General features: G+C 44.8%; 3 protein-coding genes, 3 long non-coding RNA genes, 9 other non-coding genes and 2 pseudogenes across 22 annotated transcripts; 6 read left to right on the top strand and 11 right to left on the bottom strand.

Moving 5' to 3' along the window:
- Positions 1-440: 440 nt before the first annotated feature.
- LOC136335865 (platelet-activating factor acetylhydrolase IB subunit alpha2 pseudogene) lies at positions 441-1,508 on the top strand (annotated as a pseudogene).
- Positions 1,509-3,646: 2,138 nt separating this feature from the next.
- Positions 3,647-11,357, bottom strand: LOC136333361 (uncharacterized). Of its 5 annotated transcripts, none has more exons than XR_010731020.1 (5): positions 11,086-11,357; positions 10,713-10,953; positions 9,753-9,992; positions 9,572-9,650; positions 3,647-9,391 (listed from the first exon to the last, which is right to left on the bottom strand). It is a non-coding gene; the product is annotated as an uncharacterized lncRNA (long non-coding RNA). The 5 variants fall into 5 exon arrangements; XR_010731018.1 differs by having other exon boundaries at positions 9,753-9,996; positions 11,044-11,353; XR_010731017.1 differs by having other exon boundaries at positions 9,753-9,996; positions 11,086-11,350.
- Positions 8,831-8,902, bottom strand: TRNAP-UGG (transfer RNA proline (anticodon UGG)). Its single transcript has one exon. It is a non-coding gene; the product is annotated as a tRNA-Pro (tRNA).
- On the bottom strand, positions 10,988-11,060 carry TRNAT-UGU (transfer RNA threonine (anticodon UGU)). The gene has a single exon. It is a non-coding gene; the product is annotated as a tRNA-Thr (tRNA).
- A 9,203-nt stretch (positions 11,358-20,560) lies between the features above and the next one.
- TRIM7 (tripartite motif containing 7) lies at positions 20,561-40,031 on the bottom strand. 2 transcript variants are annotated; one of them, XM_066272401.1, is made up of 7 exons: positions 38,894-40,022; positions 37,928-38,023; positions 28,309-28,539; positions 27,254-27,276; positions 26,870-26,985; positions 26,403-26,438; positions 20,561-24,569 (listed from the first exon to the last, which is right to left on the bottom strand). In XM_066272401.1, the coding sequence occupies exons 1-7, from the start codon at positions 39,407-39,409 to the stop codon at positions 24,058-24,060; spliced, it is 1,530 nt and encodes a 509-aa protein (XP_066128498.1). In that variant the 5' UTR covers positions 39,410-40,022; the 3' UTR covers positions 20,561-24,057. The 2 variants fall into 2 exon arrangements, 1 of the variants encoding a protein (XP_066128498.1); XR_010731013.1 differs by lacking the exon at positions 27,254-27,276 and having other exon boundaries at positions 24,469-24,569; positions 38,894-40,031.
- A 1,487-nt stretch (positions 40,032-41,518) lies between these two features.
- Positions 41,519-41,590, top strand: TRNAA-UGC (transfer RNA alanine (anticodon UGC)). The gene has a single exon. It is a non-coding gene; the product is annotated as a tRNA-Ala (tRNA).
- Positions 41,591-42,111: 521 nt separating this feature from the next.
- Positions 42,112-42,184, top strand: TRNAK-CUU (transfer RNA lysine (anticodon CUU)). The gene has a single exon. It is a non-coding gene; the product is annotated as a tRNA-Lys (tRNA).
- A 7,558-nt stretch (positions 42,185-49,742) lies between these two features.
- Positions 49,743-49,815, bottom strand: TRNAV-AAC (transfer RNA valine (anticodon AAC)). Its single transcript has one exon. It is a non-coding gene; the product is annotated as a tRNA-Val (tRNA).
- A 3,908-nt stretch (positions 49,816-53,723) lies between these two features.
- On the bottom strand, positions 53,724-53,796 carry TRNAK-CUU (transfer RNA lysine (anticodon CUU)). Its single transcript has one exon. It is a non-coding gene; the product is annotated as a tRNA-Lys (tRNA).
- Positions 53,797-54,130: 334 nt separating this feature from the next.
- Positions 54,131-54,203, bottom strand: TRNAV-CAC (transfer RNA valine (anticodon CAC)). The gene has a single exon. It is a non-coding gene; the product is annotated as a tRNA-Val (tRNA).
- Positions 54,204-56,174: 1,971 nt separating this feature from the next.
- Positions 56,175-67,140, top strand: TRIM41 (tripartite motif containing 41). Of its 2 annotated transcripts, none has more exons than XM_066272400.1 (6): positions 56,175-57,022; positions 60,796-60,891; positions 63,105-63,335; positions 63,897-63,919; positions 64,183-64,247; positions 64,669-67,140. In XM_066272400.1, the coding sequence occupies exons 1-6, from the start codon at positions 56,237-56,239 to the stop codon at positions 65,271-65,273; spliced, it is 1,806 nt and encodes a 601-aa protein (XP_066128497.1). In that variant the 5' UTR covers positions 56,175-56,236; the 3' UTR covers positions 65,274-67,140. The 2 variants fall into 2 exon arrangements, with proteins under 2 accessions (XP_066128497.1, XP_066128496.1); XM_066272399.1 differs by having other exon boundaries at positions 56,177-57,022; positions 64,120-64,247.
- A 584-nt stretch (positions 67,141-67,724) lies between these two features.
- RACK1 (receptor for activated C kinase 1) lies at positions 67,725-72,787 on the bottom strand. The gene is made up of 8 exons (XM_066272402.1): positions 72,539-72,787; positions 71,440-71,611; positions 70,755-70,902; positions 70,447-70,542; positions 69,620-69,730; positions 68,881-69,021; positions 68,265-68,375; positions 67,725-67,840 (listed from the first exon to the last, which is right to left on the bottom strand). The coding sequence occupies exons 1-8, from the start codon at positions 72,645-72,647 to the stop codon at positions 67,775-67,777; spliced, it is 954 nt and encodes a 317-aa protein (XP_066128499.1). The 5' UTR covers positions 72,648-72,787; the 3' UTR covers positions 67,725-67,774.
- LOC136337042 (small nucleolar RNA SNORD96 family) lies at positions 71,053-71,131 on the bottom strand. The gene has a single exon (XR_010731758.1). It is a non-coding gene; the product is annotated as a small nucleolar RNA SNORD96 family (small nucleolar RNA).
- LOC136337082 (small nucleolar RNA SNORD95) lies at positions 72,214-72,281 on the bottom strand. Its single transcript, XR_010731793.1, has one exon. It is a non-coding gene; the product is annotated as a small nucleolar RNA SNORD95 (small nucleolar RNA).
- Positions 72,788-72,858: 71 nt separating the features above from the next.
- Positions 72,859-92,479, top strand: LOC136333359 (uncharacterized). Of its 2 annotated transcripts, XR_010731015.1 has the most exons (6): positions 72,859-73,662; positions 73,944-74,201; positions 75,674-76,049; positions 88,944-89,014; positions 90,795-91,008; positions 92,345-92,479. It is a non-coding gene; the product is annotated as an uncharacterized lncRNA (long non-coding RNA). The 2 variants fall into 2 exon arrangements; XR_010731014.1 differs by lacking the exons at positions 75,674-76,049; positions 88,944-89,014; positions 92,345-92,479 and having other exon boundaries at positions 90,795-91,316.
- Positions 92,152-96,795, bottom strand: LOC136333360 (uncharacterized). The gene is made up of 2 exons (XR_010731016.1): positions 96,608-96,795; positions 92,152-94,718 (listed from the first exon to the last, which is right to left on the bottom strand). It is a non-coding gene; the product is annotated as an uncharacterized lncRNA (long non-coding RNA).
- Positions 96,796-117,051: 20,256 nt separating this feature from the next.
- On the top strand, positions 117,052-117,953 carry LOC136335575 (ras-related GTP-binding protein C pseudogene; annotated as a pseudogene).
- The last annotated feature ends 23,969 nt before the right edge of the window (positions 117,954-141,922 follow it).

Here is a 141,922-nt window from a genome sequence, read left to right as displayed (position 1 = left end):
TAATAAAGGTCATATATGACAAACCATCAGCTAATATCATACTTCATGGTGAAAAACTGAAGGCATTCCTTCTAAAATCAGGAACAAGACAAAGTTGCCCACTCTCACTCATATTCAATGTAGTTTTGGAAGTCTTAGCCAGGGCTATCAGACAAGAGAAAGAAATAAAAGTCATCCATGTCGGGAAAGAAAAGTAAAGGTGGCAAATGACATGATCCTGTATATAGAAAACCCAAGGACTCCATTGAAAACCTATTAGAAAAATAAGCTGACCCTAGCCAGTTTGCTCAGTGATAGTGTTGGCGCAGTATATGGATGTCCCAAGTTTGATTCTCAATCAGGGCACCCAGGAGAAGTAACTATCTGCTTCTCCACTCCTCCTCCTTTCCCCTCTCTCTATCTCTTTTTTCCTCCCACAGCCATAGCTATGTTGGAGCAAGTTGGCCCTGGGCACTGAGATTCACCTCAGGTACTAAAATAGCTCAATTGCTGAGCAATAGAGCAACAGCCCCAGATGGGCAGATTATCACCCTGTGGATCCTGGTTGGGGTGCATGTGGGAGTCTGTCTGTCTGCCTCCCTGCTTCGCACTTAAGAAATATTTTGAAGAGAAATAAGCCAGGCTGCTGCTGGTGCTTGGGCTGAGGAGGTAGGTGCCAGAGTGCGGCTGCTGGGACTGAGCGAGTGACAGACGGGCCACCCGCCAACACTGCAGCTGCGTGGGGCCCGCACAGACCCTCCATCTGAGTGTAGAATGAGCCAAGGAGACTCGAACCCAGCAGCCATTCCACATGCAGCAGAAGATATTCAAGGAGACGTCAGATGGATGTCTCAGCACAACAGATTTGTCCTGGACTGTAAGGACAGAGAGCTTGATGTACTGTTTGTGGGGGACTCCATGGATCAGTTGATACAGCAGAATGAGATATGGCATGAGTTTTTTTCCCTACTTCATACACTGAACTTTGTAATTGGAGGGGATACAACGAGACATGTTTTGTGGAGGCTTAAGAACCGAGAGCTGGAGAATATTAAACCGAAGGTCATTGTTGTCTGGGTAGGAACAAACAACCATGAAAATATGGCAGAAGAAGTAGCAGGTGGAATTGAGGACATCGTACAACTTATCAACACAAGGCAGTCACAGGCCAAGATCATTTACTGGGTTTGTTACCTCGAGGTGAGAAACCCAACCCTTTGAGGCAAAATAATGCCAAGATGAACCAACTCCTCAAGGTCTCCCTGCTGAAGCTTGCCAATGTTCAGCTCTTGGATATAGATGGGGGTTTCGTGCACCTGGACAGTGCCATCTCCTGCCACAACATGTTTGATTTTCTGCATCTCACAGGAGGGGGATACACCAATATCTGCAAACCCCTCCATGAACTGATCATGCAATTATTGGAGGAAACCCCCGAAGAGAAACAAACCACCACTGCGTGACTGGCTCCTATCAGTGTTCACTACATCCGGCTTCCTCAGATCAGTTATATCACTCACACTACAAAATCCTTCTCTTTCCTAAGGCACTTTGCATTGTAGAATATTCCTGGATGTTCATATCTAGTGTTTGAAAGGGAAGAGGGATTTAAACTGGTCCTGTGCATAGGTTTGTTTGACACAGGAGAAAAATTAGTCAAGGAAGAGTGTTGTTGAAATTCATTTGAAACCAGAGGGGATTTTTAGTTGTATGTGTGACACATTCATTGAATTATCACTGTTTTTCCTAGGACAACATCAAGCCTAAGCACTGAACAAAATGAAGATTCCTTTCTTAGCCTTTCTATGAATTACGTCATATATAGTAATGACCAGAATCGCACCTACTTGGCTTTAAAACATATTTTCAGTTTTAAAGGATCATATTTTTGTCTTTTGTTTTTATTTTCCTTTACTCATATATTCTCCATTATTTATTTATTTTTTATTCATTTCAGAGAAGAGAGAGAGAGAGAGAGAGAGAAGGGGGGAGGAGCAGGAAGCATCAACTCCCATATGTGCCTTGACCAGGCAAGCCCAGGGTTTCAAACCAGCGACCTCAGTGTTCCAGGTCAAGGCTTTATCCACTGCGCCACCACAGGTCAGGCTACTCATATATTCTCAATGTTTTAATATATGGCATCAGATTGGACATACTTGTCACTCAAATATGGGAGATGCTGTAGTTACAAGTGAATTTGTTCCACTCCCTTAATCTTTCCCAGGCTTAGCAATGAAAAATAGGTTTTGCCACATTTAGGGGACTCTGTGGAGGGTTTTATTTTTATGCTGTTGAGTATCATGTCTATAACTGACCCATACAAGCAACCTCACCCCCTTTATTTTCTTTTATTTTTTTATCCTTGTTGACATTATACATTTTTTACCTAGGAGCTCTGCTGTTGGGTGTATAAATCTCCAGCAGCTCCTCTCACAGTATTTCCGATGTGTGATTCTTTCTGTGTGGTACTGTGTGCTGTAGAGACTGTTGTGCTGTCCACATGCAGAGTACTGCTCTACTCTGTCCCTTAAAACTTGTTACAGAATTAGAACTCTTAATTTCCATTCCCTAGCCTGATCTTATTTCAAGTTTTATAGTATCTTAAGGTGTACATTTTATTTTTTTATTGTCTTAGTTTTTAAATTCTATCAGTCCAGAAAAATTTGGCCTTTTCTTATAGGGAAATAAGTGAAGCTGATCTTCAGAATAGACATCCTACTGATCCCACCATTTTAGTGATAAAGAACTGGATTTGTTTAACTTTCAGGATTTCTCCTTAATGTATTTTCATCTGAGAATATCTTTCACGAGAGCTTTTTATAATCTTAATGGTTGGTTTGGGCTACAGAACTGCCATTTAAAAAATAATGGGAGAGTAGATGGTTTGTTGCTCAATATACCTAATGAAATGTGTACAAACTGGATCTACAAAAAGATATTTTAAACTTGACCAGGTGGATATTGCAGTGACCCATCCAGATGTGCTCTGCAGTGATCCTGCTTACTGTTCAAGTTCCATAACTGAAGCTCGGGTTTAAGTTCTACCTGCGAGGGAACGCAGTGCTTGTGTGTGTCGAGGGGCATTGCGGGTTGTGCTAACAGTGCTTCTGATTGAGAGAGATAGAACTTGGGTCGATTTTTCTTTTCTTGTCAAGCCTCCTTCTAGGAATTACATCGTTTTGGTATTTTGTCTTTTTTTTTTTAATGCATGCTTTTCTGAATGTATCATGTCTTATTAACAAAAGAAAATACACATGGTGTTTACTAAACTTAAGTTCACTATATTAAAAGTTTTCTTTTTTCTTTTTAGTAGCCCAGGTTCTTGAATTTTTCAAGACAGATATTTTTTTTCTCAGCTGGGTATAGTTCTAGGAAGAATAATTCAGCCAGGCCTCTTGTTTGTCAGGGTGGGAGGGTGGGAAAGTGGCCCAGACGAACCCCTGAGGTCTCTCCGGCGGTACGGGGCTTTGAGTTGCTCCTGAGGATTAAATCCCTTTGTGAGCTGACCTTCAACTCCTTCCCTTGTATTTATAGACCTGAGATGTTACTACATTTTCTGTCTACCAGAGCTATTCGAGCAATTGTATTTGAACCACTAGCCTTTTAAATAAAAGTCTGGCCCATTGTTAATGTGCAGATACTGAGTCCGCTCTCATTTCCTGCCAGCTTTCTTTGCACTGCTTTAGGCAGACATGTTCATCCATTTTTCTTTCATTGACATCTAGTTTGGTACAGTGACAGAACTTAATGCTTAATCTTTGGGTTTCTCTCTCTCTCTACTTAATGCACTGTCCAAGTAAAAGTCCTAGTTGTCATTGTGATTAAAGGGTCAACTTCCCAGGAAGCTAGCAGAGGTCTTATTCTATTCTTCTCCCAGCAAATTTTAATTAAGTAGCAGCTGGTGATGGCACTGTAGAGATTTTTGTGTTCACGTCTTGAATGTGGCAGGTGATAGATGTATTGCTAGGGGTGACCTGGGGTTGTCGTTTTGCTGCCCACTGTATTCTAGACTATCACAGGCCTATTTGGACTGTATCTTTCATCAGAAACATGAACCCATCAAAAACTAATCTAGAGCAGCTTATGGCCTGCTGTTAAGAATCCTGCCTCTTGTTAAAGTCCAACTTTCTTTTTTATTTTTTGACCTAGTCACTGTTTACAGTTGTATGCTAAAGCCTGAAATATTGTCTGTGCTATGGTGTATGAGCATTACCAAGTTTATATTCATTGCACTGAGAAACTAAAAACATGAAACTAGAGCACGTCCATGCTCCTGAGTCTGTGTGGGTGCATGTGGGAGGAGGGCGCTGGGGTTTCTTAGAAGGAGGCTCTTTGGAATGGGGTCTCCCAGGTTTATCCTCAGTGTTCCTGCTTGGGGATTGCTGCTGCTTAGCTAACTGGACCTCCTGACAGAAGTTTGTGATTCTGCTCTGGCAAAGTTTCATTGACTAGTAGAACTCATTCTGTTTTAGTGTATATTTCAATATAAATGTAAACATTTCACTTAAAAAAAAAAGAAAAATAAGCCAATAAAGTCAAGTCTCAGGGTACAAAATCAATATACAAAAATCTATTGCTTTCCTATACACCAACAATAAAACTTCAGAAAATGAGTTCAAAAAAATTTTCTTTCACAATTACAACAACAACAAAATACTAGGAATAAACTTAACAAAGGATGTGAAGGACTTATATACTGAAAATTACAAAGCATTATTGAAAGAAATTGAGAAAGACACAATGAAATGGAAAAATATTCCATGTTCATGGATTGGAAAAATCAATATAGTTAAAATAGTCATATTAGGCAAAGCAACATAAATTTAATGTAATTCCCATTTAAATTCCAATGTCAATTTTATTTATTTATTTGCAAGAGAGAGACAGGACAGACAGAAAGGAAGGGAGAAAAATGAGAAGCATCAATTCTTCATTGTGGGATCTTAGTTGTTCATTGATTGCTTTCTCATATGTGCCTTGACTAGGGGGCTCCAGTTGAGGCAGTGACCCTTTGCTCAAGCCAGGAATTTTGGGCTCAAGCCAGCGATGTTGGGCTTTAAACCGGTGACCTTTGGGCTTAAGCCAGTGACTATGGGGTCATGTCTATGATCTCATGCTCAACCCAGTGACCCTGCGCTCATGTTGGTGAGCCCGTGCTCAGTTTGGAGACCTTGGAGTTGTGAGCCTGGGTCATCTGCATCCCAGGCCAATACTCTATCCACTGAACCACAGCCTGGTAAGGCCCAAAGTCATTTTCTAAAGAAATAGAACACAAAATTGCCAGGTTGTATGGAAGTATAATAACCCCAAACAGCCAAAGCAGTCCTAAGATAAAAGAATGAAGCCAGAGGTGTCACACTACCTGACATCAAATTATACTACAGAGCCACAATAATCAGGACAGCATGGTATTGGCAGAAAAACAGATATACAGACCAAGACCAATAGGACAGAATTGAAAGCCCATAAATAAAACCATATATATATGGACAAATCATCTTGACAAAGAAGCCAAAAACACACAATGGAAAAAGAAAACCTCTTCAATAAGTGGTGCTGGGAAAATTGGAAAACAACATGCAAAAGAATGAAACTTGACTATATTTTGTCCCCCTACACAAAAATTAATTCAAATGGATCAAAGACATAAATATCTGAAACTATAAATTACATAGAGGAAAACATAGGTATTAAACTTATGAACATTGGCCGTATAGAATAATTTATTAATTTGACCTCAAAGGCAAAGGAAGTAAAAGCAAAAATAAATGAGTGGGACTGTATCAAACTACAAAGCTTCTGCACAGCAAAAGAAACACAACAAACAAAAAGGCAGCCAACAAAATGGGAGATGATATTTGCAAACACTAGCTCTGATAAGGAGTTAATATCCAAAATATATAAAGAACTCACAAAGCTCAGCAACAAACAAGCAAAGACTTCAATTAAAAAATGGGGAGAGGACCTGAACAGACACTTCTCCCAAGAGGACATACAAATGGCCAACAGATAAATAAAAAAATGTTCATCTTCACTATTAGAGAAATGCAAATCAAAACTACAATGAAATACCACCTCATACATACTAGATTGGCTATTATCAACAAGACCGGTAACAATAAGTGTTGGAGAGGCTGTGGAGAAAAAGGAACCCTCATTCACTGCTAGTGGGAATGTAAACTGGTACAGCCATTATGGAAGAAAGTACAGTGGTTCCTCAAAAAATTAAGAATAGAGCTACCATAGGATCCAGCAATCCCACTACTGGGCATCTACCCCAAAAAACTTGAAAACATTGGTATGTAAAGACACATTCAACCCCAGGTTCATAGCAGCATTATTCACAGTGGCCAAGACATGGAAACAACCAAAGTGTCCTTCAATATAGAATTGGATAAAGAAGTGGTACATATATACAATGGAATACTATTCAGCCATAAGAAACGATGACATAGTGCCATTTACAACAACATATATGGACCTTGAGAACATTATACTGAGTGAAATAAGTAAATCAGAAAAAGTTAAGAACTGTATGATTTCACACATAGGTGGGATATAAAACTGAGACTCATGGACGTAGATAAAAGTGAGTGGTTACCAGGCGAAGAGGACTGTGAGAGAGAAGAATAAAGAGGACAAGTATGTGGTGATGGAGAGTGATTTGACTTTGGCTGATGGGTACACAACACAATCAACAGTTCAAAAGCTATAAAGATGTTTCCCTAAAACCTATGTGCTCTTGTTGATCAATGTCACCCTGTTAAATTTAATTTTCTAAATTAAAAATAAAATCATTGCCATAATAAATAGACATCAAAAACATTTTTTAAAAAAGGAAGGTACATGAAATCTATTGTTTATAGTTTAAGTAAGTAGGAGAAAATAAAGTGGGAGGAATTTGCTAGGATTGGATGAAAGGCAAATGGAGAAACACATACTTTTTTGACATTGGTGGTAAAGGGTGGTTAACATTTAACATTTATAGAGATAACATGTGGGCAAGAAGATAGCAATGAGGGGTTCTGTGTTCTCTTGTTGGTGGTCTTGTGTTCTGGTGCCAGCAGTTGTGGCTTAGAAGGGGAGGAAAAGAAAATTACCCTGACATGTCAAAGGTATGTTATCCTAGAAGCATAAGAACAATGAAGGGGGCTCACTTCCTTTGCTAAGGAAGCTTCAGGCCTGCGACATGATTACCCATCTTGACCTTCCCGGTTAGAAATTTGCAATCAGACCATCCTGTGAGGTTACTTTCAGTCGCTGAGTTTGTCAGGAAATGCCATGTCAGGCTTGCCACCTAGCCCCCTGAGTTTGTCAGGTTTATAGCACAGTCCCCTTTTCATTCACACTGTTTTGTTGCTTCAAAGTTGACTTGAGTAAAAAATAAATAAAATTTTGTGTAATTCTCCAAGAATTGTAATGAGGAAAACTGCTGACACAACCCAAATTTTGCAGGCATTGCAGAGTTACAGCATGCCCCACAGCTGAATGATCTCGGGTTGTTGTTTTTGTTTGTTTGTTTGTTTTGTAGAACCAAAATAATCATTTGCTCAAAGGCTCCCTAGCCCATCCAGGGCACACTCCAGCCTACAGCCTACAGCCAACAGCCAATTAGCTTACCCAGGAGGGAAAAAACGACCATTTCAAGACTCAATGTAAGGTTCAAGACTCCTTTCTCTTCTCTTTCTTCAATAAATCCTACATTTTCCTTTATTTAAGAAAATCAGCCAGTTGATTTGTCTCTGTCATACTCTTGAACAGTCTCAACACACGAGTCTCCTAACTTCCCTGATCCTTCACGCAGACCTCCATTTGGTTGCAGTATTACTTAGGCTGGCCCTCTGTGGATAAAAGTTAACAGCTCCTTTAAAGTCATCTGAAGTTTCTTAGAAGGTGTTGAGGAACGATTACCCAAAAGTATATTTAAATGAGCTTCTTCAGTTTGTTTTTTAAAGGCTACCCCTGCACCACCCCTTGGCCTATTGCCCTTGGTTTTAAATTCCATACCAAAAAAAAAAAAAAAAATTTTTTTCAGGAGGGTGCTGGGGACGTTATAGACACTGAAAAAAAGATGCCCAAACTGTCTAACGGAGGAGGTAGTGTGGTCCAGTGGTCTAAGGCGCTGGATTAAGGATCCAGTCTCTTCGGAGGTGTGGGCTCGAATTCTATCGCTGTCAGGGTTTTTGCACGTTCATTCCTTTTGAGTACTTTTTCCCATTGGTCACAAAAGAAGGATTATATGGGGTTCTGTGTGCTCACGTGCGTACCAGTGTCCTTCACTAAAAGTGGAGCACAAAGTCTTTTACAGGTGCCAGTGGCTGAGGAGGGAAATCATCGGTGTGCTCCTGTTCTATACCCTGAAATACCATGCGCCTTTGTAACCAGGAAATGATGACATGATATACTGGACTGGTAGGAAGGTTGTCTCATAGAGTTCCAAATTTACCCCAGTGTAATAAGTTTCAAATAGTAAACTAAACAAACAAAAAAACAACTAACGCCAAACTTTGTTTCCACCCGGTTTCTGGCCGGGGACCATTTGCGTGTTAGGCGAACGTGATGACCGCTACACTACGGAAACCGAGGACAGGTAACGGCAGTTCTATATATATCAATAGATGGCTACGAAAGCCTAGGATGACTACAGTACATTCTTGTAATGCCTTAACTGAAAGGACCGATCCTTTCAATCACACAGCGGAGGTTCTGTACTCAATCTCTCACTGATGACTCTAAATTCTGAGGCCCTTCTGGAACTCGGTGATTCCCACCGCCGGTCCAGTACCAAAAATGTCCATATAACAAGAAACTTTGTTTTTTTTTAAAAAAAAAAAAAAAAAAAAAAGTAACTGGGCTCGTCCAGGATTTGAACCTGGGACCTCTCGCACCCAAAGCGAGAATTATACCCCTAGACCAACGAGCCAGGAGGTAGCTAACTCACCTATTTATTCCTTAAATTGATATTATGTGGCGTCATTTTTTGTTTTTTTTTTTAATCCCTAGGAAGGTAGACTTTTATTTCTAACATATTAGAACCCCCTGGATATCGGAGTCTCCCATGCTTGTCCCATTCTTCTCAGCCACCTGGGCGTCCGCCATTAACCCTCAGCCGCAGGCAACTCGGGCAGTGCCAGCGCTCCGTCCCTGTCGGCCCCTCTGAGAAGTCCTGGAATCCGATTGAGCGGGTGATTGCTCTGGCTACCCAGACAGCAAGTAGGGACATCCTTCCGCGTTTGGGGACTAGCAGCCCCCTCCCAAGGGAGCCTAAATAAGACAAGTCCGGAGGCCCAAGCCCCGACGCAGAGGCCGGAAGAGGCGGAAGCTTCCTGGGCAGAACCGGACGCCGCACGGACTGGGCCTCAGCCGCGACTGGCGCAATGAAACCCGGAGTCGTCTCTTCCTGTGCGGGCGCCTGGTAAAGGGGAAGGAACTTTTCTTTATCGTTTAAAAAAACTATTTTTTAAACAACCTATTTTTTTGCAAAGTGTTTAGGAAATGTAGGGACGTCTAAGGCAGAAAAGAGATCCCTGGAAACCCGGGCCCCCAAGGCTGGCGCGCGCCCCGGCCCCCGCCCTGGAGCAGCCACCCTTACCCGGAGGGTTCAGAGGCTGTGCGGGCGCTCTCCCGAAAGGCTTTCATTGCACTGGTTGGTTAGGAGTAAAACAGTAATTCTGTAAATTTCACAAAATTCACTTAGAGCTGGCCCAAAGGTTTGTTTTTGTGCCACCAGTTGGCTGTCCCAAATAGTAGGAAATGCGAGGTGGTTAACCTACTCGGAGAAGAGGTGCAGCACTCTTCCGTTGTCCCTCTCCGCGGACCGCTTAGCCCCCGGGGCTGCCGCTCCTCGCTGCTCCTCTCGGCCTCTAGCTCGGGGACCGCGACGCTAGCGCTCCCCCTTCCCGGCCTGGTCTGCGCCTCTTCCGCGCTCACTGGGTTCGGGCGGCGCTCCTCTGCTCCCGCCAGCGTGCGGCCTCCCGGGCATTACCGCCTCCGCGTTGTAAGCATTTGCTTTTCTTCCTAATGGAATTATAAAGAAAAGTGCACACAAATTTGAACCCCACACGAATAATACATGCTGACCTTCTAACTTTTGTTTATGCTGTCAACGAATTCAAGTGTACAAATGAGCTCAAATCCCAATGAACAACGGAGGGGGCGCTGCCAGGCCCGCAGAGGGTCTCGGGCGCCCAGCCGCCGGGGCGCCTCGGCCTCGGCAGAGGTGTGGCCCGACCGCAGGAGCTTCTTTCCGGCCAGAGTGGACCCTCTGGATGCTCCTGTGCGAGTCGCAGCTCCCAGTGGGGACACTGCTGATTCCGGACAGCGTTCCAGCGCGGCTCGGGGTTACAAAACAGAACCTGGGCCGAGTGCGCCAAAGGAGAGATCCCGTCACGGACAACCGTGCAGACGCCGGAGAAGGGGGTGAACGGAGTAGCTGGGGTTCGTGGAGGAGGAGGCTCCCGCTCCGGCCCCCACTTCGGCGCCCTGGTCTCCCGGGATTTGTCGGCCCCCACGTGCCGACCCACTCAAAGGCCGCTCTCTATAGAAGCCAGATTGCGAGCGCCCACAGCGAGTTATTTCGGAACTTTTACTCCCTCCCAGCTAAAACAGTAGGTTCCTAGGGGGCGGAAAGGGGTGTTGACAGGTGGTCCCCACATTATTTAAAAGAGCGAATGAGGGGGGGGCGAGCCACTGGACCCCCCGCCCAGGAGGGGTACGGAAAGACCGCCACGAACTTGCCGGGAGCGCGCGCAAAAGGAATCGAGCGAAGGACCACGGTGTTGAAGGCGCTCGAGGACAGCGGAGCCTGTGATCACAAGGCCAAGGACGCAGTGGGTGTGCCTCTTCCAGAGCGAAGCGATGGGAGGTGTCAGCTCACCTACGGTGCAAAGAACTGGAAGCTTCGCCAGGGTCTGGTCTCCGAGAAAGGCGGAATTCGTGTTGGTTTGCGCATCTTAGGCTGATTCACCTTTTCGTCTAAAAAAAAAAAAAAAGAACCAAAACCCAAGCTAGGCCCCAGCGAGATTTGAACTCACGACCCCTGGTTTACAAGACCAGTGCTCTAACCCCTGAGCTATGGAGCCAACGGTGAGTTAATGGTCTGCCTACATGTAGTTGATGCCGCAACAGTCTCCGCGCAGCCGCAGACAAGCACAGAGAAACTAAACAACAACAGCGTCTTTCGGCCCTTAAGAACCCTACTCGGCCGCCGCGAATTAGCCTGTGTGGCGTGTAAGTGTTGGTGCCTCGTCCGTAGCAGCAAATCCCGTGAAGTAGCCCCACGATGAGACCGCCGACTTACGCGCCCGAGCTGAGCCTGTGGGGGCGGGGCCCCCGATGGGCGGGGCTGAAAAGAGGTTCCCAGTCAACCAGGCAAGTGCCGGGTTAGCGACAAGTATTTCTAGAGCGGAGGCGTCTTGGGCTTTTGGTGTATGAGCCTTCGAGTCCTAGGTCTGGGTTGCGAGGAAGAAGTAAAGGGAAGCTATGTCAGTAGGCCTGCCCTGGCCGGAATCCAGATTCGAGGAGCTGGGAAGGGAGACTGGACCGCGAAGGAGCAGTAGTAGGGGATTGGGAGGGAGAGGATGGTTGGGAGTGGTGGAGAAATCAGAATGCCCGGGTGTGAGGAAGTGCTATGCCAAGGACCGGGTTAGGGCCTGGGGTCCTAGCCCCTACTGCAGCATTAGACAACTTAGGAAAAGGGGACTCTCAGGGCCCGTCCTGGATTCTTGGGTTGCTGGTTTTGGCAGGACCCCCAAAAGGGCCCACGGGGTTGAGGGCAGGGAGAGAGGGTGAGAGCCCAGGTGAGAGACACTAGCCCTAGCCCTGCAATGGGCAGCTGTAGGTGGTGGACGTTGGTCTGGTTGACCAACCTGCCCTCTGGTCCCTGCAAGGCCAGATGACTTAGATCACTGGATGGCCAGGCCAAAAGCAGACCCCTCGGTGACGTCCAGTCTGTATGAAGAGGTGTGTGAAACTCTGGTGGTATGGACCTGAGTTCTCACAGCTCTGCTGCTCACAAGGATCTGGGATTTAATGGGTGGTGTCAGAAGGGCCCACATTAGGACAGTCCTTGATCTCAGAGATCTTATGATGCCCAAAGGACAGAAGAGAAAAACGCACATGTACACCCATACTCACACCATCACTGAGACATCTGAAGTCACCAAGCAGCCCTGGTGACCAAAGAGGGAGCATCTCTCTTACCCTCCAAGTGCAGTTATTATGTAACTGTAGTAACATATCTTCAGATACAGAGGTATCTGTGTAGTTATTTTACAAACTCGGATGGACACACAAACACAAAAACTGAAAATATACATACAGCCACCTCTGTGGTCCACCAGTCACCCTATCTCCTGTGACCTGTAATATGTGTTCTAATACTGTTCAACCCAGTTGCTACATAACATAAAGGGTAATTGTGGTACTCAGTTCAAAAGCAATACAATCCCAGATAACATTAGGGTTTGATGATAACATTAGGCAACTTAATTAGCAAATGAATGTTAGAAATGGGTTTTTCTTTTGGAAATCAGTGGTATTCAATATGTCGATTGGCTACAGTGTTCTAGAGCTATTTTCCGTGCATAAACAGGACAAAAGATTCACTTTCTGAAATGCTGCTATAGAGTAGACTTTTAAATGGTCCTGTCCCCAGCCTGTAGGACACTGGATTCTGATTGCCTGATGCTGTATGCACTGTATCCACCTCTAGAACATGTTACATACAGAACAAGAAACTTGTATGTAAAGTATACTTAAAGCATCTCAAGGGGCAGAGTATAGAAGCTCCCTGATTCGTGCAGACAAGACTATTTGACCATCACCATTCCTGTATCTGTCTAAACAATCTGAGCAGGACAGAATTAGATCTGAAACTGGTTTTCATCTAGAGGGGCAGCCCATTAGTGGGATTGGAAACCTATGCCCCATCACCTAACTATGGGGTGGCTAATAATTAACAAGAAGTCAATAATAGGGTATGACTAATTGACCTAGGTCTGTTTCAACACTTAAGACCTTATGCATGTGCTCACACATGCCCTCTCCAAGGTCCACACACCCTCTGCCCCTGCAATCTGATATAAACACGTGTGTTTATATAAATATTTCTTACATGCAGAAGCCCCCGTGCTCACCTGGTCTGGCAGAAATCCTTGCTCATACTTGTGCTCTTGCACTCAGTCTGGGTAAGTGAACAGTGAGATAAGCCACAGTAGAAATGAGCTCATAGTCTGTATTTCCATCTTCGTCCCCCCTCCCTAGGAAGCTCTAAGCAGGAACAGCCTACCAACACCCTCCCAGAAGCTTAGCCTTACAGAAACTGGGGAACAATTAGCAAAGGTGATAATACCCATTACAACATGGGCTGAGCTGGCCCTGGCACCAGTGTCCTCTACTGTTGGCATATATTAGCAAGTTCCAGAAAGAATGTCAGGGGGCACCAGACCAGGTGGTGGCTCAGTGGATAGAACTTTCATCTGGGATACTGAAGTCCCAGGTTTGAAAACCCGAAGTCGTTGGCTTGAGCGCAGGGTTGCTGGCTTGAGTATGGGATCATAGACATGACCCTATGGTCCGTGGCTTAGGCACAAAGGTCACTGGTTTGAGCCCAAGGTTGCTGGCTTGTGCAAGGGGTCACTGGCTCAGCAGAGCCCCAGTCAAGGCATGTATGAGAAGCAATCAATGAACAACAAAGGTGCCACAACTATGAGTTGATATTTCTCATCTCTCTCTCTGTCTTTCTCTCTCTTCCTCAAATGTGAGGGGCATGTTTCTACTCTGCATCCAGGTGAGAATTGCACCTGTAAAATTACAAGTGTTTTCTTGTATTTCAAAATTCTAGAACCTTTGTGTTATGAATTAATTTCTTTATGGTTCAGACTCGCGAGGCAAAAGACACACCAGATGCAAGTAAATGGGCAGGGGGCTGAAACTCTTAGGTGGATCCAGCCCTGAGAAACTGCGCCACTGCATATTTATTGAGTTCCAAAAGCCACAGCTCAGCAGATAAAACTAGAAAGTTACACAAGCCTTTTTTCCCATCCGTTTCATCCCCAACCTTGCACATCTATTGTTTCTTTCATGAACAAGGACACAAGAAGAGTCAGAGTCTCAGAGCTTATCAATCATAAAGGACATCTGGTTCTTGAAGGCATTCCGCCAAGAATCCTGCGTACTTGCATTCAAGTACCCCAGGCCAATGTCTTCCCATGGCCAACAGACTCCAAGATCTCTTGTCTCCAAGTAACCCTTGCTCTGCAGTTAACTGCCGTTTATATTGGTGCAGGGTCGTCTCCTACATATTGCCCTTATTTCTTTTTTTTTTTAAGTATTTTATTTTATTTTTATTTTTTCATTTTTCAGAAGCTGGAAATGGGGAGGCAAGTCAGACAGACTCCCGCATGCGCCTGACCGGGATCCACCCGGCATGCCCATCAGGGGGTGATGCTCTGCCCCTCTGGGGCGTCGCTCTGTTGCATCCAGAGCCATTCTAGCACCTGAGGCAGAGGCCACAGAGCCTTCCCCAGCGCCCGGTCCATCTTTGCTCCAATGGAGCCTCGGCTGTGGGAGGGGAAGAGAGAGACAGAGAGGAAGGAGAGGGGGAGGGGTGGAGAAGCAAATGGGCACCTCTCCTGTGTGCCCTTGCCGGGAATCGAACCCGGGACTCCTGCACGCCAGGCCGACGCTCTACCGCTGAGCCAACCGGCCAAGGCCCTTTTTCTTTTTTATTTAGCTTGCACTCACTTTTCTAATCATTTCTTCTTATCTTTAGTCATCCCTTTGTTGCTGGAAAAATCTTTTTCTAATTGGTTGTAAAAAAAAAAAACCTTATGCAACAAGGGTTCTAGTAAAGTTATTAAAATTTCCTAAAAACTCTGCTGGTTTAGAGCTACCTTATTGGTAGTATCATCAGCTACTTGGTTTTTCTAGAGTTTCTTCGGAGTCTTCCTCTTTAGGTGCCCTGGACAGTGGATGATGTCCACTACTTCAGCGGAGCAGTCTCCAGTATTCTCCAGGGTGAGGGTTTGAACCTCACCCTTGTTAGCTCTTAAGCCTTCTCCTGATGGCCCCTCTTCGACTGTGCCTATCTTAGGTTGTTCCTGCCTTCAGGAATCTTACCTGTCTTTGGCTAACCAGCCATTTTAGGGACCAAACAGAGTTAGTTATAGTTATGTGAGGGAGGGAGGAGCAACGTCCCTTCCGAAATGCTTAGTTTTAGCAGCTGATGTTTCTACCTATTAAAAAATTTATACTACATATCCTTTCTAATTTCTAGAGCTGAATGCTATAAAAGGCTATTTTGCTTGCCCTTTATGTAGCATAAGAGATAACATGGCAGATTGTTGCTCTATTTTGCTTTGACGCTAATTGTCTCTTCTTCTAGCTATATATAATAAAAGAAATATAGAACAAATGATTAGTACAATGCCTCCTACAGTTCCTCTAAAAATCTTAAATTGTTTTAGAGGATACAAGTTACTGATTCCATCAGAAATAGCAGTTAGTAAATTTTCTCCATCAGTCAATTTCAACTGATCCTTAAAAGTAGCATCAATATGCTTTTGTAAATCTAAAATTTCTATACTTAAGTTTCTATGTTTTAACAAATGCGTTTTAACGTTTTCCCAAGGGAAATAAGTATGATTCCAAGGAATAGGGGTAACACAAAAAGTAGTTACATTCCAATCACATTTTAGCTTGATTTGTTTTTGCAGGCTAACAATTTGATCTCCTAACATAATTATAGTCTGTTCTAAATCATTAACTTTAGCATTAATGTTACTATCTATACGTTGAGAAGTCCACAGTTGTTCAGAATCTTCATGCCATTTTTGTACAAAGTCCACAGTCTGTATGCTTCGATGTAATGCAATTCCAGATACAGCAACCAGGGTGGTTACAGCTATTAGTCCTATAATGATGACAATGATCAGTCCAACCAGTCTCTTGGTTCGCTTCAAAGACTTAATAAGATGTTGTAACAGCATCATAGAAGGGGAATCTGGCCACATCCAATGCATCTGTACTGGAATCCAGACTCCTGTTTGGGCTCTTAAAATGTATAGACTTTGACTATTTTTATTAAAAAGAATAGAAGAGTTAATGCATGTATAAAAAGCACACTTATTGCAAGTTATAATTTACAGCTGTCCATCTGGTTTCACCTATAATAAACATACAAGGCAATCTAACACAGGCAGATATAAAATGTGACTCATTCTTCTTAAAGGTTAACATAGTATGATTAGAAGGATAATTCCTCCAGATTTCGCTGACATTGTTTAACTGCCATGGCTACTTTCCACAAATGATATTGTATAGGACCAAAGTTTATGTGAAGAGCTTGAGGTGACATCCCTCCTCCATGCCATATGATAGTATGATTACCTTGACCATCAGCTGTAATTGAACCATTGTTCTTATATCACATTAAATCAGCACCCTGCCCTTTAACTCAGGCGGAACCATGAGGGCTCCAATCTATGACGTTTCCATAGGAAATATTAAGTAAAACCCGAGCAGTTTCTCCTCTGCAATTTTCCCAATGAACCCATTCACTTAGCTGATTAACAATTGCAGTTTGACAGGGCGGTAAATCAGGTGGAGGTTCTGGATCATGTATGGATGTATTACCTTTAAATACGTATCCTTGTAACAAAAACAAACTTTTTTTCCTTTCCTTTACTATTATTTTTTACAATAGAGAGCCAAGCTTGAGCTTCTAAACAATGTGGCTCATGTCCTATACATATAGGTAATCCCTCAACTCCTGTTGTATAATTTTTTAATTTCATGCCTTCTTCCGAAGGTACTAAGAGACCTCTATCATCAAAAGGTCCTGGAAGCCAATTAGAATCATTAACAAAAATAGGAACGGCAGTATCTTCCCAATAAACAGCTCTATTTAATGGAGGATTAGGGATATATGCTCAGTAAATAAAATTTTCAGCCTACTTACCAGAATTGTTACCAAAGCAATTATTACTAAGAACAGATTAGTAGCATTTTGTTCTTTTCTAGTAGCTTTTAGCATCTTTTTACCCTCAAAGGTCAGTTTTTTAAATTGACCCCAACTTGGTATTTTAGCCTTTTCAATACCAAGCAGCAGCACCTTTAGGGTTTTTCTTCCGAGGTTCAATGCTTCCATCTCAGCAGTGGATGGATATGGAAAGAATCTATTTCTCTTATTCATGTTGTTAGTTTAATTCTGTGGGCAGGGATCCAAAGGACTTTGCCAGATTCTGAAATGACACAAGTAAACCCTCTTCCCCAATGTTGCACTACACCAGGTACCCATTGATCCAGCTCATTTTTATAATGCACAGGTTAATTAATCTTAGAACTATTATTTTTTGTCCAATGTCTGTCTACAGCAGTCAAGTGATCTTCTCCTGTATTTAAAAAATTTAAAGTAAATAAAGCTTTATGTAACATAAGTCTAGGGGATAATCTCCTTCCTTCTCCCCTCTTTTGTTTAAGTAACATATTTTTCAGAATGCTATTAGTGTGCTCAATAATCGCCTGTCCTTGTGGATTATGTGAAATTCCAGTAGTATGGTTAATATTCCAAAATGTTAAGAATTGTTGAAACTTAGCAGATGTATAGGCAGGACCATTGTCAGTGTTAATTGCTTTAGGAATACCCATAACATTAAAAGCTCTATAAGATGTTGATTGACACAATCAGCCTTTTCTCCAGGCAAAGGTGTGGCCATCAAAAGGAAGAATAAATATCAATAGAACAGTATAACCTGAAACAATAAAGTACATAGAAGAACACATAGGTTCTAAACTCATGGGCCTTGGTTTTAAAGAGCATTATATGAATTTGACTCCAAAGGCAGGGGAAGTGAAGGCAAAAATAAATGAATGGGACTACATCAGATAAAGGAGTTTTTGCTCAGCAAAAGAAACTGACAACAAAATAAACAGACAGCCAACTAAATGGGAACTGATATTTTCAAACAACAGCTCAGATAAGGGCCTAATATCCAAAATATACAAAGAACTCATAAAAATCAACAACAAACAAACAATCTAATAAAAAAAATGGGAAGAGGACATAAACAGACACTTCTCCCAGGAAGAAATACAAATGGCCAACGGATATATGAAAAGATGCTCATCTTCTTTAGTTATTAGAGAAATGCAAATCAAAACTGCAATGAGATACCACCTCACACCTGTTAGATTAGCTATTATTAACAAGACAGGTAATAGCAAATGTTAGAGAGGTTGTGGAGAAAAAGGAACCCTCATTCACTGTTGGTGGGACTGTAAAGTAGTACAACCATTATGGAAGAAAGTATGGTAGTTCCTCAAAAAACTGAAAATAGAACTACCTTATGACCCAGCAATCCCTCTACTGGGTATATACCCCAAAAACTCAGAAACATTGATACGTAAAGACACATGCAGCCCCATGTTCATTGCAGCATTGTTAACAGTGGCCAAGACATAGAAACAGCCAAAAAGCCCTTCAATAGAAGACTGGATAAAGATGTGGCACATATACACTATGGAATACTACTCAGCCATAAGAAATGATGACATCGGATCATTTACAACAAAATGGTAGGATCTTGATAACATTATACAGGGTGAAATAAGTAAATCAGAAAAAACCAAGATCTGCATTATTCCATACGTAGGTGGGACATAAAAACGAGACTAAGAGACATTGACAAGAGTGTGGTGGTTGGGGGGGGAGAGGGGAAGGAGGAGGGGGAGGGGCATAAAGAAAACTAGATAGAAGGTGACGGAGGACAATCTGACTTTGGGTGATGGGTATGCAACATAATTGATCAACAAGATAACCTGGACATGTTTTCTTTGAACATATCCTGATTTATTGATGTCACCCTAGTAAAATTAATAAAAAAAAAAAAAAAAGTAGAACAATGTACATAAGATAGTTTTCCAAAAGAAAAAATATGAGTAACATTCATTTGCCACAGGTCATTGCTGTTTTGTCCTCTAGGATTCATTCCTCCTGGTAATGGAGGAGTGTTTATAATACTGCACTGAGAACATTTTCTAACAATATTTTGAGCTTCTTGCCTGGTTATTTTAAATTTTTGCATTAAACCTTTTTTATTCGTATGAGTCTCTGCTTGAAATTTAGTGGCTATTTCTATTGATCCAATGAGTAATTGATCAATTTTATTATTTGCAGTAGACATACGTCCTGGTAAAGCTGTATGAGGATGAATGTGAGTTATATAGACAGGTGAATTTCGTTCCTACAATAAAAGTTGTAACTCCTGAAACAATTTGTGTGATTCAGAACCATCATTTGAAATGTAAAGTCTCTATAAGTTTAACTGTATGTTCAACATATTGTGAATCAGTAACAATGTTAATAAGGCAAGAAAAATCACTAAGAAGTAATAATAATACAGCAGATAACTCTGCCTTTTGAACTAATGTATATGGAGTCTTTATCACTTTTGTCACTGGCCCAGTATATCTAGCGATACCTAATTTATTTGCATCAGTATAAAAAGTAGAAGACTTTTGAGTTGGCTGAGCCAATTCCTTAGTCGGCAAAACCTATTGTGTTCTTTTTAGAAATTTAATTCTTTTATTTGTAGGATATTGATTACTTACAATACCAAAATAGTCAGCCAATGCAATTTGCCAATCAACATTTAACTTCTGGTTGTCTGAAATCTGATTACCTGTCAAAGGTACAAAATTTTATTCGGATTATTTCCAGTTAGTTGTCTTATCCTAAGTCTACTTTTAGTAGTTAAAGTATAGATTTTTCTCTAAGTAAGTACATATTTCTTTTGAGTCTTATGTGGCAGAAATTGCCATTCTAATATCTTGTTTTCTTGGTATATGATGCCAGAAGGAGAATGTTCTGAGGGAAAAATAATTAATTGAATAATTTGATGTGTATCAATTTGATCTAAATAAGTAGTATGCATAATTTTTTCAATAAGTGATAACTCTTGTTTAGACATTTCTGTTAATTTTCTGGGACTGTTTAAATCAGGATCTCTTTGAATTATATTAAATAAATTTGTGCATAAGTAGGGATTTCTAGGGAGGGTCTCAACCAATTAATATCACCCAATAATTTTTGAAAGTCATTTAAGGTGTTTAAAGAGTCAGTTCGTAAATTGACCTTTTGAGGAATAATTCTTTGATTTTCAATTATATTCCCTAAATATGTAAAAGGACAAGATGTTTGAATTTTGTCTTCAGCTATAATTAAACCCTACTGATTCAAGGTTTCAGAAGCATCTTTAAGGAGGACTGAAAGTTCATCATTATTTTCACAAGCTATCAGTATGTCATCCATATAATGGATTATCATAGTTGAGAATATTTCTGACAAATTTTTTCTAAAGGTTGATTCACATAATTTTGACACAATGTCAGGTTATTTAACATTCCTTGGGGAAGGAATATAAACTTAGTAAGAATAGTTAGTTCAGCTTATTGTTATAGAGACAACAGCTAACATTGCTAGAAACAGAGTCAAGGATGTTTTTGAAGTCTTAGTCCTAATTAAAACATTTTTTGCCTCCTGGATAAGTTTGTTTAGTTGCCCCTAAGTATGCAGTTCAGCTTTTTGTGTTGTAGTTGCCTTTATCCTTTTTTTTTTTTTTTTTTTTTTTTAGACAGTCAGAGAGAGGGACAGATAGGGACAGGCAATCAGGAAGGGAGAGAGATAAGAAGCATCAATTTTTTTGTTGTGGTCCCTTAGTTGTTCATTGATTGCTTTGTTGCAGTTGCCTTTATCTTTATTTCTCTAGGCTTAGTCTCTTTATTTCTTTGATTTCCGACTCATGCTAAGGCTTCAATTTTCTGGAAGGTATCTCCTGGTCTTCCGTATCTACGGAGATAAGAGCAAATCCTTGCCTCTATATTTTGCCTACATTGCTGTTATAAATTAGCAAACTGTCCCTGTCTAAAAAGTTCATCTTGTGTAATATTAACAAAACAGTTAACGTTAGCATTCCAGTTAGCTTGAATACGAGCCTGATCCTCCTACTAAGTTATAAATTATTTCACTTTTGAAAGAACAGTGTGAGCTAACATTTCTAAATTTTTTGAGATAAAACAATTCAGAGTCCATAAAGGAGGATAGCAGTTCCTGCATATAAGGACAGTTAGTTCTATACTGAGAGCAAGCCATTTTTAATTCTTTAAGAGTTTTGACAGGGATTTGGTCATATTGAGTATAAAAAACTCCTTGTTAGAAAGTTTAGACTGTACTTTAAAAAGTTGCTCCTTTAATTGATTAGAAGATAAATGTTTTTCTTCATTAGAGACTTAAATGACCCTTGTTATCTTCCCATTAAAAAAAAAAAAAAAAAAAACTTAGAGCTTTGTTAGGGATTTTGCCCTAAGCCTTGCAGCTTAGTGAACACTGTATAAGTGAGCTAGAAAGAAAACTAATGTTGCTTAGTAATAACAGATGCATTAGCTTCTATATCTAAAAGTCTTTTGTATTGTTAAGACTATTATAGGGCATCAGAGGAGCTAAATTCCCACTTTCCTCAGGGCCCCTTTTGCAGAATAGGTCTGACAAGCAGCCAACTGCCTGAAGCAGCTTGAGATAAATTCTTGAAATGACTTAATTTTCCTTAATTCCTTTGTTTTACAGATCTGAGCATATCTTTACACACAAATAAGACAATTTTCAGCACAGAAACACAAGTATAACATATAACTTTGATTAATCCTAATACTTGAATTACTATTTGACTTCAAACTTTGAATACACCTTACAATGCATTAACCAAATTAGCAAGTCTTAAGGATCTATATTCTATTCAATTTAAATTTAAATGAGTGCTCCTTACAATTTCTAATTTTAAAACAAAAAATATATGGATGAAACTATTTTTTCAATATAAGAGCCGGCATTTCCAATTTTTGCATGCAAGAACTTAATTCAGGCCTTTAAAAATCACATTTTAGACAACATCAAACAAAAACTAAACAGAAACTAGATTCAGACAAACCAGAGAGAAACCTGGGATTTCAGAGTACAATCAGACTAGAAAGATGCCTGCCTGACTCTAGTCAGCGTATTTTCTGACAGAGACTAAGGATGAATGAAACTAATCAAAATCTCCTGAGAAGAAAATAAAACTCGGTGACCACTAAGAGATTTTGTAATCAGATCCATCAGGAGTCCCCCGTCCAAATTTCCAGGCAAGGAACAAGAAAGAAACAAAATGATAGCTCAGAGGATCATAGCCAAAACACCAAAGAAAATCAGTATTATTTCTTTATTACAAAGATTGGAGAATTCTAAGGACTTTATGATTTCTTTATATGTCCTAATTCTAATTGAGTTTGTACTAATTGATGTAATGCTTCAAGCCTCTCTCCTTTTAACAGTTACTGCTCAACCTATATCAATTTCAGACATTACCTGATGAGCTGGAGGCCATGAGGATTCAGAATCAGACTGCAAAGATTGCAAAGCCAAGGAAATGAAATTACAGAGAGACCAAACAGAAAGAGGAATAGTGTCTCCTTGTTGTAGAGCATGCCATAAAGCTTTTATTACTTGGTTCCAGGTTTTTAAACTTAACGCAGCCTTTTGTGGCTAAAACCAGTAACAATGCTTCTTTATATTTTTAAATAATAACTTAATATTTTTACTTTTATTTTTAACAGTTATACCAGACCCTTTTAATAATGTTTGCAGTAGTTTCATATACTGGGTCTCTACTGATGAGGAATTGGCATGAGAATTCCCCATTACTCTGCCTCCCGAAGGATTTGCTTACCTACCGAGCGGTCTTATACCCCCTTTGGTCTGATGGTCCTGAGACTGCAAACACTGACCTCTTCGAGCCCCTGTTCGTGGGATCATGCCCCACGTTGGGTGCCAGATGTTATAAATTTCTTTATGGTTAGGACTTGCGAGGCAAAAGACACACCAGATGCAAGTTAATGGGCAGAGGGCTGAAACTCTTAGGTGGATCCAGCCCTGAGAAACTGCGCTACTGCATATTTATTGAGATCCAAAAGCCACAGCTCAGCAGATAAAACTAGAAAGTTACACAAGCCTTTTTTCCCATCCGTTTCATCCCCAACCCTGCACATCTATTGTTTCTTTTATGAACAAGGACACAGATGAATCAGAGTCTCAGAGCTTATCAATCATAAAGGACATCTGGTTCTTTTGGCATTCCTCCAAGAATCCTGCATATTTGCATTCAAGTACCCCAGGTCAATGTCTCCTTATTGCTAACACACTCCAAGATCTCTTGTCTCCAAGTAACCCTTGCTCTGCAGCTAACTGCCATTTATATTGGTGCAGGGTCGTCTCCTACACCTTTGGTCTCCTTACTCAGGGAGACTGTACTTTGGCACTTGAAAGGGGTTAGGCATCTGTAAGAATACATGGCTGTCACTTGGCCGAGGATACTACACTGTGTACATATATCACTCTGTATCATCAGTTCAGTCAGAGGTTAGAGGGTAGCCATGCCTTTATACTGTTGTCTGAAACTTTTCCCTCATGTATAGATCAAGGATCTCTTTCCAGTCCTGACCCAGACTCCCCTCTTAGCTGGGAATATAGTGATCCTCCCTGAGTAGATGATTTGGTCAGGCAAGCTGGGTTCAGGTCTCCAAAGGCAGAGCTGGCAACTGACAAGAAGGCAAAACAGAAGTGAACATAAACCTGGCTGGCCTGGCCCTAAACGTGCCCCTTGCAACTGAGGACAGCACAGGACCAGGGCTTGTTGTTGTTCCAGGGATCCAAAGGAAGCACCCCTGTCAACAGCTGGGCTCCTATCCTCACCAGCCTCCACCTCCACACACCTGGAACCAAATCCACATGCCAGGAACAACAGAAAGGGGACAGACCTCAGGGCCAGAGGCATCTTTTCCTCTTCTCAGTTGAACATAGAGCCCCTTCCCCAGACTTCCCAGTCTCTAGAAGCTTCTCTCAGCCAGCCTGGGGCAGGAGAGTGAAGGGCAGACGCAAAGTGACCAGGAGGCTCCAAAGGAGAACAGAACAGCATCCCTTCCCATGGGCAGCCAGGACGAGTTCACGCTTGATTGACCCACCCCCTTTGGGAGGCCAGGCAATGTCTCTCAAGGCCAGATCCTCAAGTAGGTGCCAGTAGAGCAGACAGAGAAAAGGGGGAACACACGCTCTTGGAAGTTGACACGGAAGGTGTAGAGGTGGTGCATGTCCTCTGCAGCATAGAAGGAGACAGCGCCCACCTCTAGGTCCAGTGCCAACCTCACGCGAGACAGGTGGCCACAGCTGAGGGGTGTCCGCTCAGGGCTGGTCACAGCCCAGTACTGCCCGCTATTGAGCTGCAGCGCCCAGACACCCTCCTCGGGAGTGAAGGGCGTGAGGCCCTTGCGGCGCACGCTCTCGCGGGCCACACCGAAGGCCCAGCCATCCTGAGAACCCACTTCCACCTCCCAGTGGTGCCGTCCAGAGGAGAAGCCGCAGGATGCCAGGACTCGTGTGTTGACATCAAAGCGTCGCGGGTGGCTAGGCAGGTCCTGGGCCCTCTGTCCAAGGCGCACACTCTTAAGATCCAGAGAGAGGATGAGGCGGGGGTTGGCCGTGTCAGGATCTAAGGTCAGCTCCACTGCAGTGGGGAAGGCAGCGAGAGACAGACAACCCATGCAGGCTCCTTGCTAGCCCCCACCCCTTATTCCTACCCCCCTCCAAGTACATGCTGAAATCAAACAAATGCAACACGTGGATCTAATTTCACTCTCAATTCGAACACATGGACAAATCGAATTGAAAAACAATTGGAGGATATTAAATATTTAGATACTGAGAAGAATCAATTTTTCTAATTATGAGACTGACGGGCTGCTTGCTGCGCTAAGAGGGCCGCTTAATTTTTGTAATTATAATGATGATTTTATGGTTGTTTTTTTAAAATTTATCGCATTAGAAACCAAATACTGAGATATTTATAGCAATGATATTATCTATGATTTGCTTCAAAATAATCCAGTGGGAAGAAATGGACTTTTAAAGGAATGGGTTGGGGTGGTAGTAATAATCACTGAGTGTGTATGATGAATATATAAGATTTGTTATGCTCATCTCTCTACTTTAGTGTATGTTTGAAATTTTCCATAATAAAAAGCTCTAGCCCTGGCCGGTTGGCTCAGCGGTAGAGCGTCGGCCTGGCGTGCGGGGAACCCGGGTTCGATTCCCGGCCAGGGCACATAGGAGAAGCGCCTATTTGCTTCTCCACCCCCCCTCCCTTTCCTCTCTGTCTCTCTCTTCCCCTCCGCAGCCAAGGCTCCATTGGAGCAAAAAGATGGCCCCGGCGCTGGGGATGGCTCCTTGGCCTCTGCCCCAGGCGCTAGAGTGGCTCTGGTCGTGGCAGAGCGACGCCCCGGAGGGACAGAGCATCGCCCCCTGGTGGGCGTGCCGGGTGGATCTCGGTCGGGCGCATGCGGGAGTCTGTCTGACTGTCTCTCCCCGTTTCCAGCTTCAGAAAAATACAAAAAAAAAAAAGGCTCTAATAAACACACTTGTATGTACTACAGTCTTCCAGGCCTTTTCTAGGCCCTGGGTCTCCCAGCTCTCTGCAGTTTCATTTCGGGGGGGGGGGGGAGGGAAGAGAGAGAATAAATAATAAAAAACATAGAAGATAAGAGGGATCGGGACAGCAGGCTGTGATTTCAACTCTAGAGAGCCCAGGGAAGGCTTCACTGACATGCATTTAAGCAAAGATATACAGAAGGTGAAAAGAAGGTGAAAAGACCAGACAGGCAGCGGCCTGGTGAAATGCATTCCAGGCGCAGTAAGTGTGTGCGTGGTGCACAGAGTGCATGCACCAGGGGAGACTGTGCAGTAAGGCCAGATCCCCTGGGGCCTGGAAGGTCACTGTGAGAACTCCAGCCCTTACTGAGTGAAAGAGGCCAGTTCTGGCTCTAAGCAGAGGAGGGGCATGGTCTCACTCAGCTGGTTTAGATTCTTTCCAGGCAAAGCCTGACTTAGCCCTCCCCTCCCCTCCCTGTGGGGTTGGGTACCATTCACCCCAGAGCTCTGCAGGAGTAAGAACCACCCATCTTGTCCTCAGTTTCCTCCTGTTTCTCCTCATCACTGCAGACAACTCCAGTCCCCAGAAGATGTCTCAGTACAAAGTCTCAGTAAGTTTGAGAGTGGGGACAGGGGAAAGAGGTTCATTCAGGTGATTGACAAGCCTTCCCCAATCTAAATATCCTGAGGCGCAGGGCACTCATGCTCTGGACCATAAGCCTACAGGCCCCATTGTGGCCTGAGGGAGTCAGCAGTGTGAGGTGAGGACAGGGGGAAAAGGGAGTAGATGGCAGAGTCACTGAGTTGGGTGGGTAGAAGGAACCAACCACACACAAAGCCCAGAGAGACAGTCACAAGAAAGTGAATTCTCTATGTGGCCAAAAGACAGACACAATCACCACAACCATCATACCTTTCTCCTCTTTCTCCAGCTCTTCACGAACATCCTCTGAGGAGAAACAAAGCAGGGTGTGCATGAATGACAGGAAATTGTCTATCTGGCAATAACAGTGACACCACGTCCTCTGACACTTATTGCCCCACTGGCTCACTTACTCCCCAGATAGGCCCGAGCATTGGGCCCAACGTGGGGAGGCAGTACTCCGGCTTTCCCAGTCCAGCTTCCGCCACTTTTGCCTGGAGCTGGTTAGAGCTGAGATCTTCTTCCTCATCCCTCTTTCTACCCCAATGCCCCTCTATCCTGTCTGTCCCCAGAGGAAACTCCATGCCCTGAAGGGGCCTGAATAAATTAGCCACCACACACCCCAGCTCTGGTTTTCTCACACAGCTTTTGGAAAGGCCCATCTTCGGACCCCGAACCACCAGAACCACACCACTGCCACTGGCATCTCATGGCCCAGTCCCACACACGTGTCCTACCTTTGAACTTCTTGAGCAGCCCCTTTAAGACAAAGGTCTTGAGGGAAACATTCCAGACTTTATTCTTCATCTCAGAAGAGACTGTAGTTGGCTTGGGGGCAGGCACACTGCTGCACCTGCAGGATGAGGAGGAAGGCCCACCAATATTGTCCCACTCCCACAGTTAGAATGGTGAGATCCTCTTGGTGGGGAAAGATAGGACAAGGAGAGCCTGATCACATGCTGATACCCACACCCAGGCAGATGGACTTCTGCCTTAGAAGGAACGCAGATAAGGCACTGGGAATTGGGAAGTGAGAAGTAAGGGGCAGGGAATAAAGAGAGCATGCAGTGGGAAGGAAAAACCAGCTTAGAGGGGCCCAAGGAACTGTTAGGTCCATTCACCTGCTTAGTGTGTTTTTGAATTCCTAGAAAGAAAGATGAAAGAAAACCAAATCAACATCAGGTACCTTTCGTTTGCCTTTGGAAAAATAAAATTGCCCCTGCCCTACTTCCAGAGGAATAGCAATAGGTAGGTATCCACACCCCCTGCTTGCATGGGCCTGGGTGTCAAGGACTTCCTAGTGTGGCTGGCATCTTGTCAACGTGGTGGATCCCTTGACCCTGCCCACAGCTCCACAAATGTTCCTGCTATTATTACAGAATCATCACTGGAGCCACGTTGCCTCTGCTCTGGACACCACCAAGACAAGTCATAGCCTTTATGCAGTGACTGCTCATTCAGATGAGTGTCTTTTAAATGACTCTTCTTGAGCCGTTTGTGACTTCTGAAGTTTATTTAGTAGAGTGTGACTACAGTCGTCCCTCACCATATCGCAGTTCACTTTTCGTGGTCTCACTGTATTGTTGATTTTTAAATTGTATATATCTAATTTTGTATCACGGATTTTTTGCTATATTGCACAACTTTGTGGTATATAGGCATTTTATATATTTATTATTTTAATTATTTTTGCGGTAAAGTAAGCAAAGTAAGTGTGGGAAAGGTTAATAACAGTGTGGGAAAGAGTGTGGGGAGGGTTTATAAAGCCTTAAAATGTATATAAATAATAAAATAAATATAAGGTCGCTTCGTGGATTTTCGCCTATCACAGGCAGTTCTGGAATCTAGCCCCCACAATAGACAAGAGACCATTGTATATTTTAGTGAAATAAAATAGAATATAAAACATCAACATGCATCACATTAGCAAAGGTGTTATTTTTTGAGACTTTTATCTCAAGTGTGTACATACTGGAATACGATATAAGATATATTGTTATTCATGGTCAGGAAAGTTTTATCAGATCCTTTTAGACCTCTAAAAGGATAATCAGGGCACCTCTCTCCAGTCCCTTCTGGCTCCAGATTGTGTGAGTCTACTAAACTCGCAGGATGTGACTCTATCCTCACAATGCCTCACCATAAGTGACACAAAGCCCTGGGGATTCAGACTCACCTGGAGAAAGTCAAGGTCAGGCTTGCGAACTGTCTCCTCGATCTGGTTGCTGAGCTTGGATAGCTGGGTGATCTCACCTCCAAGCTGGGCGAAGTTCTCATTCTGCTTCTGTGTCACCTCCCTGGACAGCTCCTCCAGGCGGCCCATGAGCCGGCCCTCCTGCTCCACCAGGAAGGCCCGCAGTGCCTGAAATTCTGCCCCTACCTTCTCCTGTTCAGTTGATATCTGCTTCTGTCCCAGGAGAGAAGAAGTTGGAGAGGTGAGGGGACATGAGCATCAAGACTTGGCATTTAGACGGGGCTCTTGAGCCATCCCACAGGGTAGAGTTTCATCTGCCTCACTGCTCAGGGGTCACATGCTCACCCAGGCATGCACACCCTGTGTGGCTCTAATTTAAATATCCCAACTTGCCTGACCTGTGGTGGCGCAGTGGATAAAGTGTCAACCTGGAATGCTGAGGTTGCCAATTAGAGATCCTGGGCTTGCATAGTCAAGGCACATATGAGAATATACTATAGTTGATGCTTCCTGCTCCTCCCTCCATCTTTCTGTCTGTCTCTCTCTCTCTCGTGCCCCTTTCTCTTAAATCAATAAGTAAAATCTTTAAATATTCCCAACTCTAAGGGCACAGCAGCTTCAACACATGCTCTCACTTCCCATGTCACAAATATGTCATGTGTCTCTTTGTACCTAAGTTCTCCTATCAATGTAGGGCAATTTCAGACTCACCAGAGAACTGCTTATGGCTGCAGTTTCCTCATTTGAAAAGTGGGAGAGATCAAGTAGTGCCTCCTGGGGCCACTATAAAGATTAAACTGAGGTCACTATTTCTTTCCCAAACACATTTATTATATGTTAAAGACAAGAAAACGGGGCCTAAATAGAGTTGCTTATGCTAAGCTCCACCTCATCAAACAGACTTCATCATAGTTTCAGCTCTCCCAGAAGTGGAATCTTAAACCAGTCCACAGGAATTGCCTTTGGTCAGTAACCTACCATTCTCTATAGGGAGGGCAACTTTGCAATCCAGTTTATTTTTTGTTTTCATTTGTTGGGTTTTTGCTTTTTTGTTTGTTTTGCCCTGTATAACTTCCTTGTTCCTGCTACCTCTGTTTATATCATCTCTGACCTTATTCAGCTCTTTGGGGAGTCTTTCTTTCTTCCTTTTTTATGTTTATTTTATTGATCTTAGAGAGAAAGGTTATAGGGGAGAGAGAGAGAGAGAGAGAGAGAGAGAGAGAGAGAGGGAGAGAGAACATCCATCAGTTCCTGTGTGTGCCCTGACTGAGAAGAGAACTGACAACCTCTGTACTTCAGGATGATTCCTTAACCAACTGAGCCAACCCGCCAGGGTTAGGTCTTCTTTCTATCAGCTAGATTAGATGCTGGCCAACTCATCTATCACTGAATAAGCCAATAAGATCTTTAAAATGTACTCAGTTGGATTTTGTTTTTTAACATTTGTCACCCCTCCAACTTTCACTCCTCACTGTACTTCATTTTAAAGAGCACCATTTCTGTTTAGCAAATACGAAGGTAACACATGCTCATAATATGTATAAAGTCTGGGAGTTGCAGAAAAGTGGGAGGAAGGAAGGAAAATCAGCGGCAGTGACCAGAGGTAGCAGCACACCCACGTGACCCAAGTGAGGATATGCTATGTGCAGGCTTCATATTATATCCATTGCCATTATCCACAGGATTCTCATTCCTGTGTTTTAAGACACAGATGCATGTTCCTAATCCTACATGAATGTGTGAGAAGGACTGTGCATAATATAATAAGCCAGAACTCTCACACCTAATAAAAAGTAAGGACTCGTTCCTCCAAAGCAAGCTTGACTGTCACAGTTCCTCTTCTTTAAAAACTCTGAGGGAGAAGGCCCTGGCCGGTTGGCTCAGCGGTAGAGCGGTAGAGCATTGGCCTGGCGTGCGGGGGACCCAGGTTCGATTCCCGGCCAGGGCACATAGGAGACGCGCCCATTTGCTTCTCCACCCCCCCCCTCCTTCCTCTCTGTCTCTCTCTTCCCCTCCCGCAGCCAAGGCTCCATTGGAGCAAGGATGGCTCCTTGGCCTCTGCCCCAGGCGCTAGAGTGGTTCTGGTCGCGGCAGAGCAACGCCCTGGAGGGGCAGAGCATCGCCCCCTGATGGGCATGCCGGGTGGATCCCGGTCAGGCACATGCGGGAGTCTGTCTGTCTCTCCCCGTTTCCAGCTTCAGAAAAATACAAAAAAAAAACAAAAAAACACAAAACAACTCTGAGGGAGGAAAGGATGGCTGGAAGAGAAGACTGTGGGTGGGTTATTAAGTCAGGAGACCTGGGTTCAGGCCATGGCTCCCCTAGGACCTTCGCCATTGAACACTGGGCAAGCAGGTGGCTGTTGTTTGGTGTGTATGGGTGTTATCTCACTCAAGGCTGACAACGACGGTGATGTGGGAGCACTCTCTATTTTACCAATGAGGTGAGAGACAGAGAAACACATCACCAGCAAGCGGAGAGCCGGAATTCCAACCTAGGAAGTCTGCCCCCAGAATCGGAATTTCTTGCCACTATATCGCTCACAAAAATTAGGGGATATTTCAAAATGAATATGAAGCGATTAAAAAAAAAGAAACATTTGATTATTTTTATTATTAAACAAGAACATCAGAAAAGCAAATGACAAGTCAAAGAAAGTTGTTTGATTATGCAGATGAGATGCAAAACCAACTTTTATTTCATTGGTGAAAACGCACTGTACAAAAGGCTGAAAGTACTAGAGTATCTGGATGTTCTGATTCCCTAATTTTCGTGAGCAGTGTATATCGCATGGCCCCCCAAAGAAATAACATAGTGGAATAATATTAGCCAAAATACTCTAAATCAGGGTTTCCAAACCTCTGCACTATTGATATTTGGGACCAGATAATTCTTTGTTCTGGAGGGCTGTCCTGTGCATTGCAGGATGCTTAATCAGCACCCTGTCCTCTACCACTGAATGCCAGTAGCACTCCTGCCCCAGTATTGACAATGAGAAGTCTATCCAGACATTGCCCAATGTCCTTTGGGGGTCAAAACTGCCCCCAGTTGAGACGCACTCCTAAATGGAAAGAGCATTTTCAAATAAAAATATTATCTTTTTGTTATCATGCAGCAAGAGTTGTCCTCTACCTCCAGTTTCATTAAGCAGGTATTTTTGTTTTGTTTTGTTTTAGTGAGACAAAGAGACACAGACAGACAGGAAGGGAGAGAGATAAGCATCAACTCATAGTTGTGGCACCTTAGTTGTTCACTGACCGCTTCTCATACATGTCATGATGGGGGAGGAGGGTGTCCAGCTGAGCCAGTAACCCCTTGCTCAAGCCAGTGATCTTGGGCTCAAGTCAGTGACCATGGGGTCATGTCAATGATCCTACCCACAAGCCCTCAACCCTGTGCTCAAACTGGTGAGCTGCACTCAAGGCCGAGGAGTCTGTGCTCAATCTTGCGACCTGGAAGGGGGGTGGGGGCTCGAACCTGGGCGAACCAGGTCAACACACTATCCACTGCTCCACCACTGGCCCGGTAAGCAGGTATTTTGTATTTCTAAAGAAAGGGTGGGCCTGACAAGGCAGTGGCGGCGCAGTGGATAAAGCGTTGGACTGGGACACAGAGGACCCAGGTTGGAAACCCCAAGCAAGATCTCTGGTTTGAGCGCGGGATTACCAGTTTGAGCACGGGATTGCTAGTTTGAGCATGGAACCATAGATAGACATAACCCCTGGTTCCTGGCTTGAAGCCCAAGGTCGGTGGCTTGAGCAAGGGCTTACTAGCCCCCTGTAGGCCCCCCCACCATCAAAGCACACATGAGAAAGCAATCAATGAACAACGAAGGAGCTGCAAAAAATTGATGCTTCTCATTTCTCTCCCTGCCCCTCTCTCTGTCTCTGTCTCACAAAAGAAAATAAAAGTGGGCCAAAGACGACAAAGCTGCCCATGCTGTGGGAGGCCCTCTAGCTCATGAGCGGAAGAGCTTACATACTTACTCCTTCCTCTAGAAGTCTGGAGATAAAGATTGAGCCCTTCTTTGGGAAGGGAAAGTCTGGGATGCATATTAGAGGTAGGTGCACAAGGTGCAGCTCAGGGTCAAGAAGGGGGCAACTGAACTCAAGGTCTTCCCCTCCACACTACTCGCATCCCACCTTGAGCACAGGAGGGTCCTCAAGTTCTTCTTGCTCCAATTTCCAACTCCAGAACTGAATGGTCTTATCCTAACAGACCCCAGTAGACACTTTCATTCTTTTAACACCTACATATCGAGCTAAGAACTGATTTTGCGAGGGAGAAAATTACAGTTCGTCACAATAAAACCAAACTTAAACTGTGACAACAAAGGAAAAAAAGGGGGGAGAGGTTGGAGATTAACAGTAGCAAAGGACGATGAAGTGCAGAAATACTTATAAGATAGGGTACTACAATGAATATGGTAGGTACCCTTTTCATTACTTAATGGTAACCACCCTTAAAAAAACCACCACAAAAACACTTGACTTAAAAAAGGTAGCAACAGAGGAAAGAAGTATGGAACACAAACAAACAAAAACAAATGATAGAAAAACAAAAGAGAAGAATCAAACTACATACAAAACTAACAGAAAGCAATTTATAAAATGGCAGTAGGGAACCCACAAGTGTCAATAATTACACTAAATGTAAATGGATTAAACTTACCAATAAAAAGACACAGAGTAGCAGAATGGATTAAAAAAGAAAATCCAACTGTATGCTGCCTACAAGAAACACATCTAAGCAACAAGGATAAAAACAAATTCAAAGTAAAAGGCTGGAAAACAATACTCCAAGCAAACAACACCCAAAAAAAAGCAGGTGTAGCAATACTCATATCTAATAATGCTGACTACAAGACAGAAAAAGTACTCAGAGACAAAAATGGTCATTTCATAATGATTAAGGGGAAGTTGAATCAAGAAGACATAACAATCCTTAATATATATACACCAAACCAAGGAGCACCAAAATATATAAGACAGTTACTTATTGACCTTAAAACAAAAACTAACAAAAATACAATCATACTTGGTGACCTCAATACACCACTGACGGCTCTAGATCGGTCATCCAAACAGAGAATCAATAAAGATATAGTGGACTTAAACGAAATACTAGAACACCTGGATATGATAGACATCTACAGGACACTTCATCCCAAAGCGACAGAGTATACATTTTTCTCTAGTGTACATGGAACATTCTCAAGAATTGACCATATGTTGGGCCACAAGGACAATATCAGCAAATTTAGAAAAATTGAAATTGTACCAAGCATATTTTCTGATCATAAAGCCTTGAAACTAGAATTCAACTGCAAAAAAGAGGGGGAAAAACCCACAAAAATGTGGAAACTAAACAACATACTTCTAAAAAATGAATGGGTCAAAGAAGAAATAAGCGCAGAGATCAAAAGATATATACAGACAAATGAAAATGAAAATACGACATATCAGAAACTCTGGGATGCAGCAAAAGCAGTAATAAGAGGAAAGTTCATATCACTTCAGGCCTATATGAACAAACAAGAGAGAGCCCAAGTAAACCACTTAACTTCACACCTTAAGGAACTAGAAAAAGAAGAACAAAGACAACCCAAAACCAGCCGAAGAAAGGAGATAATAAAAATCAGAGCAGAAATAAATGAAATAGAGAACAGAAAAACTATAGAAAAAATCAATAAAACAAGGAGCTGGTTCTTTGAAAAGATCAACAAAATTGACAAACCCTTAGCAAGACTCACCAAGGAAAAAAGACACAGGACTCAAATAAATAAAATCCAAAATGAAAGAGGAGAGATCACCACAGACATCATAGATATACAAAGAATTATTGTAGAATACTATGAAAAATTATATGCCACCAAATACAACAATCTAGAAGAAATGGATAAATTCCTAGAACAATACAACCTTCCTAGACTGAGTCATGAAGAAGCAGAAAGCCTAAACAGACCAATCAGCAGGGAGGAAATAGAAAAAACTATTAAAAACCTCCCCAAAAATAAAAGTCCAGGCCCAGATGGTTATACTAGTGAATTCTATCAAACATTCAAAGAAGACTTGGTTCCTATTCTACTCAAAGTCTTCCAAAAAATTGAAGAAGAAGCAATACTTCCAAACACATTTTATGAGGCCAACATAACCCTCATACCAAAACCTGGCAAGGATGGCACAAAGAAAGAAAACTACAGACCAATATCTCTAATGAATACAGATGCTAAAATACTAAACAAAATACTGGCAAACCGAATACAACAACATATTAAAAAAATAATACATCATGATCAAGTGGGATTCATCCCAGAATCTCAAGGATGGTTCAACATACGCAAAACGGTTAACGTAATACACCATATCAACAAAACAAAGAACAAAAACCACATGATCTTATCAATAGATGCAGAAAAGGCTTTTGATAAAATACAACACAATTTTATGTTTAAGACTCTCAACAAAATGGGTATAGAAGGAAAATATCTCAACATGATGAAGGCCATATATGATAAACCATCAGCCAACATCCTATTAAACGGCATAAAACTGAGGACTTTCTACCTTAAATCAGGAACAAGACAGGGTTGTCCACTCTCTCCACTCTTATTTAACGTGGTGCTAGAAGTTCTGGCCAGAGCAATCAGACAAGACAAAGAAATAAAAGGCATCCATATCGGAAAAGAAGAAGTAAAGCTATCACTTTTTGCTGATGATATGATCCTATACATCGAAAACCCGAAGGACTCCACAAAAAGATTATTAGAAACAATAAACCAATACAGTAAGGTCGCAGGATACAAAATTAACATACAAAAGTCCATAGCCTTTCTATATGCCAACAATGAAATATTAGAAAACGAACTCAAAAAAATAATCCCCTTCACGATAGCAACAAAAAAAATAAAATACCTAGGAATAAACATAACAAAGAACGTAAAGGACCTATATAATGAACATTACAAAGCATTGTTAAGGGAAATCGAAAAAGATACAATGAGATGGAAAAATATTCCTTGTTCTTGGATAGGAAGAATAAATATAATCAAAATGGCCATATTACCCAAAGCAATATACAAATTTAATGCAATTCCCATCAAAATCCCTATGAGATTTTTTAAAGAAATGGAACAAAAAATCATCAGATTTATATGGAACTATAAAAAACCCCGAATAGCCAAAACAATCCTAAGGAAAAAGAATGAAGCTGGGGGCATTACAATACCTGACTTTAAACTATATTATAGGGCCACGATAATCAAAACAGCATGGTATTGGCAGAAAAATAGACACTCAGACCAATGGAACAGAATAGAAAGCCCAGAAATAAAACCACATATATATGGTCAAATAATCTTTGATAAAGGGGCCAACAACACACAATGGAGAAAAGAAAGCCTCTTCAACAAATGGTGTTGGGAAAACTGGAAAGCCACATGCAAAAGAATGAAACTCGACTACAGCCTGTCCCCGTGTACTAAAATTAATTCAAAATGGATCAAAGACCTAAATATAAGACCTGAAACAATAAAGTACATAGAAGAAGACATAGGTACTAAAATCATGGACCTGGGTTTTAAAGAACATTTTATGAACTTGACTCCAATGGCAAGAGAAGTGAAGGCAAAGATAAATGAATGGGACTACATCAGAATAAAAAGTTTTTGCTCAGCAAGAGAAACTGATATCAAAATAAACAGACAGCCAACTAAATGGGAAATGATATTTTCAAACAACAGCTCAGATAAGGGCCTAATATCCAAAATTTACAAAGAACTCATAAAACTCAACAACAAACAAACAAACAATCCAATAAAAAAATGGGAAGAAGACATGAACAGACACTTCTCCCAGGAAGAGATACAAATGGCCAACAGATATATGAAAAGATGCTCAGCCTCATTAGTTATTAGAGAAATGCAAATCAAAACTACAATGAGATACCACCTCACTCCTGTTAGATTAGCTATTATCAACAAGACAGGTCATAGCAAATGTTGGAGAGGCTGTGGAGAAAAAGGAACCCTCATTCACTGTTGGTGGGACTGTAAAGTAGTACAACCATTATGGAGGAAAGTATGGTGGTTCCTCAAAAAACTGCAAATAGAACTACCTTATGACCCAGCAATCCCTCTACTGGGTATATACCCCAAAACCTCAGAAACATTGATACGTGAAGACACATGTAGCCCCATGTTCATTGCAGCACTGTTCACAGTGGCCAAGACATGGAAACAACCAAAAAGCCCTTCAATAGAAGACTGGATAAAGAAGATGTGGCACATATACACTATGGAATACTACTCAGCCATAAGAAATGATGACATCAGATCATTTACAGCAAAATGGTGGGATCTTGATAACATTATAAGGAGTGAAATAAGCAAATCAGAAAAAAACAAGAACTACATGATTCCATACATTGGTGGAACATAAAAATGAGACTAAGAGACATGGACAAGAGTGTGGTGGTTACCAAGGGTGGGGGGGGGGGGAGGGAGGACATGGGAGGGAGGGAGGGAGAGAGTTAGGGGGAGGGGGAGGGGCACAGAGAACTAGATAGAGGGTGACGGAGGACAATCTGACTTTGGGCGAGGGGTATGCAACATAATTTAATGACAAAATAACCTAGACATGTTTTCTTTGAATATATGTACCCCGATTTATTAATGTCATCCCATTACCATTAATAAAAATTTATTAAAAAAAAAAAAGAAAAGAAAAAAGAAAATTACAGTTCGTGACCTCTGTTGCCTGCCTGAATCTAAATGAGCTCCATTTCACGTTCCTGTTCCTTTGTAAAGAAGACAAAATATCATTGCTACCGACTGGGAACACTGGGCTGCGCAGCAGGGGCGGTTGGAAATCAGTCGCCAAACCTCCACCCTTAGCAGGTCTGACACTCAGTGAGCTCCCTTCCCCATAACCTAACTTCAAAATCTAAAAAACAAAAAATGAAAGAAAAAAAGTTTTTTCATAACTCTTCTGGTGGCAAAAAATGTCCTGGGCTAACATGAGGCTATTTACCATTTTTATGTTTTCACTTAGTGTGAATATTCATGTTTCTCTGCAGAAACACTGCATTCAGTTATGATGCTCCAAGGCACTAACTGGGGTTTATGTAATATTAAAATGACTATACAATCTGATTCACTGGGACAGTTCCAGTTTAAGCCAGCTATTCCAGAAGCATTATTTTAGCATTTTTACTTTCAAAAGTTCTGGTTATAGCCTGACCTGTGGTGGCGCAGTGGATAAAGAAAGCGCTGACCTAGAATGCTGAGGTCTCCGGTTCAAAACCCTGGGCTTGCCGGGTCAAGGCACATACAAGAAGCAACTACTTACTACACGCTAATGCTTCCAATTCCTCTCCCCCCTTTCTCGCTCTCTAAGATCAATAAATAAAATCTTTAAAAAAAAGTTTGGAAAAAAAAAGTTCTGGTTATACGGTCACTCTTTATAATATGTATCTTATTATTTTTTAAAAAACACACCTCTGCTGTTTCACAGGCACAGACTCCAACGCCACACACTAAAACCGTGCCAGGGTGGTGGATGGCCCTCTGTTATTTAGGAAGGGGGTGGGGTGGAGGGCTCACCAGGAGCTCCTTGCTTTCCTTCTCTTCGGTGGAACGAAACATCTCGTAGTCCTCCAGATCATTCTTCAAGACCTTCAGCCTGGACTCCAGGAGCTCCTGCAGGAGAGTGAGAAGGGAGACATTGTGGGGAAAAGATTCTGAAACCCCTACTGGTGCCTTCCTAGAGCCATCCAGGAGAAAGAAAAGGCCCTGCTCATTGCGGAGGAGACCAGGTTGAAGCCATCTTCAGACACCATGGATACAGCCTGCGCAGACTTCACACTGAGGGACAGGACAACTTCCGGGAGACGCCAAAAGCCCAAGGGTTTCTCTTCCCCCAACTATCCATGCACAATTCAGGCTGAAACACAAGCTCCTCCCACTCCTCAGCAGCCCAACCCACCTTGTCTTCTCTCCCCTCACCACCATCAGAAATACATCTGTATGGAAGGGTTGGAGCAGTTTAGCGAACAAAGGAAGACGGTACTGTGTGCCCAAGGCCTTCACAGACACCTCAGCTGAGGCCCCAGCAAAGAGGCAGGAAAGAAAGAAGCCCAGGATCAACGGCTTTGACACAACCCAGACGCCTCTCTCCTTGTCCCCTGGAGCCACCCACCCTTCCCCCACCTCCTCGAAAGGTCGTCCCACTCGGAAAAGGAGCTGAGAGTGGGGGCAGTGTATGTGTGGTTGTGCCCTAGTATCCGCTAGAGGACGGGCACAGAAAGAAAATAGCCAGGTCGTGGAACATCGCCCCAGCGATGGACGGCAGAAAGAAACGCGAGGGAGTTCGGGGGTATTGGTGGAGAGGGGATGACAGAGGAACAGTCACGCTCGGCCCCAGACCCAGTGCTGAGCAGGAGAAAAGACATAGGAGCTCACCTGAGCCTCCGGTCTACCTGCCTGTCTGTCGTCTGCACTTGAGTGAGCCGAAAGGCTGGACTGGGACCCGGAGTCGCGGGGACCCGCAGAGGTGGGGCGGGCGCTCACCTTAGCCTCCTGCACAGCCTCGTCGAGCGGTAACACGGCGTGCTCGCGATGCTCCCGGGCGCGGTCGCACACCACGCAAATGGCACGGCCGTCGTCCTGGCAGAAGAGTTTGAGAGGTTCGCCGTGTTGTGCGCACCGAGCCGCCGCCACTGCCGGGGCCCCGCGGTCGCTGTCGCGGCATGCGGCGGCGGCGGGCAGGCTGAAGCGCCGCAGCAGTGAGGCCACCGCGGCCAGCTGCCGGTTGGGCCGCAGCTGGCTCGGGCGCGCAGGCTCGCGGCACTGAGGGCAGGGCAGCGGGCAGGGCAGCAAGCGGGAGGAGGCGGCGGAACCCCCGCCCGGGCGCTCCCAGCAGCGCGCGATGCAGGAGCGGCAGAAGCTGTGGCCGCACTCGACCGACACCGGCTCTCGGAAAAGCTCCAGGCAGATGGAACATGTCGCCTCGCCCTGCAGTTCTACCGCCAGTGCCAGGGCCTCGGCCCCGGAGCCCGGGCCCGGCCGCTGCCCCACCGCCGCCATGCGCGGCCGCAGCGCACACAAGTCTGGCGGCGCCAGGGAGGCCAGAGACCCAACTGTGTGCGGCTGGCAGCCGGGGAGGCCAGAGACCCAACTGTGTGCGGCTGGCAGCGCGGCGGCCGGGGCGGGCCTCCCGGCGCCCACTGAGAGGAAGGGCGCGGCTGGCACGCGCAGGCGGAGACTGGCACTTGGGGCGCGTCCGGCGGGGAAGCCTGCCGGGAGGGTGCGCGTTGAGGGTGGGCCACGCGGTGCAGAGAGGGGATCCAAGTGAAAGCTAGCGCCCTGCGCCGTGCTTCTGGACCCCTCAGTCCCCGCGACAACCCTCTTCTCCGTCGCCTCCCTCGCTCAGCCTCTCTGCGGGCCGGGCCGGACCGCCCCAGCCTGACCTAGTCAGCCGTGGGAAACGGGCCGGGACAGGTGGGCGCACAGGCCCAGCTGGGCGCCACTCCCGGCTGCCGCCTGAGGCCGACTCAGCACCGCCGGGGCAAGGACCTGGCGCCCGGGCCGCAGTATCAGATTCCCGGAGTGCCAGTTTGTCCCGGCTCTAGGCTGAGCTAAATTTGGAGTCTGGAAACTGGCTCTTGCTCCTCACCCCCCATCGTGGCCTTGTATCCACCTCTGTAGCTACCTTTCCTGCGATAGTTCCCTCCCCCTTGTTTATTCTTTATCTTTTTTAAAACAAATAACACATTCACAATAAAATTTCCCAGTTTACTCGGTGTTATTCCCCCACTCCTGAAAAAAAACAAAACAAAAAACAACCCAGTCCTCTACTGTCCCTCCAGCTTATCTCCACAGCCCCCTTCCAGAGCTGCTAGTATTATTTGTTTCCGTCCTTTGTGTTCTTACACCCTCGGAAGGCCAATGGGGTCAATCTTTCGCCCCACCCTCCTCAAATTTCTCTTGCCAAAATCATTAGTGACCGCAGAGATTCTAACCCAAAGGCAAAAAGCCCCTTCTCAGGCATCACCTTAGCTGCCCTCTCTTCTGATGCCTCCTCTTTCCTGACACCCCTTCTGGGCGCCTTCCAGGCTTTCCCCCCCCCCCGTAGTTCCATGGCCTGCTACCTTCATCTCTTCTCCCTACCCAGACTCAGTCCTAGCGCCTCTGTCTGCGCTCAATCCTTTGTGATCTCTTTACCATCGTGGAAGATCCTTCCCTGCTGACACCACAGTACACAACCCCAGCCCAGGACCCCTATGATGCTTGCCTTCCACATACAACTCCAGGATAGCATCTCCACTTGTGTATTTTAAGGGGCACCACACAATCACCGTGCCCACAAACTGTACTTCTGATCTGCCCCAGCACGTGCTCCTCCCACAGCCTTCCCCACTCCACCCCACTTAACAGCAACTCCATTCCTCCAGGTGCTCAGGACAAAAGCAGGGAGTCCTCTGTGACTACAAGAGGAAAAAATTGCACACACCTCACCCCGTTTCTCAGCATGTCCTCAGTCATTCACTCTTTCCTTTACACCTGGAGGGATGTAATAGTCTTTCCCCTTCTGTCCCACTCCCCGTCCCTATCTTCTCCATTCAGATGTGAGAACAATTCTGTTAAAATATTTTTAAGTCATGGCCCTCCTCTGCTCAAACCCTCCAGTGGCTCTTTTTTTAAAAATTTTTTAATTGATTAGAGAGAGACACAGAGAGACATCGATTTGTTGTTCCACTTAGTTGTATACTCATTGGTTGCTTCTTTTATGTTTCTTAACTCTGACCGAATGGCAACCTTAGCTTATCCAGAGGACACTGACCAACTGAGCTACCCCGGCAGGGCATTCTAGTCTTTACTATTATCTAAAAGCCCTGTCCCATTGTTTGTTCCCCTCCTTTGCACGGGCCTCCTCTCTACTCTCATCTTTTATCATTCTCCCTTATTGACTCTCCTCCTGCTACGTGTACCTCTTTGCTATTCTTGCAACACGTCAGAAAGACGTGCGTCCTTCCGCTGAATTCCGTGCTTCAGCGGTCATTTAGAAGAGGACCCTGGAAAGCCTGGCGACGCTGCCTGCTGGGAATCGCAGCCTCTGCACTGTCGTATCCAAAGTCATCAACCTTATGCTAATAAATAGCTAAGAAGACATAGGAGGTGAACTCTGTCGAGGTAGGGGATGTAGCTCAGTGGTAGAGCGCATGCTTTGCATGTATGAGGCCCCGGGTTCGATCCCCGGCATCTCCATCTGGTGGCATTTTGTTGCGTTTCCCAATTTCTTAAAACCTGTGTTTCTACCGCCCTGGGGAAAATGCCAAGTCTTGACTATTTTCTTTTCTATATTTATTTATTGAATTTATTGGAGTGACATTGGTTAATAAAATTATATAGGTTTCAAGTGTACAATTTTATAATGCCCACATAGGATGGGTCGGCTGCGGCCCTCACCCACTCCGATCCCCTGACGCCAACTTTTAACTTCAGATTCACAGGGTGAGCACTCCAGTGGCATCGGGATGCGGACGGTTTCCCTTCGCAAGCGTGCGCTTCCCAGGGATGGAAAAACGCTACATCGCTCCCAAGGACAACACGGAGAAAACAGACGAAAGTGGGAGGGACTGTAAAGCAAGATCCGCAGAGTTTCCGGCTGCCCAGAGCCTTTTAATAGCTATATCGTACTCAACTGCTAACCTCAACGAGGATATAGGCTCGATAACTTATGAAGTAAAAAGTTGTTAATAGCAAATATAGAGCACCAGAAGCCGGACGCCCGGCTAGCTCAGTCGGTAGAGCATGAGACTCTTAATCTCAGGGTCGTGGGTTCGAGCCCCACGTTGGGCGAAGTGGTAACTTTTGTCCTTAAATATTTCATGTGAAATAATTGTTTGCCTGACCCATCCCTGAAAAACAAAGAAACCCTCTAGTGAAAATTTACTGTAAGCAACATTCGCTAGGACATTTAACAGCTTCATTCTTGTTCATCCATTAACCCAGCCTGTATCTAGGAACAGAATGAGCTTTGAAAACGTGTAGTATATGCAAAACAAACTTATCATTATAAATATCTTTAAGTGTATAGTTCTGCAGCTTTAGATATGTTGACATTGGTGTGTAGCCATCACCACAATCCATCTCCAGAACTTTTACATCTCCAGAACTGAAACCCTGGACCCAGCAAACAATTACTTCCCACTCTGTCCTTCCAGCCCATCTGTATTCTGTCTATGAAATTGACTACTCTAGGTATTTCGTATAAGATAAATCGTACAATATTTGTTCTTTTGTGACTGGCTTATTTCACTTAGCATAATGTATTTAAGATTCATTCATGTTGTAGCATTTGGAAAAATTTTCTTTCTTTTAAGGTTGAATAATAACCCATTTTAAATATGTACTACATTTTGCTTATCCACTCATTTATCAATGGACACTTGGGTTCCTTCCATATTGTGCCTATTGTGAACAATGCTGCTATGACATTGGGTGTACAAACATTCATTCCAGTTCCTACTTTCACTTATTTTGGGTATGTACTAGAAGTGGAATTGCTGATCACATGGTATTTCTGTGTTTAATTTTTTGAGAAATCCACATACTATTTTCCACATGCACTAATACTGTTTAAAATCGAACTATCTATAAATATATACAGTAAAAAGTGTTTAACTTCCACCTTCCCTCTCTAGGTAACAACTTGTATACCTGTGTGCATATTCTTCCAGAGTTTTTTGGTGAAAATATATTTTTATTTTTCTTCACACAAAAGTATAATTATAGCTGTTATATTTTGAAGATCTTTCTATCTCAAGACATAAAATTTTCTCAGTCTCTTTTTGCAGCCTCATATTATTCTGCTGTAGATGAATCATAGTTTATCACTTACTGATGGATATTTATATTATTTCCAATCTCTTGTCATTACAATTAATACTGCAGTTGGTAAGCATGTAACATGGTCATTTTGCACTTTTGCACTCATATCTGTGGGGCAAATTCTCAGAAGTGTGGGTCAGGGTATATATGTTATTGTAATTTATAGAAATAGGCAAATAACCCAGCTATGAATCCTACTGGCTAATATTTCCTCCCACCAATAGTCAATGAGCTTGCCTGTTTCTCCACTGCTTTGGTAGCAATGGGCTGCTTTAGCAAAAAATCTAAACAGAGCTCCTCACTGCCTATCCTACAAGACAGTACCCATTGCAGGGCCTGCAGGGCACCACCTGGCAGGGAAATAACCCTTCTTTTGCCACTCACAGAGGCATACTCAGACAAAAGATTCTAAAAATCACAGTCACTCTCGTTTATGGTTTATAATCTAATTCTATAGGGCCTGCTTCTGTAGAAGCCATCACATTTTCTTCTCTTGCAAAGCCACATCATTGAAAAGGCTTACACAGTTATTTCTTATTTTGCAAATTTTCTCCTTTGGACAGGAAGAATCCAACCAGGATATAAGAAATTAAATATATATACATGTGATTTTTCTTTTTTTACTTTTTGGTGTCACATAAGGCATATACAAATTTTTAGATCATGCATGTAGTTTGTAAAGTGGTCTAAGAATAATGATTACACATAATTTATATATAAATTACTAATCAACCATCCACTTAAATATTTTCATTTAAAAACCTCATTTGAGCCCAACCTGCAGTAATGCAATGGATAGAACCTTGACCTGGAATGCTGAGGTTGCCAGTTCCAGGCCCCAGGTTTGCCAGATCAAGGCACATAGAAGAAGCAACTACTATGAGTTGATGCTTCCTGCTCCTCAATCCCCTTTCTCTTTCTAAAATTAATAAGTAAAGTCTTTAAAAAAAACTTATTTGAATCAGAAAATCCTCTCCAAGTTTAATATATTCATTCCTATTTTATGAGTCTAAAAATACTTCAGTATCAGCTGTGTGTGTGTGTGTGTGTGTGTGTGTGTGTGTGTATGTGTCAGAGTGGAGAGGCAGGGAGACAACAAGGGAGAGACATGAGGAGCATCAATTCATAGTTGCAGCACCTTAGTTGTTCATTGATTGCTTCTCATATGTGCCTTGTGGGGGGCTCCAGTGGAGCCAGTGACACTTTGCTCAAGCCAGTGACCTTAGACTCAAACCAGCGACCTTGGGCTTCAAGTCAGTGACCATGGGGGTCATGTTGATGATGCCATGCTGGCAACCCTGTGCTCAAACTGGTGAACCTGTGCTCAAGCCAGTAACTTTGGGGTTTAGGCTGATGCTCTATCTACTGTGCCACCACAAGTCAGGCCTAATGTTTTTTATTTGTTGATTTGAGATTAAAAAAAATCAGTTTGTTATTCCACTTATTTGTGCATTCTTTGGTTACTCTTCGCATTTGCCCTAGCCAGGGATCAAACCTACAACTTTGGTGTATCAGGAGGATGTGCCCAGAAACTGAGCTACTCAGTCAGCATAGTATTAGCTCTTTCTTAAATAGTCACTGGTTTCCCTTTACTAGACTTTACCAAGTCATTCTCCTAGGATCTGTGTAGCATCAGGAGATATAGCCCAACCTACATATATGCTTAACCTGTTATTTCATTGCCGATTATGTCACATCACATGAGTTTTAGGGCACAAGACTTCAGATAAAAGACAGGTCTCAGTCACATGCTGATGTCCTGGGGAGTGTAAGGTCTGAGTAAGGAGGAAGACAAAATGCCAACCAGAGCAACCTAATTCTGGAAGACTGTCTTCGAAAGGAAGAGTGGCCAGAAAGATGACTCCAAGTGACCTGCTCCTTCATTCTGTATCAGGACCAACTGGCTTAAAATCACTGGGTATTTTGGGAAACCCTCTCTGTTGTCATTTGAGATGTTTAGTGTCTAAGGGCAAGGGGGAGGTTTTTTAATATGAAAAAGAATGCATACTTGTTCTGTGATTAATATTCAATGCATTACAGTTGTAAATGTTAAAGCTGAATTATTCTTAAGATTTTATATATTAATGTTTGTCTTATAAACTAGCAATTTTTTTAAAGAACGCTTTCATTAAATAAGGTGTCATCTTGAACATCTAAGCCATTGATGATATTCTCTTAGACATTTCAAATGACAATTACAGACTTATCTATCTGAACCCTCATTTAGTGGGAGGACAGGGAGGCACTGGTTAGGTCACACAGCTGGAATGCAGAGCTGGTATCTGAACCTTAATTGCTGCTGCAGACTGTTTCCTTTAACCACCAACTCACAGCACCTAAAAATCCCCAGTGTATTGCTTATTTTCAGTCTTCTGAATGAACCTATTTGCTCATTTACCTGCTCTTAAAAACTCCACATTGAGGTTCTACTGTGTTTCTCATTGGCCTGGAAGTCCTCCAAGACTGTGTATGCAGTGTCCTCCACTCATTATTCAATCTACTTGCAAAGAAAAAGAGCAAATGGTGGAAATGGAGTCATCAGGATACAGAGTCAAGGAGGTATATCTGTGGCTCTTTATTCTCCAAGATCCTGATTTTTCCTCTGTCCTTGAACATACCAAGCTCTCTCCTAACTCTGGGCCTCTCCCCTAATATCTTCGGAAGGCTGCCTCAGCTCTTTGTCACCTCTTCTGATGTATCTTTCCTTGCCCATTTCTCCAATGCTGTCGCTTGCTTGTCTGCCACTTTATCAGATCATAGTCTTTAATTTTCTCACAGTCCTTATAACTCTCTGATGTTATTTCTATATCTGTTTACTTGTTTGTTATTTCAATCGGCTATAAGAAGATTAACAGGCAGGTTGTAACCTAGCCTATGTCTTACTGCAATGTAACAAATAAATAGTCAAAGTTTCCTTCTAATAGTGGCATAGCATAGGTTTATTGCAAGTGCCTAGTCCATACTAGGGCCCAGTACATGAGATCTGTAGCTATTAATGCTATTTCTCTAAACTTTGAAGGTCTACAGAGGACCAGAACTACCAGATGGAAGGGGCAGTGGTCATTAGAGTGATTATAGAAGGATAATCTGTGGACTCTGAGAACTATAAAGAAAAGAGTGAGGAGGTAGGAAGTTGTGGAGGTAGAGGTAAAACAGAAATGGTGGAAAAGAGAAAATTATTGAAGCTGGGTGATGGGTACTTGGAGTTTTATAATACCATTTGTCTACTTTGAACTTCCTAATAAATAGGTTTAAAAATCAAACAAAAAGTAATACAATTACTTTTTAGTGAGAGATTAAAAATTTAGCTAAAAAAATTTTTAGGGTAAGGATGCTATAATGTTTATTTGAAGAAAAAAAAATTGAACAGCTATCCAAGCCTGACCTGTGGTGTCACAGAGGATGAAGTATCAACTTGGGATGCTGAGGTCACTGGTTGGAACCCCTAGGCCTGCTGTGTCAAAGCGTATGTGATAAGCAATCAATGAACAACTAAAATGAACCAACAATGAGTTGTACTTCTTGCTCCTCACCCCTTCCTCTCTCTGTAAAATCAATAACTAAAATCTTTAAAAGATTTAACAAAGTTACAACTATATAGAACCCTCAATGTGAACTCACATGCATTAAACCATTTCCTTAGGGTAACTTGAAAGTGGGAGCCAGGGACCTCCGGCCTCATGTACTGCCCTGGCACCCAGATTTGGCTCTTTTTTTTTTTACTCTTCACTGAACATCCGCCTGCATCCTAGGGCCAGTAAAGTTAGAGTTAGGCCCTAAATGTGATTGCTGCCAGGAAACAATTATGCTTTCAAATTGGCCACTGCTGAGAGGACAAAGGGGCGGTTGAAAGGGGCTTCCACGGCTAAGCAGCTTCAATTTCAGCCTCAAAAAGAGAATAATAGTGTTATTGAAACAAGATGAGTCTAAGAAAGCTACAAAGCTGTAATGACAAGTTGCCATTAAGTGTAACTCAAAAGAAATATGACTCACACAAGCTTGCTGCCCAGCCTAGTCGTGCACTGAGGTTAACTGCGTTGTTTTGGACTTGTTTACTGTCTCCACAGTAAACAAAAGCTGATGAGAACTCCTGTTAGCTGAGGCTAACAAAATCGACCTGGAAAAAAGTGCCAGGACTGAGTTACAGTTCAGGCCTCTTAGAGTCCTGGGGCCACCAAGGAGGTCAGCTTGTGGATGGGGTGTGTGTGTGTGTGTGTGTGTGTGTGTGTGTGTGTGTGTGTGTGTCAGGAAACACTCTGGCAGTCCAAAGCCTGGTGGGGAGCTGTACTGACTCATCTCAAACCAATCAGTAAAACATGAGGGAAAAAATAAATTTGATCAGCAGGGGAACTTGGAGAATTCTCCCCAAGGAGTGGGGCAGAATTCTTCACTCTTTACTCCTCTTAGCCTCTAAGTTCCATGGCTGGGCCCTGGCCCTCCTCTTTGGGTGAGTATGTCTATAAGTTCTGGGAAGCTATACAAATAAGTATGGAATATTAATAATAAAGAAATGAGCACAATATGGATTTTTGCATGTAAGTTATTCAAATTGTTAACAAATAAAAAGGCCTTTCAAAGTGAGAGACAACAAACATTTATTTGAGTTCAGTAAGAATAGCTATTTGTGAAGTATTTATTCAGGCAGAAGCCCAAATAATGTTCAGAGTAGGAGGCAAAAGCAAGGAGTATTTTTATAAGAAGGAGAACAGTTACATCAATAGAAGGAACGTTTTTTTTATTATTATTTATTTATTCATTTTAGAGGAGAGAGAGATTGAGAGAGAGACAGACAGACAGACAGAAGGGGGGGAGGAGCAGGAAGCTTCAACTCCCATATGTACCTTGACCGTACAAGCCAAGGGTTTTGAACCGGCGACCTCAGCATTTCCAGGTCAACGCTTTACCCACTGCGCCAACACAGGTCAGGCTATAGAAGGAACGTTTTTAATTTCCTGTCTGGCAGTCATCATACTAACTGCTTTCTTATTATCTTTGCTAACAGTTCTTTTGCAAAGCACAAGTTTGCTTAGACCCAGTCCAAAGTTATTTTGCCTTGTTTTAACATCCTAAAGGGTCCAAGAATAAGATGGAAAGGCAGTTGCTCTGGTAAGGCAGCTCCAGCTCCATTTTAAAGTTGTTCCGTTTACTTTACATTATTGTTTACAGAATGCGGATGGCCTCACAAGTTTTACCATCACTGGGCTATACTTTGAGTCATGCTTTGCCTACCTTTAAGATATAGGAAACATTAAAGAGAATTTGATTCACCACTCTGATGTTTTATTTATTTGACTTCCAAGTTGGGCAGAAGTGTTGGGAAAGTCGCTTGTCAGATGTGGAAGTCTGCCCGACAGGTAGGTGTGCGAGAGAGTGCACCCTACTTTGCAGGAGCGGACGCAGGCTGTGTCGGCAGGGTCCACACCACATCTACTGACATCTCTCCAGCAGCAGCTCAGGACTGGGGGCGCCGCGCGCCGCTGGCTGCTCTCTGAGGCTTTCTCTGCCTCTTCGCCTTGACCTCGGAACCCTGCTTCCCAGCACACCTGGGGCGCCCCACAGTCCCGAGCCGAGGCCGGCAAGGATCGGTGAAGAGAGAGACCCTGGCGGTCCCTGTGCTTTGCACCGCCGCTGACAAGACACCAAACAGTGGAGGGTGGCAGGGTGGATGCCAGGTGCTCCTGCCCTGGCTCCGGGGACGCGGGGAGCCGGCGCGTCCGGTACCCGCGGAGAAGCGGAGATGACCGCACTGGGGACCTCTGGGTGAGGAGGTGCGGGCTGGGAGCGAAACCGGTCCGCCTGGAATCCTGTACTCGCTCGCGGCGGTGTCTTCATGTGGAGGATGTCGCGATGGCCATCGGCGCGCGCCCCACCCTCACCCCGGGTCCCCAGGAGCCGGCGGGCGGAACCAGCTACGTTCCCCGCTGTGCTGACTCGAATTTTTCCCGGTGGCCTCTTTCTTTCCCCTTCTCCGTCCTTTGTCTCCATTTACCATTTCCCTAGCCTGCGTTTTCTCCCCTGGGACGCGTCTGAGCCTCGGGGCTCACGTACGAACAGGACTGTCGGGTTCCTCTGAGGGGCACACCTGCCGCAGGCCCAGGCACAGCAGCCACACGAGGTGCTATTGCGACCACTCCCAGCGTCCTGTAAAAAAAAAAAATCTTTCCCCTGCACTCACTTCCACCATATATTTCCCACTCATTCCTTCTTACACGTTTTAATATTTCATTTGTCGTTGCGTGGCATTCCAGCCGTTTGTTGCCTTTTTATCAGCCAGGATTGTAAACCCTTCAAAAGCAGTTTCTAACAACATAGGCCACCTTCTTAGCGCCACAAAACTAGAGACCTGGAATGTCCTGGTTGAAGCAAATTGGCAAGGCATTGGAAAAGACAAGAGTACAGATAAAACTGTAATAAAACATGTATGATTACGCACACATACATTTCGACCCCAAATAACAAAATCAGGCAAATTCGCTATTCAGGAAGAACCTCCTTGTGGGTGGTAAAATACACTACCCAGACCAGCTGTTTCCGCCCGGTTTCGAACCGGGGACCTTTCGCGTGTTAGGCGAACGTGATAACCACTACACTACGGAAACAGACATGCCAAGTTCCTTTCTTTGTGTGCTATAAGATCTGTATCATGGATCCCTCCCAAGTTTCTCAGTTACGTCTGCCAGGTCAGTGTCTTCCGCACCATTCCACCCCAGAATATAAATACCCCTATGTCTCTGAGTAATAATTTTTGTCAAACTTGTAGTACGCAACCCGTTAGTGGGTCGTGAAATCAGTCAAGTTTACTAATTACAAAAGAAAAAAAAAAGTGAATAAAAGCAGCGGGTCTCTCAGGAGGGAAGGTAAAATGTAGCTCCGCAGGCTTGAGACTGGGTTAATTCTGTCCATTTCTTTATCTAGGGAGACAATTTCAGGGTTTAAAATTTCACATAATTTGTGCTCTATCAACAGTTACGATCTAAAGAATTTAAAAAGACAGAAAATGCATGCAAAGTATGTAAAATTTGGATACATTTTCTTTGAAATGTAAATTAAAATATAAATAGGTAAAAATAAAAGTATGTAAAATTATCTATTTTAAAAGGGGAGATGGAAATTAATGAATATCAAATGTCAAATCACTGATATTTAAGTAAAGGTAAAAATTTCATTAAAATTTGAAAATATAATGAAATTTTATGAAAATAAAACTAATTGATCTGACAATTTAATGTCCAGAATTGGGGTGAGTTTTAACACGTTACACATAGATCTACATATATGCAAATTTAAGAGTAGTAGCTATGGCTTAATATTGCAGACTGTTTTCCCGTCTATTAGTCTTATTCCTGTAGACCTGGGTAGTCAGGAATTGGAACAATCTGAGTCCTACCGAGTAGGAATCCTTGATGTGTCTGACGCAGAATTCCCTCCTCCAGAACGTAGGCGGGAAGATTTCTTGTCTGAGCCTAATTCAATTCACCAGGAACCACAAGATGGCCCAGTCTCTGAAAGCTTTACCTCTTTCCCTTTCTAGATCATAATTTGATGCTACTGATTTGTGTCCCCAACACCCCCAACTCCCTTTTTGCACATTTCGATTTCCTTGGCCTTGGTGGAAACTTCCCCGCTGGCTTTCCATCTTTCCCAATTCCTCCTCGGTCTACCGGAGGCCATTTACCTCGAGAGTCAGATCTATGCTCACAGCCTGACCCAACCTCCTTGTCCTCACAGCTGTGGCTCCACCAATGACTGCTCTCCCCAAGCTTCAGATCTACGTATCTTGGACATGTCCTTTTAGACGTCTCCCAACTCATTGAAGGCTGAACTCACTACAGTAGTACCCCTTATTTGCAAAGGATATGTTCAAATCTACTCTTCCAATACCAGATCTCAAGGTAAGACTATAGTAACAGTAATTCCGCAAGGACGCAGAAACGAGAACTGATCTGGCAACACTCTGCAGATTTTGCAAACTGTAAATTAAATGGCTACGAAACCACATGGAGACCTAAGTCGTTCAAATCAATGCGGTGGGGAACACAGCTTGGGGCTGGCTTTTTAAAGGAAAATTACATACTGACTAAGGAATAGGGAGGAGAGGAAGCATAGCAGTAAAACAAAACAGTGAAACAAGCTTTCTTACAACGTTTATCTATAGCAGGGGTTGGGAACCTTTTTGGCTGAGAGAGCCATGAACACCACATATTTTAAAATGTAATTCCGTGAGAGCCCTACAACGACCTGTGTACCTAACGCATTATCCAATAAAAATTTGGTATTGTCCCGGAGGACAGCTGTGATTGGCTCCAGCCACCCCATGAACATGAGTGGTAGGAAATGAATGGATTGTAATACATGAGAATGTTTTATATTTTTAAATTTTATTAAAGATTTGTCTGCAAGCCAGATGCAGCCATCAAAAGAGCCACATCTGGACCCTGGCCGGTTGGCCCCTGGCAGGTTGGCTCAGTGGTAGAGCGTTGGCCTGGCGTGCAGGAGTCCCAGGTTCGATTCCCGGCCAGGGCACACAGGAGAGGCGCCCATCTGCTTCTCCACCCCTCCCCCTCTCCTTCCTCTCTGTCTCTCTTCCCCTCCCTCAGCCAAGGCTCCATTGGAGCAAAGTTGGCCCGGGAGCTGAGGATGGCTCTGTGGCCTCCACCTCAGGTGCTAGAATGCCTCTGGTTGCAACAGAGCAACGCCCCAGAGGGGCAGAGCATCGCCCCCTGGTGGGCATGCCAGGTGGATCCTTGTTGGGCGCATGCGGGAGTCTGTCTGACTGCTTCCCCGTTTCCAATTTCAGAAAAATACAAAAAAAAAAAAACAACAACAACAAAAGAGCCACATCTGGCTCGCAAGCCATAGGTTCCCAACCCTTGATCTATAAGATTAATTCAGGGAGAAACATTCTGAGAATATCTGCAACTTTGCAAAGCTAGTTTAAGGCCACAGTCTGGGAAACCAGCCTCAAGGCCAGGAATAGGGAGTCTTTTCAGAAAAAGTAAGATCTACTAAAAATCTCTTTGTCTTAGAGAAAGTAAGTTTTGCCAAAAATTATTAATGTTAAGAGCCTTTCTTTTGTACACTTCAGGGTAATTCTAAAATGTAAACCAGAGCGAGTCCCTTTGCCTCTGCAGACTATCATCAGCACTGAGGACAAAGGCCAAAGATCCCATGCTTTTGCTGAACATCTGAACTGATGGACTTGACTTCGTTGTGCCAAGAGCAGTGTAGGTCATTTACTCAGAGGGGGCATTTCAAACGGTCTGGCAGGAGGGGTTGTGGCCGAAGGTGTGGAAAGGAGAGAAAAGCAGGGATTGTAGTAAAAAGCAGCGGAGCCCTAGGTTTATTAGGAGACAGGAAAGAGAAGCCTGTCCACTATATTTTCCCTTTAACTAAAAAGCATTTTTTGAAGGAATTTCCAGTTCCAGTGAAGGTGGTAAAAATTAATAAATAAGTAAATAAATAAATAAATTCTGAAACCGCAATTTGCAATTGACTCCACAAGCTTTTGTGCAAGATAAAATGTTAAAGTCCACTCTTCCAATACCAGATCGCAAAGTAAGACTATAGCGACAGTAATTCCCTAAGGGCGCATACACAAGGACTTAGCTGGCAACATTGCAGACGACTGCCCTGAAGGTGCGGCGTCATGCTACCGCCTCCCAAACTCCCCCATTTCGGCTATCCTTCGCTTAGTGAGATTAATAAATCAGTTTTACACGATCAGTAGACTTCTTATGTGGTCTGCTATATATGTGTGGATAATAGAAAATGAGCTGATTAAGGAAACAGTAAACAAAGAAAAATGAATTTCAGTTGCAGTTAAGAAAAAATTTTGTGACAAGACCAGTAAACTGAGGGCGTTCATGTTAGGTAGGATGTTCCAGAGTAAAGGATATTTTTACATTCCTTTGCGTGTGGGTAAAATGTGGAGGCTGGAATGTGTGGGGCAACATTTCGCAAAAGATGGGTGCTTAAAATCGAGTGTAAAGAGAATATCCTGAAGTGAGGGTCTCAGATTACAAAGGACTCCCGTCTTTCTTGACCTGGAAAACGGACGGCGGCAGTGAGAGCGCAGAATCCTGAACTCTGTTATCACCTAGTAAGGTGCTAGCATATCACAGAGCTACGGTTTGGACCGATGAACGTCCAGGGCGCGTCCTGGGGTACCACTGCAGCTTCCGGAAGATCCGTGGCCTTCCTCCCAACGCTTCTTGTCCCGGACACCCAGACGAGTCTTCTGGTAGAGAAGGAGCCAGGTACATGTTGAATTTGGCGGATTTCAGCAAGCGGAATGCAGGCCAGAGAGACCAGACCCTGGAATTTGTCCGCCGACTCTTGGCACCAATTCGTCGCTCAATCCCTCAAGGCCTGCCGAGGGCTTTAGGGTAGGCTGTATGTCAATTTGGGGTCCTTTGCTCAACCACTGGCGATCACCTTTCTACTTTTGGCGCCCACCTTTGGGAAATACGTTACTTTTGTATGGAAAGTAGTTTCTATAAAATTATTCCGCCCAACGTGGGGCTCGAACTCACGACCCTAAGATTAAGACTCTCATGCTCTACCAACTGAGCTAGTCGGGAAAACACATTTCATTTTTTATCTCAAGAGACTAAGATTCATACACAAGGCTATGAATACATCTTGAGAATTAGTTGCACAGGTATTGTGAAGCTCCCGCTGTGCGTTTGACTCTGTCCTAGTCATTAGGTCCCTCGACTTGGGAGAGATGGCCCTGCGGGCTTCCGAGGGGACAATCAAAAAAGATTATTTGCGGTTGGAGACCTGAATTTGTATTGCGAGCATTTATGGAGTGCCTGCTGTAGTTACACGACCTTCCTTCTTTCCCTGTGACAACCACCTGTCCTTGATGCTGGGATGAAGAATTTACTGTACAAATGGAAACGACCAAAAGCTTGTTTCCGCCCGGTTTCGAACCGAGGACCTTTCGCGTGTGAGGCGAACGTGATAACCACTACACTACGGAAACCTCCAGTTCTGGGAGCTGCTTGATACCATCCCAATCTATCCATGGCCCCAAATGGCAGGGTACCAAGAAGGTTTAGCTCCTTGAACCGGCCCACTGAGCAGTGCTGTGGCCGCACTTTTATATTCCCGAAGAGTCCGCAGCTCCCAGAATGGTCTAATATAGCTCACCCACGAGGATTCCTATGTAGTTTTGGCATCACCCCCTTAAAAAGCACGGGTTCACTTGGAGTTTCCCCGCAAGGGTCATGCAGCGCCGGCACTCACTGGGAATTCTCTACAAGAATTACAGTCCTGCAACTTCCACCGCAGTTTTTTTTTTTTTAATTAAACGATTCTTTTTTTAAAAGCATCAAATATTATTTCTCTCGCATTAATAATCTATTTGACAGAGATGCTCACAGCGATATTTTTACTAATAGAATTCTCTGAAGTAAGATCAGTAACCACAAATCCATTCTGAGTCCCTGCTCTGAGACTGGGACCTCATGAAAACAAGACCTCGAGGTATTTTGGGCGCGGAGCAGGAGTGGTGCACAGTTCAGGAAGTGTTCAATGAATCGATGGCACTTAGAAGTTTTTCGTGGTTTTTTTTTTTTTTTTAATTTGAGGCAATAGATTTATTTGGTTCTAAATTCAAAAGATACAGAATGACATATACGAAAAAGTAGCTTTCTTATCCCGGACCCTCGGCATTCCCAGAGAACCTCTGCTACTAATATTGTTCCAAACTGACGATGATGATAGTAACGGGTAGCTAAATCTTATTATCTCACTATGTTCTAATCAACATTCTATCGCTTTGTATGACATTAACTTCAATTTTACGAAACTCTCTAAGATAGGAATTATTATCCTTATTTTGTATGGATAAACACAGGATTATAAAAATATCAAATGCATTTAACATCCTCCACCCTCTCCCTCTTTTGCAGATGGCAGTACACTACACGCTGTTCGGTACCTTGTTGTCCTTTTTACAGCTGAAGTGTTCCACTATGTGAATGTACATGTAACGACTTGCCACTATCCTTTTACTGATGTGCAGTTAGGAAAGTTCCTCAATGCGACAGTAACCAAATGGCACTTTCTAAAATGGGTGTGAAATGCCAACTATAGAGGGGAGGAGGGGAAGGGTCTCTGGTCCCACCCACCGCGCTTCTTCAGACCCCGCCTCCCGATGGTCATAGGCCCTAGATTCTAGGGACGTTCTGAGTCCTCAAACAACAAAGTCCTTGCCTAGAATGGCCGGAAATACTTTAGGACGCTCACTAGGACCCACCCCTAGGACCCACCCCTCCGCTTCCGGCATTAGCTGTAGGGTGTCTTCGATGAAGTGCTTCGTGTCCTGCCGGTAGGGTGGCACTGGGCCGATGTGGTCACAGCATCGACAACGGACAGCCGCAAAGGCTTCCAATGTCTCCTGAAGTTTATCCCCAGTGGCGGGGGATGAGGGCAGCCTGTCCTGTTTCGTCTGCATTTCTCGCTCCCCCCGTACCAGAGAAATGTGGGCCTCCATTACTTTAACCCTCTCATCCTGTTCCCAAGTGGGTGCTAGAGCGTCTCCTCGTCGTTTCCTGCCCTCCGGGGCCCGGGGCGGGAAAAAGGGAGCGTTGCGCGACCGCGGAAGGAACATGCTAGCTTGCGTGCTAGTTGAAACAGGAAGTGTTGGTAAGGAGACCGGAAGTAAGGGGGCGGAGCCAGAAAATGAGGGGCGGGGGTTTATGAGGAGGCCAAGGGAGCGTTGGGGCAAATTTGCACTCAGGGCCACCTGAGGGACTTGGCGGTACTGCTGAGCTGTGTCATCTCCCTTCGCAGAGATACGGGTGTCGTCTAAGAGTAGGAAACTGTGGAGGGGTGGGTTGTCGGGAGAACATTTCTCTGCCTGCGCTTGAGGCAAGGTGTGGGGAGGCAGGGCTGGGGGTGGGGCCGGGTCGTCAGGGCGTCTTTGAAGCAAGACACCCCCCCCCGTCCCCACCCCCACCTCCCCTACTCCCCCCGCCCCCAACCATCTACACTGGCTAAGTGGACACTAAGATGGCTGCCGTTGCCATGGCACCCAACCCGGTGCAGACCCTTCAGGAGGAGGCGGTGTGCGCCATCTGCCTTGATTACTTCACGGACCCCGTGTCTATCGGCTGCGGACACAACTTCTGCCGAGTGTGTGTAACCCAGTTGTGGGGAGGAGAGGATGAGGACGACAGGGACGAGTTAGACCGGGAGGAGGAAGAGGAGGACGCAGAAGAGGAGGAAGTGGAGGCTGTGGGGGCCGGTGGAGTTTGGGACACCCCCATGAGGGATGAAGACTATGAGGGAGACTTGGAGGAAGAAGTCGAGGAGGAAGAGGAAGGTGTGTTCTGGACTGGTGGCATGGGCGGGTCCAGCTGGGACAACATGGACTACGTTTGGGAGGAGGAGGAGGAGGAAGAAGACCTGGACTACTACTTGGGGGACATGGAGGAGGACGAGGAAGAAGTTCTGGAGGAGGACGAGGAAGAGGAGTTAGACCCTGTCACGTCCCTGCCCCCGCTTCCAGCCCCTCGGAGGTGCTTCACCTGCCCCCAGTGCCGAAAGAGCTTTCCCAGGCGGAGCTTCCGCCCCAACCTGCAGCTGGCCAACATGGTCCAGGTGATTAGGCAGATGCATCCAGCACCTGGTCGGGGGAGCCGTGGGAATGAGCAGGGCATTTGTCCCAAACACCAAGAAGCACTGAAGCTCTTCTGTGAGGTGGACGAAGAGGCCATCTGTGTGGTGTGCCGAGAATCCAGAAGCCACAAACAGCACAGCGTGGTGCCATTGGAGGAGGTGGTGCAGGAATACAAGGTGAGAGAAGTAGAAGGTGGTAGTTTAGTAGAGGAAGAGGCGAAGTAAGTGGAGCTGTGAAAAGGAAATGTCTTCCCTCCTCCAAAGAAACTCATGTACTGGTAAGCTGACTCTTAACTTAGCATTTACTGGCATCAAGGGTTAGAATGAGAAGGATCTGGTACATAGACATCAGACACAGTGAAGACTAGGTAAGACTGGCTTCTTCAGAGGAAATTGGGCAAAGATGGCAATTCGGTATCACTGGGCTGTGACCCCTGGGGAAAGCTATTGCTGTTTCACACTTCGCTGTGCCTAAGTGGAGTGCAGGTGACAGGCCACTAGGGCTTTACCGCCAGTTCCATTTTCCTTTGGGTGATCTTAAGTCTATCCTTGACTAAGACCCCTGGAGATGGGAAGAACTTAGGGTCTCAAAGAACAAGAAAGGGCTTTGAGGAACTGGTGCATAGTAATGACTGCTAGTGTCAGACCCAGATGCACTGAACTTCTGATGAGTTCTCTCTCCCCCTGAGGATTGTTGGATCTGCATCAGTCTTTTGTACTGGCCAGAACTTCTTATGTTTCCTGAGAATTCAGAAAAAAGGAGAGACTTTTAAAGCATAAGTCCTAGCTATGCATTTATTCAGTTGGGCAAGTCTCTGAATGTCTTTGAATTTTATTGTCTTCAGGATTAAAAGTTAATATTTATTGAATATATAACTAGGTACCCCAGGCACTGTACTAAGCACTTTTCATGAACTGTCTTGGTTAAAACTCCAAACAACCCTGTGAGTTTGATATGGTTTCTATTCCCATTTTACAGATCGGGAAACAGATTTAAGTAATATACGCAGGGCCACACAGCTACTAGTAAGTGATGGACTTGGTTATGACCTATTCCTTACCCCTACCCCACCCCTGGTCTACACAGTACTGTTAACAACTATTTGGATGTTTGTCTGATTTTCTGACATACAACTTCATCTTTGAGTCTGATTCTGTTTTGGTTAGTATCTTACCCCCTACTTCTGACCCTGATTCTTTCTGGACATAGGTAAAGGAGACTTGGCTGTGAGACAAGCCAGCACAAATATCACTACTTAGTGAAGCCTGGAAGTGTTTGAAGCAGTAGGTCTGGGATAAGGAGAAGGTAGCTTCTGTGTGATCGGCACAGAACTTTTTCATTTTATGACTTGTGTTTTCACACCTGATTCCCACAGTAACCTCATTTAGATGTTATTATCATTACCCCAATTTTAGAGTAATGTGTCTAGAGCTCAGCTACGAGTGGTAGCTGAGGCACACCTACACCCCCTCATGACAGGTTAACAATTCCTTCCACACAGTGATTGCAAAGCTGGCCACTTGGCCAGATTACTAGTGGAGGTTTTCAAAATTGGAGTGGACTCTACCCATAGAGATTCTGAATCTGTGATGAGGAGAGTATCTTTAGAAAGTCCGGCCTCGTATGGGACTCACTGCATTGGTAATATTGCTTTGCCTTTTAGGCCCTGCATTATTAGGGGAGGTTGTGAACTTCTTTTGTCCTTCCCTTCTTTTATCCTTTCAGTTGCTAGTTAGCTGTACCCATCAAACAATGTGTAGCCATTTTGTTAACTGGGTCCCAGGATGGAATATCCGTGGTCATTCTACCCCTTTCTCCTTCACACTCCCCTGGCAGGACTTTCAAAGGCTTCTGAATCTGGATTTTAATTTGTTAACCACATTTATTGAATGCCAGTCCAGTAGGGCTGTGCAATTTAGGGAGGTCACTGACACAAATAATCTGACATTAATTGATCAACAAACGTCTATACGTAAGTTTTATTACATAAAACTAATTTGAGTGATTCCCTTTCTAAGTTACAGGCTATTTTACAGGCAAGTAGTTTATTCTGTTCAGATATGTACACTAACAAGCACTAGCTTGGCATTGTGTTGTTTTATAGATAGAAAACAATAGATAGTAACACATAAGGGATGTATAAATCTCCAAAAAAAATGAAAGATCCTTGAAAATTTCTCTTAAATAGTACTCTATTTGGACTTTTGCTTATGAATTTTTTGTCAACAATTTAGGAAAAATATTTAATGGAAAACGTAAGCATCAAAAATTATGTATTAGAGTTCAAATTATTGACAGTACTGGAGAAAAGTAGAAAGTAATATCGAAACGCAAAATTCTGTGTAGTTTTTGCTATTTTCATGTTATGGATTGATTCTAATCTTATTACTGTAAACTTTTTCTACATCCACTTTCTTGTGCAACGACTAACTGCCTTTTGTACTCTGGGTCAGTAACTTCTTTAGTTCAAGGGTCATTATCATGTTGTCATTGGCAGCTTAAGGAGTGGATAGGGAATACTAGATAACATTTAGTGATCTGTTGCTACATGGCAGACACTATGCTAAGTTTATTGTCTAAGGGACTGTCCAAGGGGTAGATTCTGTTATCCCAATTGCTTTTTTAAGATGAGGAAACAGAATCCTGGCTTGCTTCAGGTCACCTGGCTGCATTTAGGATCAGATTGGATTCTAGGCTTCAGCTCTTTTACCCTCTGTTACCCCTCAAGGAAAAGGAGGGAGAAACACAAAAGCAGAGGACATAAAAATGGAAATAATAAACAGATTGTGCTTGCCTCACCCATTCTGGTCCCTCTACCAGCCCTTTAAAGAGAAAGACTGTTACAAATGATTGAACACAGAGCTTGAGTGCATATTTGCTGTGAAGGTTAAAACTTAGGAGGAGAGGATTTTTGTTTTTCATTTAGCAAGTGATTGGGAGAGAAAGCAGATGGACAGAGAGAAACATAGAAATTAAAGTGGCAACCCTGTCCCCATGAGTCCCTGTGTCCTGGGGAAGGCAGGCACACTTGTAATGATTACAGTGCCTAGGAAGTATTACAAAGCTTGTTTTTCCTTTTGTTTGTCTTTTATTTATTGATTTTACAGAGGGTTGGGGAGAGAAAGTATCAACTCATAGTTGCTTCACTTTAGTTGTTCCTTACTTATCATTTGCCTTGACCTGGCAAGCCCAGGGTTTCGAACTGGTGACCTCAGTGTCCCAGGTTGATTCTCTATCCACTGCGCCACCACAGGTCAAGCATAAAGCTTGTTTTTATGTCTCTCAGGATCCCACAGGAAGTTGGGGTCAGGGAGGATCAGGGCCATAGTCAGGTAGCTGGGTTTTAAGAGACTGCCTCGGGCCAAGTGGAGAAGATCATTCCCAGGCAGAGGGAACAGCATAGATAAAGGTATGGAGGTATACTCAGGAAAAGACAAGGTGTCTTATGTGGCTAAAACTTAAGAGTCTGTAGAAGGAGTAGATACAGGCAGGGCAGGCTAAAACTGTAGGAGTAGAGCCTCATATTTTGCAAGTGATGGAGAACCACTGATGGATTTTTATCACATGAAAATTATCAGAAAAGTACTTAGAGATGAAAGTTATGAGGAAGATATCTTATGAGGGGTAAGGGACCATAGGCAGGAACATTCATATGGAAGGACTTTGTGTGGTGAGGTGCTGAAGCCAGGCCCACTCCACTTGTGTGTGTGGGGCTCTCTGGCCATCTGGATCCGACCTTTAGAGAACACATCAAGGGCTGTGGACATGAGTGCAGGTGGAGGGTTGGAGGTTTTGTCATCATTTGGAAGTCAAGGAAGGGAGTATGATAACTGGGATGAGGATCAGGCTTTGAGACCCAACTTACTGTAGGACGATGGGGGAGGTGGGTTCTGAGAGCAGGTGGCTCTCCTAGGCTAGGCCAGTAGCCTTCCTTTTACTGTTCCCTCAGGCCAAACTGCAGAGGCATGTGGAACCTCTGAGGAAGCACCTGGAGGCTGTGCAGAAGATGAAAGCCAAGGAAGAGAGGCGAGTGACAGAGCTGAAGGTGGGTGAATGTTCTTGACAGGAACTGACTGGCTCTATGGTCAGGGCAGGGATGATGGCCTGCCCACTCACAGGAGGTGACTTGATCTCCTGAAGAGGGGCAGCCAAGGCCTGGGAGAGAGATAGACACCCTCCCAGGGTCCTGAGAAGAGGGGGGCCTTAGATGGTCAGGAGGTATGTACATTCTCAGGTTCAAGAATGGGGTGAAAGGCCTGGCTTGGAGAGGCTGGATGTCTTAACTGAAGGCTGCAGAGCAGGCTTACCACCTCAGGCTAACCCCAGAGCCAGTGTTCCACCATGCTCTGTGTACTGCACTGGATAGCAGAGGGCAGAAAGGGAGCAAGGTGACATCCATATAGTAGCCGTCAGAGAAGCCCAGATCCCAGGATAGATGGCTGATAGGTGGGTAGAACAGCCTGGAGCATGAGAATAGGGGGCCAGCATAGATAATGGAGGGAAGGAATTGGTGAATGTTAGAATTATAGACATCTGATATATTCTAGTACACTGTTTCACAGCCATTTTTCATTATTGCTCACTTCGCCTCAAAGAGTACAGTATTTTCCCATATGTAAGACGCTCCCATCTATAAAATGCACCTTAATTTTGGGGCTCGAAACTTGAAAAAAAATGTATTACATAAAGTTATTGAACTCCAGTTTTATTCATCATAAAATTCATATAACTCCTCATCTGCGCGAAAAAGAGGGAAATGCAAGTTAAAAAAATCTACAACCATTGTGTAAGTTGCACCCAATTTTTAGATCCTAAATTTTTTTGAAAAAGGGTGTGTCTTATACATGGAGAAATATGGTATTTTTAGGTATTTCCCCCCAATTTCCATCTCTCTTCCCATCTGATTTTGTAAGGCCCCAGGCACTGGAATAGCCTGGTGCTGAGTTTTAGAGACCAAATCCAGGACATCACTCTGGTTAGATGCCTTCCCCCCACCTCTTCTGTGCCTGTCACCCTGGCCAGTGGCTAGGCCTTACCACTTCCCAGGGCCTGTGCTTGTTGCCCACCTACATTTTAGGGACTCTGCTGCTGACAACTGCCTGGCATTGAGTGGTAGAATCTGGGTCTCAGAGTTGGGGAGTTATCTTGCCTCCAGCCAGCTGTCCAAATTGAGACTTCTGGGCTCCTGGTGTGCAGAAAAGGTATAAGAATCTTGAGTGCCCTGGGACAGAGAGAAACTGACTTTTTACTTGGCCTGTCACTCTTTATTCCAAGAATGTCTTCAGCTGATGATACATGGGCAAAAAGTGTGCCCACTATCTGGGATTGCCAAGCCCAGGCAACTGAGGTGGGAATGGATCGGTGTTTTCTCTTATTATAAGTACTTACGTAATAATATCCTTGATTTTGCCTCTTAGCCCTTAAAGTATAAAATATTATGTGGCCCTTTACAGAAATAGTTTTCCCATGAGCCCTGCCTGGGTAGTTCAGTTGGCTGCAGAGTCATTCCGATACACCAAGGTTGCAGGTTCCATCCCTGGTCAAGGCACATACAAGGATCAAGCAGTGAATGCATAAATAAGTTGAACAACAAATTCATGTTTCTCTCTTCCTTCCTCTCTCCCTCTAAAATCGATAAATAAAAATTTTAAAATGTTTGCCGATTCCTGGTCTAGAATTAGGTGACTTTGCCAAAGTCGCCAGTGGTATATTAGTCAGAACCCTAATTTCATATTTTGATTTGTTTTTTTTTTTATTCATTTCAAGAAATTCTTACCAAGTACTAATTCTGTGGTCAGTACTGTGGCAGGGTCGAAGGACTCTGGCAAACAGAATTTACAGTACCGTGAGGGAAAAGGATATTAAAGGATACTTACAATGTAAACATAACATTTCAAAATAGGTAAATACCATGAAGACAGACACTGATATTTATGGGGGTGGTCCCGATTTATATCTGGAGAGGAGGGAAGGCTGGTCTCAGGGAATATCTTAGACTTGAAGAATGAGTCAAATTAAGTAGCCAACCTAGAGATAAGTATTGCAGACAGAGGTGGATGAGTTTTGGACCGGTGTGGTGGGAATGGGGGAGTGATCCCTGCCTGGTAGGGCTGGGAGGTGGAGAAGGGGTAAGATACTTCTTTCCATTTGGGATGTAGGGCTCCTTTGCCTTGGATTGAGGGGCAGCAGTTGCAAAATTGGAGGTTTATGTTTCTGTGTGTTGAGGTGGTATCCACCATCCCCTTTGCATCATCCCAGAATCAGATGAAATCAGAGCTGGCAGCTGTGGCCTCGGAGTTTGGGCGGCTGACAAGGTTTCTGGCTGAAGAGCAGGCAGGGCTGGAACGGCGCCTTCGAGAGATGCATGAAGCCCAACTGGGGCGCACGGGAGCTGTGGCCAACCGTCTAGCGGAGCAGGCCGCCCAGCTGAGCCGCCTGCTGGCTGAGGCCCAGGAGCGGAGCCAACAGGGAGGCCTGCGGCTGCTCCAGGTGAGCAGTGCCCCCTTCCATGTCTGCTCCCCAGCATCCCGTTTGCTGTGTCAGGCATTGTGTACCAAACACCTGTCCATAGCTGCCTTTTCTCATTGGGAGGAACCCAAAGGGATTTCACCTAGACCCAAAGGTCTTTTGAGGCTGAAGATAGTTACTGCCAAGTGTGTGTGTGTGTGTGTGTGTGTGTGTTTATACCCAATGAAAATAAAGAAAATTCAGTTGTAAAAGGAGGATTTTAAATGAGAGTTGAAAGAATTTTTGAATGACATCCTGAAAAGATGATCAAGTCATAGTGTGAAAATTATTTAACTGGGTTTGGAAATTCTATTCCTGGGCTTACAGAAAAGGAGGTGAGTTAGGTGTGCTGAGGCACAGGGAAGACTGAATTGGATGCATGCTTATTATTGAGGGCCTTGAGGTATGTTTTTCTCAGTCCCCTGTTTAAGTTCAGTCTTTCTCCAGCTGGAATCAGACTGGGAGAAAGGAGCCATCCCTGCACAGCTGACTCTCTTTTTCTCTCTTTCTCCCTCTCCTTCTCTGTGTTTCTGTTATTCCCAGGACATCAAGGAGACTTTCAATAGGTGTGTTCCCACTGTTGATCCTTTGTGACCCAGTGGCATCTGGTTCCCCATCCCTACCTCTTTTGGCTGTCCTGCCCCTCTCCTTCCTTCCCCAGGACCTGGGTTTCTGCCTCCTATACCCTCCTCTCCTTCCCCTCAGCTTCTCTTCTCCCCTCTGGGAATATTATGGTCCCACCCCCTGCCTGGTCCCCTTCCTCCAGGTGCGAAGAGGTACAGCTGCAGCCCCCAGAGATCTGGTCCCCTGACCCGTGTCAACCCCATAGCCATGACTTCCTGACAGATGCCATCGTGAGGAAAATGAGCCGGATGTTCTGTCAGGCTGCTCGAGGTAGGGAGGTCACCTATACGACCTTCCTTGGCTTTTCCCTTCACAGACCTGAGATTGGGTTCTGAGGGAAGATGGGCCCCAGGGGAAGAATGGGGGCTGATGGAACAGGCTACAGGCAGGCCACCTGGGACTTCAAGTCAGGACTTCTGGCCCAGCCCAGGTAGGCGTTAGGGGTGAAGGCTGGCAAGAAGAGGCAGGGCCTGAGGGAAGGCCTATCCAGTGTCTTGGAATCAAGAGTGGGAAAGAGGTAGAATCCCTAGGAGCCTGAGCCTGGCCTCCATGAAGGAAGGGGTGGGGAACTAAGGACAGCTGGTGATCGGGAATGCGAAGGAGGAAGGGCATTAGGAAAAGCTGAACCTTGGATTTTGCTGATGGGAACACTGGGTCCATCGCTGGCCTATTTGTCCTCCCCCTTCCCAAGTGGACCTGACGCTGGACCCTGAAACGGCTCACCCAGCCCTGATGCTGTCTCCTGACTGCCGGGGGGTCCGTCTCGCAGAGCGGAGGCAAGAGGTTGCTGACCATTCCAAGCTCTTCTCAGCTGACTGCTGTGTACTGGGGGCCCAAGGCTTCCGCTCTGGCCGGCACTACTGGGAGGTAGAGGTGGGTGGGCGGCGGGGCTGGGCGGTGGGTGCTGCCCGTGAATCACCCCGTCATAAGGAAAAGGTGGGTTCTGGGGGTTCCTCTGTGGTCATTGGGGATGCCAGCTCTTCCTCACGCCATCACCACCGCCGCCGCCGGCTCCATCTACCCCAGCAGTCCCTGCTCCAGCGGGAAATCTGGTGTGTGGGCACCAATGGCAAGCGTTACCAGGCGCAGAGCTCAACAGAGCAGACACTGCTGAGCCCAATTGAGAAACCACGGCGCTTTGGCGTGTACCTGGACTATGAGGCTGGGCGCCTGGGCTTCTACAATGCAGAGACTCTGGCCCACGTGCACACCTTCTCGGCTGCCTTCTTGGGCGAGCGTGTCTTCCCCTTCTTCCGGGTGCTCTCCAAGGGCACCCGCATCAAGCTGTGCCCTTGATCAGCCTGCCACCCGCAGGGGCCCCTCTGGTCAGCACTGGTGGGGCGGGTGGTAGTGGACGGTGGCCCATAAATTTGGGGGTTGAAAGGCTCCCAAAACTGTTACTGCATTGCTTCTTACTTTTCCTTGACCCCAGGACACTACTTCTCCCTCTAGGAGCCTAACGAACCCTTCTGGCCTCCAGCTCAGCTTCCTCTCACCTATCTGTCCAACAGGTCTGCATGGGTCCCTTGATAACTGCCTAGTCTTTCCTCCTTCCTTCTGCCCAGGGCCTGAATTTGACTAGGGGAGGGAATACTTAATTTTATCAACTTCTCTTTCCCCATCCCTGCTCTTCAACCTTCATGTCAGTTCCCAGGCTGGAGGACTTGGTCAAGACTCATGACCACCCCCATTCCAATTCCATTTTCTCTTGCAAGTTTTAGCTAAGGGATTTGGAAGCTTTTTTGGGGAGTGGGGTGGAGAGAGACCGGCTGGGCAAAGGGTAGAGCTGGATAATAAAGAACCGTCTATTTGGGGGAAGGAGGTATTCTAAACGTTCTTCCATCCCCAATTTCTACCTCCATAGACTGGCCAGAATTTAACTTCAGTGAAAAATCTGGAATGGTCGATATGATTGAAACTACATACCATTACATCCCCCAATAAATTATTTTCTTACCCTTCTTTCCCAGCACTTAATCTAGGAGCAAGCTCATCCTACCCTTCTCACTGCTGGGCTCCTTTCTCCTGTGTTCAGTTAAATTCCTATTGTCACTTTCCATCCTCTTCCTGTCTTTAGTTCCATTTGATGAGCCCTGATGGGGAGCAGGGTTTGGGTTCCCAGGAGGAAAACCTTGGGTATAATCTATTTTTCTAGTAACCCTTTGCCTTCTGTCACTTATCAGCTTTTGTCCTGTGCTTTGATGGCTCAGGTCAATTTAGGTTCCTTGGGAAAAGGGAAGTTGGGTTGTTGTGGAAATAAATTTATTTGCTGCTTTTGTGGAGCCTATTCCTTTACGAGCATAAACAGGATGTAACTTAGAAACCTTCATTTCTTCCACTGGAGCCAGTCCCCTCCACTAAATGATAGTTAATCACACGTCTCTTCGATTCCTGCCTTTTGCACATCTGTCCTTTCTGGTTAGCACTATTAAGACTTATTTATTGGCACATACTTCAGACTATACTTGAAGATGATTTGCTGAGTTCTATCCCCTACTGCAGAAGTCAGGAACCTATGGCTCGTGAGCCAGATGTGGCTCTTTTGATGGCTGCATCTGGCTTGCAGACAAATCTTTAATAAAAAAAAATGTTAAAAATATAAAACATTCTCCTGTATTAAACAATTCATTCATTTCCTATTGCTCATGTTCATGGTTGTGGGTGGCTGGAGCCAATCACAGCTGTCCTCCAGGACAACACCAAATTTTTATTAGATAATGTGTAAGGTACATGGGTCGTCGTATGGCTCTCACCGACTTACATTTTAAAATATGTGGCGTTCATGGCTCTCTCAGCCAAAAAGGTTTCCGACCCCTGCCCTACTGTTTTGAGGCTTTCCCCAAGAGTCTGGTTTCCCCAAGTCTCCATCCGTGGGTCTCAGGCCCAGAACCTAGAAATACATTCGTCAAGTTTTCCTTTATTTTTTTTTAGTGAATTTATCTAGAAGTCTCAATATTGGAGCGAATGCCAGAGATCCCACATTACCGTTTGTGAAGTGGAGGTTATATACAAGCTACTTCAATATGCTATTTGTCATTTAGCCAACTCTGATTTAAAATACCTCCACACAACTCGAAACAAGGTAAAATCTCCAATTACGGAAGGAGTAAAAAGGAATTATGAAGTAGCAGTTCTCCTGGGTAGTTGCTTTCAAGAATGAAAATCAACCCTCCATTTTAACAAAAGGCCCAATGGGATGTAGACCAATGATTTTGAACTGCCTGTCTGCAAGTTAAACATTGATACTGTAAGATTATAGACCCAATAATCTTAAGTCATATTCACTTATGCAGAGGGCGATTTCTGCCTTAGCGGTACGTGAAATAATTCAATTTTCACTGGTTCCTAAATATGACATGGTTGAAAACCACTGATGTAGACTATGCTAACTTAACCTGTTGAGTTTCAGAAAGTTTTCTGCATTATAATCTTCCCTTTAGAAGAATGATAAAATGCATCTTTGTTCAATTCTTGTGTCAGTCCTGAGGATTCTGCTAATTTTAAATTGATTGCGACCACCAGAATAATCAGTACCTTTCACTAAAAAATTTCTCAAGCCTTTAAGACCCTGAGAATATGTATCAGAAATACGACATTGTGATAAGGGACCATAACTGACTGACATCTACCCTCTTCTCCCCCCTAAACCTTGTTTACTTGGCCTATGCTCCCAGTCTGCCAGTATCTTAACTAAATTTGTAAGCAGCACAGCAGAGAAAGCAGCTTTTTTCCTAATCAGGGAGACACTTTCTACAAGCCAGGAAACCAATTTATTTCTAAAGCTCTGCCATATATTTCTAGCGGGTACCGATGGTCACCTGCCACACTCGCACCAGGTTGTCTGTGTAGCCAGCAAAGAGAGTCTGCAAAGAAGAAATGACAGTCATAGGTCTGAGGCATGCAACTGCAGTCCCACTAGTGCAGCAAAGATGGCTCTTAAGATCCCCACTCTTCTAACTACCTGATTATGGGAGGTGATTATTCCTAGAAGAAGCAACAGCTAGTACTAAGGGGTTCATACACTCATAAACTGGTCAAGTTAATGTTAATGGAAGACATGTAATCACTGCTGTACAAGCCACAACCTTCTCTCCCATGCAAGAACACATTCTCTCTGTTCACTAGCATATCTATATAGGTCCTTCCAAATCATCCTAATGTTGTCATTTTACTTTATGTCAAAGATGCTGGTTTTGTATAATGGGCAGATGAGACACACTACACTAAAAGAAGGTAAGAAGAAAAGAAAAAGTAGAAACCAAGTCACCCAAGGACACATGCACTTACCTGGCCATCAGCAGACCAGGCCAGAGAGGTGCACTGGGGAGGCTCTGCTTTGCTGCTGTTACTGATAACTTCTTGCTTCAATTCATCTACAATGATCTTGCCCTCCAAGTCCTGGGGAAGGAATAAAACCAGGGTAAGGAAACTTGGTACCTGAATGCCACTGACACTAAAAAATAAACTAAACATAGGTCCCCTCTCAAAAACCCCTTTATAACTCAGTTTTCTTAAGATATTTTTTGCCACATTCCTCTATTTGGCAATGTCTAGAAGCACTTTTAGTTGTTTCTAAAGGGAGTTTGCTATGGGCATCTAGGGGGGAGTAAAGGCCAGGGATGTTGCTAAACATCCTAGAAGAAACAGGATTGCCCATTACCCCCAAGTAAATTACTCAGATCAAAATGTCAACCATGCTGAGGTTGAATAAGCTGCTATAACTGGCCATCCTCTTTTGTAGGCAAAGGTCTCCTAAACATTGCAAATCCTAAACTCGGAAGTTTTAACTAGCTTTTCCCAGGTCTCCATGAATACCCTAACAATAGCTGTTGAGGAACCACACTGTTGCCAGGGCTTACAGAGTACAGATAGGCACCTGGTCTTAACTGTAGCCCATACTCACCCAGATCTTGATGCTGGGCCCAGTGGCAGCACAGAGCCAGTAACGATTGGGGCTGAAGCACAGGGCATTGATGATGTCCCCGCCATCAAGTGTATAAAGATGCTTGCCTTCGTTGAGGTCCCACAGCATGGCCTGGCCATCCTGGGAGAGAAAAAAGATGAGTCAGAGCAATGTGATCTCTTCCAGATGTTAATCCCAGTTGTCTCAGACTGTCCTAATTCTTAACCATTCCTACTCCCCATACCTTGAACTTCCCCCAAACTAATGATTCAAGTACCAATATTTTTACTACTTTATACCTTTCCTTTAATGCATCACCTCACCAACACTACCAAGAGCCTGTGACTTCTAACATACTACGGTAAGTTTGAAAATCATGATCCTAATCTCAGAAGAAACCAGATTTATAGAAGACAATCTTTTTCTTTTAAACAGTACACATTATTTATGTCATTTTCAGAATGCGATCTTTAGAAACGCTTAGATTGGTACGTCATTGTCTTAAGTATTATCAGAAGATTTTACTTATTGATTTTAGAGAGGGGGAGAGAGAAAGGGAGAGGGAAGCATCAATTCACTGTTGCTTCTCCTATGTGCCCCAACTGGGCATCCCTGGGGTTTTGAATCAGAGACCTCAGCATTCCAGGTCTATGCTTCATCCACTGCGCCACCATAGGTTAGGCTTAAGTCTTCTAAGACACCGTCTCCACTGAATAGAAGAGTCCTAGGCACTGAGTACCTTGCCTCCAGAAGCACAGAGGGATCCATCTGGAGAGACAGTCACAGTGTTCAGGTACCCTGTGTGGCCGATGTGATTGGTCTTCAGCTTGCAGTTTGCCAGGTTCCATACCTGTATTTGGGGTGGTAGTGGTGATTATAGGTAAAGAACCTATCTCTGGATCTGCCAGAGTCAGACCGGCTAATGTCAAACAGAAAGGGCTTTTAAACCTTGTTTAAAAGCATTCCTGGATAAGATGACCATTTTTCATTCTATCTTTACCCCCAACAAGTACCTTGGCCACTTGTGGACAATCAGGATTAAGAGAGGTAACAAATGCCTTATAAGGGACTCAGGCTCATCAATTAGCTAGCTACTTTAGACCAACTAGTAAGAGTAAAAAAGTATACTGAGGAACGAATCTTTCAAAGTTGGAGCCTGTGGCCATGTAGGAGACAATGGGAACACATCCCAGCTGGCAAAGACCCTACACCAGGGCTCCCCCAAACTTTTTACACAGGGGGCCAGTTCACTGTCCCTCAGACTGTTGGAGGGCCGGACTATAAAAAAAACTATGAACAAATTCCTATGCACACTGCACATATCTTATTTTAAAGTAAAAAAACAAAACGGGAACAAATACAGTATTTAAAATAAAGAACAAGTAAATTTAAATCAACAAACTGACCAATATTTCAATGGGAACTATGCTCCTCTCACTGACCACCAATGAAAGAGGTGCCCTTCCAGAAGTGCGGCGGGGGCCGGATAAATGGCCTCAGGGGGCCGCATGTGGCCCGCAGGCCGTAGTTTGGGGACCCTGCCCTACACCATGGCTCCAAGCTTACCTTGACCAGCTTATCCCAGCCACAGGACACAATGATAGGATTGCTGCTGTTGGGTGAGAAACGGACACAAGACACCCACTCTGAGTGACTCTCATCCTACAGAAGAAAAGGAAATTAGGGGCAACCATCTTGTCCCCTGAAAATATTGACCCCCACCCATCAGTTATAATGACAATCTTGCTTTCACACTGCGAACCCAACCTTCAAGATCAACGAAACCTTTAGATTCCAGATGGGGCTTGACATAACCACATAAGGCCCAGGTTAAGAAGGGTGGGAAAGAACCTTAACATGCACCTTCACTTTACCTGGACAGTGTATTTACAGACACCCAGAGTATTCCATAGCTTGATGGTTTTATCTCGGGAGCCAGAAACAATCTGCCGGTTGTCAGAGGAGAAGGCCACACTCAGCACATCCTTGGTATGGCCTACAAATCGGCGTGTGGTGGTGCCCCTGAAAGGAAGGACTTGGTCACTGTCTAGACACTTTGCAAATTTTCTTCCAATTAGACTGGTTCCTGCTCCAGTCGAGTTGCCTTTACTCACACAATCCTGGACATGGATGGCTCTGTTCATAGCAGGCCTTTGGCTGAGAATGTCAGGGGATCCCTTCAGAATTGCAGGACATGTCCTCACTCCCATGCGGGGATTGGATGACAATGTCACCTGTCATCACCAGGATCCTCCATTATGCCCGACTAGCCAAAGACTGAGCTCTCAAGATAAAACGTGCTCAAACTCTTCCCTACTCCTAACAGTATCTAGCAAAACTGCTCAACCAGAACACTCCTCAGAACTTCTTCACAACTAACTGAAAGCAACAAGGAGGGAGGTCACACTCCATCTATCCTTTCTAGGTAGTCTCCTGACTTACAATTTCCACAAAGACCTGATGGCCCATGGGAAACGATCTTCAAACAGAATCAATCTACTATACCTCATTTCTGCTTAGCTTTCCCCAATGCCCAGGACTAAGTGAGCAGCTACTTACGTTGTGAGATCCCAAAGGCGAAGGGTTCCATCCCAGGAGCCAGAGAGAGCAAACTGGCCATCTGAGGAGATAACCACATCACTAACAAAATGGGAGTGACCCCTAAGAGCACGTTGTGGGATCCCATAGTTGGTCTCATCCCTGGTCAGTTTCCACATGATGATGGTCTTATCTAAGGGTAAGTAAAAGCGAAAAGGAATCTCAGTGAGGAACCTCACTCCACACACACACCTATTTGATAATCTGGGATGCCTCAAGGTCACTGGTGGTTCTAACAAATTAAAGACACTTAGGGAAGGAGGGTCAATACCGGCTAATACTAGCCAAGGCCAAGTGACTCACTCTTCAAAGAAGAGTCAGGTAGAGCTAAGCAGTATGGTAAGAATTTAACTCAGGTGTGCAGAAACCGACCAGAAACGATGGATGCCTTTTTGAGACTGAGACCAAATCAACATCTACTTCCATCTTATCTGACGTCTAATGCAAAACACAGCAGCTTGAATGTGGGAGGGAAGACCAGCTGAGGGCCTCCTGCAACTACAGCTGAGGGCTGCCAAAAGCGCTGGAATTAGTAAACTCCTTTAAATGCTACAAGATGGTGCTTTCCGATTGAGCGCCAGACATCATCCTAACCTCAGACCATCTTTAATAGTGTGGGCGCAAACGGAAGGGACAAGAAGCTTCCAAACTCAGCCAGGTACAGAGATGGGAAAACTAGTTATGCTCTGTCCCCTTGGAGTCCACCCACTTCCCATCGAGCAGAGGGCCGGGCGACAGCTCAGAAACAGCCTCTGGGTTTCAGCACGAGCACTCAGATGGCATGTTGGTGTCATCACCGCACCGCCCAACCCATAGGCTCCTGGGCACACTTAAACATACGTGCGGGGAGGTGAGCAAGAAATAAAAAAGCCTCCCAACCCTGCAATCTTCCTGGCAGCCGCTAGCTGATCTATGTCTTGATGTCTGTTCTGCATTCCGGCTGAGGCCTAGTTACAGGTCTGTATACCCAACTTATACCCAAAGTTTTCCCGGCTGCCAATACGCATGCCATTGATCCAATCCTCTGCCCTCCCCCCCTCCCCCGCATCTCAACCCTTACCTCGAGAAGCGGAGAGTATCATGTCCGGGAACTGGGGAGTGGTAGCGATCTGGGTTACCCAGCCGTTGTGGCCCTTGAGGGTGCCACGAAGGGTCATCTGCTCAGTCATGGTGGCGGTGGGTGCGGATGTCGCCGCAGGGACGAGGATGAACCTGGATACCCCAGAGTAACGAACAGAACCACCACTCCCGCAGCGGGCCTTGCGGAGGAAAAGAGCGAGCAGCCTTCGGCCGAAACCGGAAATACCCTCCCCTCTTGCAAAATGGCAGCCCCCATAATTCAGTTCTGCGCAAGATGGCGGCGCCCTGTAGAGCATAGGGCGAAGTAAAATAATAAGCCTTTAGGATTCCCTCGCCACGCAGCATAATTTGGCGGTACGTACAAATACAAATACATTCTGAAACTAAAACCACCGCGTTTAAAAAGCTTGCTCGAACGCTGATTGGGACATGATGTCTAAGAAGCGGAAGAGGGGACCTGCAAGACATTCTCCTGAGGACTGCCTGCGGGGTTCATTGTCCCAGGGTGCGGTAGAGCGAGCCCCGCCCTATCCTCTTGAAGGCTCAGACTGCAACGCAAGAGAATCAATTTCGGGGTCGCAGCTGTAAGTGTGGGCGATATGACAAGTACAGTATTACATTTTTAATATAAATTGTGCTCAGGAGGACTAGTAAACCCAAAAAGGTTTCCATGCGCAGTGGACGGGTCATCCCTCAAAAGGTTTATGTTCTGATGGTTTCGGCTGAGACACTCCACGTCCTGAAGGACTCAGTCCACGCCGGATCAAGGCCACAATAGATCAAAGAGCAGGAAACCCGGGATGAAAGAAAAATCGGTCTGTGGGCTGCTGGACGGTCATCTGCTCCGGCCGCGGCAAGAGCGCCGAGAGCTCTCGCAGGAAACCCAAAGGCCCAGAGGGGAAGGACCTCCGGTTTCTGACCTCCTGGGAACTCAAGTCGTTAGCCAGCTCCGGGCCTAACCTTACAGACAGCCCGGTAAGGACGTGCCCCTGGACAGATAAGCACTTACTCAGCAGCTTGCCGGCCTGATAAGGGATAATGCTGGCAGCGCCCCCTCATATGCTTTTTCAAAGGATGGGGAACAAAATAGAGGGGGACTAATACGTAAGTATTTACCATATTACCTCATGTATAAGAAACACCCCTTTTCAAAAAAATTTGGGGTCTAAAAACTGGGTGTGACTTATAAGTGGGTAATTTTCATTACCCGCTTTTTTGCTCTTGTTTTTGCGCTCATTGTTGAAGACTGATTCGTCATCAGACACAGATGAGGACAAGCTAATGGATGGGAGTTTTGACAGTGATGAGGAGTTGTATGAAGTTTATGATGAATAAAATTTGAGTTCAATAATTATGTAATACAGTTTTTTTTTTTCAAATTTCAGGCCCCAAAATTAAGGTGCGTCTTATACATGGGGACATACAGTACTTTTCTGTTTGTAACAAACTTTAGTTTCAAGTCTATGAAATGATATTGGAAATTATAGTACCCAGTTCACAAGTTGCTGTGGAGAGCAAATAAAATGAAATAGAAAAAGCGCCCAGAACAATGCTTGGCAGAGTAAATGCACGCAGCTTGCTTAACACCTCTTGGGGACCAGGCTCCATTGTGGGTCTTGAGAGGATGGACCAATTCTTTGGAGGTAGGTGGGACTTGGGAAAGGGATGTTGGGGGCAGACTGGAGCAAAGACGAGATGTGGGACAGACCTTGTGGCTATAGCGGGGGATAATGTTCCAGTTGGAGGGAATGTACGTGAAAGGAAATATGTCTGTGGGCGAGAACTGGAATGTTGGAGAAGCTGAGACTGAAAATGAGATGGAGGTCAGGGGACCTCACAGCCTTGGTTATGACCCTGGCAACACATGCTGGGTGGCCTACAGGAAGGAGGGCAGAAGTTAGGTGAGGGGTAAAGGCAAAGCTGCCATGGGCTATGGCCATTCCTGTGTGTGGAGAAGGCCATGATCCCTCCTTGAGAGCACTTGCTGTCCTGGTGATCTTGCAGACTCCACTGCCTCCTCAGGGCACTGTCCTGGCTGTGCTCCTCCACAGCTTGATGACTCATCCTGGTAGCCATCTGCACCCCCAACTGGCTGTCCTTCTCCTTTTCTAACACTGCGGCCTGCCCCAATCCCCATGCTTTGTTTCTCCTTTACCCACCCCAATATCAGCTCACTGCCCATAACTATGGTCAGGTCAGCAGCTCCGTGTATCTGGGTCTGTAGATGCGCTGCTGCACAAGGGCTTCCCTGGTTCCCTGGCTGTTGGTATGTACACACAGGGGATTTCTGCTCTGCCCTCAAGCATGCTCCTTCCTCCACGCCTTACCTCTGTTTTTAAAGACATCAAAACTCAGTCATATTTTTCCCTCTTGAGAAACCTCATTTGATTCTAGAACTTTGCCCAGGGAGTCCCTGTGGAATCAGCCTCCCTGAGGTAGGGTCAGGAGACCAGGTTTAAAACAAGCCTCCCAGTCCCTCACTCATTTGCAAGGATGGAGCCTTTCTATACCACCAGGCCCCTTTCCAGAAGCAGGTGGTTTCCAAGCTATCCCCCATCTCCCTATGTGTTCCCTGCATTGCTTCTGACAGCTAGACTGATTATAATAGATACCTTTTGCCTCCCGCACACTCATGGGCCTCTCCTTTACTCTATGAGATGATTCTGGCAGTGCTCGCTCATATGGGGGACCAGGAGGAAATTTGGATTTTGTCCTGGAGCCCACCAAGTCCAAGCTGGCCACGCCAGCGCAGGAGAGGGAGAAATGGAGTACAGTGGACTTTGTGGGCGAGAGCCTGCAGGATTTGAGCCTTCCACTTTGGAGTTTTCCTCCAACCACTGCCTGGCTGCTCTCTCAGAGGGGTGCTGGTGGACCACAGTGCCACTGAGGGACAATCTTGAGCCAAGGAAGGTGTCTTCTCAACCCTGGGGACCACTTTGGGTGTAGCTAGGTGTGGGGACAGGAGTGGGGCATCCTTTCCCAGTCAGGCCCAGCTGGAGTTGAGCCCCATCCACACTTGCTTCCCTCAGGGGCCCCATGGTGCCCTGCTAGGTATACAGGCTCCCAGCTGGCCCAGCTCAAGGACCTACCTGTACTCTTCACTCCTCTCAACCAGGATCAGTGGATTCACTCTCTGTCAGCAAAGAGAGCTCAGCACCAACCAGCAGGATGATGCCCCCAGCTGTGAGATGAGTCTGAGAATCAGCTGTGCCTCCAACATGCCTACCAACTGGCCTTTGTGGAAGACTCAAACTGTCTTCAGAGCCTCCCCAACTCCCCCACCCCCGAGTGCCCTTGTAGGCAGAACCCTTCTGGGCTGGACCCAGCCCACCACTCCTAGTGGGGAATTCAACTTGGTCTCACCTACTTCTTGGAGCCCCCACACCTGTACAGCTGGAAAGAGCCTCTTGGGCTTCTTGCCAGAGGCCCGTGAGAGCTTCATCGCGTCCTGCCAGCATTCCGGTGAGAGAGGTCTTCCACTGAATGCTCAAGTGAGGGCTATTTAGGTGGTAGGAAAGGAAGGCCCACTGTATCCCTCCCCTCCTCCCTTTCTTAGTTAAATCTAAGCTTCTTTAAGGTGTCAGCTCAGGCTGCCAAATTAGGAAGTACTCTCTGACCTCTAGTCTCAGTCAGGCTCCTTTCTACCATGCCCTCACAGTGTGCTGGGCCTTCATAGCACTTAGCTCAACTTGCCATTGAATCCTTTGGGGCTCTCCCGAGTGCTCTGAGGCCAGGTACTGCTTTGTTTCTGTTGCATTTCCAGCAAAAGGTAGAGGGTTTGGCATGTGGAAGAGTTTTAATTTTGGTGGCCAACCTCAGACTTAGTAAAAGGGAAGTAGCTCATGGGAAGGAGGGTGTTCCAGGATCAGCAGGTCAGCACAGGGAAGAAGTGTATAAGTAGCATGCAAAAGTTTGGGAGAAATGGTTTCAAGGGGGATAGTTTCAGGAGGGAAGGTAGGAGAAAAGGAAACCTGAGGTGGGCAGGGAGCTCTAGTCCAGGGGGAACTGACTGCTAAGGAATTTGGAGGCTATCCTGAAACCTAGGGAGTTCTTTTCTTGTGACAGAGAGAGGGGCAGATAGGGACAGAGAGGAAGGGAGAGAGATGAGAAGCATCAATTCTTCCTTGTGGCACCTTAGTTGTTCACTGACGGCTTTCTCATATGTGCCTTGACGGGGGTGGGGGGGGTAGCTGCAGCAAAGCAAATGACCCCTTGCTCAAACCAGCGACCTTGGGCTCAAGCCAGCAACCCTGCATTTAAGCTGGTGACCTCGGGGTTTCAAACCTAGGTCCTCTGCACCCCAGTCCAATGCTCTATCCACTGCACCACCACCTGGTCAGGCTAGGGAGTTCTCTTTAGGATTCTCTTCCCTCTCCTGCCTAGACTTGAAAGTTTGCTAAAAGGCATTTGTTGTCACAGTGGAGGCTAGGTTGGAGTAAGACCAAAAACAAGAGCATTCTAAAGCTGAATAGGAGGGTCTCTAGGAGGCTTATGATTGTCCTGTGAAGGAAGGGACTGAGGACTTACTAAAGACATTGTGAATGAAGGGTGGATATCTCTTCCAATCCATCTCTCTCACCTATCCTACCTCTTCACTCCACAGTCTAGAATTTGATTGTATATAGCAATTACTTAATGATTGACACCTAAAGAATTTAGCTCAAAAAGGTTGGTGACAAGGAAACATGGGATAATAATTATAGGGTCTGTTTCATTCTTCCTAGTGAGCTGTGGGGCTGTGGCATTAATCAGTGGCAGAGAGCAGATCTTACAAAAAATGACATGCCTTTTCTTTCCTCTTGATAAAGATTCAGTGACCATCTTAGGTAGAAGTCTGAGATCTAACAGGCCCCCAGAAAACAGATCCTAAGGGTTTCTGTTGGGTCTTCTTCCCTAGGAGATGGACTGTAGGATTTCCTGGGCCTTGGTTGCTTTAGCGTATATGCGGTCAGAAGCTGTGGAAGTGGGCATGGCCCAGACAGGACTATAAGGCAAGTTTCTGGCCTTGTTAAAGGATTTAAAGTAGCATTCGGTGATAGGGAGAAATAAAAGTGGACCCAAGGTGATTTTTCTGAGCTTTTTACCAGGAAGAGAATTTCATATCAACTGGGGTGAGAAGAATGTTGAAATGGAACACTGAGGCTGGTTAGCTTACCACAAAATAATGAGGGCTAAAATGGAGTCAGTCCTCCCTGATCACACTTGGGTTACCAAGTCAGAACCTGCTGAGAAATTCCATCCATTGCTATAGGGAAGAGGGGATTCCATGTGCCTAGGAAATGGCAGACAGAAGGTAGTATTGGCCTTCAGGGAGCCTCTTCTAGGCCACCTGGATCCCCCTTTATCTTTTTGGGCCCTGCTTGGTGCCAAGTGGAAATGTCAGCCAGAAGGCTCAGACCAACTCTGGATCCAAGTACATTAGAATGAAGGAAAAGGTTAGGAAGACCAAAATATGAACCTCAGTGGGTAGAATAGTTAAGGAGTTGAGTCTCCCTGTTCTTTAATACAAATCCCTGAGGTGTCCATTTTCCCCCTTTAGGAAGAGGGCAGGGGTGGAGGTGGGGGGGTGCCATTTCCTTCCTCCTTTGCAGGTCTCCTGATAACAGGAGCCTGTCGCTCCTTGTCCTGTACTTCTTACATGCAGAGAGGAGCCATTTCTCCAAGCACAGGAATTCTCATACTGTACCTCTGATGACTCTGGTTTGTGGGCCAAGACTATCATTAAAAGTGTAATGTGCCTGACCTGTGGTGGTGGAGTGGATAAAGCATTGACCTGAAATGCTGAGGTCGCCAGTTCAAACTGGTTAAGGCACATGTGAAAAGCAACTATGAGTTGGTGCCCCCCCCCCCGCCTCGCCCCACCTCCTTTTTCTCTCCTTTCTAAAATCAGAAAGTAAAATGTTAAAAAAAAAAAAAAGTGTAACATCATCACTGTTAGCTGTCATGGTCTCTTCGGCCCTGTTTTCCCTATACCTTTCACTTCTCTCATTAACACTGCCAGCACAAACTGCTTTCCTTTCTAGACTGCAGGACCTCGTCAACATCCTCTGCAGGATTTGTTGTGAAATGAGAAAGAACCCTCTTACCTGCTTAATATTAGATTTTGCCCCACATTCCATTTTCAAAATATAAAATCTTATTTATATTTATATCCTTCCTATTCTGAGGACGCAGCCCCACAGGAATTTTGGGGAAGGGGTAATACAATTTGTTCTTTTAACTAGTTCCCATTAGTTTTTCCCTTGTCATATCCCCCACAAGTGAAACTAGCTCAGTGACATTTTGGTTAGATTTAAAAAAAATACAAGAAACCTGGCCAGTTAGCTCAGTTGGTTAGAGCATCAACCCATATGCCACAGTTGCTGGCATGATCCCTGGTCAGGGCACATACAGCAATCAACCAATGAATATATAAATAAATGGAACAACAGATCAATGTTTCTTTTCCCCACTCTAACATGAAAAAGAAATCCAAGAAATCCTTCTTATAAAAATTTTCTACTTTTATGCCTAAAAATATCATCTTACAGCGTACCTCTCCTGATTAGGGGAAAAAAAGATGTCATGCTTTTTTCCCCTCATATTTCTTTTCCTCTTTCCTTTTTACTTGCTACCACACTTAGGGTCCCAGGAAGGAGCAGAATTCAACCTGCTTTTGCATAGAACTGTACAGTTAATATATAAGGTCTACCGGAAAGTTCTGTCTGTTTCTATCACAATAAGTTTTGACACGTAAGCACGTTTATTTGGCGCATGTGTGCTTATTTTTATCACTTAATGTATACATACTGACATAGCAAATTAACTAAAACAAAGTTGATTCACGTTAGTCTTATGTGTGAAGCGATAGTGTACCCATGGCTACTAATAAAGTTCATTTACGCCACTGTATTTTATACGAATTTCAACAAGGAAGAAATGCTACAGAAGCATGTAGAAATTTATTGAAAGTGTTTGGTGAAGGTAAAGTTTCTGATAGGACATGCAGAAGATGGTTCAAAAAATTTGAAACAGGTGATTTCGACCTTTCTGATAAGCCACGTTCTGGGCGACCATCTTTGATCGATGACAATGTTAAGACCATTTTGGAGCAAAAATCCTTTTCTGACAACATCGGAGATTGCAGAAAGGCTTAATTCAGCTCAGCAAACCATTTTGGACCATATTCGGAAGATAGGATTGGTGTGGAAATATATTACTTAATAAAGTTTATTGACGGTAAGAAAAATTTATATTTTGTTTTATTCCAAAAACGGACAGAACTTTCCGGTAGACCTTATAATTTGTTAGCTACCAGCCGAGTATAACTATTTAAAGTCAATTAAAATAAAATATTGATACAATAAAAAATTCAGTTCCTGCCTGACCAAGTGGTGGCGCAGTGGATAGAGTGTCAGACTGGGATGCGGAGGACCCAGGTTCAAGACCCTGAGGTCGCCAGCTTGAGCGCGTGTTCATCTGGTTTGAGCAAGGCTCACCAGCTTGAGCCCAAGGTCGCTGGTTGAAACAGGGGTCACTCAGTCTGCTGTAGCCCCCTGGTCAAGGCACATATGAGAAAACAATCAATGAAAAACTAAGGTCCCTCAACAAAGAATTGATGCTTCTCATCTCTCTCCCTTCCTGTCTGTCTGTCCCTATCTGTCCCTCTCTCTATGACTCTGTCTCTGCCACACACACACACAAATTCAATTCCTGAGTTCTATTGGCCACATATTAAGAGCTCAAATGTCTTATGTAGATAGCAGTACCTACTGTATTGGACAGCATAGATTTATAATGCATCCATCAGTACAGAAAGTCCTTTTAGACCTGGTGTAGAGAACTAGTATCCCTGTCTTCCTCTTTGTAATCCCATTTATCAGTCAATAAATATTTGTAATAACTGTTAAAATTTTCAGTGGAGGGTCAGGGAATGGAGGCAGGATATAGCATGAAATCTGTAGTTCTTATAAAAGTTTCAGGAGATGACGTCAGAGTAATGGCGGGGTAGGAAGCGATACCAATAAATCTCCCCCAAAACTCAACAAGATCTCAACCAGAAACAGAAAAACCTATCCTTGGAGCCTCCAGATGTTTCGCAATACACCAGAAGTTATGGTCGAGCGAAAAATTGGCTAAATATATAACCAAACCCCGAAGGAAATAGGAAGTAAGAAATGCTCCGCCTTCCTCACTAACCTAAACAGGGCGGCTTTCTCTGGGATCCGTGAATATAGAAACTGAGGCGGGCAAAGGGGGTGAATAGATCCAGGCCGCGGCACAAACGGCCGAACCAGGCTGTGGCATGGAGATCCAAGCCGAGGAAAAACTGATCCTGTGGCAACCCAGTCAATACAAGCTAACACTCGTGCCAAACCCAAACAAAGAAAGACAAGCGGGGCAGCCATTTTACCCAATTTCCTGGTCGGCGCGCGCAGATAGTGGGTGAGAGATTTCTTCCTAAGCCCTGGGAGTGGGTGCCTGTGTTACCCCACAGAGAGGCAGAATCAGAGGCCTTTCTGTGGGCCGAAAGCGGAATCTCTGGGCAGCCCCAGCGCCCTGGGAAAGCCACGCAAGGGAGGGAGCGAGAACTAATTCCAAGGGTGGAACTTTTCTGTGCTGGTAGGGGATTCACTCAGAGGGAAACGCGGCCGGCCTCATATCCTGGTCTGCGCGCGCAGATAGTGAGCGAGAGATTCCTCCAAGTGCCTCGGCAGTGCACGCCCGTGTTATTGCACAGAGGGGCAGAGTCAGGGGCTTTGTGTGGGCCAAAGCGGAATCTTGGGCCGCCCCAGCGCCTTGGAAAAGCCGCGCACGGGGACAGAGCGAAACCGAATTCCAACACTACAACTTTTCCATGCGGTTGGGGGTTTCACTCAGAGCGTGAGACTGCTGGCCGGATATCCTGGTCTGCGCACGCAGATAGTGAGCGAGAGTTTCCTCTAAGCGCCCCGGAAGTGGGTGCCCGCCTGTGTTACCGGACAGAGTGGCAGAGCCAGAGGTCTTTGAGTGGGTGGAAACCCCGCCTGATTATGCTAGCAACTCTGACTGACTGAGCCTTACCCAGAGCCCTGTGCTGAGTGGAAATAGAGTGGGGAGTTGCCGGCTCTTTGAGCCTCTTACTATCCAGGCAGAGGCAGCAGCAACCCCATAGCTGGATTATCAGGCTACTAATTGAGGAAGGAAAGACTAGGAGAAAGGCTCCAGGAACACGGACTCTCTTACTGTCGGAGCCTAAAAATGCTAATGAGCCTCGACTGCCAACGAGACTAAAGCACAATACATGACATCGCCATAGAGACTTATCAACTGCAAACCTCTACCTGAGCGTGCCAAAGGGGCAGACCCCGGAGTACAGAGTCACCGACCAGGAAGAGGGAGAGAAAAGAAAAAGCAAGAAGATAACCTCTCAAAATCAAGAATAATCTGCAGACTTTATAACCTATCCAATTTTATTATATTTGTTCGTTTGTTTCTCTTATCTTCATTGTTGATATTTTTTTTCCTCCTCCAATTTGGCCGATTAACTCTCTGCCGGTCTTACTCTCTCCTCTCCTTGAACTACACTACCCATAAGTGTTTCATCTCCCATTATCTTTTCTCTCCTCTTCCTTTCTCTCTATGAGGGTTGCACTCCAAAACCCTTAACACTCTCTCTCTCTCTCCTTTTTTCTTTTTTCTTATTTTAGTGGTTCCCTCTTTCTTTCTCTCTCTTTCTTTTCTCACTCTATTTTAGTTTCTTCCTTTCTCCTTTACATCTCCTCTCATTCAAACCTCAATAACAAACAAATTATCTTATCTGGGACTCAAACTTATGTTTGTGGCATTTTGGGGTTTTTTACTTCACCTTTTTAACTCACTAGCAGTGCTCCCATCCCTGGCTCTCCATTTTATCTACTTCTTGTTCCACTAAATACAATAGTAATTTTTTAATTTGTCCCCCCATTTTTCTGTTTTCCTCTTATTCCTCTCATCATAACTCTTAGTCAACCAACACCTAAAAGCAAATCATTTTATTCTTGACCCAATTTTTTTCCTTATTTGCTTTTTGTGGGTCCATATCCCCTTTTTTCTTCTTTTTTGCCCCTTTATTACTTTTCCCCAATTCAGGACCTCCATTACAGGCATTATTTGTTACAATTCACAGTTCACCACAAGATTTTCTCAAGAAAAAGGGGAGAGGAGAGGAGAGGAAAAAAGGAGGGGAAAATAATTTCCTTTTCAAAAATTCTTTATTTTATTTTATTTTTCTTTATTTCATTATTTTTTTTTAAAAACAACTCTTCAATATTTTATTTTTTTAACTTTTTATTTTTTATTAAATCTCATTAATACTATCAACAAAACCACCGTCAGATACCATTAAGGAAGAGAAAATCGAATATCATGGATACAAAAGAAAGAGAGGTAACACAGCTAGATGAGGAAAAATCTATGGAGAAAAAATTTAATATATTGGAAACCTTGGAGCTAAATGACAGAGAATTCAAGATAGAAATCCTAAAAATCCTCCGAGATATACAAGAAAACACAGAAAGGTAATTTAGGGAGCTCAGAAAACAACTCAATGAACACAAAGAATATATGTCCAAGGAAACTGAAACTATAAAAACAAATCAAACAGATGAAAAACTCAATTCACGAGCTGAAAAACGAAGTAACAAGCTTAGCTAATAGAACAGGTCAGATAGAAAAGAGGATTAGTGAAATAGAAGACAAGCAACTTGAGGCACAACAGAGAGAAGAAGAAAGAGACTCAAAAATTTAAAAAAATGAGATAGCCCTACAAGAATTATCTGACTCCATCAAAAAGAATAACATAAGAATAATAGGTATATCAGAGGGAGAAGAGAGAGAAAATGGAATGGAGAACATACTCAAACAAATAATAGATGAGAACTTCCCAAGCCCGTGGAAAGAACTAAAGCCTCAAGTTCAAGAAGCAAACAGAACTCCGAGTTTTTTTAACCCCAACAAACCTACTCCAAGGCATATCATAATGAAATTAACACAAACCAACAGCAAAGAAAAAATTCTCAAGGCAGCCAGGGAAAAGAATACAACATATAAAGGAAGGCCCATTAGATTATCATCAGATTTCTCAGCAGAAACTCTACAAGCTAGAAGAGAGTGGACCCCAATATTTAAAGTCCTGAAAGAGAGGAACTTTCAGCCACGAATACTATACCCATCAAAGCTATCCTTCAAATATGAAGGAGAAATAAAAACATTCACAGATACAGAAAAGATGAGGGAATTTATCATCAGAAAACCCCCACTCCAGGAATTACTAAAGGGGGTTCTCCAATCAGATACAAAAAACAGAAAAAAACAGAGCCACAAATAAAAGATCCAAGAAGAACACAATAAAACCAAATTTAAACTCTGACAACAACAAAAAGAAAGGGGGGGGGGGAGAAGATGGAGATTAACAGTAGCAAAGGACGATGGAGTGCAAAAGTACTCACAAAATAGTTCGCTACAATGAACAGGGTAGGGACCCTTTTCATTACTCAAAGGTAACCACCATTGAAAAAAACCACTACAGAAGCACATGAGATAAAAAAGATAGCAACAGAGGAAAGATGTATGGAATACAGCCAAATAAAAACAAAAGATAGAAAAACGAAAGAGAAGGATCAAACAAGACACAAAACTAACAGAAAGCAAGATAAAAAATGGCAATAGGGAACTCACAAGTGTCAATAATTACACTAAATGTAAACGGATTAAACTCACCAATAAAAAGGCACAGAGTAGCAAAATGGATTAAAAAAGAAAATCCAACTGTATGCTGCCTACAGGAAACTCATCTAAGTAACAAGGATAAAAACAAATTCAAAGTGAAAGGCTGGAAAACAATACTCCAAGCAAATAACATCCAAAAAACAGGTGTAGCAATACTCATATCGGATAATACTGACTATAGACAGCAAAAGTACTCAGAGACAAAAATGGCCATTTCATAATGGCTAAGGGGACACTGAATCAAGAAGACATAACAATTCTTAATATATATGCACCAAACCAAGGAGCACCAAAATATATAAGACAGCTACTTATTGATCTTAAAACAAAAACTGACAAAAATACAATCATACTTGGAGACCTCAATACACCGCTGACGGCTCTAGATCGGTCATCCAAACAGAGAATCAACAAAGACATAGTGGCCTTAAACAAAACACTAGAGCACCTGGATATGATAGACATCTACAGGACATTTCATCCCAAAGTGACTGAGTATACATTTTTCTCCAGTGTACATGGATCATTCTCAAGAATTGACCATATGTTGGGCCACAAAAACAACATCAGCAAATTCAGAAAAATCCAAGTTGTACCAAGCATATTTTCTGATCATAAAGCCTTGAAACTAGAATTCAACTGCAAAAAAGAGGAAAAAAATCCCACAAAAATGTGGAAACTAAACAACATACTTTTAAAAAATGAATGGATCAAAGAAGAAATAAGTGCAGAGATCAAAAGATATATACAGACTAATGAAAATGACAATACGACATATCAGAATCTATGGGATGCAGCAAAAGCAGTGATAAGAGGGAAGTTCATATCATTTCAGGCATATATGAACAAACAAGAGAGAGCCGAAGTGAACCACTTAACTTCACACCTTAAGGAACTAGAAAAAAAGAACAAAGAAAACCCAAAGCCAGCCAAAGAAAGGACATAATAAAAGTCAGAGCAGAAATAAATGAATTAGAGAACAGAAAAACTATAGAAAAAATTAATAGAACAAGGAGCTGGTTCTTTGAAAAGATCAACAAAATTGACAAACCCTTGGCAACACTTACCAAGGAAAAGAGAGAAAGAACTCATATAAACAAAATCCAAAATGAAAGAGGAGAAATCACCACGGACACCGTAGATATACAAAGAATTATTGTAGAATACTATGAAAAACTTTATGCCACTAACTTCAACAACCTAGAAGAAATGGATAAATTCCTAGAACAATACAACCTTCCTAGACTGAGTCAAGAAGAAGCAGAAAACCTAAACAGACCTATTAATAGAGAAGAAATAGAAAAAACCATTAAAAACCTCCCCAAAAATAAAAGTCCAGGCCCTGATGGCTATACCAGTGAATTTTATCAAACATTCAAAGAAGACTTGATTCCTATTCTACTGAAAGTCTTCCAAAAAATTGAAGAAGAAGCAATATTTCCAAACACATTTTATGAGGCCAACATAACCCTCATACCAAAACCAGGCAAGGATGGCACAAAAAAAGAAAACTACAGACCAATATCTCTAATGAATACAGATGCTAAAATACTAAACAAAATACTAGCAAATCGAATACAACAACATATTAAAAAAATAATACATCATGATCAAGTGGGATTCATCCCAGAATCTCAAGGATGGTTCAACATACGTAAAACGGTTAACGTAATACACCATATCAACAAAACAAAGAACAAAAACCACATGATCTTATCAATAGACGCAGAAAAGGCTTTTGATAAAATACAACACAATTTTATGTTTAAGACTCTCAACAAAATGGGTATAGAAGGAAAATATCTCAACATGATGAAGGTCATATATGATAAACCATCAGCTAACATCATATTAAATGGCACTAAACTGAAGGCTTTCCCCCTTAAATCAGGAACAAGACAGGGTTGTCCACTCTCTCCACTCTTATTTAATGTGGTACTAGAGGTTCTAGCCAGAGCAATCAGACAAGACAAAGAAATAAAAGGCATCCATATCGGAAAAGAAGAAGTAAAGGTATCACTTTTTGCAGATGATATGATCCTATACATCGAAAACCCCAAAGAATCCACAAAAAGACTACTAGAAACAATAAGCCAATACAGTAAGGTCGCAGGATACAAAATTAACATACAGAAGTCAATAGCCTTTCTATATGCCAACAATGAAACAATTGAGAACAAACTCAAAAGAATAATCCCCTTCACGATTGCAAAAAAAATAAAATAAAATACTTAGGAATAAACATAACAAAGAATGTAAAGGACTTATATAATGAAAACTATAAACCATTGTTAAGGGAAATCGAAAAAGATATAATGAGATGGAAAAATATACCTTGTTCTTGGCTAGGAAGAATAAATATAATCAAGATGGCTATATTACCCAAAGCAATATACAAATTTAATGCAATTCCCATCAAACTTCCAATGTCATTTTTTAAAGAAATAGAGCAAAAAATCATCAGATTTATATGGAACTATAAAAAACCCCGAATAGCCAAAGCAATCCTAAAGAAAAAGAATGAAGCTGGGGGCATTACAATACCTGACTTCAAAGTCTATTATAGGCCACGACAATCAAAACAGCGTGGTATTGGCAGAAAAATAGACACTCAGACCAATGGAACAGAATAGAAAGTCCAGAAATAAAACCACATATATATAGTCAAATAATTTTTGATAAAGGGGCCAACAACACACAATGGAGACAAGAAAGCCTCTTCAATAAATGGTGCTGGGAAAACTGGAAAGCCACATGCAAAAGAATGAAACTGGACTACAGTCTGTCCCCCTGTACTAAAATGAACTCAGAATGGATCAAAGATCTAAACATAAGACCTGAAACAATTAAGTACATAGAAGAAGACATAGGTACTCAACTCATGGACCTGGGTTTTAAAGAGCATTTTATGAATTTGTCTCCACAGGCAAGAGAAGTGAAGGCAAAAATTAATGAATGGGACTACATCAGAATAAAAAGTTTTTGCTCAGCAAGAGAAACTGATAACAAAATAAACAGAAAGCCAACTAAATGGGAAATGATATTTTCAAACAACAGCTCAGATAAGGGCCTAATATACAAAATATACAAAGAACTCATAAAACTCAACAACAAACAAACAAACAATCCAATAAAAAAATGGGAAGAGGATATGAACAGACACTTCTCCCAGGAAGAAATACAAATGGCCAACAGATATATGAAAAGATGCTCATCTTCTTTAGCTATTAGAGAAATGCAAATCAAAACTGCAATGAGATACCACCTCACCCCTGTTCGATTAGCTATTATTAGCAAGACAGGTAATAGCAAATGTTGGAGAGGCTGTGGAGAAAAAGGAACCCTCATCCACTGTTGGTGGGAATGTAAAGTAGTACAACCATTATGGAAGAAAGTATGGTGGTTCCTCAAAAAACTGAAAATAGAACTACCTTATGACCCAGCAATCCCTCTACTGAGTATATACCCCAAAAACTCAGAAACATTGATATGTAAAGACACATGCAGCCCCATGTTTATTGCAGCATTGTTCACAGTGGCCAGGACATGGAAACAACCAAAAAGCCCATCAATAGATGACTGGATAAAGAAGATGTGGCACATATACACTATGGAATACTACTCAGCCATAAGAAATGATTACATCGGAACATTTACAGCAAAATGGTGGGATCTTGATAACATGATACGAAGCGAAATAAGTAAATCAGAAAAAACCAGGAACTGCATTATTCCATACGTAGGTGGGACATAAAAGTGAAACTAAGAGACATTGATAAGAGTGTGGTGGTTATGGGGGGGAGGGGGGAATGGGAAAGGGCAAGGGGAGGGGGAGGGGCACAAAGAAAACAAGATAGAAGGTGACAGAGGACAATCTGACTTTGGGTGATGGGTATGCAACATAATTGAACGACAAGACAACCTGGACTTGTTATCTTTGAATATATGTATCCTGATTTATTGATGTCACCCCATTAAAAAAATAAATTATAAAAAAAAAGTTTCAGGAGGCATAGCGTAGTGGCCAGAGGTTATGGCTAATGCCAAGGTAGTATTAGCTTTTAAGGAAGTTGGGTTTTTTTGTTTGTTTCTTTTTAAGAGAGAGAGAAGGGGATGGGGGAGAGAGAGAGTGAAAGAGAGAGAGAAGCACCAACTTGTTCCGCTTAGTTGTACAATCATTGGTTGCTTCTCATATGCGCCCTGACCAGGCATCAAGCCTTATGACTTTGCCACCACTGGAGGATGCTCTATCCACGGAGCCCCCAAACCAGGGCCTACGGAAGTACTTTAGGGGCTGTTTGTATGTTGTCAGCCCCCACCTACTTGTACTCTTAACAAGAGTAGATAAGCTCTGGTCTTATGTATTAGTTTTGCATAATACATAAAAAACAAAGCAAAAAGCCTGCCCTGTGGCCTTGCTGCAACTGAGTAGCTAAAGTGATTGCCTTCTATTACTTAATCATTTCTAGATCTTAACATCATATACTGCTGTTTGTCAAGTTCTGTTCTCCCAAATGGCCGTGACATAGGTAGCTCTTATTGGTTTTTAAATTTTAATTAAAAAAAAAATTTTTTTTAGTGAGAGGGAGAGAAATACCAATTTGTTCTTCCAGTCATTCATACATTTATTTGTTGATTTCTGTATTTGCCCTGACCAGGGTCGAATCCATAACCTTGGATTATGAGGGTGATTCACTAACCTACTGAGCTACTTGGCCAGAGTGGGCAGGTATGTTTAAAAAGGCTTGCTGACCCTGCCACCTGCACACCAAGAGCTGAGAGAAGCCTGGGTCCTATCAATTAAGACTACATGTGTTGGCCCTGGCCGGTTGGCTCAGTGGTAGAGCGTCGGCCTGGCATGCAGGAATCCCGGGTTCGATTCCCGGCCAGGGCACACAGGAGAAGTGCCCATCTGCTTCTCCACCCCTCCCCCTCTCCTTCCTCTCTGTCTCTCTCTTCCCCTCCCGCAGCCGAGGCTCCATTGGAGCAAAAGATGGCCCAGGCGCTGGGGATGGCTCCTTGGCCTCTGCCCCAGGCACTAGAGTGGCTCTGGTCACGACAGAGTGACGCCCTGGGTGGGCAGAGCATCGCCCCCTGGTGGGCGTGCCGGGTGGATCACGGCCGGGCGCATGCGGGAGTCTGTCTGACTGCCTCCCTGTTTCCAGCTTCAGAAAAAAAAAAAAATAAGACTACATGTGTTAAGACTACATTTAACCTGACTGATGGTGGCGCAATGGGTAAAGCTTTGACCCAGAATGCTGAGGTCACAAGCTCTGACCACAGGATCTTCAGTGTGGGATCCCAGCACTTACCAGCTTGAGCCCAAAGGTCGCTGGCATGAAAAGCCCAAAGTCACTGACTTGAGCAAAGGGACACTGGCACGACCTTGTCAAGGTAGGTCAAGGCACATATGAGAAGCTCAATGTACAATACAACTAAAGTGAAAGCAACTATGAGTTGGTGCTTCTCACCTTCTCTCTCCCTTCCTGTCTCTCCCTCACACTCCCTCAAATTAAAAAAAAAAAAAAAGTACATTTAGTAAAGTTCCAGCTAGGTGAGGCTATTCTTCCACTTAACATCTCTGATCACCTATGCAGGGCACTGCTACAAGGCCTAAGTGATGCTGGCAATGGCATGTCTGTGGATATGACCAGTTTCCCTTCGTCCCTAGGCCATTGCTTCTCAACCAGAGATGATCTTGTACCCTCCATCCATCATCACATCTGGCAATGACTGGAGACATCTGTTGTCACAACTGATGGAGAGGTGCTACTTACACATCTAGTAGCTAAAGTCTAGAGATGCTGCTAAGCATCCTACAATGCAAGACCCAGCCTCCACCACCAAAGAATTATCTTACTCAAAATGTCAACAATGTTGAGGTTGAGAAACCCTGGTCATGGATCAGTTCTTCATGCCAAGAGTAATCATGAGGCCTAGGCTCAGTAGAACAGTAAAGCTAGCAAGTGTCTGATAAGCTGGGGGGGAAAATTAGGAGTTGACGGAACAGTGGCCTCCATGCAGCAGAAGGGCAGGTATAACTGGAGTGTGTTTAACTGCATCAGAAGGGTAATAGCTAAGGTCATAGTGCAAGTGTAGTTGAGGATTTCAGATGTGTAGCAAGTCTGTGAAGATGAGGTCCCAGGTACAGCCACAGGAGATGAGAGGAGTTTAAAAAGTCTGACCGGCGATTACAGTGGTCAACAGCTAAACCTAGTAGGGAAGACATTCAGCAAACAGATGAGCATCTGGTGGATATGGATATACCAGTTTTCCTCAACATTTTTGTAACCCACACCTCTACTTCTCATATATCTAAAAAATCTTACATTCTCCTTCAACTAAAATTAATCCAAAAAATGGTAATTTTGGAAAGCAAAACTTTATTCAGGTGATAGTATAACCATGTCACAGTTACACCTTAACTTTTTTCCTGGGCGTTGTAGAAGATGCAATGAAACACAAGCTGTTTTAACAACATTTTTTTTTTAACTGTTTTCTCCCCACAGCTAAATCTAGCAAAGAAACAAAAAAGGCTTTTAAGAGGTGAAGAGAAAATGGAATAACAAATGGAATGAAATGTCTATACATTTTACCTCCAGATTTCTCTAGCGTATCTGGAAGTTGCTAGTAAAAACAACCAGACTTTGAGTTTCAAAAAATCCTTCTGAAGTTCTTCCAGTGAACACTGTGTGACACACTTCTTCCCAAAAGCTGCCATAGGTAAGTTTTAATAATAAGATCAAGAACACATCACCCAAAATAGTTCTGGATATTTTCATTTTTTTCTTCAAATAACATTCATGAATCTGGTCCTCAAAAGACTAACCAAGAAAATTAGACATTCCTAGCATCAGTTTGCTATTTGTAGCTAGATTTTTGGGAAGTTTTTCTCCTTGACATTTTTTTTTTTTTTTATAAATTTTTATTAATGGTAATGGGATGACATTAATAAGTCAGGGTACATATATTCAAAGAAAACATGTCTAGGTTATTTTGTCATCAAATTATGTTGCAAACCCCTCGCCCAAAGTCAGATTGTCCTCCGTCACCCTCTATCTAGTTCTCTGTGCCCCTCCCCCTCCCCCTAACTCTCTCCCTCCCTCCCTCCCATGTCCTCCCTCCCCCCCCACCCATGGTAACCACCACACTCTTGTCCATGTCTCTTAGTCTCATTTTTATGTTCCACCAATGTATGGAATCATGTAGTTCTTGTTTTTTTCTGATTTGCTTATTTCACTCCTTATAATGTTATCAAGATCCCACCATTTTGCTGTAAATGATCTGATGTCATCATTTCTTATGGCTGAGTAGTATTCCATAGTGTATATGTGCCACATCTTCTTTATCCAGTCTTCTATTGAAGGGCTTTTTGGTTGTTTCCATGTCTTGGCCACTGTGAACAGTGCTGCAATGAACATGGGGCTACATGTGTCTTCACGTATCAATGTTTCTGAGGTTTTGGGGTATATACCCAGTAGAGGGATTGCTGGTATCTCCTTGACATTTCAGGAGCAAATTTTAAGCTTCAATGTGTTAAATTTTTAGATTTCAAAATACAGATTCTTTTTTGTTGGTGTTCCAAAATCAGGGTGGTTCTGTCATTGGTATTCCAAATTCAGTTGTTCTGTCCATAAATTCAGCCAAATATAGTTCTTTGGCGTGTAATGGACAACATTGAGCATCATTCAGATCTTCAAAACCCAGGGTAAACTGAGATCAAAGGTACTGTTTTTCACACGGTTCTGTTGACAGCAAGGCTGAAGATCTCCAGTAAATTGTGGGCAGACTGATGGAAGTCAATGCTTGGTGTTGACTGCAGTACACCTTGAATGCCAATTTTCTTCAATTTTTTGCCCCCACCCACCTAAAAATATTATCATTAGTGGTAAAATACTAGGTTTGAGACAACAGTTACATCCAAGGTTTTTAAAGCCTAATTGTGAATCTTAAGAAAAACACAATTGTCTTCATCAGGAGAGTCAGCTCAACTAAATAGCAAAGAAGGATGAACTGATGTTTTTAAAAACCTGAAGAATGATATGCTCACTCATTTCAGATTTAAAACTGCAGAAGATGAAGAAATTCTGGAATTCTTCAATTTCCTCTTAAACTTCAGCACTTGGAATCCAGGGTTTCACAGATTCTCCATTTTTTTCTCCTTTGCAGTTAAAAGGGCTACTTAATAAGTTATGATTGCCTCTAAGATTCCTGTTAATATTCCAATACTGACCAGTCTTAATGTTGCAGAGAATTGTGCTTTGCAGAACAGTCCACTATTCTTTTTTTTTTTTTTTCATTTTTCCGAAGCTGGAAACGGGGAGGCAGTCAGACAGACTCCCGCATGCGCCGGACCGGGATCCACCCGGCACGCCCACCAGTCGCGACCAGAGCCACTCTAGCACCTGGGGCAGAGGCCAAGGAGCCATCTCCAGCACCCGGGCCATCTTTTGCTTCAATGGAGCCTTGGCTGCGGGAGGGGAAGAGAGAGACAGAGAGGAAGGAGAGGGGGAGGGGTGGAGAAGCAGATGGGCGCTTCTCCTGTGTGCCTTGGCAGGGAATCGAACCCGGGACTCCTGCATGCCAGGCTGACGCTCTACCGCTGAGCCAACCTGCCAGGGCCCAGTCCACTATTCTTAATGGCATAAAGTTAACAGTGTTTGGCATGGTGTCACTGCCCAATACTTTCAGGTAACTACTGAAGAAGTTGATCCTGTCTTCTGCAACATATGAATATACACCTGATCAAAACCTCAAAAAAAAAATTGGCTGCCATCTTTAGCTATGTTAAAGGAGAAAACATAAATAAGTACTGATGACAGAAGCATCTGGTCCCTCTTGCAGAGTGGTGAATGATTTTATAGGTGGCAGCTAGATGGTAGGGCAGTCCAGGCATCCAGATACGCCTAGCCCCCAGTAAATGGAACGCTTTGTTCATTTTCTTTTTACATACCCATCTGCCGCCCTAAACCTGATGAGTACAGATGAACTCTAACTCATGGGATGGTCAAAATGGAAGATGTAAATAAGTAAGTTTTCATAGCTAAAAAGCTTCTTATGCAAAATTAAACTTTTAAAAGAACACTGACCTCAAAACAATGTAACTGTCCTACATATTGAATAGTATAAATGAACATCTGTGGCTACCCAGCATGTCATTACAACTCATTAATGTCTAACTCGGAATGTTTCTTGCTCTACCTTTGTATTACCACCAGCCAAGGAGTTCTTTCCAACTTTATTAAGAAAAATTAACTTCTTTTTCTTCTAAATTTTACATTATCATATTTACATAACTCCCTTTACCCTGCCAATGCTGATATAAGTGTGGAGGGAGGAGGAAAAAATGCCTTTCTCTCCCATTCCTAAAAATTGCTGATGAGTAACTACTCTGTACTCATAGCTCCTAAAACTAAAAAGTTTGATCACTCCAAAGTAGATGAAAAAAACTGTGTTGAATTAGAAGTTGACGAGAATGTAGTGTAACCAGAAGTATGTGATGGATAATGTACATCTTAAATAAGACTTTGGTTCAGTAAAGTTCTAAATCAGGCTACTTAACATTCATTCACCAATGAAAGTTACAAAACTATGAACTAGATAAAGAATGAAAGACTGCTAGTTACTATTAATTTACACAACTGACTTCAAATGTTTACCTCTTCAATGTAATTCCTATATTTGGCAACACCATCTACCTACATTCTTGTATATATACATATGTATTTGAAAGTAAAAGTTTTATTTTCTTTTAAAGATTCTATATTTCAAAAGGGATTATCCCCAATTTTTTAAATTTGATTTGGTTTATAAGTTACTTTCAGGTTTCAAATGAACTTTATCTTGGCCTCCCCTGTTGAAGAGATGATCTCTTTTCTCTTGTTTAAATTGACCTTTAATTAAGATTCTGGTTTCAGATCATTCCCAGAAAAATTCTAGCAGAAGATTCAAAGGTTACATCCTTTCCTCAGCTTTGGTGTACTAAACCCCAGAAGTATAAACTGTACTTTCTTCTGTAGGCAAATTTAATTATTACCCTGGTGGAAAGCATGGTGCTTGGGTTTGTCCTTAAACTCAGATTACTATGAAGGAATTAGCAGTGATTTGTAGTTAAGATTTGTGTCTTAACTGGGCACTTACCAACAGTTATTGTAAAATGGGGGTGGGGGGTGGGTGATGATAATATCTAACATGTTTGACTGCAACCCAGAATAAGTAATACATTTTACTTTGAGACCAAGTGTATGTACATATGTGTACGTATAAATTAAGTTTTATAAACATTACTTACCCGCCTGGCCTGTGGTGGCGCAGTGGGTAAAATGTTGACCTGGAAAAGCTGAGGTCACTGTTTCGAAACCCAGGCTTGCCTGGTCAAGCACATATGGGAGTTGATGCTTCCTGCTCCTCCCCACCTTTTTCACTCTCTCTCTCTCTCAAAGTGAATAATAAATAAATAAATAAATAAATAAATAAATGAAAAAAAAAGAATCCACCAATGACTGAATGGTTCTTCATTTAAAAAAACAAAAAACCATTACTTACCCTTCTTATGCTCCATTTACTCTGACAGTTTCTCTTCTATTTCGTTTTAAAATAATGCTGAGCATGACCTATTTATTTTAAGACCTACTAATTGGTCAAAACCCAGTTTGAAAACCACTGATGTAGAAAAAACATGAGGAAATACATTTTGCAAACTCTAACGCACTACTGTGATGTCAGCATCTGCTACTGAATAACCAGGTTAAGACTTTAGGGGCTTGACAACAACTCTCCTTCCTTGGTTACTATTAGGAGTCATATCCACCTATGCTTCTGGTATGGAAGACAGTGTTCACTGTCACTGAGTCAACTCTGATACTCTCATGAGAACTAAAAAGCAGGGCATTAACCAAGTCAAAACCCAAAGAAAGGAGGACAAAGAGAAAAGTCAAAAAAGCAAATATCTGATTAGTGCCTTATGATTTATAAAACACTTTAACATACACAATCTCTTTTAATTGTAACAAGCCTAGGAGAAAAGTAAAGCTAACAGTCTGAAACCTGCCCAAGATTATAGACAGTAAGTGGCAGAGCCAGGTCATCTCTTCCTAAATCCTTCACTCTTCCCATTACAATATCCTACCAGGAAAGCAAAGTGATGAGGACACGAGGACACTCCATGGGCCTTTTTAAACATAATGTTTATTATTATCTGTCAGATGTTTATGTTCTCTGCCTTTCTCTACAGGGAAAGTGGGCCCTACTGAGGTGGGCAAGCAACTCCAAACTATAGTAGCGGGACATGGCCAGTTGCTCTTACTAGTCCAGGACTCACGCCTGGCATTTCAGTTTACCAATACCAACCATCCCTTTTGACACTGCCTGTGTGCTCAAGTCCCAAATGTCTATTATCTTCAAGTACTGTGGTTTTCCATTCCTGTGCGCTAAGGATCCTGGAGTCTTGGTTAGGGATATACTCAGGACTCAAATCAGAGGGAAATGAAGTACTAGGGATCTGTCCCTCTACCCCTCATACTTGGGCAGACTGAAAGGGAATTACAGCAGTGGTCAGCTTCTGGTGACTGTCATGACTTTTTCTCAGCTTCCTCTGGGGAAGCCAGCTGGCCTCAGCCAATATGTCTCCTTTGTCCACAAGTACCCTCTCTCTACCTTACCCCCCTCATGGAGTGTACCCCCATCCCTCACAAAAAGGTTCAGCTAACAACCATCCCTCCCACTCCCCTTGTTTCCTCGTCACTCCCTTCAAACCCCCATATTCCCTCATGCCTTTCACCTTGTTCTCCTGCACCGCCTCCTCCAGTGGTGGAGGATAAAACCCAGGATTTATCATTCTCTTGGTCCTGGAACAACTCGTCAGTGCTTTCCTGATATAAAACCTCTCGAATGGAGCTGTCTCATCTACTGATTGCCTCGACGTCGTCGTCATCCTCCTCCTCCCATTCACCCTGTTCTTCATCACTGTCTCTCTCCTCTTCCTTGCCCCACAGCTTGGTCACACACTGTCCGCAGAAGTTGTGCCCGCAGCCAACAGACACGGGATGCCTGAAGTAAAAAAGGCAGATGGCGCACAGCGCCTCCTTCTGAAGGGTCTGCACGGGGTTGGGAGTAATGGAATAGCCGGCCATCTTAATACGCTGTCGACAGGTGTGGATGCGTCAGCGTGGAGTTGGGGGCAGGGGACGTGGTGACCCAGGACTCCTCGGCCCTCCTCAGGGCAGCAGAGAAGCGTTGCTCTCCTCTCTCAGGCTCTTCGCAGCTCGAGGCGCGAAGGCCCCAGGTCCAGATTCACAACCGCCCGCCGAGCGCAGCGCCAGACTGCAGCACCCCGCTTACCTTCGAGGATCAGCGTGCAAACATATATCCCAGCCCTTTTCCCGCTTCCCGCCAAATTTGCCTAACTTGGCGTCAGCAACAGCTGCCCACTTTCCTCTCCCAGCCCGAGGCGACCAAAAATGACGCAGGCGCTCTACCCTACAACTTGGGAGGGCGGTCTAGCCCACGGCGGACCGCAACTCCATGGTGTCCTCCCGGAGACGCGCCAGCCGTGACGCCCGGCGTGCACCCCGCCGTCCCACGTAAGACGCTATCTGACGAAAGTGCGCGGAGGCGGAAAGAGTCCGTTTAAGCCATTGAGCGGCGTTAAACGCTCTCTCATAATCGAGATTCAGGGTCCAGCAGCCGTTCAGTAGATCCGGTTTCCCGAAACGGACATAGAAGGGTGTGAACGCGGCTCGGAGGGCTCTCGTTTACTTTCGGTCCTTCTAGCCAGAGGCCTTTCGTCGCGCGGGGGGACGTGCTACGTATCAATGAGGCGGGGTCAACGTATCACTTTGGGATTTGCATGCCTCCAACTTTAATTTTTAGACTGATGTACCCTTTTCTTGCCATATACAGAGCCTGGGCCTCCTAGTTTCGATTTCTCCCAGACCTAGCGTCTGTGTTCATCTCCACTGTTCCGCGACCCCGCAGACACCTCATATTCTTCATGCCCTATGCCGACTTCTGTAGATCCTTTTTCTTCCTCCACTCTCTCTCCTTCCATTCACCATGCACTCACCCGTCCATGCATTTTTTTATTCTTTCATCTAGCCATTCATTTTAGGCATGTATAATTCATCCATTCATTTAACCATCCGCTTTCATCTCTTCAAGTTATAGGAATAAGTAAAAAGAGTTAAGACATAATTAGTCCCCTCAAGGAGTACAGACTGTGGTTACCTTTCACCGAAGGTTTTACAAGGTTTGTTTTTCTATTTTTACTTGACCTTCAGTAAGAACTACATTGCACATAATGATCCACATGTGTAAGAGAAACAAAATTTCTGGAAATTGTTCTTTTCTTTATGACATTGGAAGCACCCTGGTATGTCCTATTTTACTTTAATAAAATGCTGTTCAGGATCCATTGGAGTGATTGCACCCCTGGGTAATTGGTCACCGAGGAACATCACCTGCCTAAATGGAATCATCAATACACCCTGGAACCCCTCCTTTCCAACTCTGGGACTAAACTTGAACTGTAAGCATCACTAAGCAAGGATGGTAAATGTGCTGTTCATTGTGCGCAAATTCTCTATTATAGAGATGAGTATACAGTGAGTACTTTCATACCTGCTGAGTACATAAATGAATCAAGTCATGCTTATTTTTATCTTCTCAAATCGAGGCTTTCTTCCCTGTTTTGCCATTCTAGATCTGACCCCATTAGCTTCCAACTGATCAAAAAGTTTCCTAAAGCAGTGGTTCCCAACCTTTCTTGGGCCACGGACCAGTTTAATGTCAGAAAATATTTTCAGGGACCGGCCTTTAGGGTGGGACGGATAAACATATCACGTAACCGAGACAAGCGTCAAGAGTGAGTCTTAGATGGATGTAACAGAGGGAATCTGGCCATTTTTAAAAAATAAAACATCGTTCAGACTTAAATATAAATAAAACGGAAATAATATAAGTTATTTATTCTTTCTCTACGGACTGGTACCAAATGGCTCACGGACCGGTACCGGTCCGTGGCACTGTCCTAAAGGATCACTGGCCCTCAAGCCCTGGGCAGGTTAAGTCAGTTGGTTAGAGCCTTCTCCTGATACTTTGAGGTTGCAGGTTTGACTCCTTGAGGACACATACAAGAATCAACCATGAATGCATAAATAAGTGGAACAATAAATTGATCTCACTCTAAAATATCAATCAATAAAAACTTTTTATTACCCTTGATATTCAAAATTATATTACTTTCAGGTGTATAACATAGTGGTAAGACAATTATATAATTTACAAAGTGATCCCCTCCTCCCCTTGATAATTCAAGTACCCACTTGCATTAGTTTCTTAACATTTTTGTGCAACAGTTTCCTATCTGCAAAATGAAGATGATAGTAGGACACATGCCATGGGTTGTTGTGAAGTTGTATTAATTGACATCTGTGAAGTGATCAGAACAATGTCCACTGGGGTTATCTTTGAATTCTCATCACCTGCCACTATATTTCTGTCCTGTAGTAGATGTGCCTTGGAAGAAACCCTCCTGCATCTTCTATTTTCTCCCACTTAAAAAAAAAAAATTAAAGCCCTGGCTGGTTGGCTCAGTGGTAGAACATCAGCCCGTTGTGTGAAAGTCCCAGGTTTGATTCCTGGCCAGGGTACACAGGAGAAGCGCGCATCTGCTTCTTCACCCTTCCCCCTCTCCTTTCTCTTTCTCTCTCTCTTCCCCTCCTGCAGCCAAGGCTCCACTGGAGCAAGGTTGGCCCAGGCGCTGAAGATGGCTCCATGACCTCTGCCTCAGGTGCCATAATGGCTCCAGTTGCAATGGCCCAGATGGGCAGAGCATCGTCCCCTAGTGGGCATGCCAAGTGGATCCTGGCTGGGCACATGCGGGAGTCTGCCTCTCTGCCTTCCTACTTCTCTCTTCAGAAAAATGACAAAGAAAAAGTTGATTAGAGAGAGAAAGGGAGATAGAGAGAGAGACAGACAGAAACATCAGTCTGTTTCTGTATGTGCCCTGATCAGAGCACAACCTGCAACCTTTGCTTATTATTAGGATGACACTCGAACCAACTGAGCTATCTAGCCAGCCGGGACTATTTTTTCCCCACTTTGAGTAAAGTCAAGTGATTGGGACTCTAGTGAATAATAGCTTGCCATGTGTCATCCTAACGGTTCTAAGACCCTTATGTCTGGAGAGGGTAGAAGTTGAAACTCAGGCCTGACCTGTCTAAAGCAGGATTCCTATCCATGATGTTATTTATTAGGGAACTAACAGTATAGAATCTGGGAGTCTTCTTGGAGGTCATGGTGGAACCTAAGGAGCCACAGGGGCAAGAGGTAGGGTGTGGGGTGGTGGGGAAATCTGAGCAACAAGAGCTGGAACTGAGTCTGACCAGCTGGTAGCACAGTGGATAGAGATTGACAGGACACTGAGGACCCAGGTATGAAACCCAAGGTCACTGGCTTGAACGTGTGCTCATCCAGCTTGAAAGTGAGCTCACCAGCTTGAGCATGTGGTCGCTGGCTTGAGTTTGGAATCACAGACATGACCCTATGGTCACTGGCTTGAGGGCAAAGACCTCTGGCTTGAGCCCAAGGTCACTGGTTCAGCTGGAGCCCCACCCCCACACCCAGCAAGGCACGTATGAGAAAGCAATCAATGAAGTGCCACAACTATGAGCTTCTCATCTCTGTTCCTGCACACAGGAGGTGGGGAGCAAATGGAGGGAAGAGGGGGCTACTCAAAAGCAAGTTCCTGGGGGGACCTGAGCCCAGGTGGGGTGAAGGTGGGAGAAAATAGTAAGAAGGCTAGAGGGGGCATCTCAAAGGAACTGGTGAGATCTAAAGGAACAGAGAGTGGACACCCATTCTCAAGAATAGTTGGCCCTGGCCATTTTGGTCAGTGGTATAGTGTCGACCCAGCATGTGGATGTCTCAGATTCAATTCCTGGTCAGGGCACATAGGAGAAGTGTCCACCTGCTTCTCTACCCCTCCCCCTCCCCCTCTCACTTCTCTGTCTGTCTCTCTCCCTCTCTTGCAGCCATGGCTCCATTGGAGAAAGTTGGCTCCAGGTGCTGAGGATGGCTCTGTGGCCTCCATCTCAGGGCTAGAAAGAGCTGGGTTGCTGAGCACTGGAGCAACACCCCAAATGGCAGAACATCACCCTCTAGTGGGCTTGCCTGGTGGATCCTGGTCAGGGCATGTGTGGCAGTCTGTCTCTCTGCCTCCCCTCATCTCACTGAATTAAAAAAAAATTCTATCTGACACTTTACAGAAAAAGTTAGCTGACACCTGGGATAGAAAGCTGGAATACAGGACCACCAGAGTGCCTTCTGATGTTACAATTGCAGCTTGTTCTCTTCCCCACTGGATACAAGATTCGGGCTCTTCTCCTGCCCCTGGCATTCCCTCCCCCAGTCGGATTCCAGAGGTCGTGGTGGGACAGGTTGAGACCAATGGGTTAGCCTCAGGTCTGGTCGTGAGGTTTTGGCTGGTTTAACAGTTATAAACTCTGGAAACTGGTAGTTCTGTCTCTTTGCTCTCCTTGAAATGTGACATCCACACAGAAATGCACAAATCATAAATCTATGGCTCCAATACATTTTCAAAGTGCACATCCAGAAGAAGAAATGGAGCACTCCCAGAAATCTCCACCCACCCCTAGGCAACCACTATCCTGACTTTTGTAGCCAGGGATTAGTTTTGTCTATTGGTGAGCTTCATAGAAATGAAGTCATACAGTAGGATGCTTGCTATCATACTATGCATGCTTTTATGCTTGGCTTTTTTCATTTCACTTCATGTCCAGGAGATTCATCCATGCCATTATATGTAATCATTGTTCATTCCTTTTTGGTGTAAATATTCCATTGTGATGGATCCCAGTTAGGGCACATGCAGGCAGGCGTCTGTCTCTCTATCCCCCCATCCTCTCAACATAAAAAATAAAATAAAATAAAATAAAAACAATGCTTCTGTAATTTGGTGAACATAAGTACGCATTTCCTTCTGGGCATGACAATTAGGAGTAGAGTTGCTGGGTCAGAGGGATACATATATTTAGTTTTTAGTACATCTTACTTATTGTTTAAAACTTGGACTTCAAGTCCCCTTGCACTTAGATAATTTTACTGGGGCAGGTTGGGCTGGAGCAGGCTGGGCACAGAGGCTGAGAGCTGGAGTGCATGCCCAAGTCCCTCCTTGCTAGGCACCTCCCAGAGCAGGCCAGGCCAGCCTGGCACATACCATCACTGCTCAGGTAGCAAACAAACAGGGAGCTCAGGAGGGGGGTATTCTGACCATCAGTGATTTTAGGGGAGACCTTAGCTCAGCCTGTTTCCTGACTCATTGTTCTCAGTGGGCTTTTTCTTCAGTCACCTGCCTAGCTGCCCTAGGAGTTGAAGATGATGAGTGCCAGGCACCTCATCTCCTGAGAGGGCTGGGGGCTGGATGGAAGACCAGAAGCCAGGACAGTTCTGCCTGCACTCTTTCCCCTGGTGCGTGGGCAGGGAAGAGCAGACAAGCTGTGTGCTTAAAAACCCACTGGAGCCCTGGCCAGGTAGTTCAGTGGATAAAATGTCAACCTGGCAAGCCAGAGGTTGCTGGTTCTGGTACGTATAAAAAGCAATCAATGAATACACAACCAAATGGAACGAGCTGATGCTTCTCTTTCTTTCTCCCCCCTGCCCCCCACTGCCTCAAATCAATGAGGAAAAAAAAGAACCCACTGGAGAGCCCCTGAGAAGACCAGTTCTGGGCACTTCCTGCTTTCAGCCCCATCTGATTCAGGAGCAAGGTTAGGCAGGGCCCAGGCTTTAGTCCCTGGGTGGGAGATCCACCTTGAAGCCTGCAGTTCATCCGCAAACCCTCCAGAAACTGCTAGAGGAAGAGGGATTTCAGCACAGCCTCTCTCTTCCTTAACTAAGCCCAGCTGTATCAGTGGTTAGCTCCAGCTCCTTGGGTCACTGTGCAGCGAGGAAGCCAAGAGAGGCCTGACTGAGGGAGGGTCAGCCCTTGGTCAGAGGCAGGCCACAGGCTGACTCCCTGTTCGGTGTTTCCCTTGAGGAGAGACTTGTGTGTCCATTCTAGATCTTATTATTCAGTTATGTGACAGTTCAGGGGCAAGGAGAGGCTAAAAAGATAAAGGTGAGACAGCCTGTTCCCTCACTCTTCTGCTTCTGCCCTGGTCTGTGAGATTCTGCAGGAAGTTAGAAGTGAAGAAAAAGATGAGCCCAGGGCTGGGCCTTCCTGCTGGCCTTGGTGCCATCTTCAAGGCCAGCTTCTGGCTGCCTGGGCATGCTCTGCATTACTCATCATGGCATCCTGCAGATCTGCATGTGGGCACTTTGGGGTCTTATAGCATAGATATCTGAAGGGCTTCCTGGAGGGTGGCTTGAACATGAATTCTGAAGAGTTCTGGGAAGTCTCAGACAGGCAGGCTTGGCTGGAACTGGGGGCTAAATGGGGAGAGTGAGGATGCCCGAAAGGGTGACTTGTAAGAAGCTTTGCTGCCCTGGCTGGTAAGTAGCTCAGTTGGTTCAAGCGCTGTCCTGCTATGCCAAGGTTGTGGGTTCCATCCCCAGTCGGGGCACATACAAGAATCAACGAATGAACACATAAATAAGTGGAACAACAAAGTGATGTTTCTCTCTCTCTCTTTAAAATTAATATATAAATGTTTTTAAAAACCTTGCCATGTGACGTCACGGAAATGGCGCCGTGAGAAGCGCGTCCGACAGCTCTCCCCTAAATCACAACAAATTTATCAACTAGAAACAGAAAAATTTATCCTCGGAGCATTCCGGAGTTCCACACAAACTGAAAGCAAAAGGACTGTTATCACTTGAATCTGAGAGACGAGGGTGTGCAGGAAGCTACCGCAGCGACGCTCATTCAAGCCGCGAGGGAGTGCGCCTGCGGTGAGTCAGCCCATATACTTGGGAACCGCGAGCCTCCGCCAGCGGCCGACGCGAGCCGCCACCGCGAGCCGCCACGAGCCGCCGCGCGCGCCCGGTCCGGTTGAGCACCGCTGACGTTCCCAGCGGCCCGCACACTGCGAGTGGGGGTCGCCGGCCACCGGTGCCTGGCCACCGGTGCCCGGAGCGCCCCATTCGCGCGCGTGCCTTGGGCATTCCACGCGCCCAGGGCGCCCTGCTGGCCCGCACACCCAGGGGGTTCCATTATCCTGCGCCTGGTGCGGTCCAGCCGCCAGCGGCGGGGCGAGCGGGAGAGGCTTGGGAGATTCTCTCCGTGGGCGGGGCACCTCACCCAGCCATTCAAGCTAACAATCAAGCGTTGGGGGAGGGGCGCACGCAGGCAGCCTAAAATACCTTCGGAAGCACAGCTGCGACCCAATCACTGAAATTAGCTTAACCCATAAAATCTGCGCACCCTCGGTTCTAATTGATAAGATCTCTCTCAGTTCAGCGATCCAAGACAAGAGGCGTGATATTTTTTAGTGCCTCTCGCTAAAGGGGCGGGGGCAACTTCTGATTGATAGAGCCTCCATATTCAGGGATAAACGCTAACAAGAAGGACTTGGCAGATAATAAGGTCTACACTACACTAGTCGTAAGCAGAGACTAGTGCCTCTTCTTCCCTGCAAAAACAGGCTACAAAGTGTGGAAAGCCTGGGTTGAGAGGTCCAACTAAATGATAGGCGCTGAACAGTCACCTTGACAACAATTGACTCCCACCCCCGCCTGATTACACTGGAGGCCCTGACTCTCAGAGCCTTTCCCAAAGCCTTGCACTGAGTGGGGATAGAGTGGGGATTTCCCAGCTCTTTGAGCCTCTTACTCCCCAGGCAGAAGCAGTTGCAGCCTTATAGCTGGATCACCAGGCTGCTAATTCAGAAAGGGGGGACTAGGAGAGAGAATCCAGGAAAGCAAACTCTCTCATCGTTGGACCCTGCAAATGCCAACAAGCCTTTACTTCCAGCAAGACTAAAGCCAATTATATGACATTGCCATAGAATCCCATCAACTGCAAATCCCTACCTAAGAGTGACACAGGGGCAGAGCCTGGGGTACAGAGTCATCGACTAGGAAGAGGGAGAGAAAAGAAAAAGGAAAAAGTTAACCTCTCAAAATCAAGAAAAACCCACAGACTTTACAACTTGATCCACTAATTTTTTTTTGTTGTTGTTGTTGTTTGTTTCTTCTATCTTTTTGCCTTTATTTCCTCCACCTCGGTCCTTCTATTCTCTGCCCATCTTATGCTTCCCCTTTCTTGAACTACACTACCCATGAGTGTTGCATTTTATTTTTCTTCTTCATCCTCACCCTCCTTTAAGGTTATACTCCAAAACACTTAACTCTCACTCTCTCCTCTTTTGTTTTTTTTTTTTGTCTTGCTTTATTTTGTTTTTTTCTCCTCCTATTTTATTTCTTCCTTCATTTTTCTCTTTTTCTTATTTTTTCCTTTCTATTCATTTTTTCTTTTCTCATTTTACTTTCCTCCCATATAATCCTCAATCACGAACAAATTAGTTAATTTGGGACTCAAGGCTTTTTTTTGGCATTATTTCTCTTTTTTGCTTTTGTTTTTATTTTTCTCTTGTTTGTTTATTTTTGTGGCATTTTGGGTCCACCCAACCCAAGGTCTCCATTGTATTTAGTCTTCGCTCCACTTAATACAACAGATTTTTACTTATTATTTTTATTTTTTCTTCTTTATTATTCTTTTTTGGTCCTTTTTTCTGATTCCCTCTTATCCCTCTCATTATATCTCTTAGTTGACCATCACTTACAAGCAAATCATCTTATGCTTGTCTAAGATTTTCTTCCTTTTTTTTTTTTTTTTTTTTTTTTTTTGCATTTAGTAGGTCCCTACTCCCTTTTGTTTTCCCCTTGAACTCTTCACCCCAAATCAGGCCCTCCATTATAGGCACGATATTTCCCTGAGGAGGGGAGAGGAGGGAAAGAGAAGAGAGAAAAAAAGGGGAAAATAATAAATTATTACTGTTTTTTTTTTGTGGGGTGTTTTACCCTTTTTTTTTTTCTTTTTACTCTTTATTAATTCTAATTAGTGCTATCAATAAGACCACCCTCAGATGCCGATAAGAAGGAGGAAATCGAATATTATGGATACAAAAGAAAGAGAGGTAACACAAATAGATGTGGAAAAATCTATGGAGAAAAGACTTAACATATTGGAAGCCTTGGAGCTAAATGACAGAGAATTTAAAATAGAAATCTTAAAAATACTCAGAGATATACAAGAAAACACAGAAAGGCAATATAGGGAGATCAGAAAACAACTCAATGAACACAAAGAATATATTACCAAGGAAATTGAAACTATAAAAACAAATCAAACAGAAATGAAAAACTCAATTCACGAGCTGAAAAACGAGGTAACAAGCTTAGCTAACAGAACAGCCCAGATTGAAGATAGGATTAGTGAAATAGAAGACAAACAACTTGAGGCACAACAGAGAGAAGAAGAAAGAGACTCAAAAATAATAAAAAATGAGAAAGCCCTACAGGAATTGTCTGACTCCATCAGAAAGAATAACATAAGAATAATAGGTATATCAGAGGGAGAAGAGAAAAAAAATGGAATGGAGAATATACTCAAACAAATAATAGACGAGAACTTCCCAAGCCTGTGGAAGGAACTAAAGCCTCAAATTCAAGAAGCAAACAGAACACCAAGTTTTCTTAACCCAACAAACCCACTCCAAGGCACATCATAATAAAGATGACACAAACCAATGACAAAGAAAAAATTCTCAAGGCAGCCAGGGAAAAGAAGAGTACAACATATAAAGGAAGGCCTATTAGATTATCATCAGATTTCTCAGCAGAAACTCTACAAGCTAGAAGAGAGTGGACCCCAATATTTAAAGCCCTGAAAGAGGAACTTTCAGCCAAGAATACTATACCCATCAAAGCTATCCTTCAAGTATGAAGGAGATATAAAAACATTCACAAATACAGAAAAGATGAGAGAATTTATCAACAGAAAGCCCCCACTCCAGGAAATACTAAGGGGGGTTTTCCAACCAGATTCAAAGAACAAAAGAAAACAACACCACAAGTAACAGCTCTACCAAGAACACAATAAAACCAAACTTAAACTGTGACAACAAAGGAAAAAAAGGGGGGAGAGGATGGAGATTAACAGTAGCAAAGGATGATGAAGTGCAGAAATACTTAAAAGATAGGGTACTACAATGAATATGGTAGGTACCCTTTTCATTACTTAATGGTAACCGCCCTTAAAAAAACCACCACAAAAACACTTGACTTAAAAAAGGTAGCAACAGAGGAAAGAAGTATGGAACACAAACAAACAAAAACAAATGATAGAAAAACAAAAGAGAAGAATAAAACTAGATACAAAACTAACAGAAAGCAATTTATAAAATGGCAGTAGGGAACCCACAAGTGTCAATAATTATACTAAATGTGAATGGATTAAACTTACCAATAAAAAGACACAGAGTAGCAGAATGGATTAAAAAAGAAAATCCAACTATATGCTGCCTACAAGAAACACATCTAAGCAACAAGGATAAAAACAAATTCAAAGTGAAAGGCTGGAAAACAATACTCCAAGCAAACAACACCCAAAAAAAAGCAGGCGTAGCAATACTCATATCTAATAATGCTGACTACAAGACAGAAAAAGTACTCAGAGACAAAAATGGTCATTTCATAATGATTAAGGGGAAGTTGAATCAAGAAGACATAACAATCCTTAATATATATGCACCAAACCAAGGAGCACCAAAATATATAAGACAGCTACTTATTGACCTTAAAACAAAAACTAACAAAAATACAATCATACTTGGAGACCTCAATACACCGCTGACGGCTCTAGATCGGTCATCCAAACAGAGAATCAATAAAGATATAGTGGCCTTAAACGAAATACTAGAACACCTGGATATGATAGACATCTACAGGACACTTCATCCCAAAGCGACAGAGTATACATTTTTCTCTAGTGTACATGGAACATTCTCAAGAATTGACCATATGTTGGGCCACAAAGACAATATCAGCAAATTTAGAAAAATTGAAATTGTACCAAGCATATTTTCTGATCATAAAGCCTTGAAACTAGAATTCAACTGCAAAAAAGAGGGGGAAAAACCCACAAAAATGTGGAAACTAAACAACATACTTCTAAAAAATGAATGGGTCAAAGAAGAAATAAGCGCAGAAATCAAAAGATATATACAGACAAATGAAAATGAAAATACGACATATCAGAATCTCTGGGATGCAGCAAAAGCAGTAATAAGAGGAAAGTTCATATCACTTCAGGCCTATATGAACAAACAAGAGAGAGCCCAAGTAAACCACTTAACTTCACACCTTAAGGAACTAGAAAAAGAAGAACAAAGACAACCCAAAACCAGCCGAAGAAAGGAGATAATAAAAATCAGAGCAGAAATAAATGAAATAGAGAACAGAAAAACTATAGAAAAAATCAATAAAACAAGGAGCTGGTTCTTTGAAAAGATCAACAAAATCGACAAACCCTTGGCAAGACTCACCAAGGAAAAAAGACACAGGACTCAAATAAATAAAATCCAAAATGAAAGAGGAGAGATCACCACAGACATCATAGAAATACAAAGAATTATTGTAGAATACTATGAAAAATTATATGCCACCAAATACAATAATCTAGAAGAAATGGATAAATTCCTAGAACAATACAACCTTCCTAGACTGAGTCATGAAGAAGCAGAAAGCCTAAACAGACCAATCAGCAGGGAGGAAATAGAAAAAACTATTAAAAATCTCCCCAGAAATAAAAGTCCAGGCCCAGACGGTTATACTAGTGAATTCTATCAAACATTCAAAGAAGACTTGGTTCCTATTCTACTCAAAGTCTTCCAAAAAATTGAAGAAGAAGCAATACTTCAAAACACATTTTATGAGGCCAACATAACCCTCATACCAAAACCTGGCAAGGATGGCACAAAGAAAGAAAACTACAGACCAATATCTCTAATGAATACAGATGCTAAAATACTAAACAAAATACTGGCAAACCGAATACAACATCATATTAAAAAAATAATACATCATGATCAAGTGGGATTCATCCCAGAATCTCAAGGATGGTTCAACATACGCAAAACGGTTAACGTAATACACCATATCAACAAAACAAAGAACAAAAACCACATGATCTTATCAATAGATGCAGAAAAGGCTTTTGATAAAATAAAACACAATTTCATGTTTAAGACTCTCAACAAAATGGGTATAGAAGGAAAATATCTCAACATGATAAAGGCCATATATGATAAACCATCAGCCAACATCCTATTAAACGGCATAAAACTGAGGACTTTCTACCTTAAATCAGGAACAAGACAGGGTTGTCCACTCTCTCCACTCTTATTCAACGTGGTGCTAGAAGTTCTGGCCAGAGCAATCAGACAAGACAAAGAAATAAAAGGCATCCATATCAGAAAAGAAGAAGTAAAGCTATCACTTTTTGCTGATGATATGATCCTATACATCGAAAACCCGAAGGACTCCACAAAAAGATTATTAGAAACAATAAACCAATACAGTAAGGTCGCAGGATACAAAATTAACATACAAAAGTCCATAGCCTTTCTATATGCCAACAATGAAATATTAGAAAACGAACTCAAAAAAATAATCCCCTTCACGATTGCAACAACAACAAAAAAATACCTAGGAATAAACATAACAAAGAACGTAAAGGACCTATATAATGAAAATTACAAAGCATTGTTAAGGGAAATCGAAAAAGATACAATGAGATGGAAAAATATTCCTTGTTCTTGGATAGGAAGAATAAATATAATCAAAATGGCCATATTACCCAAAGCAATATACAAATTTAATGCAATTCCCATCAAAATCCCTATGAGATTTTTTAAAGAAATGGAACAAAAAATCATCAGATTTATATGGAACTATAATAAACCCCGAATAGCCAAAACAATCCTAAGGAAAAAGAATGAAGCTGGGGGCATTACAATACCTGACTTTAAACTATATTATAGGGCCACGATAATCAAAACAGCATGGTATTGGCAAAAAAATAGACACTCAGACCAATGGAACAGAATAGAAAGCCCAGAAATAAAACCACATATATATGGTCAAATAATCTTTGATAAAGGGGCCAACAACACACAATGGAGAAAAGAAAGCCTCTTCAACAAATGGTGTTGGGAAAACTGGAAAGCCACATGCAAAAGAATGAAACTCGACTACAGCCTGTCCCCGTGTACTAAAATTAATTCAAAATGGATCAAAGACCTAAATATAAGACCTGAAACAATAAAGTACATAGAAGAAGTCATAGGTACTAGAATCATGGACCTGGGTTTTAAAGAACATTTTATGAACTTGACTCCAATGGCAAGAGAAGTGAAGGCAAAGATAAATGAATGGGACTACATCAGAATTAAAAGTTTTTGCTCAGCAAGAGAAACTGATATCAAAATAAACAGACAGCCAACTATATGGGAACTGATATTTTCAAACGACAGCTCAGATAAGGGCCTAATATCCAAAATTTACAAAGAACTCATAAAACTCAACAACAAACAAACAAACAATCCAATAAAAAAATGGGAAGAAGACATGAACAGACACTTCTCCCAGGAAGAGATACAAATGGCCAACAGATATATGAAAAGATGCTCAGCTTCATTAGTTATTAGAGAAATGCAAATCAAAACTACAATGAGATACCACCTCACTCCTGTTAGATTAGCTATTATCAACAAGACAGGTCATAGCAAATGTTGGAGAGGCTGTGGAGAAAAAGGAACCCTCATTCACTGTTGGTGGGACTGTAAAGTAGTACAACCATTATGGAGGAAAGTATGGTGGTTCCTCAAAAAACTGCAAATAGAACTACCTTATGACCCAGCAATCCCTCTACTGGGTATATACCCCAAAACCTCAGAAACATTGATACGTGAAGACACATGTAGCCCCATGTTCATTGCAGCACTGTTCACAGTGGCCAAGACATGGAAACAACCAAAAAGCCCTTCAATAGAAGACTGGATAAAGAAGATGTGGCACATATACACTATGGAATACTACTCAGCCATAAGAAATGATGACATCAGATCATTTACAGCAAAATGGTGGGATCTTGATAACATTATAAGGAGTGAAATAAGTAAATCAGAAAAAAACAAGAACTACATGATTCCATACATTGGTGGAACATAAAAATGAGACTAAGAGACATGGACAAGAGTGTGGTGGTTACCAAGGGTGGGGGGGGAAGGAGGACATGGGAGGGAGGGAGGGAGAGAGTTAGGGGGAGGGGGAGGGGCACAGAGAACTAGATAGAGGGTGACGGAGGACAATCTGACTTTGGGCGAGGGGTTTGCAACATAATTTGATGACAAAATAACCTAGACATGTTTTCTTTGAATATATGTACCCTGATTTATTAATGTCATCCCATTACCATTAATAAAAATTTATTAAAAAAAAACAAAAACCTTGCCATTTTGTGGGTATGAATTCTAATATTATTTATTAAATATCCACAATTCATTTTTATAAATGAATTCATTAATACAGTACATAATCAAAAAGCATGACTCCAGACAGAGAATTCTGTTCTGAATATGAGGGTCCTAGAAAGTCGAGGTTTGGAACGAGACTCTAGGTTGGTCAGCAGATGAGATTTGTGCTAGTGGTGCGGGTTGGGGAGTAGGTGATCAGAGTGGCTTGAAGACTAGAAGTCTGACTTAGCACTTCACCCAAAGGGTGATGCCCTGCCCTCTGAGCCAGGGGCAGGTTTTTGGGTGGAGATCCCATGGTTCTGAGCCAAGGTCAGCCCGGTCTGGACCCAGGACACAAAGTCATTGCCCTGCTGGGTGGGAAGGCTGCTCTGCCATGGGTCTGAGATTTGAGAAAAGAGCCCCTGCAAAGCTGTTGTCCCACCCCTGCCAGATTTTCAGGCCTTTTTTCTGCTTCTAAGGGAGCCAGGGTCTTCTCCCTTCATCCATTTGAGAGTGTGGTGGCTGTTGGTGGCATCTAGGGGAACACTCGAGGCTAAGATGAACTCCTGCATTTGCTCTGTCCCTTCACAATTTTCTCTCCTGGCAGGAGACCGAGGAAGGAAGCAGGGAAGAAGCAGGCACCCAGGCTGGTCCAGCTGAGTCCAGAGCCCCATCTTTGGAAGCCTTTTCTAATCAAGGAAACAAAAATGGAGATGATTGCAAGGCCTGGGTCAGGTGGGACCACCATACTTTCTGGGCCTGTTCATCCCTCTATGGAATTAGACTTAGGAACCTGGCTGTGAGGTGCTGGCTGACTCATGTTTCATGGCCTCATTTTTGCAGGTGCACCAGACTCAGATACATTTGTGCCAGAGGTGTGGGTGGGAAGTAAGAGAGGTATGTACTCGAGAGAGCTCACTGCTGGCAAGAAGGAACCTGACCAGACCTCCGTGGAAGGAGGCAGCGTGATGGTGGCTGGGGAGTGAGTGTCTCCAGTGATCAGGGGCCAGTATAGGACTCCTGTAGCTCCATTTTATGGTACTATGGGAAAAAACACTGAACTAGCCCTTAAGAGAAATATGATTTTAAAAAGGTGAAGTGATGCCCAGTTTCCAAGGATCTCATAATCTAGTTTCAAAGTAGACACTTCCTGAAGGCCAGGAAGGCGATGCTCTTGGCAGCAGGAAGACGGATAGATTCTCCCTAGTTTGTAACATCAGGCTGGGGGAGGCTCCAGCAAGGGCGAGGTTAGTAGGACTCAGGAGAGGAGAGGAAGACCGCTCAAATCAGGAGGGCAGTGTAGCAGCACACCCTCTGTGGATGAAAAAGGGGTTCTATGGAAAGTAACCTCACCAGGTGATTATAAATTCCTAACTTGGTGGTCATGCCTGATAGTCACACCCCAGACATATAACTTCTTCAGTAAAAGGTTTATTTGCCTTAAGCAGTCCTGTTCATTGTTCTTGTTCTTCTAGGTTAACACAGCTTTTGATGCCAGAAGCAATACCCATTGAAGGCATAACCACCCTTAGGAAAGCACACGATCTTGTTAACTACCCTGTAATGCAACCCCCACCTTGCTTTCTCCCCTCAGTCATCTTCCTTAGCTCCCTCCTTAATGCCAAATGCATAAAAGAAACAGAGAAACTGCCTTTCCCCAGAGCATTTGAGATCTTTCTCCCCACATGTCAACAGTTTGGCTAAGATAAACTCTTATGAAAATTCTCTATAGGTTTGGATGTTCTTACGGCAACACCTCTCCTCTGGACACTTCTGTCTACTACTCTTTTGTCCCCTGAGGCCCAGGTTCCTGGTAGATGTCATGTTGTGACCAGAAGGCAGAAAGCCAGATGGGAGAAGGATGAGGAAAGCCAGCTGGAGAAGGCAGTGAGTTGCAAAAGACAAGGTTTTGCTGATGGACATCCAGGCAGATGTGGACAGCATGGCCCTTGCCCTTAGGCAGTTTCTAAACCAAGCAGCCAAGGAGGCCAATAGGAAGAGGGAAATGAATGCCCTTTGGGTCACAGGTGGGCAGGGTTCTGCTCCTGTCCTCACCTATCCCAGTCCTCTTAGCCCTTTTCCCTCATCTGGAGAAATGGTCCTATAATCCCACAGCCCCAGAGGTAGTACTCGGGGTCGTGGACAGAGACGACTGCAGAACTGGACAGGAACTTCCAGCCCATTCTGCCAGGCCTCGCCCTTACAGAAGCCAGTTCCTTTGTGGAGGGCTCTCTGACCTTACAGCCCCCTGCATAAAAGTCCTCAAGCCACCAGTCTAAGGTCTGTGCTTGCCAGGTAAGACCAAAGCTCAGGGTGGGCCTGTGGGATCCATGGAGGAGCCTGAGATCTTGGGTGGCTGGAGGGGCAGAAAAGTGACACAACTGTACCACTTAAAAGTGAAGACTGGTTGGCCATGAGCCTCCTCCAGTCTGCTTCTTCCCAAACACACCGGGCTCCCACCCTTCCCCAAGGAAGAAGCTTTGATCTCTGCTCAGGAAGGGCCTAAGCACATCTGGGGCTGAGGGAGCCCTGAGGGCCCGCCCTGGCCTCACACCCTGACACGTACAGCCAGACAGCTATAAAAATAACATGTTTATTACCATAAAATATTATTAAAATAGGTCTGCAATCCCCTATCTGAATCTGTTAGTGCCAGATCTTTCCGAATTTAGATTTCTTTGGGCTTTAGAAAGGTGCCACGGTGTGGATGCCGAATATTGCATAACACTCCCAGGGGACCTGGGGTGACATCCCACAATCAAATGTATCAGTATTTATGTGAAAAACTGGGAAAAGGCACAAAGCACACTAGAGGATGTAAATGAAGAGGACAGATAGCTTCACTTCAGGTCAGGTTTTGATGCCAAAGTTAGGAAGAAACTTCTGGCTTGTGGAGGTGTTCTAGAATTCACAATTATGGATAAGGGGTTGCAGACCTGTACTTATTTGCCACTTATGGAATGGCTTGTTCCAGTTCTGGCATGAACCAGCCACAGGACCCTGCACCTCAGTTTCCTCACCTGGTGCACACATGTGCTAGGAAGAATAAACAAGCTTAGTACATGGAAAGTGCTTATGAGGCTGGTTAGTAAGAAACCAGGAAACTTGCCTCATATTAGGGAACAAGATGCCCTCCAAACCAGAAGGCGGAGTCAGAATTTGGTACCACAAAGCTTGGAGATGCCCCTACTCTGCTTGGAAACACACACAATCCCAAGAACTGATCATGCATGCAACTCATTTTGGTTCTTTCACAGCCGTGCCTGCACCCTGCCCTCTCTCTACCCAAATAAAACTTGCTTGTTCTCACACTGACTCATCCTGGGTGAGTCTAGAACCTGGAGGTCACCCGACACAGGAAAGGTCCTAAACCACGTCTGGGCAGGGCCAGCCCCCAGTGCAGAAGCTGTCTGGTAACACTTGGAACCTTGTCTAGCACCTGGTTCCATAGATGACATGTGACGGCATTGTGAGATAGACACATGTCCTCAGCACAGTCTGACAGTTCTGAGCTCCCTGCTGAGGTCTTGCAGGCCACAGGGCAGACGGAATCTTTTTCTAGTATCACATCTTTCACACCCTGGGATCTGGGCCTCCCAGGGCTGCTGGCAGAGATTTCAGATGTCCCCTCAGGAGAGGCAGAGGGTGCCTGGCTTTGTGTGCTTCATGACAGTGGAGCTCCCTCGCCCTATCCAAGCCACCTGCCCATCAAGCAGCCAAGAAGAGATCGGAACTATCTGTTGAATAAACAAAGACATGCAGTCCCAAGTAGTCCCAAGGACATTCTTATTGATAAAGGAGACATGGTTTTTTTTGTACTGTTTCTTTTTTTTTAATGTATTGATTTTAGGAAGAGAAAAACTGATTTCCACTTATTTACACATTCATTGGTTGATTCTTTTTTTTTTTCATTGGTTGATTCTTGTATGTGCCCTGACTGGGGATTGAACCTGCAACCTTGGCATACAGGATAACATTCTGAAACCCTGACAGGGCAGTTTCTGCTCTATTGAAATTAAGAGAGGTGAGACTGGGCCATTACAGACATACCCTAAACGTTTCTATAGGACATAGCAAAAATGTTACTGTAATAGTAACATGTGCTTACTGTAAACATTCAAACCATTCAGGACAGAAAAAAAATATGGACCAGGTTGTTTCTCATTCTACATCTGCCCAGGGTTAAGTGACAGGCCCCTAAGCATCTGTTCCTTCTAAGCTCCCTCTCAGATACACAAGGACACCCACACTATCACCAACACATCACATACATAACCCACACACCCTTACACAGGCTTACACTCACCTACACAATCACACTGCACACACCTATGTTGGGAAAGTCGGGTTGAGAATAACACTGCCAAACTCACAGGGTACCTGAGAGGCTCTAGTGAGATTTACACTTAACATGAAGTCCTTCTGAAAACTGTCAAGTGTGAAAGATCTGACGAATTATTACTGCTCTCCTCCCCACTCCCCAAACAGGAAACAACTACATCAGGAAGATGACAAAGGCATCTCAGTGGCACAGACCATGTGTAACAGCGGTGAAGAGGGTTCAGTTCTGGGCCAAGATAGGCCCATCATGGTTGGATCACATCCACCAGCCAGCCAGTGCAGGGGCTTCCAGGCTACTAAACCCCCCATGGAACACCTCCTTCGTCTGTGACAGTGAACTTCTGTCAGTAGAGGAGCAGAGCAGCTTCTGCTCCCGCTGGGCTTTGGGAATTATGGGGGTTGCTCTCCACTTGCAGGGAGAAAGGAGGAAGAAGGAAGGTGACCCCTAGCTGCTCCTGATACCCACCAAACCCAGGTGGTGATTCCCAGGAGTTCCCTTAGCACACCCCCTCTGACTGGCTTCAGGATTGTGGGAGGGAGAAGGGGCTGAGGCCAGGCTGAAGAAAGGGAAACCACCTGCCCCCGTGCCCTGCCATCATCTGTGGTTTAAGGCACCTCAGCCACACATAGGAGCACCTGGGTCTTCCTCCCTCCAACCGCCCATCCCACAATCACCCGGGGTTTGCTCGTAAGACTCCTTAGTCCCGGCTGTGGGAAAAAGAACACGAAACCAGAGATGAGATGAGTGGTGGGTAGAGGTGGTGGCCTGGGTCTCCACCTTTCCTCTCTCCCTCTTACTCCGGGTCTTTTCCAAGGTCAGGCCCAGCAGTCCCCTGGCTGTGTGATCCTCAGTGCCCTAGGATGGGGTGCGGCTGTGGGGCAGGGCCAGGGCCCCCGAGGGGAACAGTTGTAGCTGAAAGGACAGGACAGAGTTCTGCTCTGTGGTGCTGGACTAGCCAGAGGGCCTCCTACTTTGTTTCTATCCCACCTACCTTGAAGGTACGTCCTGGTCAAGATCACAACTCCACCCACCAGCATAAACAGGATGGGGCAGATGATCATGGCAGTGAGTCCTTGATGAGATGGTGGTTCTTGATGAGGAAGGCAGAGGAAAGGGGCACTCCAGACCATAGACTATCTCTGGGGGCCCTAGGACCCTCCCTGTCTTCATTGACCCCTCCTAGCCAAGCCCAGCTTCTCACCCCAAGTCACAGTGAGTATGTGGTTCAGGCCAGAGTGCTGCACGTGGCAGGTGTACCCAGCCTCCTCCCTGGCCGGCACCCACACAGCGGCCCTCGTCTGTCAGGTGCCGTCTCCACTGGGGTGTGTCTCCACGTACTCCATCTCCAGGGCCAGCTCCTCCTCACCCAGCCACCAGCTCAGTGAGATTTCCTGTGGGTAGGAGCCCAGGGCCCAGCACCTCAGTGTGACACCCTTGTTCTGGGTCATGTGCCTAGTCACCAGCACTGTGGGTGGTTCTGCAGAAAGAGGTGGAGAGGGAGACTAGTGAGTGGTCCCCCTCTGACTGTCCCCCGTGTTTGATCTGGGCTCCTTCAGCATCTTCCATGTGGAGAACAGGGGAGACAGGGACAGGTCTCTCTTCAGGGGAGGCACTCAACCAACATCAGAGGCAGGGACAACCCATTGCCAGCAGTGCCAAAGGGGCAATGTCCTGGAATTCTCATGGTGGAGAGGTGCCTTCCTGACCCCCACTTCCAAGGGGGTCCTGGGTGGGGCTATCGGGCCCTATATTGACAACCCCCTTCTTCCCACAGAGATCCTAGGGTTTTCTTAGAAATTTTACATACTTCCCTCCTGAACCTCCTGTACACAGCAGGTGCATTCTAAGAGGTTGTTAAATGAAGTCAAGAATGATGTCCCAGAGGCGGCGGCCTGGCTTGGCCGGGTGGAGCCTGGCCTGTCAGGGCGCGGAGGCGAGGCTCTAGCAAACATGTCCGTGCAGTACGGGGTGGAGGAGGCACCCCTCGCCGGCAGTTACGGCCGGTCCCCGGGGGATTCATTCCCAAAGGACTTGGGCTACGGCGTGGAGGAGGAGGAAGAGGAGGCGAGGAGGCGAGGAGGCGAGGAGGCGGCAGCCCTGGGCGGCTGGTTGGGGCGGGGGCTGGCGGAAGCTGTGGCTGGAGTGGGGGCGTGGGGAGGTTGCTGACAGCTCCAAGCTGAGGATTCTGCTCATGGGCCTTCGGAGCAGCGGCAAGTCCTCCATCCAGAAGATGGTGTTTCATAAAATGTCACCCAACGAAACCCTCTTTTTGGAAAATACCAACAAGAAATATAAAGATGATATTTCCAATAGCTCCTTTGTGAATTTCCAAATGTGGGATTTTCCTGGGCAAATGGACTTTTTTTTACTCCACTTTTGACTATGAGATGATCTTCAGGGGAACAGGAGCGTTGATATATGTCATTGATGTGCAGGATGACTACATGGAGGCTTTAACAAGACTCGACATTACTGTTTCTAAAGCCTATAAAGTTAACCCAGACATGAATTTTGAGGTTTTTATTCACAAAGTTGATGGTCTGTCTGATGATCACAAAATAGAAACATAGAGGGACATTCATCAAAGGGCCAATGATGACCTTGCAGATGCTGGGCTAGAAAAACTCCACCTTACCTTTTATTTGACTAGTATCTATGACCACTCAATATTTGAAGCCTTTAGTAAGGTGGCACAGAAACTCATTCCACAACTGCCAACCTTGGAAAACCTATTAAATATTTTTATATCAAATTCAGGTATTAAAAAAGCTTTTCTCTTCAATGTGGTCAGCAAAATCTACATTGCAACAGACAGTTCTCCTGTGGACATGCAATCTTATGCTGTGACATGATTGTGTTACACTCGCCGGGTAAAACAAACACTGGAGACGTTTGGAGAGTTTCAGACAAAGTTTTATGGCCAAGAGAAAAAAAGAAAACAAAACAAAGCAAAACAAACCTGCGCAGGGGTGAGCTCAGGTGGTAGTCACAAGAGCCACACCGAGCGCCTACAGTCTAGGGGTTTTTATAGCGTAGCAAGCAAGTGGTTCATACAGAAGCGAATTTGGCGTTTAGCAATTGGCTCCCCTAAATTAAATTTTAGTCACGTGCCTTAGTAACCAGTCATACAGTTGAAAGCCCCAGCTGGAAATGTCCCTATCTATCCCCTAGGATGTGGTTACATTTACTATCTTAGGAGTTTTTACGACTTCCTTATCTCAAGGACTCCTCAGCTCCTAGCCATCTTGGGAGTCTAACGACTTCCCTATCTCAAGGACTCCTCAGCTCCTAGCCATCCTGGGAGTCTGGGCTCATCTGTTTACTGGAGTAGTTCCTTTGAAGTTATTTCCAAAGCCCATTAATGTATTTTATGGCTTTTATTCGAATGTCACAATTGATGTTGTAATTGATATGTCTTGTATATATGGCTTAAAGGAAGATGGTAGTGGAAGCGCTTATGACAAAGAGTCTATGGCAATTATCAAGCTGAATAATACAACTGTCCTTTATTTAAAGGAGGTGACTAAATTTTTAGCACTTGTCTGCATTCTTAGGGAAGAAAGTTTTGAACAAAAAGGTTTAATAGACTACAACTTCCACTGTTTCCGAAAAGCTTTTCACGGGGTTTTTGAAGTGGGTGTGACTTCTCACAGGGGGTGTGGTCACCAGGCTAGTGCTCCCAGCCTGAAAGCATTGGCACACAATGGCACACCGCGAAATGCCATCTAGCCTGAATTCCAGTGGCTGGGGCTCTGTGCTGGCCTTTACTCTTCACTTCTGGGTCCGATGCCAATTGCTACAGGACATGGGAGTTGCCACTTGTGGGAATCTTGTGCCTGTCCCACTAGATATAAGGGATAGAGTTTCTCATTGGGATGAAAACCCTTCAACCAGTGGTCTGTTTTTTTTTTGTTTTTTTTTTCATTTTTCCGAAGCTGGAAACGGGGAGGCAGTCAGACAGACTCCCGCATGCGCCTGGCTGGGATCCACCCCACATGCCCACCAGGGGGCGATGCTCTGCCCCTCTGGGGCGTCGCTCTGCTGCGTCCAGAGCCATTCTAGCCCCTGAGGCAGAGTCCACAGAGCCATCCCCAGCGCAGGGGCCATCTTTGCTCCAATGGAGCCTCGCTGCGGGAGGGGAAGAGAGAGACAGAGAGGAAGGAGAGGAAGGAGAGGGGAAGGGGTGGAGAAGCAAATGGGTGCCTCTCCTGTGTGCCCTGGCCAGGAATCGAACCCGGGACTCCTACACGCCAGGCCGACGCTCTACCGCTGAGCCAACCGGCCAGCGCCTAACCAGTGGTCTGCAAGTGAAGTTACTATTTCTTCTTTTTTAAAAATGGCAAAAAAGAATTTTAGAGACCATAGAACTCAAGTGTGTGTTTCTTCTCTCTTTTAAGTAGTTGGGGTTCTACTTTTAAGTAGTTGGGATATTTTGGACCTGGAGGTAACAAACACCACTTACCCATCCTTTCCAGGGACTGTTGCCATCATTTACTGGTCGAAAATAATAGAACTGAGTTTTTATATGCTTCACTTAAGTTTTCATTTTAGTAGTTTCTAAAAATGCTGCCTTGCTTAAATTAAGTTCTAACACTGCCTCTCAGATTTCAGTTTTGGACATTGTGCACCTAAGACCTTCTAAATCAAGGGTCCCCAAACTTTTTACACAGGGGCCAGTTCACTGTTCCTCAGACCGTTGGAGGGCTGGACTATAAAAAAATCTATGAACAAATCCCTATGCACACTGCACGTATCTTATTTTAAAGTAAAAAAAAACAAAACACCAAAACGGGAACAAATACAATATTTAAAATAAAGAACAAGTAAATTTAAATCAACAAACTGACCAGTATTTCAGAGGAAACTATGGGCCTGCTTTTGGCTAATGAGATGGTCAATGACCAGTTCTATATTTGTCACTGCTAGCCGTAACAAGTGATATGACGTGCTTCTGGAGCCATGATGCCTGCGTCCCGCGTCACTGGAAGTATTACTGTACATGAGCGACGCGGCGCTTTGCAGCGCTGCCACATACAGTACTCCTGGATCACAGGATGTGGATCCTCTCACTGACCACCAGTGAAAGAGGTGCTCCTTCTAGAAGTGCGGTGGGGGCCAGATAAATGGCCTCAGGGGGCCGCATGCAGCCCGTAGGCCGTAGTTTGGGGACCCCTGTTCTAAATGCATCTGCTTGCTAACTCTGAAGACTCATAGTCTGACTGCAGCAAACGACATTCCTCTATTTGTAACTGAAGAAATGAGAAAATTTTATGTTGTGTCAGGTCAAGGGCAAAATTCAACAGTGGAAGTATTGAGGAAAATAATTTTAAAACAAGAAAATTTTGCACCTGTGTTTTGGGTACAAGATATCTGTGCTCTTTCTCCTGCATAAAATGAATGATCATGAGTAATGTAGCAAAGGGAATTAAAAAAATTGTTTTTCCCACAGTCTCCTCCTGGGGAAGGAATTCATTATGTCATTGAAATACTGAACTCATTTTTCTTTAAACTTGATATCAGCAGCTACATATATTTTATTCTTAGTGATCTAGATTCTAGATTCTTCAAGTACAGCTGTTTTGTTGACCATGAATGACCCTAAGGCACTGGTGGACTGTCCCTTGGGAGTGGGAGAGAGCACGTGTCATTCAACATACTTCCTCTCCAGTATTCTGACACCAAGTTTCACTGTGGTACTTCCTTCTCTAGCATATTAATTCATTTTTTTTTTTTTTTTTTTTTAGAGAGAGAGAGAGAGAGTCAGAGAGAGGGATAGATAGGGACAGACAGACAGGAACGGAGAGAAATGAGAAACATCAATCATCAGTTTTTCGTTGCGACTCCTTAGTTGTTCATTGATTGCTTTCTCATATGTGCCTTGACTGTGGGTCTTCAGCAGACCGACTAACCCCTTGCTCAAGCCAGAGACCTTGGGTCCAAGCTGGTGAGCTTTGCTTAAACCAGATGAGCCTGTGCTCAAGCTGGTGACCTCGGGGTCTCGAACCTGGGTCCTATGCATCCCAGTCTGACGCTCTATCCACTGCGCCACCGCCTGGTCAGGCATAATTGTTTCTTTTTTATTTTTATTTTTATTTATTTATTTTTTATTTATTTATTTTTTACAGAGGCAGAGATAGACAGGGACAGACAGACAGGAACAGAGAGAGATGAGAAGCATCAATCATCAGTTTCTCGTTGCGCATTGCGACTTCTTAGTTGTTCATTGATTGCTTTCTCACATGTGCCTTGACCGTGGGCCTTCAGCAGACCGAGTAACCCCTTGCTGGAGCCAGCGACCTTGGGTCCAAGCTGGCGAGCTCTTTGCTCAAGCCAGATGAGCCCGCGCGCAACCTCGGAGTCTTGAACCTGGGTACTTCCGCATCCCAGTCCGACGCTCTATCCACTGCGCCACCGCCTGGTCAGGCTAATTGTTTCTTTTTGTCGGTGGTTGATACCCTTTCTGTTGACTTAAACTTACACATTATTTTTACTCCAGTAGTCATGTATTCCAAAGTCAATGGATCACTGGAGTACATAAGTGCCACTGTTTAATGAAATATGTCTATGCAGGTCTGTAAATCTAACAGTGTGACTTGGAGTGCTTCTTGTAGATGACTGCTGTGTATTTGCATGGACCATGGTAATATCCAAAAGAAAAAATGCTTTTATATTTATAGATTATTTCATTGAACTATATAAAATGGGTATCAATAAATGTATTTACACTCCCCCCCCAAAAAAAAAAAACAAATGATGTCCCATCCCTTCCTTCACCTTAGAACAAACATAGCTATGAGTATGGACTCTGGAGCTGGACAGCCTGGGTTTGAAACCCGGCTGGACTCCTATCCACAACCTTCTGTCTCTCAGGGATTAATGGGGATCCACTGTTCCTTCTTCCCAGAGTTGTTCTGAATCCATAATCTAGGTGTGACAGTTCATTTTATATGTCAAATCAAATGGGCATGGGGGTGCATTTGGTCAGTTTTCTGGGGGTGTGAGGGTGCTTCCGGGAAAGATTCACATTTGATTCTGTGGACTTAGTAAAGCAGATTGCCCTCTCCAATGTAGGTAAGCCTCATCCAATCAGCTGGAGGTCTGACTAGGATAAAAAGGCTGATAAGAGGGAATTCCTCCTCCTGATTGTTTGAGCTGGGACACTGGTCATTTCCTGACTTCAGACTCTTCATGGATCTTGAGCCTGTCAATAACTGGACTGGAACCAGGCCATCAGCTTCCCCAGGCCTCCAGTTTGTTGACTGCAGATCTTAGAACTTCTCAGCCTCCATAATCACATGTGCCAATTCCTTATATTACATCTCTTTCTCCATACAAACCCTGCTGGTTCTGTTTCTGTGGATAACCTGACTAATCTGCCAGGTGAAGGAGGCAGAACACCTGGTGCTGAATGAGAGCTCAACATGACTTACTTAACACACACCATGGTTCTGTAGGAAGCATGGGCTCTTACTACCATCCTCGTTATACTGATGAGGAAACTGAGGCACAGAGAGAGCAAATAGCTTGCTCAAAGCCACATAGTCAGCAAGTCCTGGAGCCAGGATGTGGAACTGGAGGCTGGGCTCAAGTACCCGAACTCTAAATGACATGCTCTGCTCTCATAATCACGTCTTCTCTCCCTGACAGTATTGGGCTAACCTCCCCTTTGAGGAATATCTTCTCTATTACCTCAGCTGATGCACACCTCACCGCTCAGTCAGCAGGCATCCACAGAGTGCCGAGTGCTCTGACCAGACCCATGCCAAGGCAGCCTGAAGCCTCTGCCTTGCACCCAAGCACCCTCCTTCCTTAGTGTCCCTCCCAGCCCTTATACCTCCAACCCCGCTGGCCAGGGTCAGGAGAAGTTTAGGATGCACCCGGGTTTGGGGAGCATGTTTAGCATGAGGCTGTGTGGAAGGAGTGAGGGCAAAAGGCCTCAGCTTCCCCAGAAGTCCCCACTGGTCCTGGGAGTAGTGAAGGACACTATCCCCTGGGGCCTAGTGTCATTTCCCAAAGAGCAGAACCACAGGATATTAAACCCCAAAAGGACTTCATGAGCCATTAAGTTTAACCCACTCACTCTATAAATGAAAAAAATGAGGCTGAGTTGGCGGGGGTGGGGGGTTATTCCCCAAGACCACGTTGGTCAGGGGATTTCAGACCTCCTCCACCTCACCTGGAATGAGGGCCTGAGGTCCCGGTTCTCTTCTTGCTCCAGTGATTAGCCATCTTTTTGGGCCCCAGAGGTCTTGTCTGAGCCAGAGTGACACAGGCTGCCCCTCCAACCCCACCCCCAGGCTTCTGTGTCAAATGGGGTAGCTCTTGAGAATGGGAACAGGGGACCACCTTCTGCTTTCCCACAGGCTGGGCCTTACCTCTCCACGTGAGGCTCTCATCTCCCAGCTCCAGACACCTGCTCAGAGAGGCAAGGCAGAGGCCTTCCAGGTAAGCCTTGTCGTACTCCTGAGGTCTGGAGCACCAGGATGCTGAGTGTAAGGTATTTTTCCCCGCCGAGAAGGAAGGAACGGGCCAGAGCCACAAAGTGTGGAATAGCAAATGGCTTTATTGAGTACAGAGCGCACATCCCGCCCGGCAAGGTTCCCTGGCCCCGAAGAAAGAAAGAAGAAAGATGGAGGAGATGGAGGCTAGGGAAGTTGCAAAGATTAAACCGCGTGGGAGATATTTAAAGGGTCCCTCTAGGGAAGTGGAGCTAACATGATGTGGTGAAATCCCACTGGCTGGCAGACGATGGCTTTTTTCCAAACGGTTCCTGTGAAGCCTCCTTTTGGCGCACTTGGTTGTGGGCGGTCCTAGCCAAAGTTCGCGGGTCTGAGTTCCCCACGTGACCATCCCGCATTATCCACCAACCTTACACCGAGGAGGAGACATTGTGAGCCCTCAGCTATTGTGGACGCTTCCTGCACTGGCCCATCGGCCAGCTGCTGATGTCACAACTGATTCTGAAAGTCCCTGTGGCCCCTGTTTGGCTGTGGGGGAAGGAACTGGGAAGAGCCATGCCTCAGGAGTGCGCCTGCACCCCTGTCCCCTAACAGAAAGAAGGAGGAGGGGTAGGGGAAGCCAGCTCGAAGCACCGCCACTCTGGTTGTAGTAGCCCATCACTGTCTACATCTCCATCTGCTGCACCCCTGTCCAGGCCCTCTGCTTCTGGGCCTCCGTCTCTCAGTACTGCATATCCATAGGGCCTGGGGCTCGGCCCCGCCCACAGGACTGTCATACCCTATGAAGGGCTGGTCGTCCATGTAGCCTATAGCCAGGACCTGCGAGAGGCCGGCTTGGCTCTGACAGGGCCAGGTAGTGGTAGTGGAGGGGGTGCATCCCTGTGGAAACACGCATTGTCTCAGGCTCACACGCAGTGTCAGGCTCTGCTCGGGGGGCTGGGGTAAAAACCTACCCAGAGTATTTGCTATCTTTTTATTTTTTTTATTTTTTTGCATTTTTCTGAAGCTGGAAACAGGGAGAGACAGTCAGACAGACTCCCGCATGCGCCCGACCGGGATCCACCCGGCACGCCCACCAGGGGGCGACGCTCTGCCCACCAGGGGGCGATGCTCTGCCCATCCTGGGCGTCGCCATGTTGCGACCAGAGCCACTCTAGCGCCTGGGGCAGAGGCCACAGAGCCATCCCCAGCGCCCGGGCCATCTTTGCTCCAATGGAGCCTTGGCTGCGGGAGGGGAAGAGAGAGACAGAGAGGAAGGTGCGGCGGAGGGGTGGAGAAGCAAATGGGCGCTTCTCCTGTGTGCCCTGGCCGGGAATCGAACCCGGGTCCTCCGCACGCTAGGCTGACGCTCTACCGCTGAGCCAACCGGCCAGGGCGAGTATTTGCTATCTCGAGGAAAAGCAAGAACTGGCAATTCCAGTTACAAAAATAAAGCATCTGAATGGTTTAAATAATCCATAAGTCAAACATTGAGGCCAAAGTTTATGTGCTAAGACTCATGACTTTACTTCTAAAGAGTTATTTTCTTCACCCTCACTCAGGGTCTACTTCTCATACTTTACACCTAGCTCTAGTAAGTGTGATCACATGGTTTCCCATCTCATAATGTAAAAGGTTATGATTTTTAAAAAGTTGTTTGTTTGGAAGCTTTTATGTGAAATTATTCATTCCACAGAGAAGCCAATAAATGTTGGCCATCGTTCTTGGCTGGAATCAGGGCTGCTGAGCTGGTGGCACCCAGCCTTCCCTCCCGCCCCCCAACCCTCACAGCAGACATTCCTGCTGATCTCTTTGGGCTCCAGTGCTGCCTCAGGTTATTCTCTCTGGTGCTCCAGAAGTGCCAAGTCATCCATTCAGCTTGGTGCTGGAGACAAAGTCAACTAAGCAGCCAGTCCCGACTCAAGCTATTAAAACAAATGCTGTATCTTTAAAAACTCAACTCGACCCACCTTTCTCAGAGATAGCCACAGCTCACTTCCTTAACCAATTTTTTAAGAATTCTTTTGCTCAAATGCCACCTTGTCAGCAAGGCCTTCCTAGCCCACCCCAGAAATATCTACTCTCTCCCCACTCGGGTCTTTGAGTTCTTGTTCTCCAGAGCATTACCAACTCCTAGAGAATCTTTGCACTTGTTTACCTTGTTAATTGTCTGTCTTCCAAGGACAGGAATCCTGTCAGGACTCTCTTTTCCCCAGCACCAGCACAGCTTTCTGCACACACTAGATGCTCCATGTTTGCTCAAACGTGAAAGGAGTCAAACATGTCGCACAGCTACAGCTCTACTCCTGCTAGTCTCTGCCAAGCCCTCCCCACCTGAGGTTCTCTCAGCCCCAGGTACTGCCCTCTCTTCTCTGGGCTGAGATCTCCTCTTCCTTCCAGGAAGTCCCTGATTCCACCCGACATCCCTCAGAGGGGTCTCTGAGTGCCCTGGAAATGACTATGGGCTCCACGACAGTGGGCAATGCATCCGTCATTGCTGTTTCCACAGGTCTTGGGGGGCACTTCCTGCATTTGTTCAACTGGACAAAAAAGAACACGAATGGCAGTGACAGTAATCACAGCTGCCATTTGTGGAGTTACCGCTATGTGCCCTGCATTGGTCTAGCTGCTTTTCATTCACTGTCTCAGTTGATCCTAAGGATAAACCTAAGAAGTCGGTGTGATTGGCCCCATTCTGCAGATGAGGTAACCAAGGTTCAGGTGAGGCCAAGCATAGCTCCCAAATGCATGCACTAGGAAGACAGAAGCCTGACTTTCCCATAGGCTGCTGCCTTCTGCTAAGCTAAAGAAAGGGAGCTCTCTTCTCATGGACAGACAACTTCCTTGTGGAGGTGAGAGGTCAATGTTGAGTCTTTTTTTTTTTTTTTTTTTTTTACAGAGACAGAGAGAGAGTCATAGAGAGGGATAGATGGGGACAGACATACAGGAACAGAGAGAGATGAGAAGCATCAATCATTAGTTTTTCGTTGCAACACCTTAGTTGTTCATTGATTGCTTTTTCATATGTGCCTTAATCGTGGGCCTTCAGCAGACCAAGTAACCCCTTGGTCAAGCCAGCGACCTTGGGTCCAAGCTGGTGAGTTTTGCTCAAACCAGATAAGCCTGCACTCAAGCTGGCAACCTTGGGGTCTTGAACCTGGGTCCTCCACATCCCAATCTGATGCTCTATCCACTGTGCCACCGCCTGGTCAGGCAATGTTGAGTCTTTGAGTGAAAGGTTATCTGGCCTGGCAGGCGCAGGCCTCCTGGGAAGTGACTGGAATCTCTCTCAGGTTTCCTTGCAAATCACTGAGTCAAGATCCCTGAGGAAGCTTCTGGACTGGGAGCTGAGAATGGGTACACAGACCTTAGGGGAACAGAGGCTGCAGCTTCTCCTTGGCTCTGGTCTGCAGCAGCCTCCCATACAGTTGGAGTTCCTGCCTGTCTCTGTCTCCACAGTAAGCACAGTGGGTGGGATGAATAATGGCCCCTTAGATGTCCCTGGAACCTGTGCATATTACTTTCTATGGTAACAGGAACTTGGCAGATGTGATTAAATAATGAGGACATTATCTTGATTGTCTAGATAGGTCCTAATGTGTCCTTATCAAAGGGATGCAGAGGGAGATTCCCTGGCTGTCAGATGACAAGGTGATGTGAAGATGGAGCATAAAAGGATGCAGGAAGTGCCACAAGCCAAGGAATGCAGCTCTGGAAACTGGAAAAGGTAAGGAAATGGACCCTTCCTTCTAGCCTCTGCAGAGAGCTGGCCCTTGCTGACACCTTGGTTTCAGCCTGGCAAAGTCCATTTTGGACTTCTGACCTCTAGAACTGTAAGAGAATAAATGTGTTCTGTCTTGGGCCACCAAGTTGTAGTCATCTATTAGAGCAGCTACAGGAAATGAACACATATGGTTGCGCCCTGTGAGTTTGGTGGACAGTTCAAACCAGTGAGCCCTGAAGGTCATGGTTGCTGCCCTGAGACAACGCGAGGAGGAGGCACAGTCTGGGAGGAAGGATGTCCTCTGAAAGCCGCAGCGAGTCCAGTCCCAGTCACCACCAAAACTGAGGCCCAAGGGATGGGAGTGTAGCGTGCAGGGACCCTGGTGTTTCTCCATGGAAGCAAACAGGCCACAGAGGTGCTTACATGCTCTTCCCCAGGTGTGGGAAAGTAACAAAGAGCAAGTAATCCCAAGGTCAGGCTTGGATGGAAAGGGAGCTACACACACCTGGTTGTTCTGTTAGGGCAGGTGCACAATCTGCTTACTTGGTCATGTTACTATATAGTAGTTCCCCCTTATCCATGATTTCACTTTCTACAATTCCAGTTACCTGATAGATATGTGTATTCCAAACTGCCCTCTTGATGTTCTGCTTATCTGTCAGACCTCACCCTTACTGGACTATTGCCCCTGAGACAGAGGAATTCCAAAAAGCTGACAAGCTGCCCCAAGGAGGGGCTCCAGATATACCAGGATTTTTGATTCAATACCCACATGCTCGAAGCCCCCCAAGGAGGAGCGTTCCGGACATACCAGGACTTTTGCCTCAGTATCCCCTCAGGCTCTATATAACTCGCCCCTAGTCTGTAACCCGGTGCACTTCTCCTGGAGGAGTGCCCCGGCAGGTCTTTCTTCTCTAATAAAGCCTGCACATCTGGTGATGGAGTGCCATCTCATTCTTACATTACCTATAGTCAACTACAGTCTAAAAGTATTAAATGAAAGATTCCAGAAATGATCAATTTGTAAGTTTTAAATTGCATATCTGGCCTGACCATGCAGTGATACAGTGGATAGAGAGTCAGCATGGGATGGAGAGGACCCAGGTTTGAAGCCTCAAGGTCATTGGCTTGAGCGCGGGTTCATCTGGCTTGAGTGTGGAATCACAGATGTGACCCCATGGTTGGTGGCTTGAGCCCAAAGGTTGCTAGCTTGAAGTTCAAGGTCATTGGCTTGAGCCCAAAATTACTGACTTGAGCCCAAGGTCGCTGGCTTGAGCCCAAGGTCACTGGCTTGAGCAAGGAGTCATTGGCTTGGGTGGAGCCATCTTGTCAAGGCATGTATGAGAAAGCAATCAATGAACTAAGGTGCTGCAACTATGAGTTGATGCTTCTCATCTCCCTTCCTGTCTGTCTCTTTCTTGCTAAAAAAAAAAAAAAAAAATTGTACACCTGTTCTGAGTAGTTGTGACGAAATCTCTATCCATCCCACTCTATCCTGCCTGGGACGTGAATCATCACTTTGTCCATGCTGTTTCAACTCCCTGCCTGTAGTCACATAGGAGCTGTCTTGATAATCAGCTGTTCAGGTATCTCAGTGCTTGTATTTAAGAAGCTCTTATTTTACTTAACGGCCCCGAAGCACAAGAGCAGTGATGCCGGCAATTTGGATATGCCGAAGAGAACCTGGGAAATGCTTCCTTTAAGTGAACAGGTGAAAGTTTTCAACGTAAGGAATGAAAAGAAATTGTATGCTGAGTTTGCTAAGATCCACAGTAAGAGTGAATCTTTTGTCAGTGAAATTGCCTAATTTATAAATTAGACTTTATCAGAGGAAGCAAGTACAGGAACAACCTAGCATACACAGTGTTTAGTACTATCAGTGATTTCAGGCATCCACTGATGCTTTGGGAATGTATCCCCCATGGACAAGGGGGACTACAGTATTTATTAAGGCTAGCTACTTTAATGGCCAATTATTTTTGGTTAAAAATGAGGACAATCTAACCAATGTATTACTATTATTATTATTAATTATTATTATTATTACAATGAGAGAGAGACAGAGACAGACAGACAGAGACAGACAGACACAGGAAGGGAGAGAGATGAGAAGCATCAACTCATAGTTGTGGCACCTTAGTTGTTCATTGATTGCTTCTCATACGTGCCTTGACTAGGGGGCTCCATCCGAGCCAGTGACCCTTGCTCAAGCCAGAGATGTGAAGCCAATGACCTTTGCTGAAGCTGGTGAACCTGTGCTCAAGTGGCAACCTTGGGGTTTCGAACCTGGGACCTCAATGTCCCAGGTCGATGCTCTGTCCACTGTGCCACCACTAGTCAGGCTATCAGTGTATTATTTTTTAAATTTATAAAACAGGTGCTGGGCTCTGTTCCAAGTACTTTACAAAATTTTGGCTCAGTTCACCCTCATAACAACTTTAACAGGCAGGTACTATTATATCTACATATGGGGAAACTGAGTCACAGACCGTTAGAGACAGCACACCGACTCCTGAGGTCACCCACCTTTTAGTGAACACAGTTGTGGCTGAACTCTGCCCACCATGGCAGCTCAGTGGGGAGTTTCCTACGACCCTTTGGTAAGGACTTTCTGATCACCTACTGTTTACCTGACCCTCTCCAAGGTGCTGGAGATGCTGGTGTAAGCAGAACAGCCCCAGGTGCCTGCTCTCAGCGAGCTGACAAGAGAAAGGACCAAAATGTAGGTAGGCTGCCTGGCAGTAAGTGCTGAAGGGTAAAAATAAAGCAAGATATATGAAATGTTAGGGGAGGGATTAAAAATTTTAGATAGAACAGTCAGGAATGCCCTCCCCCCACCAAAAACCAACTTCTGAGTAAAGACCTGAAAAAGCCAGCCATGTAAAAATCACGGTGAGAACATTCCAGCAGAAGGAAAGCCAGTGCAAAGATCCTGAGGCAAGAGGGTGCTGGAAACTGCTGTAATAACATAGGGGAAAGTAAATGGTGGTATGATTCAGTGCAGTAGCAGGGATGAAAGAAGAGGTTGAATGCTAACTTCTCAGGCTTGTCCAGGTGGAAGCTGGAATGGCTTGAACACAGCCTGTCATCTAGTCCTCCCTACCAGGCCTTGACTTCGGCTCCACTCTAGATTGCTTCACCTATGGCATATTCCCTGGCATTAGATGCCCATCCTGAGGGTTAGGGACAAGGTCATTATTGTAGCCCTTCACTCAGCTGACTTCTAGGTACTGTCTCACATGTACCCAGTGAGGAGCTTGCCATCCTCCTGCCCTGACAATCCCACCACTGTCTGCTACCTACCAGATGAACCTGGGGCCCAGCCAGCCTGTTCTCTTTGGGACCTCACATACTGCCTCCACCCTTTTTTGCCCCAGGAGCTCTAACTAGACTCCCATTTGCTCCTGGGACCCAGGAGGGATCATCATGCCTTTGGCTCCAGCCCAGAGTGGGGCAAAATAAGCTGAGGGAGCAATCATCAGGCCACCTCCCTGGCTTTGAAGGTACTAGGTGCCACCCCTGCCAGGTTGGGGTCAGTGCCAGGCAACATGGGGCCACAGTAGGAGGAAGTGAGGGCCACGTGGCAGCAGTGCAAGGGAAGTTGACCCTGCTGTGACATAGCCTAAGTGGCCACATGCCCACTGCTGCTGTGGCCTGTGTCCCCCCACAGCCCCCCAGAGTCCCTCCCTGGTCCCTGGGCTGTACCCTGGTCCCTGGCTGTACCTATGGCTCGCAAGCCAGATGTGGCTCTTTTGATGGCTGCATCTGGCTCGCAGACAAACCTTTAATAAAAAAACTAATAACGTTAAAAATATAAAACATTCTCATGTATTACAATTCATTCATTTCCTACTGCTCATATTCATGGTTGCAGGTGGCTAGAGCCAATCACAGCTGTCCTCTGGGACAACACCAAATTTTTATTGGACAATGTGTAACGTACACAGGTCATTGTATGGCTCTCACGAAATTACATTTTAAAATATGTGGTGTTCATGGCTCTCTCAGCCAAAAAGGTTCCCGATCTCTACCTTAAGCAGTTTCCATCTTCTTCTGACTATGGTGAAGAGGGAGGTACCTGGATCCTTCCCTGCTCCCCAGGAGACTTTTCTTGCCTCTGCTCCACCTCTCCACAATCCACGTGGCACTGCAATGCTGTAGTTGTGTGGCTGTGAGGGAGTTATATCACAGTTCCAGGCCCTGCTTTCCTCTACCGTAAGTGGCAATTTGCACAGCACTGGAGCATTCACTGAGATAATGAACATGAGGCACAGCACAGGCACAGGAGAAGGGCCCCCCAGACATCATCTCTCCAGTCTCCCCATCCTGTTTGGAAGGGGAAGCGGGCCTGGGAAGGTAAGAGCTGGGTGGGCGAAGCTGCTTGAGTGAGGAGACAGCCCTCTAGAGACCAGGTCCAACCCCCCCCCCCCCCCCCGGGCACCTTCCGGAGGCCTCTGCGTTCCCTGCCCTAGCAGAGTCCCCTCCCTGACACAGTCCACCAAACTCCCAGACTGGGGGCTCCTGGTCTCTGCCATCCTGTCCCTCCAGCAAGTGGGAATGGTCTTACTTCCAGGCCTTGGCTTGTTGTTTAACTTCAGGCTGGCCAGTTCTGCCATCATAACCTTTGGAAGCTGGGCCATCAACCACCAAAGGCAGCAGCCAGGGACTCTCTGCAAGGGGGAAATGAAAAAAAAAAAAAAAATGAATCTCCAGGCATAGTTATCCTGCACAGCCTCGTGTCTTTTGGGAGAGAGGGTATGGAATGGCAATGAGAGGCACGTTGGAAGGGAAGAGGGATGCGGGAGGTGGCCTCAGGAATCACTGGAAACTTCCCCAGCACAAGTGCAAAGCCAATAAGACGAGTCCGGGCCATAGTACCAGGTGTGCTTCCTGAGCTTCGTAAATATTGATTCACGGTGTTTTCATTGGAGTTTCCTGTAATGTAGGCCCCGACTGTTCCAACCTAAAGAGGAGGAAAGCCAGAGCCCTGGCCAGTTGGCTCAGCGGTAGAGCATCAACCCAGTGTGTGGATGTCCCGGGTTCGATTCCCAGTCAGGGTGTTGTGGACCGTTAATAGCAAAAAGCCATTATAGATTCGAGGCTTAGCAAAAGGCTAAGTTCTCCCCCCTCCATCTCCATATTTGGCTTTGATGCTGAGTATTTGCACCCACTCCACTTGCTCCTTGGGTTGCTGGAAGCAATATACATGCCCTTCCTCTGACTCCGTTTGTTTCAGATGTTTGTAAATTTCACTAATGTATCCTGTTTTTGCCTTGGGAGAGTTCTTGTCTTAGCCTTTGATGTGCAACTTTTTATCAGGGTCCTTGATTTGCATAGGTCTATATAATAAAGTGAACTGGGGCTATGAGGCACTCAGATACTGCCAGGCAGTTTGAGGAATTCTCCCGGTCCCATCGGTTTTGTTCTGACAAAGTGTGTTTCCTCAATTCTGCACCGTTATTAGGAGCTGCGCTGGTCCACGGCAAGTGGCGCCTGAACAGGGACTTGAGTACGAGGAAACTAAAACTGAAGGAAGGTGACGGAACTCCCCAAAGTGAAGTGTGCACAGTGAGTAAAGAAAGTTTTTGGGGAAAGTGTAGTTGGGAGTAAAAGAATATGGGACAGATAGGGTAAAAAATAAGGGACCTTTTTGTAAAAATGTTTCCGTCTGAAGACAAATCATTGTCTGAAGAGTATCAGGGTAAGCCGGAAACAGAGGGATGTGAATATGAGGATAACTTGGAGTCTGAGGATGACAGGGGGGATGAAAAATCCATGGCTATGGCTGCCTTAGCCGCGGGGCCTCCGCTGCCCTCAGCTCCTTCCTACATTCAACCCTCTGCTCTTCCGTTCCCTTATTGGGCTGATTCCATAGTCTATAGCTCAAAATCTGGGAAATCCCCTCTCCAACAATCTATAGACCAGGCTCGAAATATAGGGGAAACAATAGATGGCTTTGCCTGTTTTCCTATTGTGGAAAGAGAGGATGATACAGGGAGACTAGTGCGAGAACATGAACCTGTACCTTTTAAAACTCTGAAAGAGCTTAAACTTGCTTGTGCTCAGTATGGGCCTACTGCCCCTTTTACTCTTGGTTTATTAGATACTATTAGTGCAAAAGCTCTTCCCCCAAATGACTGGAAGGCGATTGCTCGTGCTTGTCTCTCCGGAGGTGATTATTTGTTGTGGAAGTCAAACTTTCATGAAAAGGCTATAGAGCAGGATGAGAAAAATCAGCAAGAGGAGGTTGCTATTACTGTAGATATGTTAACTGGAGAAGGACAATATGTCCATTAGCAACTCAATTAGAGTATCGACCAGCTATTTATGATATAATTAATCAGATAGCCACACAGGCATGGAAATGCCTGCCTATTCCAGGGACCAAACCAGAAGAATTTGGTAAAATTAGGCAGGGTGCAGACGAGTGATTTCAAGACTTGGTCTCATGGCTAATTCAAGCAGTTGAAAGAATAGTAGGGGATAAAAATGTGGGTAAGGTTTTAATAAAACAACTAGCCTATGAAAATGCTAACTCTGCTTGTCAGGCTGCACTTTGGCCTCACCGCAAGAAGGGAGATATAGAGGACTCTATCAGAATATGCGCCGATGTTGGGCCTTCATACATGCAAAGTCTTGCTTTTACCACAGGCAATAAGGCAAGATTTTCAAGACAAAACTTTGATAAAGGACAGAACAAGCGAAGGAAGGAAGGTCAGGGAAGTACTTCTGCCCGTGGAAGCTGTTTTCAATGCGGGGGTTCGGGGCATTTTGCTAGAAACTGCCCTGCTTTCCCCGGATATTGGTCTCGGCCTCTCCCTCAAGGACAGCCAGCCCTTAAGGCTCTGGACCTCTGTCCACTTTGTAGACAAGGGAAACATTGGAAGAATAAGGGGAGGCCTAAATGTACTACCGGAGGGCAGGGAAACGGACAATGGGGCCCTCCCCGGCCCCATCAAACAATAGGGGCGATGTCAGTGTTTCCTCAGCAAATTCAGATTCCAGAAGGCCAAACATTGCCCAACTATCCCAGACAACAACAGGCAGTACAGGACTGGACCTCAGTCCCACCTCCCAATTCGTATTAACTCCAGAGATGGGACCTCAAACCATACCCACTGGAATTTTTGGGCCACTTCCCAGTAACACAGTAGGAATCTTGTTAGGCAGAAGTAGTTTAACTATGAGGGAATTCTTTGTTCTTCCTGGAGTAATAGACTCTGATTATACAGGGGAAATTAAAGTGATGGCTCACACTTTGAGAAATATAGTCACTATCTCCCCTGATATGAAAATTGCTCAATTAATCCTTTTACCTCTTTTAAGACAAGGCCAAACCCTGCTAGAGGGACCCCGAGAGAATCAAAGATTTGGCTCCACTGATACTGCCTATTGGATTAAAAAAATAGGTCAGGAACACCCTGAAATGGTACTAACAATACAAGGGTGTAAATTTAAAGGGCTTTTAGATACTGGGGCTGATGTATCTGTTATTGCTAAGCTACATTGGCCTCCTTCCTGGCCCACTCATACAGTAGCCACAGAATTACAGGGTATAGGGCAGAGTAAATCCCCTCAACAAAGTTCTAGTTTTTTACAATGGGAAGATAAAGAAGGTCATTCAGGATTTTTTCAGCCTTATGTGCTCCCTGGATTGCCAATTAATTTGTAGGGTAGAGATGTTTTGAAAAATATGGGGGCGTTGCTTGTCAGTCCTAATAGTTTAGTTAGCACTCAAATGCTTGATCAGGGATTTTTGCCCACTAAGGGTCTAGGGAAAGAACAGCGAGGAATTCTCACCCCCATAGAAGTGGCACCCAATACCAGAAGGCATGGATTAGGATATCAAAATTTAGCATAGGGGCCTTGGTAGCTCCTGCTACCCCAATAATGCATTGTGCAGACCCAATTACTTGGAAATCAGATAATCCTGTATGGGTAGACCAATGGCCCCTTTCTCAGGAGAAACTTAAGGCAGCTGCTCAGTTGGTACAGAAACAGCTATAGCTTGGGCACACTGAACCATCTAATAGTCCATGGAATACACCTATATTTGTTATTAAAAAGAAATCAGGAAACTGGAGGCTATTACAAGATTTGAGAGCAATAAATAAGACTATGGAAATTATGGGTCCTCTCCAGCTAGGACTTCCTTCTCCTACTGCCATTCCATGGAATTATCACCTTGTAGTTGTTGATTTGAAGGATTGCTTTTTTACTATTCCTTTAAGCCCTCATGATTGCAAGCATTTTGCATTCAGTGTTCCTTCACTTAATTTCCAGGCTCCCGTGGAGTGATATCAGTGGAGAGTTTTACCTCAAGGTATGGCTAATAGTCCTACCTTGTGCCAAAAATATGTTGCTCAAGCCATCTCTCCAGTATGAAGGCAGCACCCTAAGGCATACATAATTCATTATATGGATGATATTCTTATTGCTCATCCAGATAAAGACACTGTGTTGACCATTTTGCAACAACTAGAATATTCTCTGAAAAAATCAGGACTTTATATAGCTCCTGAAAAGGTACAGCAATCTTTACCTTTTTCTTATTTAGGACAAATTATTGAGGGACAACAAATTTGCCCACAGAAAATAGAAATCAGGACAGATCATTTGCAAACTTTAAACGATTTCCAGAAACTGTTAGGAGACATTAATTGGCTTAGACCTTCCTTGAAATTAACTACTGGAGAACTGAAGCCACTTTTTGATATTCTTAGAGGCTCAGCTGAACCAGCTTCTCCTCGGCTACTTACACCTGGGGGACAACAAGCTTTAAAGCTTATAGAAAAGGCCTTGCAGCAAGCACAACTAAAACGCATAAATCCTGAGGAATCAATTGCCTTACTAATATGTCCCTCGAGTTACACTCCAACAGGACTATTGTGGCAAGCTTCAGGTCCTATTGAATGGATTCATTTAGCTGTTTCTCCTAAGAAAGTTTTATCTCCATATTTTGATCTTGTTGCCTCCTTGATTATCAAGGGGCGTAGGCAACTCTTACAGCTTATAGGTTTTGAGCCACAGACTGTTGTTGTTCCTTTTTCAAAGGGTCAACAACAATGGCTTCTGGGAAACTTCCACAAAATGGCAAATCGCTTTTGCAAATTTTACAGGCCAAATTGATTCTCACTACCCAGCTGATAAAATAGTTCAATTTTCATTAATTACTACCTCTATATTTCCTAAGACAGTTGTTAATGAGCCCATTCCTGAAGCACCTACAATCTTTACTGATGGATCCAGCTCAAGAATAGCAGGCTTAATAATCAATGGACAGCTTTCTACTGAAACAGTCACCTTAAAATCAGCTCAAAGAGTAGAATTACATGCCATTATCATGGCTTTTCAGCATTTGCCATGTTCCTCCTTTAACCTGTATACAGAGAGCAGATATTTACTTATGGTTGTTTCCACTATAGAGACTGCTATCTTAGGGACAACTGCTGATGAGGAACTATTTCAGCAGTTTCTCCTTCTTCAAAGACTTGTATGTCAACATACAGCTCCGTGTTTTATAGGACATATTCAAGCTCACTCCATGCTCCCTGGAGCTTTAGCACAAGGGAATGCCCTTGTTGATCAAGCTACCCAAAAGAAAATTATTGGAGCAACCATGACAGATCAAGCAATCCAGTCTCATACTATCCATCACCAGAATGCTGCAGCCATGCGTAAACAGTTTCAACTTTCTCGGGAAGCCATGACTTTATTGGCTAGAGCAAGTTGGCCCTGGGTGCTGAGGATGGCTCCTTGGCCTCTGCCTCAGGCACTAAAAAATGGCTTCAGTTACAACGGAGCAATGGCCCCAGGTAGGCAGAGCATCGCCCCCTAGTGGGCGGGATCCCGGTCAGGGTGCATGTGGGAGTCTGTCTCTGTCTCCCTTTCTCTCACCAAAAGAAAAAAAAGACGAGGAAAGCCAGGCTTCCCTCTTCTGTCCCAGCACCACCAGCAGCTCTGATAATCCTGTCATTGACATAGATCCAGTTGTTCCAGGTGGAGGGGAGACTGGACACTGGCATGCTCATGTGCTGCCAGGTGGAGAGCCTGCACCTCCTGGCCAGCATGCTTACCTGCTCAGCTCTGCCAGCCCTGACCCAGGTTCCAGCCCTGACCCAGGTTGGGGGAGGGTGTGGGGAGAGATGGCCTGAGGCAGACTGGCCTCAAGGGGGGTCAGGTCTGACAGGGAGGGGGTCGACTGAACAATTAAACAACCAGATCCAGTAAGGTGAGTGGGAACTGATGAGCGTGGGGTGCAGGAGGTACCAGGTACTGGTAACATCCTGAGGACAGGCAGGTCTTGGGTCAGGGGTGTTGTCAGCTGAGACCAGAGGAAACCTCACCAGCTGCGAGTTTCCAGGCAGTGGGGTGGATGAGTAGGGAAGAACATTATGGGCTAGGGAGTCTTTAGAAGTTACGCCTGGACCAGATATATCAGCATCACCTGGAAACTTGTTAGAAATGCACATTCTTGCCTGAGCAAGTAGTGGCACAGTGGCCCCAGATGCTGAGGACCCAGGTTGGAAACCCAGAGGTCACACTGGCTTGAGCAGGCTCATCCGGCCTGAGCACAGGCTCACCAGCGCAGGTTTGCCAGCTTGAGTGTGGATGCAGACATGACCCTATAGTTTCAGGCTCGAGCCCAAAGGTCTCTGGCTTGAAGCCTACAGTCACTGGCTTGAGCAAGGTGTCACCGGTTTGGCTGAAGTGACCCAGTCAAGGCATATATGAGAAAACAATCAATGAACAACTAAGGTGCCGCAATGAAGAGTTGATGCTTCTCATCTCTCTCCTTCCTGTCTGCCTGTCCCTGTCTATCCCTCTTTATTGCTATTCACATTCTTAGGCCCCAGCCCTATGAAATTAAAAACTCAGGCGGGGGGACCAGCTTTCTTTTTCTTTTTTTTTCTTTCTTTTTTTTCATTTTTCTGAAGCTGGAAATGGGGAGGCAGTCAGACAGACTCCTGCATGCGCCCGACTGGGATCCACCCAGCATGCCCACCAGGGGGCGCTGCTTTGCCCCTCTGGGGCGTCGCTCTGTTGCATCCAGAGCCATTCTAGCACCTGAGGCAGAGGCCACAGAGCCATCCCCAGCGCCTGGGCCATCTTTGCTCCAATGGAGCCTCGCTGTGGGAGGGGAAGAGAGAGACAGAGAGGAAGGAGAGGGGGAGGGGTGAGAAGCAAATGGGCGCCTCTCCTGTGTGCCCTGGCTGGGAATCGAACCCAGGACTCCTGCACGCCAGGCTGACACTCTACCGCTGGGGACCAGCTTTCTGTAGTTCATAAGCCCTCTGGGTGATACTCAGATCATTAAAAAAAATTTTTTTTTATTTATTGATTTCAGCGAGAGAGGAGGCGGGGGGGGGGGGGGAGAGAAAGAGAAAGAGAGAGAGAGAACATCTAGCTATTCCTGTTTGTGCCCTGACCAGGGATTGCACCAGCAACCTGTGCACTTCCAGATGATGCTCCAATCAACCAAGCTATCCAGCCAGGAAATCAGGTCATCCTAAAGTTTGAAAACCACTGCTCTTGGCAATAATAACTAGCAAAGCAGGAATGTCTGGAGAAAAACTGTATCCAGGAAAACCAAGGTCAAGGGTAGATTGAAAATTCTAGAGATGAGTATGGGGAAGAGAGAAGGGACTAGATCACCTCTTTATGCCTGTTTCTCCATCAGAAAGTGGGGGATATTAGGGCTGTTGTGAGAGTATATGTTGGGAATACAGCTGTGGTCTCCTAAGCCTTAGCTAAGACCCAAGGCACAAGAAAGGCTTAAGAACTCCAACTCCAGGTCCAGTGCTGCCACCTAGTGTCCGCTCTGGGGATTACCTATTTTAAATTTCCGGATTGTTAACTTGAGGATGCTCTAAGAAGCGGCAATGACTTCTTGTAAGTGAAACTCTTTTAACAAAGGCTGGCATAAAGGACTCCAGCTATTATTACTGCCACAATGACGGTCATCTCCCCGCCTCTGCAAATAAACACTGGATATCTGTGAGGCTGCGGTGGGCGATGCCCTTTGGGAGCGGCGGGGAATTCAGGATGAAGTCAGGCCGGGCGAGCTCTGAGCACAAAATTGAAACGGAGAAAGATCGGAAATTCCAAGCCAAGGTGTTTGGGGCCTTTCTGGAGGACCCGGCCCCAAAAGTCAAGTGCGAGCGCAACCGGCATCCTTCGGAGGGACCCACAGGGACCCCCAGGAAGCTGTGGCGTCGGCGGGGTCCCGGGGGTTCACCGCCAGTCCCCTACGGTCCCCACCCACAGGCCGCTCACCCCAATACGGGGGCCGCAGTGGGAGACGGCAAACAGAAGCCCTGCTTAGCTCAGGGCTCAGTGCCCCTCGCAGATTCTAGGTCAGCTCTCCAACTCACCATCGCACCAACCCGGCGGCGGCCTCCGCAGTCTCAGCTATTCTCCTTCGCCTACCTCCACCCCCACCACACTCGGATGGGAGGTGGTAGGGAGCGCGCCCCGCCACCCGCGCCTCTCTGTTCCCTGTCACCTATCGTGCTGTCCCACACCAGTTCCAACAGCAGCAGGAGCAGCGGCGGCGGCGCGCAAGCGGGGCTCCGCGGGCCCCCGGCGCCAGCCTCGCGCGCTGACCCAGGGCGCTGGTCCCGGTAGAGACCATCTTCAACTGTGGGGGCGATGGCCCTGCGTCAACACTCGCAGCAGTCAGACCACGGACGACACGTTACCGAAGCCTCTAGTCGCAGGACACTAAGCTCCTCCCGACTTCGGCTCAGGCACACGCCCCGCAGCGGCCAGAATGCTGCCCGCCCTCACCGCCGCTCACGCCCGGGGGCACCGCCGCCTCGCTCTCGCCCCGCCCTCGTACCCCCCTGCACCCCGCCCCCCCACCGCCGGCACTGCCTTCGCCCCCGCTCCGACCCCGCCCCAGCTTCGGCCCTACTTCGGATTCCCGGCTCCCGTGAATCCTTCACGATCCCCTCTGTTGGTTTTTGGAAGGCGTAAACCAAGAAAAATATGAAAGAAAACCAATCATGTTGATAATTACGAAATAGGGCTTATACTCTTCTTCACTACGACAAGAAACGAGACCCAGCGGTGGAGCCCAAACAACCTTACTGTCATTTGGGAAATAGGGCAGGTGTCTGCCACAACTACTGTGATTAGAAAACACCTGTGCTTTCTGTTGGGGACCAAGGCCCGAGGCATGTTAATCCTACAGCGTTTTGCTACCTCTGTTCATCACTAGAAGAATGGCTCAATGACAGAGCTTAATGAAAGTCTAGGTTATTTTTCCCATCAAGGTTCACAGACCCCTTGAATTCTGACCAGGGACTCCATGTTCAGGACAACAGTTTTTAGCTGGGCACTTTCTCCTATTTGAAAATTAATGGGAGGTCCTATCCTAAGTGCCTGATAGTGTTCCAGGTACATTGGCCAAACTCTCCCCCATCCCTGGCTTCACTCTCCTCCATCTCCTGCCCACACATCCACAGGGATTCTCCCACTGTTTCCTCCTGTAGCTGCATCTGAGAATCTCAGATTCCCCAGGTCCTTCCCAATGGGACAACTTACCTTACAGGGCTAAGGATCCAGGTCCTGGAGCAGAATACTAGGCCTGCTCTTAGCAAATGGGAGGCTCATCATCAAAGTCAGGTCATTAAAATGAATTATTTTATAGGTCTCAGAGCCCTGGCCCCAAGGACTAAAGACAAATAAACTAAAGACAAGTCAGGACTTACACAGGCTCCTGCAACGTGTGTCAGCCTTTGCAGAGAGAACCAGGGAAACTCAGACTTTCAGGGTACCTGATTTGATTGTAAAAACCCCTTGTAAGAAATAAAGAGCCACTCAAAAGTTGACATGAGCCCTGGCTGGTTGGCCCAGCAATAGAGCATCGGCTCAGCATGTGGAAGTCCCTCACCGAGTCCCGGTCAGGACGCACAGGAGAAGCGACCATCTGCTTCTCCAACCCTCTCCTCCCCCTTCTCTCTCTTCTCCTCCTGCAGTCATGGCTCAATTGGCTCAAGCAAGGTGGCCCCTGGCACTGAGGATGGCTCCATGGCCTCGCCTCAGGCGCTGAAATAGCTCAGTTGCTGAGCAATGGAGCAGCACCCCCAGATAGGGGGCTTGCTGGGTGGATCCCGAGAGAGGTGCATGCGGGAGTCTGTCTCTCTGCCTCCCCGCCTCTCACTTAATTAAAAAAAAATGTTGACATGGAAAGCTGCATCATTATGTGCTTAAGCACCAGACAGATTGTGAAACTGTCTTTTCGAGCCAAGCTGATGACCTGAAGATTTGGGGAAGCACTGTACTTAGGGACTGGGACATCTTCAGAGTTGCGAGTGCTTACATTCAGCTTGAGAGTGATGCCAATGCACAGTCGTTGATAATGGGCTAATTTTCAGAAGTGTGGTTGCTGGAGTGAATTGTCACTGGTTGATGATCACAAAGGTTTTGTGGTTTCTTGTTATTAATAGCCTATGGGAGCTATTAATTCTCACCTTTCACAACCTCTGGCTAAAGTGTTACCTGCCAATGACAGGCCCTCTGGCTATGGTCTTCACTGCTTTGGCCTGAGAACTTTGCAAGGAGGAGGAAGCACGGAAGATGGCAAACAAGACATATTTGTTCTAAGTGATGCCTGCTGGTTCAGGGAGCATGGTGTCTCCCTGTGTAGGAGCGC

The sequence above is a fragment of the Saccopteryx bilineata genome, chromosome 4 (genome assembly GCF_036850765.1).
Source record: "Saccopteryx bilineata isolate mSacBil1 chromosome 4, mSacBil1_pri_phased_curated, whole genome shotgun sequence".
Taxonomy (NCBI): Eukaryota; Metazoa; Chordata; class Mammalia; order Chiroptera; family Emballonuridae; genus Saccopteryx; species Saccopteryx bilineata.
This window is presented reverse-complemented; position numbering and strand designations above follow the sequence as displayed.

Coding starts and splice junctions, on each gene's coding strand:
- TRIM7 (XM_066272401.1), bottom strand. CDS start 39,409: ATGGCGGCGGTGGGGCAGCGGCCGGGCCCGGGCTCCGGGGCCGAGGCC. Junction 27,277..28,308: donor CTGACCTTGACTTTCTCCAG/GTGAGTCTGAAT, acceptor CTTTCTTTCTAG/GAATTCAAAAACACACTAAG. Junction 26,986..27,253: donor TTCAAAAACACACTAAGCAG/GTGAATGGACCT, acceptor CTCATCCTGCAG/GTGCAGCAGTGTGCCTGCCC.
- TRIM41 (XM_066272399.1), top strand. CDS start 56,237: ATGGCTGCCGTTGCCATGGCACCCAACCCGGTGCAGACCCTTCAGGAG. Junction 60,892..63,104: donor GGCGAGTGACAGAGCTGAAG/GTGGGTGAATGT, acceptor GCATCATCCCAG/AATCAGATGAAATCAGAGCT. Junction 63,336..63,896: donor GAGGCCTGCGGCTGCTCCAG/GTGAGCAGTGCC, acceptor TGTTATTCCCAG/GACATCAAGGAGACTTTCAA.
- RACK1 (XM_066272402.1), bottom strand. CDS start 72,647: ATGACTGAGCAGATGACCCTTCGTGGCACCCTCAAGGGCCACAACGGC. Junction 70,903..71,439: donor CGCCTTTGGGATCTCACAAC/GTAAGTAGCTGC, acceptor CCTTCCTTTCAG/GGGCACCACCACACGCCGAT. Junction 69,022..69,619: donor TCTGTGCTTCTGGAGGCAAG/GTACTCAGTGCC, acceptor TTTCTCTCCCAG/GATGGCCAGGCCATGCTGTG.